Source organism: Rhodnius prolixus, unplaced genomic scaffold (assembly GCF_049639745.1).
Source record: "Rhodnius prolixus isolate KJV_2025 unplaced genomic scaffold, Rpr scaffold_22, whole genome shotgun sequence".
NCBI lineage: Eukaryota > Metazoa > Arthropoda > Insecta > Hemiptera > Reduviidae > Rhodnius > Rhodnius prolixus.
This window is the reverse complement of record NW_027411617.1, coordinates 1,845,674-1,967,569: the sequence shown is the minus strand read 5'-3', so window position 1 is coordinate 1,967,569 and position 121,896 is coordinate 1,845,674. Positions and strand designations below refer to the sequence as shown.

At 33.0% G+C, this 121,896-nt stretch overlaps 8 protein-coding genes and 3 long non-coding RNA genes across 29 annotated transcripts; 6 read left to right on the top strand and 5 right to left on the bottom strand.

Annotated features, from left to right (window-relative positions):
- Nucleotides 1-213: 213 nt before the first annotated feature.
- Nucleotides 214-5,831, bottom strand: LOC141457558 (transmembrane protein 62-like). The gene is made up of 14 exons (XM_074134715.1): nt 5,652-5,831; nt 5,456-5,567; nt 4,613-4,750; nt 4,208-4,512; nt 3,977-4,125; nt 3,736-3,891; nt 3,154-3,304; nt 2,947-3,069; nt 2,576-2,657; nt 2,363-2,491; nt 2,169-2,287; nt 1,742-1,797; nt 1,134-1,364; nt 214-505 (listed from the first exon to the last, which is right to left on the bottom strand). Exons 1-14 carry the CDS (start codon nt 5,829-5,831, stop codon nt 430-432), a joined length of 2,007 nt encoding a protein of 668 aa, XP_073990816.1. The 3' UTR covers nt 214-429.
- A 49-nt stretch (nt 5,832-5,880) lies between these two features.
- Nucleotides 5,881-15,390, top strand: mei-218 (meiotic 218). 2 transcript variants are annotated; one of them, XM_074134717.1, is made up of 11 exons: nt 5,881-5,999; nt 6,789-7,029; nt 10,057-10,286; nt 11,551-11,731; nt 12,421-12,547; nt 12,630-12,882; nt 12,964-13,120; nt 13,959-14,091; nt 14,400-14,527; nt 14,610-14,790; nt 15,201-15,389. In XM_074134717.1, the coding sequence occupies exons 1-11, from the start codon at nt 5,993-5,995 to the stop codon at nt 15,303-15,305; spliced, it is 1,743 nt and encodes a 580-aa protein (XP_073990818.1). In that variant the 5' UTR covers nt 5,881-5,992; the 3' UTR covers nt 15,306-15,389. The 2 variants fall into 2 exon arrangements, with proteins under 2 accessions (XP_073990818.1, XP_073990817.1); XM_074134716.1 differs by lacking the exon at nt 5,881-5,999 and adding an exon at nt 6,013-6,245 and having other exon boundaries at nt 15,201-15,390.
- Nucleotides 15,391-16,441: 1,051 nt separating this feature from the next.
- On the bottom strand, nt 16,442-27,109 carry LOC141457549 (START domain-containing protein 10-like). Of its 3 annotated transcripts, XR_012460410.1 has the most exons (7): nt 26,678-27,107; nt 26,419-26,566; nt 25,812-25,964; nt 24,667-24,791; nt 23,243-23,365; nt 19,478-22,920; nt 16,442-19,246 (listed from the first exon to the last, which is right to left on the bottom strand). XR_012460410.1 is itself a non-coding variant. In XM_074134704.1 (6 exons), the coding sequence occupies exons 1-6, from the start codon at nt 26,831-26,833 to the stop codon at nt 22,819-22,821; spliced, it is 807 nt and encodes a 268-aa protein (XP_073990805.1). In that variant the 5' UTR covers nt 26,834-27,107; the 3' UTR covers nt 16,442-22,818. The 3 variants fall into 3 exon arrangements, 2 of the variants coding, with proteins under 2 accessions (XP_073990805.1, XP_073990807.1); XM_074134704.1 differs by having other exon boundaries at nt 16,442-22,920; XM_074134706.1 differs by lacking the exon at nt 25,812-25,964 and having other exon boundaries at nt 16,442-22,920; nt 26,678-27,109.
- Pgm2a (phosphoglucomutase 2) lies at nt 26,112-34,387 on the top strand. 7 transcript variants are annotated; one of them, XM_074134686.1, is made up of 12 exons: nt 26,112-26,133; nt 27,525-27,636; nt 28,398-28,545; nt 29,611-29,867; nt 29,978-30,170; nt 30,668-30,937; nt 31,071-31,255; nt 31,544-31,718; nt 32,181-32,404; nt 32,809-32,929; nt 33,014-33,240; nt 33,978-34,387. In XM_074134686.1, the coding sequence occupies exons 3-12, from the start codon at nt 28,474-28,476 to the stop codon at nt 34,078-34,080; spliced, it is 1,827 nt and encodes a 608-aa protein (XP_073990787.1). In that variant the 5' UTR covers nt 26,112-26,133; nt 27,525-27,636; nt 28,398-28,473; the 3' UTR covers nt 34,081-34,387. The 7 variants fall into 7 exon arrangements, with proteins under 7 accessions (XP_073990787.1, XP_073990792.1, XP_073990789.1 ...); XM_074134688.1 differs by lacking the exon at nt 26,112-26,133 and adding an exon at nt 27,131-27,273 and having other exon boundaries at nt 29,691-29,867; XM_074134690.1 differs by lacking the exon at nt 26,112-26,133 and adding an exon at nt 27,131-27,273 and having other exon boundaries at nt 29,986-30,170.
- Nucleotides 34,388-35,495: 1,108 nt separating this feature from the next.
- LOC141457548 (dual specificity mitogen-activated protein kinase kinase dSOR1-like) lies at nt 35,496-43,301 on the top strand. Of its 3 annotated transcripts, none has more exons than XM_074134701.1 (8): nt 35,496-36,272; nt 36,357-36,588; nt 37,214-37,326; nt 37,409-37,520; nt 38,060-38,236; nt 38,733-38,946; nt 39,041-39,228; nt 39,847-43,301. In XM_074134701.1, exons 1-8 carry the CDS (start codon nt 36,175-36,177, stop codon nt 39,964-39,966), a joined length of 1,254 nt encoding a protein of 417 aa, XP_073990802.1. In that variant the 5' UTR covers nt 35,496-36,174; the 3' UTR covers nt 39,967-43,301. The 3 variants fall into 3 exon arrangements, with proteins under 3 accessions (XP_073990802.1, XP_073990804.1, XP_073990803.1); XM_074134703.1 differs by having other exon boundaries at nt 35,500-36,272; nt 39,059-39,228; XM_074134702.1 differs by having other exon boundaries at nt 35,505-36,272; nt 39,044-39,228.
- A 1,449-nt stretch (nt 43,302-44,750) lies between these two features.
- On the top strand, nt 44,751-55,321 carry Ubqn (ubiquilin). 2 transcript variants are annotated; one of them, XM_074134693.1, is made up of 11 exons: nt 44,751-44,892; nt 45,189-45,368; nt 47,806-48,001; nt 48,104-48,384; nt 48,681-48,819; nt 48,946-49,059; nt 49,683-50,089; nt 50,391-50,545; nt 50,831-50,969; nt 51,794-51,908; nt 53,132-55,321. In XM_074134693.1, the coding sequence occupies exons 2-11, from the start codon at nt 45,264-45,266 to the stop codon at nt 53,209-53,211; spliced, it is 1,731 nt and encodes a 576-aa protein (XP_073990794.1). In that variant the 5' UTR covers nt 44,751-44,892; nt 45,189-45,263; the 3' UTR covers nt 53,212-55,321. The 2 variants fall into 2 exon arrangements, with proteins under 2 accessions (XP_073990794.1, XP_073990793.1); XM_074134692.1 differs by lacking the exon at nt 44,751-44,892 and having other exon boundaries at nt 45,074-45,368.
- A 2,939-nt stretch (nt 55,322-58,260) lies between these two features.
- Nucleotides 58,261-65,953, bottom strand: LOC141457547 (thymidine phosphorylase-like). 2 transcript variants are annotated; one of them, XM_074134700.1, is made up of 10 exons: nt 65,576-65,953; nt 63,888-63,968; nt 63,502-63,620; nt 62,753-62,972; nt 61,628-61,746; nt 61,384-61,546; nt 60,935-61,031; nt 60,492-60,616; nt 60,283-60,371; nt 58,261-59,115 (listed from the first exon to the last, which is right to left on the bottom strand). In XM_074134700.1, exons 1-10 carry the CDS (start codon nt 65,688-65,690, stop codon nt 59,104-59,106), a joined length of 1,140 nt encoding a protein of 379 aa, XP_073990801.1. In that variant the 5' UTR covers nt 65,691-65,953; the 3' UTR covers nt 58,261-59,103. The 2 variants fall into 2 exon arrangements, with proteins under 2 accessions (XP_073990801.1, XP_073990800.1); XM_074134699.1 differs by having other exon boundaries at nt 60,283-60,349; nt 65,576-65,936.
- LOC141457551 (uncharacterized) lies at nt 64,907-66,710 on the top strand. Its single transcript, XR_012460412.1, has 2 exons — nt 64,907-65,187; nt 65,291-66,710. It is a non-coding gene; the product is annotated as an uncharacterized lncRNA (long non-coding RNA).
- Nucleotides 66,711-67,670: 960 nt separating this feature from the next.
- On the bottom strand, nt 67,671-79,182 carry LOC141457550 (uncharacterized). Its single transcript, XR_012460411.1, has 5 exons — nt 79,095-79,182; nt 77,718-77,906; nt 76,724-76,898; nt 71,363-71,964; nt 67,671-68,802 (listed from the first exon to the last, which is right to left on the bottom strand). It is a non-coding gene; the product is annotated as an uncharacterized lncRNA (long non-coding RNA).
- Aldh-III (Aldehyde dehydrogenase type III) lies at nt 71,870-91,608 on the top strand. Of its 6 annotated transcripts, XR_012460408.1 has the most exons (13): nt 73,730-74,072; nt 79,438-79,581; nt 80,550-80,645; nt 82,324-82,545; nt 84,735-84,898; nt 85,031-85,261; nt 85,651-85,848; nt 85,997-86,112; nt 86,946-87,081; nt 87,255-87,408; nt 88,728-88,780; nt 90,813-90,901; nt 91,007-91,608. XR_012460408.1 is itself a non-coding variant. In XM_074134695.1 (12 exons), the coding sequence occupies exons 2-12, from the start codon at nt 74,055-74,057 to the stop codon at nt 91,031-91,033; spliced, it is 1,506 nt and encodes a 501-aa protein (XP_073990796.1). In that variant the 5' UTR covers nt 71,870-72,010; nt 74,004-74,054; the 3' UTR covers nt 91,034-91,608. The 6 variants fall into 6 exon arrangements, 4 of the variants coding, with proteins under 4 accessions (XP_073990796.1, XP_073990798.1, XP_073990795.1 ...); XM_074134695.1 differs by lacking the exons at nt 88,728-88,780; nt 90,813-90,901 and adding an exon at nt 71,870-72,010 and having other exon boundaries at nt 74,004-74,072; XM_074134697.1 differs by lacking the exon at nt 90,813-90,901.
- On the bottom strand, nt 87,787-90,817 carry LOC141457552 (uncharacterized). The gene is made up of 2 exons (XR_012460413.1): nt 89,774-90,817; nt 87,787-88,270 (listed from the first exon to the last, which is right to left on the bottom strand). It is a non-coding gene; the product is annotated as an uncharacterized lncRNA (long non-coding RNA).
- Nucleotides 91,609-121,896: the final 30,288 nt, after the last annotated feature.

The following is a 121,896-nucleotide window of genomic DNA, read 5'->3' as shown; positions in this document are numbered from 1 at the left end:
TAATAATAAAAGTAATAAAATTTAGGTTAGTGTTCACAGACTTTTTTGGCCCAGTGTATATAAGTAACTAGAAGTTAATACCAAGCACTCAATGTAAATTAAAAATTTAAAAAAAAAAAATCCAAACTCTGAATAACAATGTAAAATATGATCGGATCTCATAAAAATTCACCATTTTAAACTTAAGGAAGGTAATATATTTCATCAATGATGTAGTTTCGTTAAAATTTAATAAATATGTACAAAATATACAAATTATAAAGCTCTGCAATATTGATTTTCATTTCTTCTTAGTTTTTTTTTGTTTTAACAATTTCAATAAGAAAAAAATGATGTACCAATTCTGAATAAAATTTTATGACTAGCAGTGACTAGTAATTTTTTTTTTACTGGATTTATAAGATGAATAAATTAATCGACAATTCTAAATCAGGAACTGAATGCACCAATCGAATTATAACTTCCTGTTGAATCATTTACTTCGATCCATGGAACAGCTGCAATCCTAAAATTTATTAAAAGCAAATAAATAACTAAGAATGTAGATTATAGAGGAATACTTGATTACAGAATCATTTCCAAAAATGTAATTAATAACTCGATAATTTTGTAAAAACTCTTTTTTGAATGTAATTATATATTAGGCATACAGGGTAAATGAAGGGGCGGTTAGCTAGAAAGTTGCAAATAATCCTTAACTAAACATGGTTTGAGTTTTGTGCAGATTTTCCGTTTTCGAGAGTGTTATTTTCCATTACTAATACAACTTTGGTTCTTCTCATACATTGGGTACCAAAGAGGTATTGACTTACTGTTACAAAGATGGTTGAAGAGATGAATAACCAATTTTTTAACACTCATTAAAGTAAAAATGCCAAAAACTTCAGTCTTTAGATCACCCCAGTATTAAAATTAATTGCAAGGGTTTAAAGCAAGGCTGATGCACAATACTTTTCAAAATTTAACAAGCCACGCCTGCTGAGTGGTTCAAAAAATCATGAAAGGATAAGTCCCAGTCTCTTGATGACGATAGCCATGGTTCGTAATGTTCGCGGACGACCCTATACGAGTTGTAGTAAACCCAGAAACAGTAGGAATGTATGTGTGGTGAGCGAGTAAAACTGCAAACTTACCTGATTTTTCTCAACGGCATCCTGCTGGCATGATACCATGCCCATAACGTGAGGAACAATGGCCACAATCGTATAGGACCTAGTACCAAAGCGATTGTACCGTAAGCTAACCAAAATGTGTAAGCCATGCCCATTTGTGAAAAAAACAAAATAAGAAACGGTAGATTCCTGAAGAATGTTTTCAACTTCACCATCGAATTAATTAATCCTCCATTGTTTGAAAGTTGTAACCTAAGAAAAATAAAAGTTAATTTAGCGATAATCTTTGTATGCTACGAACTTTTATAGTAGTTTAAGTAAGACAAAGTTAATATATTTTTATTGCTTTTTTTTTAATCAAATCTAGAGAATTTGATAGTTTATAACTCTGTGTGTTGAGCCACAATTGGCTAGTGCGTTCGAAAACTAAATAACTGCGCAAAACTGTCTCTACAAAACGAGATTCCAGTAAGGATGTTGCAATACTCAAAGAAGTGTCTAATTCTTCCGAAGAAATTAATTGGATTTAGGGGTTATTCTTCACCCAAAATCTTTTTATTGAAAGAAACATTAATAATTTACAGGTAATGCACGCTAAATTTACGAAGTGGAAGACTGAGAAAACTTACCTTTTGTCCAGTGCGTACGCTGTAGAAACTACCAAGGGACCTTGGAATAAAAATAGCTGAAAAAATTATTTTTTTATTAAAATTTCTGTCGAAATTGGTAGAAAGAAATAAATAATTTTGCAGGAAGATTTAAAATTTAAATTTTGCTTCTCCTACAATACATTGAATGAATGGTTACATTACAACAAAATTATAGATACAGGACGTCTTTAAAAAAATGCTTCCCGTAAACTGTTTGAACATGGATACTACTTGTACATAAAAAAAAAAGGAGATACGTAAGATCTAGGAAATGCCTTCACGATGAGGTTAATCTTGAAACGTGATTCTAACTTCAGATGAACCCAATAAAGAAGATTGTCGCAATTAAGTAGGAAAAATTATTAAGCAAGAAATACAAAAATATATAAAATTTGGTTGTTTATACCTGAACAAAAGCATATCCATAGGTAAAAGAGCCAGGAACATATGAACCATTAACAAATATTCCCCAAATAAATATTACACCAATATATCCATCAATTAGTTCACCAACAGCCCAAGGACCTTGAAATTGAAATAATTTTTTAGTTTAGAGTAAGACATTTGTAATGATAAGTTTTCATTATATAAATAGCAAACCTGCAGCCATATATAACGGATACAACACAATTGGAACAAAGATTTTATCAATATTTGCAAGTATCCACAACCTTCTCACCCAACTGTTCACTTTTCCATTTATTAATACTGATACTGGCTTCCTAGATGCTGAAAATATTATAGAAACTTAGTAAAATTAATACTTCTAAAAACGTCTTTACAGAAACTAATCATTAAAAAAAATCCACTTACCTAAAAGTTTTTGTTTCATAAATCTTAAAAAGCAAAGCGGTAATACTGAGAGTACCGTAGCAAAACCAAACAGCATTTGTAACTGTAATCAAAGAAAATAAACACTCTATTTTTAATGATATTGTTTTAAACGAAAAGCCTCCAAACATCTACCATGTTTTTTATGATTCACATCAACGTTTAGGTTGAATTTCACGCAAAAGAGTCTGTTTGCATATTATTTAGGGTGAGGACACTCGCAAAAATTCTCAATTTCAAGCTCCCTTCCCAGTAGATGTAAAACCTCAATCCATCCAACACTGGGAAAATTCAAAAGGGCGTCTGTATCTGCAATATTAACCAAGGAAAAAAAAGAATGTTTTCAAACTTACCGAAACACTGAAGTTCAACATGAGAAGCAAACGTGGGACCACTCCAAATTTCATTCTACTCCCATCTACTGAAAATGGTTGAGTAACTGATTTCTCACGACCTACTTCATCTAGTACAGATACCTTTGGGAAATGCAGGGTATAGATCACGTAAGTTATTTAATTTTTAATACATTGATTAAAACTAGCATAACAGCTAATACTTGCTTGGATATGATGAATTCCAGGACCGTATCGTTGGGGATCCCATTCATGTAAGTAAACATGTTCCCTGTCCGACTGTACGCATGTTTCCCAAATACCATCATCTAATTTAATACGAACAGCGAGAATCGTATTAGGTGAGAACACTAAAATCCTCCCTCGCAATAAAAAAAATTCATTATTAAGCATAATCAAGGGTAAAATTTTAATTTTTATGAAGATTTAAGGTTTTAGCATTACTGGTCCACAGAAAATTAAAACGAACTGAAAAACTATTAGTTTTTCATTTTTACATTTTTTTGAGGTTAATTTTATCTTTACATTTTCTCTTACTCCTAAATAATAGAAACTATTGCAATCGAGAAAACTCTTTGGGATTCTGTTTTGTCATTTTTATCGTTGGTAACCGAAACCTCTTGAATGAGAAGGGCCAATAAGAAACACAAGTTCTTTTTACAAGATAAAGATCATCAATATCTTAAATTTTTAGTTGAATACTTGCTTGTTTAATTGCGATAATGGTAGTGCTTTATTTACAGATTATACTAACAGATATAGTACAATAAACATTCTTAGAATTCTTACCTGATATGTGTGGATTCGCTAATCGCTTCAATTGGTTCTTTGTCGTATAACTGATATAGAGCATGTTTAGGATTTGTAATTAAAATTATTGGCCAATCTCTATGTTTTATATCAATAAAGGAGAACAATCCATGGTCTACTGCAGCTAGTCTGAACCTTAAAAAATGTGGAAGAAACAAGAATTAAAAACGAAAGGAACTAAAAGAAGAGAAATCAAATCACAAACTATTGAACTTCGTACATTCTATTATCTTTCCAATCGGCCAATTCTAATTCAAGAAACCCATCCTGCTGTATGGTGTACATGTTTGGCACAAAGCCTAACATGGAATGAAAATGACCACATAAATATGCCAAACTGTGATGGCCCGAACCTATAATTGGTCTTACCTATAAAATATAAATTAATAAAAATAATTACGTTTTAGTAAAAAAAAAACTAATACACATTCATAGAAAAAAAGTTATTTACCCCAGGCTTATGGCTGAGAATGCAGGACGTAGGATAATGACCAAACCACAAAGTGTAGTTAGCTTCATTTTCAGCCTTAATGTTCATATCTTTCAATTCTTTCAGTTGATTATCTTGTACAATACCAACAAAATTAAATGGTCTTTTCAAACCTTGTTCAGGACATGCGTCCATTCCAATAAAAGCATACTTATCTGTGCCTTGTGTTAGAATTTCTATATAAGAACGTAGATGAGATTTTCCTTGCATTGAATATGTTCGGAAAAAATTACGATAAGAATTAACGCCTGGCACATCAAAATTGTCTAAATTGAAAAAAAAAAAGTTGAATTGTCGCAAAATTAGTATAAAATTTCTAAATCACTTCTAATAAACAAAATGTTTAAGATAAAAATAATTTCTAACCATGATTTCCTCTAATATCTAACCATTTTACATTTTGTAGGGTATCACACTTGTTTAACACATTTCTATACTTAATCCATTCTTCTTCGAATTGTTTCGATCCAATCGTATCTTTTTGTTTAGCATCAGTTAAATCTCCTAAAACCAGAAAGAAAAAAAATTATCTTAGGGCTAATTGTACAACATAAATTATACTGAAGATTTGTCTGGAGTGTCGAGTTATTTATGTAGTTAGGCTTGGTCGTATCGGTGGTTAGTGATATGCAATCGATTTGCTTAATTTCAGGTATCTCAAAAACCTATTCAAAAATGGGCTCTGCAATTCCATGAGAATTACACCAATAAGCTTCAACACACTCGGCTCGAAACCAGCGCTCTAAATGTTTCTTTGAATTGGGCCTCGAATTTTTGCACCACACGAACTCACCGAATCTCTAGTCATCTCTTTTTTCAAGTACCTCAACATTTTTGAAAAATTATAGCTTCCTTAAGCAATAAAATACAGAGAATACCTGCCAATCAGGTTAAGTAAAGGGATTTTAACAAAGAGATAACAACCTTCTTTACAATAAGAAGTTGGATGTAAAGCTGATCTGAAATCACTTTCATTTTTTGTAAGTAATAAAAAAACATATTTTGTTAAAAAAAAGTGTTGACTTTAATGTTAATTATAGTAATCGATTCCCTCAAGATAAAATTACTATTAGCAGTAACTCATCATGGAGACACATGTATGACTAAGCTTTTTTTAGGATTCTCTATAGATGCTGACAAATCTGATATAAACATTTGAAATTCACCAAAAGACATGACAAAACTTAATAGTTCATACTCAATAGTTACCTGTGGCTAATACCACCAATGGTTTAATTATTTTTAGAGTTAGATCGCAAAATTCTTGAAATTCCGTAACTCTTTCACTATCTTGGAATATACTTAAATGCAGATCGGATATCTAAAAAAATTAATTGTGTATTATTATCTTTTTTTTTACGAAAAAAAAAAATAAATTGGAAACTTAATTAATAGCTTTACTTGCCTGCAAAAACCACATCAAATGTTCGGTAGAATTTCCAAAGATAAATGATTTACTTCTTTTCTTGACATCTTTTTCTTTAAAAGAATCACTAACCGCAATCAAATTCACTATATTAGCCACAAACATGGATAAGATGACTATTAATATAACAGCAATTAAACCAGCTTTAGTAACTTTCATTTCAATTAAAATTTAAAAATAAATTAACTTATTGCATAACTTTGTATTATAACTACAGGAATGTTTTACTTAAAATATAGACTATAACAAGAGGGGAGGTTTTATTTACATCCTGCAATCACCGATACCGTAAGGACATTGACGCAACCACAGCTGATCGTATGACTAGTAATATCTATTTTCTCGTACATACATCATAATAAACATAAGTTTTTTTTGTTTCATTGTTTACTATGGATTTGCTTAAAACTAAGATTAATTTAGTGAAATATCTTGATAAGGTTAATGATTTGAAATATATTGAAGAAAAAGCGCTCGCTTATAAGGCGGACTTTTTAAATAATAATTCTGACTATTTTCCACCACTAAGAATTAGCTTAGCTATTAATTTCTCCATATTAGCGGAAATTGTAGGTAATAATGATTTATTTTTCCATCAGTGTTTAGAAAGAATGGGATGATTCGAATGTGAATTGGTTAGAAAAAAACAAAACAAAATTGTTTATACATATATACTCTTAGTTTTGTAAAATCGACTTTTTGAATTCAGGGGGCCTCAAAGTGGATATTTCCAAAGAAATCACAAAGTGGAAAATCTGCACAATTACAATATCTTCTATTACTACATGGCAGAAAAAGAATGAGTAGGCGTGGTTTTTCTGGACGTGGAATTTTCTTCAATTTCGAATTTTATAAACTATGAGCAACTAATTTAAACAAATGTGTTTCAATAATGCATTAGAAACAGGACTGTTCTTGTTAATTTTAGACTAAAAAGAAGTAAACTCAATGTGCAATGAGTTTACGAACATTAAAAAAATCTTAGGGAGTCGTTATCGAGAAAATGTATGACAATAATCCACCCAGTAAAGAAGTACGGTGGAAGCACTTTCGTAGCTAAGGAATTATAGTCTCAGAAGCATTCATGGTATATGGACAAATATATTTGTTTTGCAGATAATTTTGCGGAAATGATAATCAATGAACCAGAAGAAGCTCATGGACTGTTACATTTGTTAATAATTGTATGCGTCAAAGTATTAACTGATTGGGATTTAGAGGCTAATATGGTCCATCTTAATTTGAGATTGGATACAATTCCAGATGTACCACAATTGAGATTTTGTAGTTTTCCATCGAACGGACTATTTAATGTCCAAGGAATACTTGTTAGTCGTTCAACACCTTCAAAATATTTGTAAGAAGTTATTATTTCTTTACAATCTTACCAACAATAATTATTTCTTTAAGGCTCTTGTTTTCTTCCCAAACTATATGAAAACTTATATTCTGGCTAAAAGATCCAGACGTCCCACGTTAAAGCAGTTTCCGTTTTTGATTTTTCCATAAAATATTCCCGATTTCAATAAAATGCCCGGATTATATCACTTTTCACTTGCAAGTAAAAAAGGAATATTAAAATAAATACAAAAGGCAGCACTTAATCTTTATTTTACAAGGGCAATATAAAGCTTATATATTAGCCAACTTAATGTTTGGAAATAAATTGCTGCTGAATATATTCAAAACATTTGAAAGTATTATCTTAATTTAACCTCATTAAAACAATTCCGGCATTAAAATTAATATGTTTTTAATAAGTTATACTTTGTAATTTTTAATGAATTTAAAGAGTCGAGAAATGAATTTAATTGCAGTTTTCTTGACTTGTCACCCAGAAATCTTCCGCTCTCTTTTAGAGAGATGTCTTTCAAAACTAATTAAAACTGTCCGGTAGGACAGTTGTATAAGGGTTGATCGTCAAAAACTGCACGAAAAAGCGTAACGTTGAAAAACACCCAACTTTGACAATTTTTTTCTCTTTTTCTATAAAAGATAAAATTCCCAAATTTTCTTTAAAATATAGGGCAAACCCTCCTTTATAACTGTAATTTTTTTGCAACCCCCCAGACCTAATAGATTTTGAGAAAAAAGTTGCCGAAAATGAGCAAAAACGGCATTTTCAGAAATTGTTGTTGTTCTTCTTCTTGTTGTTGTTGTTGTTGTTGTTGTTACCTTTTTTGTAAACTACGTAGCGCCTAAACGCGAGAACCGATTTTCATGAATGAGGTGACATTCGATTCGGAATTTTATGTAGATGTGCCTTTTGGGGGTCTCGACGCTGTACACCGAATGGGAGAGGAGTTAGCCCCCTTTATGTAAGGACCCCTTCAAAATTATTATTACTAATTACTCTGTAAATCTTAGCCCGATTTTGATAAAATTTGGTAGGATGATAGAGTTAGGGCTCCCCTACGTAACATTAAAGCGGCGATCTGCTCTTACACTAGTTAAGGGGAAGTATAGCAATCGTTTCAAATTATCGACAAGTGAACTGATTTTCATGAATGAAGTGCCATTCGAATCGAAATTTTGTATAGATTTGCACTTTAAAAGTCTCGTCGCTATGCCTCATATGGAGGGGAGTTTGCCCCACCCAAGTAAGGCCGTTTCTAAAACTATTATTACCAATATTTCTATAACGCTTTGTCCGATTTTGATAAAATTTAGCACGAAGAAGTGATTAAAGCTCCTCTATGTGGCTGTGAAGTGCCATCATGCTCTTACACCTACTAAGAGGAAGTACTGCAATTGTTAAAATTATCAATGGGTGAACCTATTTACATTAATGAATTGTCGTTCGATTAAAAATCTTTGCCTCTTTGCCTTTTATGGAGAAGTACTGTAATCGCCCGTTTATTTTTCTTACTTCTCTTAAAAGGAAGGTCTGAAATCGCAGTTTAAATTTGCTTTTTACGTACAAATACCTTCCTATTTTATATAAAAAGGCTTTCTCAAAAAAATTGTTATTGAGGATGGTTTGGGGACCGCAACTATAATCATTCTTTAAAAAGATCTCTCCAGTGGTAGTTACGGTTCCTACTTAACACCTTATCAGGTTATAATGATAGAATTGCTTATTCCAAATTTAAAAAAAACAGTAAAGCAGATATGTAACTTAGCAAAATAGACAAAAATGAAAATCTATCCAAAAGGTACAAAAATCTCCTTAACAAAAACTTACAGTTTAAAAAGTTAAGTATAAGGGTTGATTAAACGCCAAAAGGTACACAAATCAGCAAGTACCCAACATTTCATTCAAGCTTAGTTGATATAATTTAAGTAATTTTGCTGCATTAACTTTTCCTTCACATTTTTTAGAATTTATTAGATGTCACATACCCTTATGCTGGCCATTTTCATCTACAAAATATTTGTTCAAGTAGCACACCATTTAACTTAGATTGACTGTAATATCTATTTATCTATAATAATCAAACTATTAATCACTGGTGAAAAAGAAAACGTTATAAAAAATAAAAAAATATGAGGCTAAAAAATTCATAAACTTTTTTAAAAATTGCTTACACCAACATACATCAATGATTTTATTTATTTTTATTTTTAAATAAAAATCGTCGGTTTAAGTTCATTCTGCGATTAAAGTAATTGTTATTTTATGAAGTAGTCAATCTGGCTTTATCGTAAATAATATAGTTTTCTTCAATTACATTCTCCATCTAGGTGTTCTTCCCACAATGTTGTGTATATGTAATATAAAATAAATAAGATATGCATATTTTTAGGACAGCTAATTATTCCAGTATTTTACCATAAGTAAAATTAGGGGAACTAAATTAAATTACAATTGAGAAATGAATAAATAATGTTGAATAATCTACTTGTTATTAACTGTGTGTTATTTGTCCTCACGAATATTTCGGTAAGACGAATTCAAGACTGAAATATTGCTTTAAATCCTCCGTGATTCAAATTTAAACAGTAGCCGACTCTAAATTTGTCTTTTTCTAATTTAACATGTATGTATATGTGACAACTTCAGAATCAGAAGAATAATTTGGAATAGAGTTAAAATAAAGTACCTATTTATACGAAGATATAATATACATTTTATCACAATTATAACTATTATGAATGAACTGGCCAGCATAAGGGTATGTGACATCTAATAAATTCTAAAAAATGTGAAGGAAAAGTTAATGCAGCAAAATTACTTAAATTATATCAACTAAGCTTGAATGAAATGTTGGGTACTTGCTGATTTGTGTACCTTTTGGCGTTTAATCAACCCTTATACTTAACTTTTTAAACTGTAAGTTTTTGTTAAGGTATTTAAAATAGAATCATTTTTGCCTTTTCCATTGAATAACTAACTATTTTTTTATCCCATTTTTAATGAGTATTTTCCTAAAAATGATTCCAGAATCAGCACGGTGTATGAATGTTCAGACAAAAGATGTGTGAGTAACCGAAGTGAGAGGGTATCAGATAGACAAGCGGTAAAGAAATGTGATGAATGTGGTAAGGAGAAGATAGAAATTAGCAAAGCAAGAATAACCGGTGATCATGTGTTGGGAATGATAATGCCAATCGATTTTCTGAACTCTTGGCAAACATTTACCAGATGTCAAGGAATCATAATCGATTTCAAAGGTAAGGTTTTGAAAGACCAGTGATTAACACAATAAAATTTAATACCAATTATATTATTTGCAATCGACCACTTACTGCAGAAATTATCCTGTAGAAGTAAGGTCAGCTGTTGATGCGCCAAAAAAAAAAAAAAAAAAATACCAATTATAACTTACAACCCTTTATGAGTAAATAATTTAAGTAGTTATTAAAGATCAACCACTTAACTACAAAATTAGGATGAGTGTGATAAATCTGATAAACAATTCTGGTGACCCTCATCCCTCTTTAAGAACCTCACACAATCAGCGTTTTTTTTTAGAATTTTTGTTAAATCGATCTAATGTATTAAGTGAGTTCTAAGTTTAAAGAAAATCGATTTCCAAAAAACGCTTAAACTGAAAAGTTTATTGAACAAAATTGTATTTTCGATCTGGATAGTCTTCTTCACATCTGGAATTCTTAAGTACATATATTCACTACAATGAAAATCATGTAAGTGATGAGAGCTTACATTGCATTGAAATGACGTTTTGACGACCCTAAATAGGTAATTCTGGCTAAATGTTCGAATTATAAGTTATGGATCTACTTGTATCTAATTGGTAAGACAAACAAGACAATCGATATAATTGTTTTAAAGAAAAATGAAACTGATAATCAATTCAGTAACGAGGCACTTTCGGTTGTCTGATATTTTCGAATAGCTTTTTGTCATATCTCATCACATGCAAATTACTGAATTAAGGATGTACAGACAGGATAAGAAATGAAGAGGTGTCTTTTAATGAGAAAAGTGGTTGAAGTGTTTGTCTGTTTCATACTTGGACAAGCTGAAAGAATATTATTATAATCTGCAAACAAACCAGCTTCGAATGGGCAATAGTCAATGCCATTGACTCAATGGCAAGTTCGGGCGAGGAGGACTATTAGTATAGAGTTTGGCCGATGGTTTGTAAACCACGGAGAACAAGCAACAGTAAGAAGTTCCAGGATTTCATGGCATGCTGCATATACTTCCCGCAACAGTAAATTCCCACTTTTTGACTTTCTCCAGCCTGGAAAAGTTTTCCGATTTAAATCAAATCTCCGGATTGTGTCACTTTTCACTTGCTAGTAAATAGTTCGTATTAAAAGAAAAAAAAAATAAACAAAATTTAACCAGTTTATTTCTTGAACCATTTAGTATCACCGGCTAAGAGTAATCATATTTTGGTTAAGGATTTCATAACCGCCAAACACCAGAATATAAAAATGTTTTTTAATTTTTCACATTTTGTTTTAGAGGAACTGTTTTCCGAACTAGAACTTGGCATACAGTATAATGTTATCGTGAAGAAGGAAGTTCATATTTTTACATCCTGGGGAGTGAAACCGATGCTACCAGAATCACTAGTTAGAGCTTTAAAAAAGTACATTCCTCCACCATTTCCACCGTCCATAGTAGAGGTCTTCAGTACTATGAGGTAATGTAAGTCAGATGAATAGCGACAGATTTAATGTAATGGGGGACACATTTCACTCGTTTAATCCTTCTTTTTTATACGTGATTTGGGTTACATTTATTTTAAAATTATTCATTTTAACATTGAAACATTTAGTTAAATATTTTTACATTCTCTCAGTGGTAAGAAAAAACATTAAGTTCATCCTAAATTTTCGGAAATATCTCAAAAATATAAACATTTCAGATATTTGAAACTTAATATTTAGATTGGGCGTCACCAGGGGACTTAATCCTGCGAACTAAATCCCTCCACCGATAGTACCACTTTATATGATGGACTTTTTCCCATTGGAGAAATGTCAATTCTCTGAACAATTCTATAACGGGTTTGTATCTTACATATTGTAGAGGATGGTAACGTTGCTGAGATTCTGAATTTGATGAAAATTTCACAACAAGAAGTACTATTTTATTTTAAGAATGGTTTGTTCAATTTTTAATTAAACTTTTTATGTTCACTGAATTAGGGACTTTTGGTAAAGAGGATGGGTGTTCATTGCCTAAATAGCAATAGTTGTCTTTAATCTTAATTATTTAATTGAAATAAAAGAAAATTTGTGATAATTTTACTAATTAATGAGTAAAATAAACAGTTTCAGTGTTTTCTAGATTTTCTTTTTTCTCTAACAATGGGAACCTTGCTTGCAGAGAAATTTGTGGTAGTTCCCCATGGGCTCATGTTAGCTTTTTTGCTTCACAAGTGAGTATTGGCAGCTATCCGGTGTCTTCGTTCATGCAACTGAAAACAGGACTTTTGTTAAGTTTAGCTTCTACAGTGAGTGAGTTCGTTTTAGTTTTCTTTGGTTTTTTGCATCATTGAAGCAGCTGTTATCTGTTTTCTTTCCTGCATTTTCCAGCAAGGACGTAAATGTCCTATATCAGTACTAGCATTGGGTGAATGTGGATTTGTGTTGAAAAATGCGGCTCGCCTGTGCCCAAGAGCTTTGGTGGTTACATCGGCACATTGGAAAGCTCCCAACGGTCTTGTATCCTACGAGGGTAAAAGAGAATGGTTAGAAGCAGGTCCGTTACTTTTGGCATCCTACGGTGTACTGTACGTGGGAAATATGCCCAAAATTGGATCCACTTTCCTATCACAAATCACTTCAGGTTACTCTTTATTAAGACATCAATTCTTATTCTCATTGTCTGGAGAAAGAAACCACAAAGTTATTAAATATTTGTTCGCAGCGGTGGATAGTGAATTGGTTACATTACAACAGAAACCAGCTTGCAGTGTCATAGATCCAAAAATTCTGACATATCCACTCAAATCTGCAGTTTGGATGCATTGGAAGTGTAACCAGTTTTCTTGGCAAGACATGCATCAATTAAGAACTCTTATTGAGTGAGTCAATTAAAAAAATATGTCCGATTCTATTAGTTGTTTTAACAAGTTTATTCTTAGCACCCATAGTATTGTATATGAACAGAATATCTAAAAAATGCAAAGTTCAAACTTAAAGTTTCGATAGGTTAATATTAGTGCTTAAAATTCTGAAGTTTTTACCGAAATCTGACTTGAAATGCGACTTTACAAAGAAATTTTTATTTTTTACGGTTCTTTTTTATTTCTTTTTAACCTTTGTATACCACTTACTTTCTAAATGAAACGTCTTGCTTTATTCTATTTTTTTTTCAAATAACGTTTTCTTTTTATTTATATTTTTATTATTTTTAATATTATTATAATAAATAATAAAATTTGGTAACTGGCCGGAAAAAATAGGCGATTGCTTAACTTTACTTTAAATACATGATAATTGTGTAATATAATTGTAATACAATAATTTAATAATAACAATAGTTTATTAATTTTCAATTTAGGTTTCTAATTAGCAAGGTTTTAATTTTAAATTAAGGCACGTCATCATCCTAAGAAATGGCACCTGGAGCCTTTTTTCACTGTACTGCCTCCCAAAGGACATTGATCCAAATAAGTTACTCCTAGGAAGAGAAATATAAGATCAGGCAGCTTGACTATAACCTGAGATTTCCACGAGAGAATTTTATGCTGATCCTTTCTCTGAAAACTTATTTGTTATAAATTATTTGAAAGTGCTTAAATTTTACCTTGTAAATAAAGTTTTCTTCCTTCCTCTTCCGTGTAATGACCCATGCAAAATGTCACTATTATTTTTTTAATCAAACCAATAAACTTTTCGTTTCTTTTCTGTTGGTAATAGCATCTTTGGAATGCCTTATCTATCCGAAATTGGATGTGATGATATCACCATCTCAAGTTCTATAATCAACGTTGCTTGTGGAAATAGTGATTGCGAAGATAATAGGATCATAGACGAAAATGATTTCAGACAGGTATGTATTCTTATTTATCTACTTAGTAAAGAAACATTATTTGCAGAACTTAATGGCCTAGAACTTAAGGAAACCATAAATAAATGGCCAGCTGTTTAAGCTACAGCCCAAAAGAATGTAAATGTTGTATTAATATTATTAAACCTGTTGTATTAATATTAATCCAGATCTGCGGCAGAATCCTACTTCCTGAGTTGTGGGGTCAAAAACAATTTCATATTCCATAGAAATGGCTGTTTATTTTTCCACTTGAAATTTCCTTCTTAAAATAGGGTTTAACCTTAATTTCTAAAACAATTTCAAATCAGTTTTTAGGGATAATATCGGCCCAGGAAGTGGAAATGTCTGAAGCAGCCAGTACGCTGATTAAGCAATATTTCGTGGCTAGCCGACGTGAAAGACCCGACAGTTTGCCTATAAAAGCAGTTAAAGTATTGTTAGTATTGACACACTTAAGTTTTTATTATCGCGAAATCTTCTATAAATAATAATTCATTATAATATTTTAAATATTCTAGAACTGCTATGTGTGAAGCTCATGCTAGACTATCTTTAAGGAATATTGCACAATATGAAGATGCTGTAGCAGCTATATTTCTCTACGAAGAATCTGTAGTAGCTTTATTTGGTAAATCTGTTATGTCTGAGGCACCCAGAAGACAATGTAATTCAACTACATCTATTGATGTAGCCAAAGAGGTTCGTGCCAATTATTTTGTATGTATTTGTCAATCTTAAATACTTGTTATTAACCCTTTTGTAGCACTTTTTGTTCACTAATTGAAATAGACCTAAGTAATAACAAAAATTGTGAAGAGAAACTATTCCAAAGATTTCAACTGATTAAGTTTCTCGAAACTCCGAATTAAATTATATTTAAGTCGCAAGAACTTTATGCGGTTTCAATAGGATGAAAAATACAGTCATATTTTGAATTTTTTTATTATGCCGAGCTTTCCACCTAGGGACTAGGTCAACTTCAGGAATAATTGACAACGTGATATTTTACATCATTAGAGGTTGGTGTGTCTTCTGTCTTGTCTGCTCATGGACTAAAACATGGACATTAAATATTTTAACTAAAAAATAACTGACTTTTTTTTTTATAGATGGACAGTACTTTGAATGAATTCTCTGTTTGGCTGGAGGCCTATATCAACGCGTTGAACGTACAAGATTCAACACAAAGCAATTTTAGATCTGAGTTTTTATAAATAAATAACTCTTTTTATATTTTTTAAAATTTTATTCATTTAATTTAATTTAAATGCATTAATTAAAAAATTACCTATGAACTTTTACCTTGTCTTTTTATATACCAACCAAAATGTTCTTCAAATTTGAGGCTTCAATGACGGGCCCTTGATGTACGCCTTAAAAATAGGGTGGCAACATTAATTTGATGTAAGTTGATAATCAGTAACATGAACCACCTCTACTGCTTGTTGACAATCCTTGAGGTAAGACGTCTCCTTAGGGTGAGGAAATTAAAAGAAAAAAGTTCCTTTAAATCCATCTTCAACTTTTAGATTTTCTATAAAACTGGAATTCCAGCAATGCTTTAATTACTGTTGATATTAAGTAGGTTCCAGAACATAATGTAACATACGAACTAGTGGGAAACTCTAAAAGCAACCTTACGATTGCAATTTCAAATAAAGATTTGTATATAGAAGGCAAAATTTGAAAAAAAAAGTTGCATATCCCTTGATGTCGAATATCGACCAAACATAACTAACGGAAGTGACTTATTACTAAGACCTAGCCTGATCTTCCTTGCAGGAATGCAATTTTTTTTTCTTTTTCGAGATATTCTGATCATATACAATGCGCCAGACAGTTTAATCGTATATAGGAGTCTCAACTGCCAGTGAAAATGGGGAAATTCCGAGGAAAATACAATTCGAAAATTAATAGATCGCTGTGAATGTACTAAATAGGAAGATATACAATAAGTTTTGATTAAAATATTACAAAATATCATGCAATACTTGCTCTGAGGGAACGCAGTAGCAAGCCGAAGGGCATGTAAAGTACAATTTGTACTTGTGCCACGTCATCTATCTGATGAGGTCAGTATCCTTAAACCTCTTATTTCCAATTCTCAGCATTTTTCATAAAAGATCAAGTGGGAAACTCAAGATCTTACTGATTGCCAGGAAAGTGAATTAATAAAATGAATCGTAAGAAGATCGTCTAAAATGATCACTTCAAAGTTTTGTAAGTTTTTTCAGACACATAATTCAAGTATAAAGTGTGAGCGTAGTACTACATTAAAAATTGCGCATTATTTATTCTAAATCAAACAGATTCAACAGTTTGACCAACTAAGTTAAACAATACAAAAAACTTCATTTTAAATACAAAAATTTATTTGTTTAACTAATGATACAGTCATTTTCAGCTTACAACTGGAGATATTTTATTATTCATTTATTTTAGAAAGACAATTTACTTATAATATACACAGCATTTACCAAATGTACCTGGATCGAATTTTGTTAAGGAGGTTTCTTTAATCCAATGGAAGAACTGAACTTAGCAGGTTATTTAATTTAAAGAAAAAGGAGGGGGGAAGCAAGAAGTGATATAGATCGTTTAACATGGCTGTTTTCTTGGGAAAAGCAACAAATCATTTTCCATGGAAAAAATATTTCAATTACAAGTGACAGGCATATTTCGAGACAATTAAGCTGAAAAATCAATTCGGCAATGTTGCAGTTACATATTTTTTGGACTTATGCTAAAAACCGTCGTTTACAATATGAGGCGGGGTTCTGTTTCCAGTACTGCTTCCAAAAGAGGCTTATTGTGCCAACTCTTGCAAGTCTAGAAGGTAAAAACATCTCCTCTCTAAAATTTCTAGGATTTTCCCACTAATCATTTATGTGTATATATATAATCTCTGGCATCAGCGTCAAAGGTCGCATTGCGTAAACTAGCGATTGCAATATCATTGGATGGTAAATAAGTGGATATCCTACGCAAAAGCATTAAGTCAGATAAATCAGACCAGGATTAACGAAACTTAAGCCAATAGACTTAGAACTTTGCATCAAATTTTTTTCCAGTTCTGAACAGACTGAGGCACGGAATGGACGAAACTCAATGTTTGATTGGTGTGCAATGGTTAGTAAACGCTTCTGGTAGAGATGTCTGGTATCTTAAGATCTGAAAATATGATACGCAAAAAACGACTGATGAAAAAAAACCCTAAATCTTGCAATAAGAGGTTCTCCTATTACACCTAAGAAGGATTGGCACGATGCCTTTTTCTGGGTGCCATGTCTGGGGAACAAAAGACAACCCCATTTCTAATCTAATCTAGGTAAGTAATTAGTGTACGAAATTCAAGGAAAAAGATTGGACTTTACGAGAAAAAAAAGAACTAGATAAATCGCATCAATTAAGTGATCCTAGCTAGTGATTGATTTCCGCCGAAAGAACATTGACAAAAGCGAAAATAGTATCAATAGTACTTTTCGTTTTTGACATATTCTTCACTCAAACAATTTACATATTTGTATTCAATAAACTTAACACAGTCTAGGCATACTATCATTGTATAAACAATTATTTCAGTTGGGGGGGGGGGGGAATTATTACAATGTAGTCTAACCACTTGGTAAATCTAGTGTATACAATTTGGTCTACAATAAACTAGAATAGGTACATTATTCATCCTTGTAAACAGCTACTTAAATGTTTTTGAAAAAGTAAATTGTTTAAAAAGAGGAAGAAATTGATAGATACATTTAAGGGTTTTTTTTTGTTTTTTTTAGAAAGAGATGATTTCCATATAAAGATTACAATTTTAGGATAAAGATTTAGTAATACTTAAGTGTAATGATTATGAAAAATGGCAGTACAAAATTAGGTTAAAATAGCAAATGAAAATTCTTGGTTATAAAAAAGAAAATAAAATTAAATCAGGGCCACAATTCTTTGGTAAGCATAGAATATTAACCATTTCAAAGAGCTTTAGAATATATCAGCTTGCAAAAGTTATTAGGTTAGAGCTATCAAGTGTTTTGTTTGATGCTGAAATATTGAAGTGAATCAATAAATTTAATGATAAGTAAGAAAGTAAGTTCACAAATTTTGTGCCATACTTGTAGTTATTTTATTTTTTTTTTTTTTAATGATTTAAGGCGCGTCAACATCTATAGTTATTGGCGCCCGGAGCTTTTTTCAGTGCACTGCCGGCCTCCGGACAGTGTTCTCTCGTTACAGACAACACTGTCCATCACCGGACAGTGAGCTGTAAGAAGCTCCTAGGAAGAGAAAATCTAAGGGGTCAGCAGCTGGATTCGAACCCGGGACCTCCGCGTGGGAGTCCAGCTCGCTAACCACTCAGCTAATCCCTTCCCTACTTGTAGTTATTTATTTGTAATATTAGTTCTAACAACCCTGTTAGGCCTATATTTAGTCTATAAATTTATTTATTTGATAAAAAGTGAAGATTTTTAGAACAGATGAGACGAAGATCTATGTGAATCTTCATCAAATATTAATATTCTTTATGCGGACCCTCCCATGATTTTGCCACTGGTTTGCATAAGAAACTCATCCTTCAAAACACTTGCTTTTTGTTATAATGTCTATTTCCTCCATCCTGAGAATTAAATACTGGTCATAAAGGTCAAATGCTAACCATTTGGCAATTATAGTCACTATTCAAGGAAAAGGCTGATTAATCATCAAGAAATGGTTAATAACACATTTTACAGTCAAACATTTTGGGTACAAACTTTACATCATTGAAAAATAACAAAATTCTTTGAAGATTTCTTATAAATAGATTTATTAGATACATAAGAAGGAAGTAAGCGATTAATACAGCTTTAAATTATATTGATATTGTAGATAGATTCAGAAAGGATAGAAAATACTGAATTTCCTATATTCTAATTATTTGTTACACAAAATTATAACCTAATTTTTTTTTTTTAAGAAAGTAAGTTCACAAATTTTGTGCCATACTTGTAGTTATTTATTTGTAATATTAGTTCTAACAACCCTGTTAGGCCTATATTTAGTCTATAAATTTATTTATTTGATAAAAAGTGAAGATTTTTAGAACAGATGAGACGAAGATCTATGTGAATCTTCATCAAAACACTACTGGTTTTGATATCACATCCTTATTACAATTCTAAAAAATAAATATTGTGTATTTTATTGTATATTTCTTCTAAATTTTTTTTAATGATTAATATTGTTTATTAAATTTTACGTAAGGCTGTTTAATTAAAGAAAAATGTCCTCATGGTTATAGAAATAAATTGAGGTAAATGTATTAATTAAAGTAAGCATTTTTGATACAGCCAAAAACTAAATATAATTATTAATTGCAATAAAAGTTTTTATTTTAATATCTGCTTACATTTAGCACCATATTAATGTATATTTATACGGCAAAAACTGTAAACTTTTGCTCCAAGAGTAGCCTCAGTTTGTCAAATATTTGAGCTTTGGGTAAGTGATAGATGAGAAAGTTAGTCTTTTTTTGAATAAAATAGAAGTCAACTTCCAATCAGATAGCATTATTTCAAAGATTTCAACCAATCATAACGTTAATCGTTAATTGATTGTACATTGCAAACATTATTGTAACCTTCCCTTAATGAGTAGACAGCAAGTTCTTTAGTGAATCCAGAGTCATATGTACATATATGTACATAATAGTTTGGAAAAAAGTTCGAGGCAATTATTAATAATAATAATCTAATAATTAATAATAAACAACATCTTATGGAACTTTAGATAGGATTCTAAAGTCATCGCACAGAAAGGTTGAAATCTATCACGCTATTTTATGTTGACTTTTTAAAATTCAAACAATAACAGTGTTGATTATTTAATTTGATTAGGCAAAAAAAAAATATTAAATAAAATTTCTTAATGAAAATATAATTACCAGTTTTTGGCGGTTGTTTTTAAAATTAACTACTCAAATCAGCTTAATGCTCCTGAGACTTCACAAATATGTAGATAAGGCATTGTAACCATTAAAAGAAGTTAAACTTAACTGGTGAAAAATTCCAAACTTTGTTTAATTTTTAAAACGATAAATGAATCCAATTATTTAAAAAAATATTTCAAGTTTTCAATTTATTTTTATTAAAAAACAAACTTCAAGTAATTAAAACTATTTTCAATAATCCATTTATTGGAATCAATAAAATAAAACTAGAAATCAAAATTCCAATTAAATTAGAAAATGTTTTAAGCACGAGAATTTTACTTTAAAAAAAAGTCGAATCAAATTAAGCCAAAACAAACAAACTTAGACAATTAAAAAGTATCAATGTTTAAGGCTTCTATTCACACCAATAGGTTTTTCCTTATTTAAACCTAAAAGCTGATAGACCAGGAAATCGCCGCTGATACCATGTAACTTTTCATGGGCTCTTGGTTGTTTAAAAGAGCGAATATCGATTAAAAGTTGTTTGCTAGACCTTCTTGCCGGTATGGTGAGAGCTCAGTTGTGAGATGTAGGAAGATATCGATCCTTTCTTAACATGACGATTTCTCCAAACTCAAGTTAAACATTATGGCGCACAAACTTTCTTTCAATACACATTTTGGAAAAGTAAGGAGATTTTACATACAGAAATTGCTGTTCGAGTAAAAACACTAATGGTGTGAAAGACGCATTACAGAAAAAAAACAAACTTATTTATCATAAGAAAGAGATTCTAAATTAGTCAACAGAAATATTCTTCTAATTTTCTAGAAAACCCAGAGTTGGTAAATAATATATCTTATATTTATGACAACTCCGCGAATAAAAAAAATAATAATACGCATTATAAAATTCCAAAAACCCTGTTTTTGAAATTGACTAAGTGTTGTGAAAGGTGAGACCAAGAAGCAAAATTTAACTGAAAAACAACTATAAAAATACTAAGAACATTAAGAGAAATGTATTTCCTTTGATTCAAATTTCATTAAAAGTTTGACTTGGTTCTAAAAATAATAAATTAGCACAAAATTAACTAAAAAATATTTAGAAATATGTAATTTTACTATACTTGTCCAAAATAATTAACAACCAAAATAAACTTCAGTATGTGGAATTTAGATACAAGATTGGGCGCCTGGACCCCAACACTTAACACCAAAAAACATGGCCACTGGGCTATACGAGGTCTACACAACAATTTCAGTACAAACAACTACATTATATAACGACGAATAACAAACAACAATAAAAGTGCATTTTTTGAGAAAAAAAATACACTTCAATTAATAATACCTCAGGTACATAAAAAATAATTAGTAATTAAGGTAAGGTAAATATTGTACACTTACAGAGGGTCATTCAAATGTAAACCGGAATGGAATGAAAGAAAATGAACAGTTCAAAAAAATAACCCATTCAAATCAAAGGGAAATTTACAAATGTCTAGATTCTGTTGGAGCCACTGCACTGTTCTTCACTAACATCACGTTGAACCTCACCACCGAACGTTAAGAAATTCAAATTAATTGACTGTAGCTTCTAGCGTCCTGGAAGCATGGAATCAGTTCTTTCTTTACATCATTTATGACATCTTCCAACATATCAACGGTCAAGTATCATCTTGCCTAGCCACCATCGAGGTAGCAAATTTAGAAACGCGCAGTTTATTTTCTTATATAATTTCTGCAGGAACTATCAAAGCATTTTATTCTTGAGCTCAAAGCCATGCTTACACTTTTATTTAGTGGAGAGGGCCGTATTTGCTACCCACAAGTGTTTGATTGGGCCAAAATATTGAGAATGTGGGATTGTGAAAGATCCATAGTCTTCGATCCAGCATTATAACTGATGAGAACAATCGAGTGGTAAGCTTATTACAGATGAAAGAACCACGAAAGTAGCGCTCTATTGATGGATGAAATGAGAGCCGCTTATCATCAAACATAGCTTACAAACCCATACGAAATGATTTTCTGTACCAGTACAAACGCGCGACAACATAAGGAGATTTTCAACTCGAAATAAACTCGAAGAAATCCTTAATATAACTCACTTTTACATATTTTTGGTTCATTTAAGGAAGAGTTAGAAACGAGTGAAGACTTATTGATTGTGCTATGAAAGAACACTTTATGCGCAATCGATTTTGTGGTCGCCTGATTTTCCCACTCGTGGCCGATATGTTTTTCTGTACAGAACGGAACAATTTAGCAAAATTAATAAATTTAGTTTTATAATTTTACCTATAAAATACAGTTTTAAAACAAAAAAAAATCCGTTTTCAAAATTTGAATGACCAAATTCAAAATTTGATTTGTCGCAATTTTCAACAAATCGCTAATGATCTATACTTGATCGAGTTGTTGTTAACAGACAACGTAGAGAACAAATCACAATTTTATATATAAAACACAGCCCACACATATTCTCTTTTTTTTTCATTTAACATTTAACATTTATTATTCATTAGTGTTATTTATAAACTATAAAGTTTGGACAATTTATTCTCCAATAACTATTTATACATATTTATATGTGTATACTTATTATTTACAAAAAATTTCTTTTGCTTAGAAAAAAAAGAAAAGACTAGATTATTTATTTACTTGTTTTTCTTTGTTTAAAAAGGAAGATTGCCAACTTATTGCTTTTATTTGCAATGGAAAGCATGAAATTGCTATTTATTTTATTTTTGTTTAATAACTTATCACTGTTATTTTTCATTGATTTATTTATTTTTATGAACACAATTAATTACTTTACTTTTTAGACTTTTTGCCTTTCACCGGCGTTTTCAACATACTCAAATCTTCTTCCTCTTCACTGAATTTACTAGTTGCTTCTTCATCAGAAATTTGACACTAAAAAAAGTTTGTTCAATTCTAATTAATTTTGAGAATATTAAAGAAAGTTCAGCATAGAATAGAGAAAACAACAAATTAACTTTAATAGATATTATTTACAGCTAGCAAACCTACTAGCCAGTAACCTAAAATCTTCTTTAATTCAGCTAAATTTTTCGAGGAATTAACGTTACTTTGAAACCAGATGCTTCATTCATATTTACACCTCAAATAATCAAGACGGTCCGCCTTGTTTTGCACTATATCTACAAACTTGTACAATCACCACTAAATCAACAAAAGAAAGAAAAAATAAAAAGGGGTAAAAACAAGAAATTACCTCAACAAGATTTAGACGAGGTGAACAAATCTGCTCAGGGAAATGCCAAGGTTTCCAATGAGGTTTGTTCTTACTTTTCCAATCCAGATAACCCAGTGTTGCTTTTTGTAGACTTTTAACCATCTAGATAACAGACAACATTCAAATTTATTTATTTGCTTATTAGATGATCAAAACATAATTATTCTATATCCCACTACAGATTAGAAGGCCGCTAAAATTACTGCCAATTGAATAAGTTACTTTCACACTGACCCATAGCCACTCGACGAACCCAATCTACAAAACGAACCCAGTACTATGAAATAAATCTCATCTTGGCTAGTTTTCTTCAATTCAAGAACTGATGGGACTTAATTCCAAATGTTTTATAGGCTTCCTCCCGTTCAACACCTCCGTTCAAATGATTTAAGATTTTTTTTGTAAAAGAACATCTTCTGTCACACTATTGATCTAGGATAATTCAACGCTAGATTATCAAGTTAGCGAATCCGTTACTTCAAAGAGATTTCCTATTGTAGAATTTTTTCCTACTCGTATACTTCTTCAACAACCGGTAACATCCTAAAAACAAAATCTTCTTTAAACGGCAATATCGTCACTTAGAAAGTTGAATAGGAATTGTCTCCATCATCCCCACATTAAATGCAAGTGCGCTATCTCACGGAAGACCCAACTATTTCGAGCACCCTCCGAGCAGACAATGTATTATAACTTGATCTCTTCTGGTTATAGTTTCCAAACAAATCTTCGCTTACTACAGTCTTTGATCAAGTGGGTGGGTCTGCAGATTCTCTTCCTCTTTACTTTGCGAGATCTTCGCCTAAACTGCAAAAGAGTTCAAGGAACACTAGATTGTACTCAGCACCTTGCCTTGCTAAGCGTCTTCAGTCGCCTCATTTCCTTCTACGTCAACACACCTCCCTAACATTCAAGCTCCATCAGATGGTTGATGTTGCCGAAGAATTCCCAAAAAACTTTCGAGAGCTCAACGCTTTATAACATGATGATTATCAGGTACGATATCAATTACACAAATAAAAAAGTATTAGCTGATTTCGTTATATAGCGACTGCGATTTGATGGAAACGCTTTTTTAATAATATACGATTTGATTTGATGAGAAACTAAACTGCATGCAACTAGCACATGGTTAATATACAGGAAAAGGTGATCACAGAGTATATTAAAAATGCCACTTGAGTTTTTATGCATTTTTGTTTTAAAAAAGTGTAGTTTTGTATTAAAAGTTAGGTAATTAAACTATTATGATGAATCGATATTTTTGCTGTGTATTTGGAAAACTATGCATTTTGTATCTTTTATTGTTAATTACGACACTTTTTTTTCTCCCAGAAATGGGTTCCATGCGAACAGTTACTTTATTTACTAATAGTGAATGAATATTTGCGTATTTTGTTTACCTTAGGGCCAAATATCTGTGTAACCCTATTGACAAGCCAAGGTGGTAGTGTGCCTTGAGGATCTGTTTGTGATATATATCCTAAATTACAGCCACCAGTGTGTGAATTCACTCTCACTAAAAATCCTAAAGGGATTATCAACGCTATAAATTAAACATTTTTTGAACCTTTTTTTTAAAGGATATTTAAACATGGTCGAAAATAAAAAACTATCCAACTATATTCGATTACTTTTCTCATATGATTTAAAAAAAAAATGGAAAAAATAAAATAATATTTAAATAAAAAAAAAAGTGTATCTATGTTTATCTAATTCATAATCTATGTGCTTTGTACAATAGTAAAAATAACTCAGATCTAAAAATCAGCTATTTTATATTAAATCTATTTAAAAATTGTAGAGAACGAACAGGTCTAAATCTTTTACAATTAAATTTGTTTCTAGGAGAAAACCAAATATCAGGATACGTGAAAAAAATTAGTATTTATATTACGAACGCAATTTCCACTTAAAAATATATATATTTTTTGTCACCTAAGGAGTAATTATAGTGCTGTCGAAAATATTGTTATCTACATTAATAAAAGATATGCGAAACTCTAATGCGAAAAAAAATTGTCGATAAGTACAAAATAATAAAAATTTCACTGCAACACGGTTAGTTGCGATAAGCTTATATAAGTATGAGGGAGGTAGTAGGACATTTGTAGTCTTACATAAATTAAAGGCAGAAAATTTAAAAAACAAATAAGCTTTTCTTTTTCACAATGATATTTTATAATATATAAGTTTAATTATTGAATACACTAATATACAAATAAATGTAAAATCAAAAATACTAACAAAATCAATAACGTGCATCTTTTACAAGAAACTGCGATGCTCCGGATATATTTTCAAGTGGAAAAAGCATTCAAACATGCAAAAAATAAGAGTTAACTGTGTTAACACAGTGCTTGGTTAATATCTATACCATATCTTTGCAATCTATTATTTACAACAGCACAAGCAATTTTAGAAGTTTAATAATTAGAATTCGTATTTTGAAATTTGACTTAATAAAAATCTTTTTTTTTATATTAATAAAATTAACAAGTCGAAAATATACATAAATTAACAGTTTATAATTAAGTTAGTATTTGACCTGTAAGATAGGATGTGGCACGTATAAAACCTTTTCTTGGTGGATAGTTAATGTGATAGACAGAATGATTCAATATATACTTCTCAGAACCCAGATCAAGCCAAGATCTTTGTAAGACAAAGTCCCTGTTGGCCAATGGGCTTGGACATGACACTGTAATGATCAGAAAAATATAAAACAGGAACTCTATTATAACTTATGTATTTTTGTTTCTATGACACTTAAATTTGTGCTAGTTTTCCCCATATCAAGCTTGAGGGAAAAAATTATAAACATGAAGAAAATTGATTTAATCCAAAATTGTATGTTCCAACTCTATGTGGTAAGCTCACTATTCTATGAGTTGTATGAGTTAGTCAGCACTTCAAAAAAATCATTAAAAAACAAAAAAATGGACATCGATTTCTTTTTTGATGCATGTTTTTTTGTAAAATAAAAAGCTTAATTTTCCCATTAGTCAAAGCAAAAAGATTAACTGTTAATTTTTTGATTTGTGTTAAAACCAATGCAAATTAGTTTCGTTTTGAATTTTAAACATGCGAACCCATCACTTAATTTTTATTAACCACGACTTATAAAGATTGAAGTACAAACAAAAATATCTTACTCGAATAATATCCAACATCATTGTTAGGATTTAAGTAACCGATGTCGTGCGATTCAATCATGTGCTGATCCCACACTTTTCTATATTCTGGATCGTGCAATACATCATACATGACTTCAGGTGATATGTCTGTAAATGTGGCTAACACCTAAGACAAAAAATAAAAACAGTTTTGAATAAAAGTATTTGCTATTGATCCTTAAATGAAAACTGTTTTTCGTTTCGTAAAGTCAAAGCATAAAATAATAAAAATCTTTACCTTAATCATTTTAAAATTGGTATTTGGTAGTGTTTTTGTCCAAACTTTAATTGGCCCTTTGTGATAGTCTAATTTCCATCCTATATGATTATCTAAAAGTTCTTTCAAACTAGAAAAATCTTTATCCTCAGCAACTCTAACGACCCCAATTTCCATTCGGGTACTTAAATTTAAAAAATTATGCTAAAAAACAGTCACAGATAGTAATTCCATTAAAATTCAGATGTGTATAGTGAATTAGCAAGAAATATATTTTACACAGTCTGCATGTAATAATTGGAGGAATATATTGCAATCACTGTTTATGACGCTTTGCATAACGATTTTTACTAATTATTTAGAAAACATTAATTAAGAAATAAAATTAAAAGAAGGCACGAAATAATTAAACAAACACAAACAAAAATAGCTGCGATATCGATAAGAAATATTTGAATTCTTGTCTAACTCCGACCAGCTGTTTTCTCTTATGTAATATGTTATGTAGTATGTAATGGACAGCAAACAGCACTCCCCTCCAGTAGTTTTATATTGATAACTCAAGTTTGAAGGAAATTAGAGGCAATTGCAATGTCTTTGAGTTTCGAATTACAGAGGTAACGTTTTACTAAACAGTCTCAAATTTATTGATAATTATAAAATATAATTGTACAGAAATGTGAAGAGAAGGTTATTTTCTCTCGCATCCTCCATTTGATTAACATCTTAGTTTGTTAAGATAAAGATCATCAGAAGATCAAGGAAAAAAGTTATTGTTATATCGTTTTAATAATTCGTGAATTTAAAATCTATACAATATATCGCAACTATATGATGATGCAGTAAACTTAAACATTTGTGTTTTCAGAAATATACTTCGAATACACTTAATTAAGAGGTTTAAATTCGTCTACCGGAATTTTTTGTTGAATTCTAAATTGCAGCTGAGTTGTTAAAAGAAAATGCGATTCTAAATTTCAGTAAGTATTAAATATTTTTGACAATGATAGTGTAATTATCTAAGTTCTTGCAGTAACCCGTTATTTAAAATGATGGCTGTTGACTACTATTATTATTATTATTCTTATTATTTTTGGCTTAGAGATTATTAGTCTGCCTTATCTTTTTAATCAACGACTAATGTCAGGATGTCTTGATAAACAGTATATCAACAGTGTGACAGTCAAAGGATCGAGACATCGAGTAAAAGATTTATAGAGAAATAAAAAGCTTGTAGACTGTTTTTTGAGTTTATCTTATCAAAAAGGCAAATTAGTTTTTCAAGTAGTAATAACTCTAATATCTTTTCACATAAATTCACTGACAAAATTATATCAGTTTTCTGAGACAAAAGTGCATACTGGATTAGCAGTTGAAAATGGCACCTTGATTATCCAATCAGTAATTGATAATTGTGGAGGTCACTTGACAAATACAAACGTTTTATCTGTTATAATTTATCTGTTGGTAGAAAGATAATAGAACCGTTTATTTCGTAATCTATATATCTCAGAAGTAAAAACCAGTTCTAGGTAATTTGACGATTAGCATTATATTATAATTTTTTTTATTAACAATAAAAAAGTTCGTAATGATTATTTAATGAGCTGTAAATAAGCAAGAAATATAATTTTCCTGCTTATTGCCATCATAAACAATTTGAGAACTGAACATTAATAATTCAGATATTTTATAATTCTCCACCGTAGTTATTCTTTTTTTTCTCTCTCTCTCTCTAAAGGTAATCTTGCGCCAACCTGATAAGACGTCTGCTAAAATAGAAGCAAAAAAGTAGCATTGTACAGTGACAAATCAAAATGTCAACAAATCGCACAGTTATGGATGACAAATTATCAGCTAAAATAAATGAATGGATCGAGTGGAATAAGGTAAGCTTGCAAAGTTACAAAATAATAAGTTTAAATAAGGATTTAACTTAACATTACTTAAAATATAATAATACCGAAATTTATGTCACTTGAGAGTAATAATTCATAAAAAAAGAAAAAGTTTCTGTTTGCTACTGAGACATGTCTGCTGTAATTATTGTGTACTTAGGCACTATTTAGGTTTCTACAACTGCGATCAATATGTCTTTATCACAGGAAATATCTTAAGGAGAACCCATTAGTAAAAAAAAAGAAAAAGAAATTAAGGTTTTTTTTATAATTTGTGATCGCAGAATCTAAACATGTGAAAAAGTTCAGGTCACATTATCAGACCCATCAATAAGGTTTTAACTGAACCAAATCAGCCCTACCAATAGTGACACTTTACTGAAATTATTTTTCAGTTTTCGGAGATTTTCTTGAAAATGGTTTCCACGATTTCTTTTTTTTTTGATTCGTCACGATTCTCGTTCGTGGTAATAACCAATTCAAGATAATATTAGCGATAAGCTTTATATTATAGATAATGCTAATACCTTTTGTACCTTTTGCAATAATTTTACTTTTTTGAAACATTTCCCGAGGAAATTAGTTTCAAGGGTACTTTTGGGATAGAGAGGGGCCTAAAAGCCTTCCCTCGTAATTTGATGAATTGTTGAAAAATCTATGGTGGATTTTTGTCCTTTGCATAACTGGTAACCACCAATACTCACATTCCAGGGGGTGCTTTAGAAATAGCGGGAGCTTCCTTTCAGGAATAACCCTCCATAAGAACAGAACATATCCCCCAGCAGAAAAATCTACAAAGTGAAGTAGTACTTCCAGTGAGGGATTTTAACCATTAAATATTGGGATTCTAAAAGTAATTTAAATTTTAATATACTGCGATTTTTCGTGTTTGAGATACTTTTTATCACAGAACACTTTATATAAAACACTTTTGAGCTCCAAGGACCTCAAAAAGAATTTGTCTTGTCGAATTCAATACCAAAAATTTGACACTATCACAAAGTTACCTCCTTCTAGGAAAAAGAGAAAATAAAAACGTTCATTTTTTTCCCCCAGAATGAGAAAATGCGATCAGAAGTTGATCAATTACTAGCAAAGAATGATAAGGCTGAACTGGAAAAATTATTTTTACATAGAATGGAATTCGGAACTGCTGGCTTAAGAGGTCGAATGGGCCCTGGATATTCACAAATGAACGATCTTGTTATAATACAAACCGCTCAGGGACTGCTTAAGTATCTACTAACTCAACCAGTAGAAGTTTTAAAGAACGGTCTAGTAATCGGATATGATGGCAGGCACAACAGTAAACGGTATATAATTTCGTTTGTTGTTTTTTCTTGTTAACCACTTTGTGTCAGTATCATCAAATGTTTTTTTTAAAAACATGATTATGAAATATAATCCTCTTAAATGATAATAGTTTTGCAGAACTGACTGCTGGAATATTTTTGCAAGCTGGTTGTCCTGTTTATCTGTATTCAGAAGTCTGTCCGACACCTTTTGTACCGTTTGGTGTGACGAAATTCCAAGCGGCATCCGGTGTGATGGTTACCGCATCGCACAATCCCAAAGAGGATAATGGTTACAAAGTATATTGGAATAACGGTGCACAAGTAAGTAGCTGTAAAGTTTTGATTAATTTCTTGTTATCATTAGGCAGTCCGACACAACACTACAAATGTACAGTTTGTAATACTTGTTTGAAATATAAGGTTAAAAACTCATCAGTAGCAGGGTGAACAGAGAAGTTAGATGTATTGTGGTCTAGGATCGTTTACAGGAGATAATCCTTTTTAAAAAATATGTATTTTGAATTTACCTTATCTCAAGCCAAACTAAACAAATAGAAAGCCCTAAATTTTTGAAATTATTCAGCAAGAATTCACTTTGTTCGATGCTCTACAAGCTAAACAATTTGTCCAGCATTTTGTATTTCCGTCTTGCCCTTATAGCTCCTTAAACATCCTGTCAGCCCTCTTTATAACTTTCTCTTTGCCCTTCAAAATTGATTACAATGTTCTTTCTTACCCATATTGGCCACTTTTCCGCATATTGCAGTCATTTTTTTTTTAGTTTACTCAGATTTATGACATTAAATGACTAATTTCAGATTATCTCACCTCATGATAAAGGTATTACCAAGTGTATAGAGGAGAATCTAAAGCCAGGAGAAGGAGCCTGGGATCTAACTGTATTAGCCGGAAATAAGAAATTAGTCGATCCTCTAAAAGAGGTTATGAATGATTATTTTGAGATTATTAGTAGAAATGTAATCGACCGAGAGAAAAATCGTGACGCACCATTTAGCATAACCTACACGGCTATGCATGGAGTTGGATATCCGTATATTGTGGAAGCATTTAAAGTTGCTAATTTTAAGGTTATCTTTTTTATTTGCATTAAATTCGTTTTTAAAAATAGATTTTGCGTTTTTAATTTTAAGGTGAGCTATATTTATTATTGCATCAGTACCATCATTAGAAATAAAAAACACTTTGACACCTATTTTTCAGGAACTTATTGGTGTTAAAGAACAAATTTTACCAGATCCAGATTTTCCGACTGTAAAATTTCCAAACCCAGAAGAAGGAAAAAGTGCATTAGATTTAGCAATCAAAACAGCGGACAGCAACAATAGCGTAATAATATTAGCAAATGATCCGGATGCTGACAGACTTGCAGTAGCCGAGAAAACTGAGTTTGTATTTTAGAAAAAAAAAATTATATTTAATTTTATTTTAACAAAATAGGTGTACAGTTTCTTGGGCGGTTATTGTCTTGAAGTGGAGATTTTTAAGTGGGAGATCGTCAGTTCTACGAAGCTACTTTTTGTTTGATAGAAAAAATGATACTAGTAAAGTGCATGTTTACGCCCCCGTCCGCGGTACCCTTGATTGGTACTTGCATTTTAAGCCCTGCCTGAGAAAATAGGCAATTATTATTATTATTTACTTATATATTTTCTTTTTTATGGTAATAATTTCAGAAATTGGAAAGTATTCACTGGAAATGAAATCGGTGCTTTCCTGGGTTGGTGGATGATAAATTCTTATAAGAAGAAACATTCAAAAGATGATTATAGCAATGTTTACTTGATTTCTAGCACTGTTTCCAGTAAAATTCTTAAAACTATGGCAAAGGTTGAAGGTTTCAGTTTTGAGGTATGTAAATTTTGTAACATATTGCAATACGTATAATTCTATTATTTTTACACATCAAGAGGAATGACGATAAAATGAAAAAATGTTTCATACAAAAGTTATTTTGTGTTGATTTTGTCCAGCATTCGTTTTTTTTTTCTTTTTCATCCATCATCAGAGATTGATTCATAAGAATTGATGTCAAAATCTCTACATCTAAATAATGAACAACTTCTAACGCTGGATGAAATAAGAAACTAATATGGACTAGAAAAAAAAAAAAGAAGCGTGCTGTAATGGATAAAATCAACTAATGCAGTTTCATAAGTTCTAATAAAAAAAAATCGAGAGCTGCAGATTTTGGAGAAAGTATCAGGAAAATTCAAACACTAATTGGGAACCTCCAGTAAATAAGCATTCATTTTGCTTCAATATTAATTTTTTTTTTTTAAAAAAAAAAAAGTAAGCATTTCTTTCTTTAAGGAAACCTTGACAGGCTTCAAATGGATGGGCAATCGTGCTTACCAATTATTGAAAGAAGGAAAAGAAGTATTGTTTGCTTTTGAAGAAGCTATTGGCTTTATGTGTGGAAATGCGGTGCTAGACAAGGATGGTGTGTCGGCTGCAGTTGCTGTTGCAGAATTAGCCACATATTTGTACAATAATGGATTGACTTTAACAGAAAAACTGGCTGAGATTTACAACAAGTAAGTAAAATATACACTACTTATATGTATTTTGAAAGTTACACTAGCCTCCAAATGAACTTGGAGGTTGATCTGGAATGTGGCGAGTATTTAAATGGCGGACAAGAAGATTGTAATGAGAATCTAGAATGAGATCATCAATATTTATTATAAAAACATTTTTCTTAGAAAGCTCTGTTAATAGCACTTTAGGAGAGTGGGTGTGTATTCTCCCATTAAAGTATAGGCATTAAAGTGCCCGTTCTGTGTCGTCACTCGTTGCTAAAATTCCAAGTTTTATTTCTACAAAAATTTGTCTATAGGAAGTATATTTATGTTATACACCGGATTTTTTCTATACTTCGTGAAAAAACATAAATTTTATATAATTTTTATGTTTTTTAAATAGAGATGATTATTTTCAGATACGGACATCATTTGTGCGATAATTCATATTTCATATGCCATAAACCTGATGTAATTAGAGCAATATTTAACAGGCTGCGAAATTTTCAAGAAAAATGCAACGGATTTTCTTTACAATCTGTAAGTGTTGTTAATTAATTTTTTAAAAAAAAGTAGATTGAAGTTTTATATTAGAATTAGTTAATATAATCCGTTTGATTATAGTATCCGGAATGTTTAGTGAATGGTAAATACAAAGTAATATCAGTGAGAGATCTTACCACAGGATTCGATTCAACAAAACCGGACAATAAAGCGACCCTGCCAATCTCCGCCAGCTCCCAGATGGTAACCTTTACTTTTGATAATGGTTTTGTAGTAACCTTGAGAACCAGTGGTACGGAACCTAAGTTGAAGTACTATACAGAACTGTGTGCTAATCCAGAAATACAGTAAGTGATTTAATTAGATGCATTCAATACATGGGTTTGTAACTGCTACTTTTCATGCCCAAAAAAGCTCCTTAATTTTATTACAACGAGTGGGACAAAGATACACATTTTCAAAGTTATAGGTCTACTAAAGCTGTAAGCGAATGTTTTGTAAAGTTGATTAAACTCAGATTGCTGAGAGCAAACCCAAATAAAAGGGGTTCGGCTTGATTATAGTGTACTTGCTAGTATACGTTTTAAAGCAGTCTGAGTCTAGAGATGATATGACCAAGCCTGAAACCAGACGTTCCTTTTACTAAACTTACAGGATCAGCAGAGTATTTAGACTGCATTATCTCTGGAACAGGGCCAAAGAGGTTGATCAGGGCACTAAATAAAATAGCCTTAGTTCGGCCCATCTAAATGCCACTCCCTATAAGTAACATTTTTGTAAAAAGAAGTAATTTTATAGATTTTGGATTCTTAAGAATCAATGCTCTGCTTTTGATATCTTTTTAATGCATCGGGATTTTAAGGATTAACAACTAGAATGTTTAACTAGATACAATTCAGCTGAACTAGATGTAAAAATATCGAATATTATTTTTCTTACAAAGAAATTCTACACTCTGTCAACGCTTACATTTAGTTGAGTGGAAGTAAATATTTTTTAGGAATATTTATTTATAAAAAAAGTAACATTTAGAGAAAGAGGAAGTCATATGAGGGTTTATTATTATTATTTATTTTTTTTTTAGAAATTCCGAAACACTTCAGTGCACTTTAAAAGAAATGGTCATCAGCGTTGTTGAAGAATTCCTAGAACCAGAGAAAAATGGTCTTCTCTATAGAACCTCATAAAACCCAATAAATCCTACATAATAAGTAATTAATAGTTGTGATGTTTAATAGTCTTTATTAATAATTCTTTTAAAATTATCTATGAGGTTCGACAATAATTAAATTGAAATGCCGACGATTCGATGTATGTTATAGGACTGGGGGATAAAGGGACGCACATCTACATATAAGTTTTATTTTTATAATTTGTAGATATATATTTTATAAAAAGTCTAAATAATTGTCTCGTTTTTTCATGTTAGTCGAACGTTTTTTTAAATGTATTTTTAGACCTTGAAAAAATATAAAATATATAGAAACGTCCGCATTTATAGTTTTTATTTATTGCCAAATCTCACAAATAATATTAAAATGATAATGTTAAATCATTTGCAAATGTTTACTTTTATTTGTAGAGTAAGTGAAGATTCATATACAAAGTTACTAATATTTGAATCATAGCTGCAAAATAGTTGCAAAAACACTATATCAATCTGTTAAATAGGTAAACATTTATAATAGAATAAAAAAGTAATTAGGTGCCAAAATTAAAACTGTATTATTTCAACTACCTATCTTAAAAAATTTTAAGGGATGAAAGATTTACTTTCTTTTAACTATTTGGAAACATAAAAAGAGGAATCTTTACTATCATGCCAGTTTTTCGAACTTAAGTTTTAATGGTCTTGGTAAAGCAATGGAAAAGGACGGTAAGAACGCAAGATCATAGTTTTTGGATTACTTTTGCCTCTAAACACGCATTCTCAGAAAGCATTAAAGATTTGACCAAATACTCAGTTCAAGTAAGCTGTAAATGAATGTTGAATCAGAAAGTGTTGTGCGAGTCGTAAACCTAAGTGAAGTCGGAATCTCAATTCCAAACTGATTAATCTACCTCTGTTGTTCGATGAAAGTACGAACCGGTCAGGGAAACAGTAAACAAGCGTGTTATAATGGATAAAATCAAAGACAGTAAGTTAATGTTTAGAACTTTTAAGTTTGCCTCCTCAAGTTTTTTTTATAACTTAATAAATAGTGATTCCAAATTGGAACAAGATCAATAAATCGGAGGTGGCTTTTTACAGAAATTTGTTAGTTTTTTAATTGTTCCATGTTCAATACAGAAATCAACTATACAAATTAAGTAAGTTACATTAAAATGCAATAACATATGTATGTAAATTGCGGCTAATTAAAATCGATTATAATAGATTTTGTAATCAAGGTATTCATCAGGAGTTTAAAATAAATTAAAGTAAAAATAACCTGTTCTATTTCAACAGTAATTGATATTTAGTAGAACCACTTGATATTCACCTTGCTAATATTGTCGAGCACATTTTGTTTTAATATAATTTAAAAAAGCTATCTTTTTAGTTTGGATCTTTTCCGTCCTTTCTTTGTATTAAACTGGTAATTTTTTCATATTTGAAAAATAATTTATTACGTTACTTAGAAAATAATTAAAGTAGTATTTTCCTTTGTAGGGTATTATTTAATGAATCTTATCTGAGCAAGTGCTTTAGTATTTCAAATTATACATAATATTCATTCAAGGGGGGGGTCCGCTTTACGAAACGAATTCTGTCATTTTATACGTCAACATGAAACAACCTATAAAGTTTAAGGAATTTTTTTTTTTTAAATAGAAACTTTTATTTAAATAAAACTGAGAAATTATCTGACAAGTTTTCCAGGAGAAACAAACCTGCTATTTATTATATCCGGCTGGGATTATATGAAAAAGGATTTAGTGATAATGTACTTATGCTGGAGTGTTCGTTCGGTTGGTTCAGTAGTAATTATGTTGAGCAATTGATTTTAGCAGCGACACATCTGTGCTCTTCACTAAACACTTGTAAATAACAGTTTCACAATTGTTCCTTATCATATTTTGTATTTTTCTACAAGAAGTATGTTGAATTTTCTTTTAAGTTTGTTGAAGAAATGTTAAGTAACTATGAAAGTTTTAATATACACGTAGCCAAATTCATCGGTAGTGGCAGATTGCCGGTAGCATTAGCAACAGAACAAAGCTTTGGAAAAGTTTCATTACAAAGTTTTACTAGAAATCTATATTACGACCACAATAAAACGTTTATTTTTTAAAAAATAATGTCAAAAAATAAATTGAATTTAACTCTACCACCTGGATCAATTGAAGCTGCCCCATTATCACCATCAATATCAACGCCGAAAACCGAGGCGTCTGAGTAAGTTATGTTGATAGAATAATTTTATTTATGCTTTTCTTTACAAACAAATATTTGCATGGTTTTTATTTTTTGTTCTGGTAGACGAAGTACATTAGTTGGTAAAACAAGTATAGAAGTGTTACAAGAACGCCTAGAGGAATTAGATATGGATGACACTCAAAGAAAGAGAATGGAATTCTTTCTATGCCAAAAAGAGAAGATAGGAGAATTGAGTGATGATGATTTTGAAAAATTGGGTGAACTAGGTGCAGGAAATGGTGGAGTTGTCATGAAAGTCAAGCACAAATCAAGTGGACTGATAATGGCTAGAAAGGTTTGCTTCCGCATTTAAAGATGTAGTTGAGTATATACATTTTTGTATCTGACCAGTGCTGTCCATAGTATGTAAAGTATTGTTGCAATACATTCCGACCGCTCATTTAAAATGCGTGACTATTTCCATGGCCTATCAAAATTCATTATCAGTTTTTTAATCATTCGATGGCTATATTCAAGTATGTATTTCAATATTCTAGCGATGGTTTGTTGTTTGGTTAGCATTCCTTTAAGGGGAAGGGCCAAATCTCTTACAGGCCCATATTGCTACCGCAAAGAAAAACCACAACATTAGCCGAGTCTAGAACAATTTAGAACCGTATTTGAGCCATATAAGATTTACCGCTGATCGATTAATCTGTTCCCCTCTAAAATTCTGAACTATCTCCTCACCCGATCCGTCATGAGATGAAAGGGTATGTTCTCCGCTTGCTCAACTCTAAAGTGGTTCCGTATGAGCATAAAATATGGCAGCACTCTAGTTGAAAATTTTCGCATATTGAAAGGATTTTTTTGAAATATGAAAGGTTCAAAAAGATCTTTTATATTATTTTTTTGACCAAGAAGGTATTAGGTCATTTTTTTTTTTCTTGAAAATAACATTTATTTATTTATTTTTTCAGCTAATTCATCTGGAAGTTAAGCCTGCTATTAAGAAGCAAATAATTAGAGAATTGAAAGTTTTACATGAATGCAATTTCGCTCATATAGTCGGCTTTTATGGAGCATTTTATAGGTGAATATTTGAAAGTTATACTCCAAAATGTTGTTTTACACTAAAAAAGTATCCTAATAAATTTTTTTTTTTCATTCATTAGTGATGGAGAAATTAGCATTTGCATGGAATACATGGACGGAGGATCACTCGATCTAATTCTCAAGAAGGCTAGTAGGATACCGGAATCCATACTCGGAACAATCACTTCCGCTGTAGGTTGTTATTTTATGACATTTATGTTTATTTTTTTAGCTGAATTGAACAGGTTCATAAGAACCAAGTCATGTAGCACACAAACAAAATACGACTACCTTTCTACTGCTACTTCTAAATCCTTGAAAATAAATTCCGATGTCAAGGATGTACATTATCCTCTAATTATCTTACGTCTGTTAATGCTGTATGCGATAATGAGTTGGGTGACTAGAGGTAGGAAAAGAGGTGCACATTAGAACCTGGAAAACGTCTGTATAAATTATATTACGGCGACAATATTTCTCTTCTCTCACGGCTAGCGATTTGAGGTTCAATAAACTGTGAACCGAAGATGAAGCAACAGTGACGCTATTAGGGGAAGGAACAAAGGTTAGGTTTGGGACATGAATGCCAAATTAAGTCCAGGTCTCGGCTCTTGGGTACCCCATTAAATTAAAATTATACTTTCTATTGTGAAGTTTCTCTATAAACCATGTTATAGTAAAAATGTACCACGTTGTTAAATTTGTACATGTATGTATATTTAAATTTTCAGGTGCTTAAAGGACTTAATTATCTCAGAGATAAACATGCTATAATGCATCGTGATGTAAAACCGAGCAACATTCTAGTAAATAGTGGCGGAGAGATTAAAATATGTGATTTTGGTGTTTCGGGGCAACTTATTGATTCAATGGCTAACTCTTTTGTCGGTACAAGGTCATATATGTCGGTAAGTTGATGGAGACAATTATTATTGCAGATTTGATAATATTTCTCACTTCTCTTTTCGAACCAAGTTTTGTTCCTTTCTTGATGTTTTGACTCTGTAAGGTAGTAAAATGTAATGTTTCCTGGTAGGCTAAGTTGCAGGTCAACGCTTTTTCCAATAATTTCTTAGAATTGCTAAAATTTCACGTTCTACAATCAGAGTTAGCAAACAAATGAAAAATAAGTGTTAGCTAACTATTGAATTATATTTAAAGAACATTTTATCTAAGATAAGTAATAAAATGAGAACATGCATTTCCTAAAAATTAAACTAGCCAGCCAGTTCACTCGGTGTTCAGACTAATCCCTTGTCTTCGTTTGTATCAAAAGAAGTAATGAGATCCACTTCAGCTAGCACTGGAGCCTCTGTTTTTAAGGTCTCTCTCTCTCTGGCGGTAGCTTATGTACCTAACCAATAGCATGTACTTATCCACTGACGACATATATTTATGTTTCAGCCAGAAAGACTTCAAGGAACACATTATTCCGTACAGTCTGACATATGGTCACTTGGTCTATCTTTGGTAGAAATGGCTATAGGCATGTATCCTATTCCTCCACCGGATGCTAAAACCTTAGCGGCGATATTCGGCTCCAGCGGCAATGGAGATGATGAAGTTCCAAGTCAGAGTCAAAATCAGAACCCAACAGCTTCTTCGCCGGTGCATCAAGGTAATTCATTCTTTACTCAGAATTTTGTATTTATTCTGATGATTTATCATCACTATCTGTATAGACATAATTATTATTTCCATTATTTCCTAAGCAGACTTCGCTTTTCAAGGAAATGGAAGCGGACCACGTCCTATGGCAATTTTCGAGCTACTTGATTACATTGTAAACGAACCTCCACCTAAACTGCCATCCGGTATCTTTTCCGATGAGTTTAAGGATTTTGTAGATAGATGTCTGAAGAAAAATCCATCGGAGAGGGCAGATCTAAAAACTCTAATGGTAATCTATTTTTTAAAATAATTCTATCTTCCTTATTTTATTCTGTCGTGCCAGATACACTTTATTTGAGAACTATTTCGTAGGTATGTGAACATTACAGATAGATATTAGGAGATATTAGGACTTGACATTTGAGTTCTTAATCTCATTTCGACATTTACACATTTACAATGCTCAACTTATGTACATGTTTCAAGATTTATTTCACACTTTGCTAGACTAGGTAGACATTTTTTTCATTGCCAGTTTTTTATTTCTATAAACTTCACAAGGCAAGTTTGAGTATGATGAGTTGGCGCTTATAACAGTTTCTAACACATTAAAGCTCTTTTTAATCACTTTTAAACCAAACCCGGGATGCGATATCACAAGAGGTCGATGATCACTATTTTTACCGTGCCATGTCTATTAGACAACTATGGTGTCAATAAGTATTAATAAACTTTCTTTTATTGTAATTTTTCCTTATTTAAATACTAATTTACTATTGTGTATAATGTAAATTGAAAGTTTTCAAGCATGTTACTTGGGGCCAAAATTTTTACTTTTTGTCGGTTGATTCAATTAGAAACAAAGTTCTTGAATCTTTGGGTTATTTTAATATCATAAATTTTGCAGAATCACGACTGGGTACGCAGATGTGAAAGTGAAGATGTGGACATTGCTGGCTGGGTCTGTAAAACCATGGGTCTAACTCCGGCCACGCCTACAAAGTCTGCTCCGCAACAGCTTTCCTAATATTCTCTAAATACTAATTATCTTTATAAATTTTTTAAAAATATTTCCATTTATTTTATCAAGTATTTGATAATAATTATGCTAACATATAAATTGATTGTATTCATCATACTATTTTTGACATCCTTAGGCTGGGCATTCTAAAAGGAAATATATTTTGGTCTGACTTATTTTCAGACTGAACTTCTTGTGGAAAGATGATATTTGAATAACTTGAAATTTTTTTTTCAGCCGTGGATTTTTTTTCATAATTGTTATAGAGAAATGTGAAACTTTTTTTGAAAGCTATGTAGCTCTAATTTACAGTAATTCTTTAAAAAAACAAAAAAAAAAGAACTTGTTTTATTAAGCGAAAAGCGGCACATTTTGGTTTGAACGTTTAAACTAAATGGGACCAAATTTCTGTTAAGAAATTTTTGATACTTTGTTTACTTTATCTTCTTAATCACTTCCTAGTCTACTATTGGAAGGTTGAAGGGTGAGAGTCTCCTTTTGTACAGCTCTGCCCTGAACTATATCAAACCATTCTTTACTCTTGTCAATGAGTGGTTGCATTTTTTCTTCCAACTTCTTTCTAGAACTAGTGTTCTGTGAAATATCCTCCCGAATATGAAAACAAATTGTTGAGGAAAAATTGATCTTGTTAGGTTTCAATGTATTTCATCTTTTTTAATTTTTAAATTTACATATACCATTTCACTTACAATGAACTGATGCCCTTGGACTCCATTAGGGCAGTACTGGTGCTTACCAAATAGTCTGCTGCGCTAGATCCAGCTCTGAGTGAATTGTCAAACTTCATGGAAGTCGCACACCCTGGTAACAGCTGGTGACTTGCAAGATTTTTGAGCTGTCGCATATGCCCATTGGCCATCAACAAAGGATGATGATGGGAATAGTAAATACACCTACTTAAATGTCTAATTCATCACTTTTAACTGACGATCATCCAAAAATCATGGCCTTCTCTTTGCAATGCATTTCTTCTGAAAATGCTTCGGCAGATCTCCCATCCTTTACGGAGGTAGTCGTCTTCAATTTGAATTTAAACTGCTTCTACGTAACTTTACTTGGTGGTAGAAAGGGGCATCACCACTATCTTCAGCAATCCTTTTTTAAAGACTTTTGTAAGAAATTTAATCACTGAACGAAGCACCATTTCCTGAATTTCTTTGCTACTTTTGTTTCTGTGACAAGTCTCAACCTAGTATTTTAGCATTATTCGCAAACTTCTACTACTATACGCTATTCTATTACCATCCAGTCCATCGAGTTGGCCTAACAATCATTTACACATGTAAAGAACTAATATTGTCAAGATACGGATTCTGTATTTTTATTTTTCTTCCTATCTTCCTCAGGAATACGTCACTGTGAGTTTAACAGAAAGAGAAAGTTGTGGGGAGGTCCACACCTGATTTATTTTCCATCATACTTCTATGTTTATGGATTAAGTCACGTGGTTGAGGTTAATGTACTTAAAAAAAGTTGTAGATGGATACTTAAAAACTTTTCTAACTAGGAGAATCTAAACAGGATTTTCTATATATCTAGAATGTAATTCATTTTTCGTTTTTAATTAAAATAGTAATGCCCAGCCTTATTCAATAATGTATTTATAAAATTGTCATGTTTATGTCAGTGTCTATTCAGTCTCATCTAATTCTCAAATTTTTAAACTTATTATATTTATAACTAAAAGGGCTAAATTTGACTAGAAATCCATTCTTAGATATAAGTCCTATGAATTGAGACAACGTATTTATGCCTTACCAGTTTCATCCCGGATCCTTCAGGTGGTTTCTGATTACTACTGGCTTCTAAGCCTGGAAATATTATATATAATTTTTTTTTTCTTGTGTAAATCTGAGAAAATTGAGTTGTTCAAGAAGTTATGTTAGCTTTTATTTCTGAAAATTCCTGTCGATTCTTTTAATTTACTTTTTTTTCTCATTTATTCAGTAAATTTTTCATCTAATTATTTAGCAGGTGTAGTTTTTGAGTTCTTTTCTTGATTTTCGCCGAGTCCCATAAACAAAATGCTAGCGCCATTGAATTTTCATCCTCTTTTGTGGCTCTTGTATCTCAGAGAAAATTTTACCAAAATCTTTTTCTTATTAATTTTATTTAGTGACATGTTTACCATTTCCCCTAATTGAAGAATCTGCGTAGATTAACTATATATGCAAAGAGAGCAAGAGTAGTCCTGATGACTGCCCTATTTCCCTATTTCTGATACTCTTCTATGGGGAATTGGGCCCTACCGTGCCCAAAACCTCGTCGGTCTTGCCCAGCTTCCCAGAGGTGGTAGTAAATTTAGTTTTTTGTTAAGCTTTTGTGTGTTCGTTTGAAACGTCGAGATTTGTTTCAAGTAGTGAGGCACTCTACGAGGAACCATTAAATCCACTTCTCAACTATCCTTGTCTTAAGAAGAATAGCAGATCGTATTTCTAGAAATCCCTGTTTTTACTAAACTCGAATATAAATGCCATCTTTTCTAGCATACGTAAGTTTATGGAGATAGATTTCGTGTTCACCGTAATGGATGACAATGACGTTTCTTCTCTTTGATGTAACAACGACTTGGGGGCCATTATTGCCTCGTTTATCACCATATTTCTTCTTTTTTCCCCCACATCCTTCTCTTTTTTTCGTTTTCTCAATTCAGCTTTTTCCAAGCTCACATTTCGGCTGGTAATCTTTTATTTGGTTGCTTCTGAAGATTTTTAAAAAAGACTGCCAAACTCTAAATATGTTCTGAAAAAAAACAGAAAAAAGCTAAACAAAAATTTTTTAATCACTGGTTCAGCTTCAGATAAAAATTATTCATCCCTTTGTTTTGTTTTTTTAATTCGAATTTGTCATACTTTCCAAAATTAATTATTGTGATAAAATATTTTGATAAATATTTGATTGGGAATCCAGGTTGTGTTGTACTGTGAAATGTCAGTTAGTGATTTTTTTTTTTCTATTTCTAGATGATTAATTGTAATTGTTTGTGGCTAGAATAATTTGATGGCATTTCATAAAAAATAAAATAAAATTTGAAATTTATAACACCACTATATTTATATAATGTTATAATAATATTGTATTGAAAATGTTTCGATAAAATATAAACTTAAGATTCTTAATTATTTTTTTCGATATGTAAAGCTTTTTTTGTAATTAGTGTAAATATCTGTAACATACGGAATATGAAAGTGGAATTTAACATTAATAGTGTATGTAAAAAAAAAAAAATATTTTTGATCATTATTTATTGTGCTTTCATTGTTTAAGTGGCTACAAAAAAACAAAACAAAAAAAACGAAATATATATTATAAAGATTTTTTGTTTCTTTTGAGCGATAATTTATCCATGATTTGTATTATTTATTTCAGGTTACTTTCTGATTTGTGTATTGTATGAGTATTGATCTTAGAATATCCAAACTTATATTGCATGGTCTTTATTCTTTTAATCCATTCCTAGTTACTGGCTTTGTTTTTTAATAATAGAAAATATCTTCTCCGTTCGGAATATAAGAACATAAGGACACCTGTAGAGAAATATCTAAAGTAGATTTAGACAATTCTTCACGTCCGCTACTGTTGCCAAGAAATACGAAATTCTGTGACAGGACTTGTTGATTACTAATCTTTATTACTAGATTACTACCTTTGTACGGCAAAAACAACAGATTTTGTGGAGTGGTTGATTAAAGTGGTGTTCAAAGTGGTTATATTTTAGGATCTCTCTTGTTCGACTTCTTTAATTAAATGATGTACCCGGAAAATGCGGAAGAATCCTTCCAGCAAGTAGACGGAACCCTTTGTTGCAAATATGCTTCCTTAGTTGGTTTTGTTTTGCTATTTAGAGGCCATAAAGAACAGAATGCTTTGTACGTTATAATTAATAAAATACTAGCTACTAAAATTAGATTACTGTATTCATGAGAAACTGTAAAAGAAGTTTAGCTACCTTAGTGCTGTGACAGGAATGAGTGAAATAGGTTCAAGAAGAAAATCTGAGCACGCTACTGCGAATGATGAAATCTTACAAAATATTCTTAGACTTAATACTAGTTGTTTAGAAAAACGTTTGTTTTATTTCGAACACTGAAAGTTGCATAGAAAATTTTATGAGCTCTGAAATCACCTATATTTTTCAAAAAGAGCACCAGGGATTAGGTTGGTTCCTCGTCAGGAAAATATTAATTTGTTTACCAATCAAAAAACAAATTAATTTTTGCACTTAATTTTTCGTTATACAAGCGGCCTACAGGAAAGTTTTAATATAGCTTCAGGTTAATTCCAAATAGTATCCGTATCCAGTTGGGAATAGAAACGATGCCACCGTACTAAGATTTGAAACGCCCCAGCTAGTCAACTGGCTGTATATTCTGCCTTCAAAGGGAAATTACCACCCTACAAATACAATTACGCTCCCTAAGATTACTCTCTTCGGAAAGAAAAAAAAATCCCTTCCCATCGAAATAAGTTTTTGCTAAAATTTCCAATTTATCGGTCTAGGAAAACAAAAAAAAAAAATCTGAACGACTACTTTCGGTTCAGCATAGATGAATCAGTCTATCACAATATTTCTCTTTGGGTATAGAATAGCAAAATGAAATATTTAAAGTAGCGAAAAGAAAGAAAATGTCATCCTTTGTTTTATTGTAAAATTGCTACTGTACAAAAATATTCAACTATGTTGTAAACTTTGATTTAGCTGATCGTAGAGAATTGTATCATGCTCGATACAAACACTGACTCCGAATGTTTCCATGATCACCAAAACTAACTGAAGACATAAAAAAAGCTTAGGTTCTAAACCCAACCAACATGTGACTCTCGAAAAGAAATTGTATCTAGGGAAATTTATTGACTATGATTTTAATAGTTGAATTTGAATTACGCGGTCTACGATCAACATTATTATAAGTAATTATTTTTCATATAATATTAAAAAAGATGAATTATTAAAGAAATATATTATACAAAATTGTTGTTATATATTGAAAGAGATATGTTTTTCTGAGTAGACTAGACAAATTTACCTTACATTATTACCTTATAATTAGTGGTTGCTATAATAACATATCATTTTAAAAGAAAAATTTTAAATTATTCAAGTTTTAAATATGCCATCAATATAATTTCTTCATACAAATTAACATATTTCATAAAAAATGACCATTAAACTGAACAGTCACCGAAAAAATATTTGGTTTCCTTAGGCCCACTAACCTAAAAGCTGTTCCCAACCAAGTACTGAGAACTGAGCAAACAAGTCATTCGTGCAATTAAATAAGATGGCAGAAGGCGAGGAAGAAAGTAAGAAAAAAATTAATGTTGTGGTTAAAACGACAAAGGATAAGCAAACCGTTGAAGTAGATGAAGATGCAACTATTAAAGACGTAAGTTCAATTTATATCTAGTATTGAACATTGTGAGCATACTTGGGGCTGATTTTTCATTATGTGCTTAGCGAGCGGATGCCGATAAGTGTTATTTTATTTGTGCTTTTTCAATAATATATTACCTTTACATACAATTATTTTTTAGCAAATTCGTGAAAATGAATGGAATTTGCATAATTTAAATGTAGCTCATATTATTAATTTATCGGTACCTATTTTCAAAAACTTTGTCTCATTCTCTTAGTATGTGTCAATTATTACTTTTATTACTGAAATATTTATTCACAGCGTTTTAAATAGTTTAAATTCTAAAAGTACTAATAAGGTTAGTTGTTGAATAAGAAATAATCCTTTTTATTAGGTAATCCGGTTGTTCAGATGATTGTTGCTTGATTGTTTTGCAATAATATTAATTCATTTGATGTAAAAAATTATATTTACATTTTTTTTAAATTTAAATGGAATTAACTCTTCATAGTTTGAACACAAGTTTTTGAGGTTTTTTTTTCATGTTGAGAAAGTATTTAATTTTTTATTTTTTATTTGTACATACTAAAAAGAGGGCTGTGTGAATTTAGCCAATCATTGTGTGAAAATTGTTTTTAGGTACTTAGTTGCGTTCATGTGATAACTTGAATCTTCTTTTCTAACATTTTCCATGTTTTTTCTGTTAAAATGATACTCTTTCAGTAAAAACTTACTGCTTTTGATTTATCCAAAAATGAAATAGTATAATCGAAAGATGAATCTAACTGTACATTATACATTATTGTCATCAAAGTTGATTTTATAATTAAGCATTAAGCATTTTTGATTTGTTCTTTAAAATAATTTAAACCTATTGTTGTAGATAAACGACATAAAATAATAAAGATGCCTGCAATCTTGATTAAATATTGATTTATTAAACTAAATTTAATTTTCCGGGTATTTTTCCCTTTAAAAAGTATTTTCCGAAAATTGGCGAAATATGTAGTTACGTTCTCAAAGTAATGTATTCAAAAAATGAGCCCATTATTTGTAAATACTTTCGAAACAACTTTGATTTTTTGTTGACGAAACAATTTTAACGGAACTATTACTTGCTTTTCATTTGTCACAACATGTTCCCGAGATATGCCACTGGAAGAAACTTTCTCATTTTTTTACTCTTTATTCCAAGTAAGTTTCTCTGCTATCAAAACCTGTAATAATTCACAATAAAGTGGCATTAAAAGTTGTGGAGTTCTTCAGTCCTGAGCGTTTTTTTTTCTTTTTCTTGTTTTAAACATCGGAACTTGAAAGCTCACTCTACATTTTGAAACTGGTTGCCTTCCAGTATCCGTGACAACTGCTCTTGCCTCCTCCTTTATCTTTTCAAAAGAATGATGACTTGGCTCATCTTTTTTAATTTGTCTTGTTTATATGTTCCATATTTTTCTTCTTTACAAGCAAAATATTGCTTCTTAACCCGATTTTCTATTTATAATCCTGGAAATAAGAATATTTTTGCTATGTTGCGCAATATTGCGTCATGATAAATTTATCGATGAAATTCCAGTTAAGACGCGATTTTGCAATTTATTCAAATTTTATCTTGATCATACCCTAATTAGTAGGTATGTTTTTTTAAAAACATCTTGATTCCATTATTGTTTCGATACATGTATGATTAAGTAGTAATGTCCAGAAAATGTTAGCAGATGATGAACTTTCCTCTCCGTTAGTTTCTTTCTGCTATTTCTAAGTGGAATTTTGGACATAACATTGAATTTGTGTGACGGAGATATATGTCATACTGTTCCCTGAAAACGGAAAAAATGCTTCAGTTTATGGTTAAGGCATAAGAGAATATCTCAAAAAGAAAAGCCTCTTATGATTTAAACCTAGCATTTCGTTTGTCTCTACAAATTTTTAGGTTTTTGCAAAAATCTGTCAAAACTGGAAGATTACTGGTGCGATTATTAGGTTTTACTCAGTATCTTCAGAAGTGGCAGGAACGAAATTCTTTTAATTTCTTAGCCCTGCAAGAATCTTAGTTGGTTCTGCCCTGGAATTATCCTAGAATCAGGCTGTGCTTTTATGGTTTTTCTTTGACGTAGCTGTTGGGTCCCTCTTGGAGAGCTTAGGGAATCCATCCCCACTGACGAATAATATGGGAAAGTAGTGTTCACATGAAATCTGTTCTGTTTTACCAAATTTTCTTTTTTCGAAGATTAGCATTCTGTACTTCAGAACGGTATAGTAGATAGCACTCCAGCCAAATCCAGCGCTTTCCGTCATATTCTAAAATGATATTTGCAGCGTGCCTTAACTCCTCTGGTCAAGGGCATAACCACACGTACGTTAAGTGAAAATTTGGTGCACCCAACCATCTTAAAAATGTTGAAAATATTCCTCGCAGCCGTTCCTTAACAACTTGATGAAGTAATGACAAAATATTATTTTTCCACAGTTTAAAGAACTGGTGTCCAAGAAATTTTCCTGTGCCCTGGAACATGTGTGCCTAATATTTGCTGGAAAGATAATGAAAGACCAGGAGTCGCTAAAAACCCACAACATTAAAGATGGAGTCGTAGTACATCTGGTAATTAGAACATCGAGTCAACAACCAAATAATGCAACAGCTTCCTCACAACAACAGAATACTAGTAAGTTATTTTTTTATTTGTTTTCTTTTCTCTCACTGAACACAACTCAATCAAGAAAATAGTGCTTTTACTCAATACAAAACTTTTGTTCAATTTATATAGGCAACACTGGTAGCGGTTCAACTACTGGGATTGGAAGTGGTGGTGCTGGTGGTGGAAATCTCCCGTTTAACTTTGGAGGATTAGCTAGCAGTCTGTCAGGGCTTGGTCTTAACTCGACTAGTCTTATGGATTTACAACAAAGAATGCAAAGGGAACTGTTTTCAAATCCAGAATCACTTAGCCAAATTATGAATAATCCATTAGTCCAACAACTTATGTCTGATCCAAATAGTATGCGACAACTGATTATGTCTAATCCACAGATGCAAGAATTGGTTGATGTAAGTTGATTTTTTTTTTTTTTTCCAGCATCAAGTTTCATATTTTTGTATTTAGTAAAGTTGGGCGTGCTGTGCTGGATTACGTGTTGATTTTATTTGTTATTGTAAATTTTTGTTGTTAGTTTTTTTCTTCTTTCCTATTTCGAGTTTCAACAGTCATTCTGAGTTTAATTCATCATTTTAACATAAGTACGTTAAGAACACTTCTAGGTTTAGGATTAAGACAAATTTTAAATTAAAATTGTATAATCGAACGGTAGGAATAAGTGTGTGATGTACCTTAACTTCTCTTACAGAGGAATCCTGAAATTAATCACATGCTGAATAATCCTGAACTTCTGCGCCAGACCATGGAACTTGCCAGGAACCCTTCAATGTTGCAGGAATTGATGCGCACCCAAGACCGTGCAATGTCAAATCTAGAATCTATTCCAGGTGAATTTCATCCTACGGCTTTAATATATAACATGTATAATACTGTACAATAGAGGAAACAATATAAAGAGAGTTATAGTAAGTTGCTTCGAGAAAGTCTATGTTTACAATATTTTGTATTTCCAGGAGGTTATAATGCTTTGCAGAGGATGTACAGAGATATCCAAGAACCAATGCTGAACGCAGCCTCAGAACAGTTTGGACAGAATCCATTTGCAAATCTTGTCTCTGGTAACTCTGGTATGTATCTACTTTTTAAAACTTTTATCTGGGATCGGTTAAAAAGAGCTGACATGTGAAGATATTAGGATGACCTTGCTAGAAGTTCGCTAGAGTGAACCTTTTAGGAAATATAACAACAGGTCTTAGACCCTCTCAAGCTTAAATCTTTTGCTTAATACTCTGCACTATCACCCAAATAGATCTATTATGACCCCCACCGCCCATTGGAGCTAGTTGTAGGAGACCATTCATCTAATAGCACTTCTGAGGAAATGAAACCAGGTTCGAATAAGGAAGTTCTGAGAAGAGCGGGAAGCCGGCAGTTAGAGACATCCACTTCCTGGAGCTAACAGGTCTCTCTCTTTCATTCTCTATAGATTCTGAAGAAGATCCCTTTAATTTAAGAAACAGAGGATTGTAGGGAAGATGTAATTTCCCTCTTCAAATGTTCTTCTTTTAGATATTCTGAAGATGGCTCATCCAGTTAAAAATACCAGGTAATATAAAATCGTAAGGTAGACATCCTTTCCGAAGTATGTCTCGAAAGATTTATTAAGTGGCAGATTTTTCGTTTTTAAGTAGAAAACTTAAGATTAGAAATATCAAACTATAAATCAATTGCACACATTTTGATTTTGTAGACAGTGCAAACAATCCACAACAAGGACAAGAAAATGTAGAACCATTACCAAATCCATGGTCAGGTGGCAGCGGCGGCGGCGGTGGCAATTCAGGAAATAGGAGCGGAAATACCGGAAGTGGTGGAGGTACAGATGGTGGTGGAGGTGGTGGTGGGGGTGGTGCCAATACTACCGCAACGGGCAACACCTCAACAACACCTCCGGCGGCGTCCGGTCTGGCCAACCTGTTCACTTCGGCTGGTATGCAGTCATTGATGCAGCAGATGATGGATAATCCTCAGCTGATGCAGTCCATGTTGCAAGCACCATATATGCAATCTATACTGCAAACAATGTCCACAGATCCGTCGTTTGCCTCGAATATGTTGTCCCAAAATCCTTTATTAGCTAATAATCCACAGCTTCAGGTAAGTTTTTTTTTTAAAAAAAAATAATAGATAACCAACAAAATTGCTCAAAATATACAATATTAGGCTCATTAATGATTCTCTTATCCGACTTAGGGTAATCTTTGGGGGTAGGGGGCTTATGTGAATACAGTGGGTGAATTGAAATTTCCCATTTTAAATCCTCTATTTTGTTCATATGTTATGTACGTGAACATATCAGATGGTCAAGATAAACTATAGAACTTATATAAAATTTCAAGTTTTTGTTCCGCATAACTTTCAGTATATTTTTTCCCCCCAAAATTTGGTATGTTTACAGTCCCAAATGCGTGAAATAATGCCACAACTGGTGGCCCAGCTACAGAATCCAGACGTGCAAAACCTGATGACCAACCCGCAAGCTTTAGGTGCAATACAACAAATTCAACAAGGATTAGAACAATTGCAGGCGGCAGCTCCTTCGCTCGCTTCCACGTGAGTATAATTGCTTTTAGACTATGGTGAACGTTGGGTTTAATTAATATATTATTGTTCAATAAGTTCAAGTATTAGCATAGTTTTTTTTTTTTTTTTTTTTTTTTTGAGGATAAATTGCGATATGCCAAATCAAGTATTCTCCGAAAAAGACATGACCGGAACAACGAATATTTTCAATATTTTTTACACTTTTCCGCCCTAGTTGGTTACTTAGTTCTCCTTAGTCATGGCACTTATGTAATGTGGCGTGCCAAAGGTTATAATTATTATTTATTATTTTAGGATGGGCCTAAGTGCTGGATTGCCAGGTCTAAATCCACTCAATGCTTCGCAGAGGACGGACAGCACGGCCGGAAGCGGCAGCAACACCACTTCCACTCCATCGCCGCAACAGTTCTATATGTCCCAAGTGGCTAGTGCAGTTAGTATAACAATTACTATAAAAAGGCGAAGAAAGATTATCAATTTCTATTATAACTTGTTTGTTTTTTCACTCAAAACAGTCAGGTCTGCCAGCTTTAAGGCAAACACCTACAAATAACAGTTGTTCGTAATTATATGCTCTGAAGATGACCTAGCCCTAGGTCGAAAGTTTGTCTTTAAAACTAAAACATTGTGGCTGAAATTAGCAGCAATTTCTCTTTTCTCTTGGATTAATGATTCAGTTACCAAAACTGTTCACCACCAATCACTCTAAACTTGGGAGTATTACTTCCTCTTGTTCTTCGTAAATGGGAATTGCTGGAATAGTGCTGTTTTTTGACTTTTAATTATTTTTCAGAAAACAACTCATTTTAAGGGCCCCAGAGTACGAACAATTTTTCCCCCCCCTCAAATGTTTTGTGTTTTTGTAATCAGCATGATAACATGTCTATAAAGACAATTAGAAGAAATTTCACATTCATTATTTGATATTTAAATTTGTTAATTACGAACAGTTAACCATAGTCACAGCAACAGGATATTGTACTGTTAAATTATTTATAAAATATAAAGCTACGTATAACGCAAAACTAGAATTTAAATTTGATGAAAGTCGTTTTACCGTGAGACCTAACAGATTTATGATTAATGAATTATTTAATAGGCTTAATATTATTACAGCTTACTTAGTTAAGGTTAACTGTAAACGTTCAGAAAAAATTTAGAATTAGTATAATTTTGGAGTCAGGATATACGATTTCAGTGTTCATAGATTTTCTTAAACTCGACTACGCTGATGGTTATTCTTTTTCTTTTTTCCAGCTGTCGAGGGTAGTTCAAAATAATTCTAGTAGTTTGCCACCAGAAGAACGGTACAGGTCACAGTTAGAGCAGCTCACCGCTATGGGTTTTCTCAATCATGAAGCAAATATCCAAGGTAAGTTTTTTGAAATCGTTGAATATGGGAATTTAAATTCTTGGATTTTTAATGAAATTCTGAAGAAGCTAAGATAGATGGACAGGCTTTGGTATATAATATTTAAGCCAATCAAGTGAACTATCCGCTTAGTACACATTTTACGTTTCAAGAATATTTGAAGATGAAAAGAAATAATTTTTATTTGTCCAGTAGCTTTTTTTTTCTTTATAAAATACAAAAATTGCATATTTCCAAGTTTTACGACTGGGCATTTCTCTTGTGATAATTTAGGAATAATTCGTCGACAAGTAGGCAGTCTGTGTCAGTAGCCTATTCCAGCTGGTAAATAATCTATAAATATTTAGGTCATCCAGTCCATGGTATTATCAATGTTGTGGATTTGCCCATTGCGCATGAACTTTTAGGTGTTCCCAAGGCAATGCTCAATACTTTTATTTTGGAAGATTTGTAGTTAGTTACATTTTATTCTTATATTAAAATTAAATTAATGGATCTCAAAGTATTTTTTATTTGTAAAGTTTCTAATAAAAAATATAATGTAATTGGGTGATTCAGGAATGCTAATTTCTCAGAAAATACCTTCTATTTTACTTATCACTCAACGTTTTGCTTACTTTATGGCCTGTTAAGGACTCCTGCTAATACTGTGGCTTGTTTGTTCTGACAAAAAAAAAAATGCATTTTCTAAAAGTAGTAACCCTTCCCTTACGATTTTCTCTTGGCTCCTCAAAGAGTCCTACGTTAAACTAGACTTTAGATCTAGGAAAACGTTGATCTAGATTGTAGACTGTAGAGCGTTGGGGGTTTGTGGGAATTGCCTGTTATTTATTGGAGAATAAAGCTGTTAAAGGGTTAGATGTGTTTGTCTTAATTTTAATGTCGTTTATGAAGTCCACGTTAGTCGTTAGTTATATAATGTATTTTAGGTTTTTATGAGCGTACTGCACGCCAATGTTGATATTCTTAACAGTCTAGCTGTGTGCGTTCTGCGTAAATTAAATTTTTTCGCTTGAAGTGCTTCTGTACGTTTATGGTCCATCTTTTACGAAACCAGCCTAATTATTTTGACTTATCTTTACCATCAGTAAGGTTGTGCGAGGAGAGGAGGGTCGTCTGTGTAAATTGCAAGGACGGATGTGTCAAATGTACCTTAAATTACTCGTCTTTAATGAAATTACGTCATTGGAATGTTCACAGAAATTTGTTTTCCCCCTTTACAGCATTAATAGCCACATTTGGTGATGTTAATGCGGCCGTTGAAAGGCTTCTAAATAATGGCCAACTACAACCTCAAAGCTAACATTCCACTGGCAGCTGTGCGGATAATAGACAGGGCGGCGATGTAGACGTAAAGAAGGAGAGCAAGAAGAAGCAAGTTACGCTGACCTGGTGGCAATTTATAGTAGGGGGATCGGCCAGTAAAAAAAGAGATAGACTGTTCTATTTGTTGTAATCAGAAATTTTAAAGATAACGAAAACAATAATAATAATAAAAAAATAAGAATCAGGTAATTGATAGAAAATGATCATTCAAATGGGTACTATGGGATTATTGAGAAATTAATAAATATCATTATAATTCAACAATCTCTCTGTTGTAGAAACGGAAATAAATATATGTAATAATTTATTTAAAAAATGTTGCAAACTTAACAGAGGTACTGTAAATAAAGTAAGGAAGCCTATTTCAGAATTCCTGTTCTTAATTAATTTACAATTTGTCCTACTCAAAATAATTCCCTTGATACATCAAATCAAAATCAATCACGACTGATATCTAAGAAGTGGTAAAAGACTATCCTGCTTATGTATTATCTTGGAATTATAAAAGGAATAATCACATTTTCACTTAAAAAATACTGAGTTTAGCTACCGCGGGGATGATTCTTTTGTTATCAACATTTTCCTAACTGTCTAGTACATCCATTTATCGTCTGCTTCCTGATAAATGTTTTGAGGTTAACCTTGTTTATCTTGGGGGGAAAAGAAGAAGCTTCAGAGTGTCCAGGAGGAATTTTTGTTTTTCCTCCAATAATAGATTGGAAGTGTTAACCAAGTGACTGTCATTGACATGATACAGCATGTGGATGTTCACGAACGCTGCAAAGTCCTCGCAAAGGACAACTCGTGATGTCTCATCCCCTTCCTTCCAAAAGGGCAGCTTTCCACATTTTCACTGTGAACTTCTTTGAAAGGTTTTTCTTAAATTGTTGGTTGAGTGAGGCCAGCCATCGTGAACAACTTAATCTTGACAATGTACCGCTTGTCTGATTGTTGCTGTAGGTTAATGATTTTTTTTTTAATTCCTGTCATTTCTCGAGAGCTTATTTCCTTTTCTTGAGATTGAAAAGACTACCACAAAGGACGTCATTTTGAAAAATAAGGAAATATTTTTTAAAAATAAAATCTATTACCGTTTATATTATGAGAGTATTGAAGATTTTTGGACAAACAGAACTTGAGCAGGAACATCGTCTTAGATGCTTTTTTGATTTCCCGAGGGAACTATTTTAATGGCGAAAAAGTACAATTGCAATTTAGCTTTGGACAAAAGGAATATCAAAATGGTCTCTTTACTTTATCTACACACCCCTTATACAAATATTTAATTGTGTAATATCTTTTAAACAGTAAAATATGATATTTATGAATTGTATTGCATATATATATAAAGCAAAGTGACCCTAAAATATATCGTATCTGTAAACCTAGTTTACAAAGTCTGACACCATGTAGCATTGACACACACACACACACACATACTGGTTTGTTATTAATTTGAATATTTAAATTAATAAATTTTTATGAAATAATTATAAATACATCCTTAATTACTTTATTTCTTTACCAAAAGTAAAATAAGTCAGGTTGCACTATTTTTTTTTTGTGCTTTAATTTTTCTTTGAAATTATACTGAGTTAAGCATTCAGAGAAAGTTTAAATATATTATTATATAATATATGTTTAAAATACAAAAAATGGTGTAGTTTTAAATGGAGACTGCATTTTTTTTTTTTTACTTATTTTGAGCCTGGGCACTCCATAAGTAGAGTTCCCCAGGGAAATTAGTTTTGGGATAGGTATAAATTAAATAAACGCAAACTATTCATTAATAGAACTTAATTAGTAGAACTCGATTTGTATTGCCTGAAAATAAATTATTCTAGTATGTTCAGGGTGTAACAGGTTGAACTGACCATAGGAAAGGACGTGTGATTCTTCTACAGCCTATTTGGGACAAAAAGTTTATATAATCCAAGGATGAGCCCATTCTTTCTGTCGCTGCCCTTAAATTTCCTCTTGGTAGAAGAAGTCTCGTATTGCCATTATCCAGTGATGGACGGTGTTGACTGTAAAGAGAGAATACTGTAAGTTTGGTTTATCAGAGTTTCTGTCTGGTTTTTGATAGATAGATAGGATAGAGTATGCGCAATGAAACTATATAAGTATTCCAACAGAAGCCAAACCAACTTCAAACATGATCTGAGACCAGGCTAGTCACAGAGCCGTACTGTCCCGGGGTCATGTACAGCAGCCAACATTTATTTTTGCCTACTAACTACTAGAGGAAAGTCTCTCACAAATACATAATTTTTTCGGGCATACGCCAAAGTATATTTAGAAGAGTTCTTAGCTGATTCTTCAATTCAAGGAATTGCCCGATGTTGAAACAAGACACTTTAAAGAGAGTTCTCTGAGAAAGGCTCCAGGTGCCAATTACTCTCGAGATCCTCCTTTATACTCTCACAAATATATCCGCTAAATTCACCAAATTTTCTTGACTTGTTTGTTGAATCAAATTTTTAGTGGCATTGTTTCTAAATTTCAATTTAAACAAAAAAAAACATTTATGCGTTAAACAACTTATTTATTAAGAGTTCTTTTTAAGAAAATAATACTATAACTGACCATTGTGTAAAATTAAAATTGCACACAGAAATATTATAACAAGATTGCTAAAGATCTTCAAATTATCATCCGTTTTTGTTTTTTTTTTACTTTTGGTTGATTAAAAAACTAAACTCAGTTGATGTCAAATCCATTTTGTCTTATTAATTTTTCTAACTACCACTGATAAATACTTTCGGTCCAGTCTGAGAAGGCTAAAAGTTTGTTTCCACTTATACGATATATCGATATATATTTTTCACGTAATTATTTTGAATTTATCAATTCATAATTTAACTGATATCTCCTAAGTTAAGGTGGTTGCAGTTGTAAGCAGCCTCATTTATAAACTGTAAGTTCAAATGTTTAAATAAGATCAACAGGATTTAAATTCAGCATTAAATGCATAATTTAGAGAAGTAAGTTTAAAATTGAGGTTATATTTTCTGTGGCGTGCGTTAAGTGAATAAACAAAAATATTGATATGAAATTAATTCCAGTTTTCAAAAAAAAAAATAGTAAGAAATCAAAGAACACACACATATAAAGTCATAAGTTATTACTATTTTAAAAGAAGTAATCATTATTACAAGTGAGTAGAACTATAATAGGAATTTTATTTGTTGTAATCTAAAATATTTATATATTTTGATGATTTGAGAGAGAGCAAATGTACTAGTAAATCACTAAGTTTTGGAGTATCAAAACTTTTTTTTTTCTTTTTTGTAATTTAAATGGCAACAAAATAAAAATAAACCAAGAATTTTAATTTTTTATGTAGTTTTTATGGGCAAATTATTAGAAAAAAATAAAACAAAATTAGATTTCTCTTTTTCTATTATTTTATTGTACTATATAAATAGGTTACTTTGGTAAATATATATTAATGGCCAAGATTTGTTTCATTGGATTTAACCAAACTTATAAAAAAAAATATGTCTTTTCTTTTTAGCAATAAAATACAATTTGTTTTCCCCATTCTGAAAGATTGTAAAAAAAAAATAGTATAAATTGCATGTACAGTCCAAATATATATTAATATATTTAAAATAAATAAATGAAGGTAAGGCTTTGTTTTTTGTTGTTTTTTTTTATAGCTTTATTCTATCTTCCTTTTTTTTTTGTGAAAAATATTAGGAAAAATAAATGAAATTATATTTGTTTGTAAATAGAATTATAAAATGGAGTATTTGTTTTTGGTGTAATAATAATAAAAACGATTATAAGTAATTTGGATTTTGTTCTATTGGTTAAAACTCTCTCGTGGGTAATATTATAGCCCTATGTATACTAGAGAGCGCTTGTACAATCCTCCTTAAGGAGCTATGATGCATTAATTAACATTCGCCGGGACTATAGCAGGCAATTTTGGAAAATTAACCATTATTGGAGTTAAAAACCTTTCTACTTTTGCTTTAAGAATGGAAATCCATGAAACATGTGAGTTAAAAATTAAGATGCGTCTCTATATGCATGTCTTTTGGGTGTATAAGATCTATTGTGTGGCAATTGGTGGTATAGTATCGTCGCATTGAAAAGTGATAACCCATGTAAGCAATAATGGAGTTCGGATTACTTAGTACAGGTCAGCGAAGACTTTTTTTTTTCGAAGACAGATTTTGTCCATTTTTATACTGCTTTTGGAAGGAAATATCGTGTGGCAAACAACTTCATCAATTAGCATTGAGACGTTGTGGAGTGCTTGACATCATTAGGAAGAGAGATGAGGTTTTAATGAATTCCACATTGTATATGAATCAGATGACCTACAGTTCTTTTAGAACATCCTGAGAAGCTGACCAATCTCTAATGTGCAATTTATTTCTTTGAACAGTTTGCTTATAAAAGATCAGCAGAAAACGATCTTACACTACATGAGGGATTATTCAGGAAGAAACACAACTACCTATTTTCACCTTCTGGATGAAATTGTAAAAAAATTAAATATAATTTACTCATTTACCAACCAGGAACTGCCAATGAAAAAAATATACTTGTACCTTGTTTATTTGACTTATTAATTCTTAAAATTAAAACAAAATAAAGGAATTTATGTAGAGAATTTTTGTACACCATTCTTCCATTAATGCTTGCCATTTAATTTCTTCAATATTTTTTTAGCGAATTCGTTATCAACATCATTCATTTTGTACCTACTAGTACAACTGGAAGTCTCGGAACGAGTCGTCATGTTTAGGTTTCAGAATGTTATAGTTTACAACATAACCTTACAAATTTGCTTTTAGCTAAAAAAAAACGAGAAATCTCATACTGCCTAGCGGCGAAAGCTTAAACTACATATTATAGTAGTACTAAATGACGCTATTTCTTTTGGTGAAATTAAAGCATCTTTTTTTTCCATTTTTAGTTGCTAAAATGCGATGTGATGCTTTCATTTATGACAAACATAGGTACTTAGATATAATAAGTTATAAATATAAGAAACAAAATTAAATTACACTTGTCTAATAGTTGTAAAAATAGTTGTTTTATTCAATATACCATTTCAAAATACATACATCCATACCCTTGTAATAATTAGGTCCGAAAATAAGGTCAGTAAGAAATAAAACATAAATGGTCCATCTAACTTGAAAAACTGAACCTAAAAAAACATTTAAAAAAGCGGGAATTCTACTAGTTTTAGTTTGACCAAAATGATGCTTTTACCGTCTCTTGTCTTTTAACATTAAGGCCAGTAATAGTTAGAGCAACTATGGTCGATCTAATTTGAAGAAAATGGGTACAAAGCTTTGGAAAAAGAAGGAATTATCAAATAGATTGTCCAGAAAAGTGCTGTTTCCCTCCCAAAAGTACTAATAATAAGATCTCGACTAGTTGGTACACATTTAGTCGATCTAATAAAATAAAAGGTGAAACACGTTCTAGATTTTAGCTTTTCTTTTGAGGCAGTAGCTTGTTTATTTGTAGCGCATAAAGGCGCTAGCTGTTTCGAGCTTGGCGCAATAAATTTTTTTTTGCAAAATTCAACCTAAGTGCCACCAATTCAAGAAGGTCCATTGCTAGAGGTATTTCAGAAAAGTTCCTATTTTGGGATTATCTCGTAGGTATTAATTTTATTAGTCAGTTCCCATTAACTCGACGACTCTATTCAACAGTCTTAATGATTCTCGACGGAACATTACAATACTTCGTTGGAGATACTTCTATTGATTTATCTAGCTTTCTAGCCAGTTCATCACTGACGGGAAGATTATGGTGCAATTCTAGCCAGCAATCTTCAGCTGATATTTGATCACCTGCTGAGCAGAGTAGTTTTATTCCTACTGACAGATCAAGTTTGTCAGTTGGTTTTCTGAAAAATATAAACAAATGGTACTTAGTTTAAAGGTATGACAATATTGATACAATAAGAGATGAATACTTAGAATAGAAAAAAAGGTAATAGAATGTTACATGAAAAGATAATGAACCAATCTTATCAGTTGAAATTAAAATAAAAGACTTATATATTGAATCCTCTGCATTTTGGACACTGCACAAGATATTCTTAAAAAATGCCCCCTTTAAAATGCTCTTTCATAACAACTTCCAGTTCAATCATTTTTATATCACGTGTTGCTAGAATCTAATTAGAAGAAAACTCAATTGGCCTGTGGGTTGATTAAAAATATGAAATTGGTAAGTTATTGATTATTTCAATTATAACTAATTATAAGTTATTGAGAGGACTAATAGGCAGGATTGAGGTAATCCTCAATCTCTCACTTCTTCATCTGTATGAGTCGTGTGAGCGTTCTCACCCTTGGTTTTTCTTTCAAGGTAAAAAGGTATGCGGTGTCAAAAGACTTCACCAGAGATAGATAACCATTTCACGTCTATTATTTAAAAACAAAATTGGTAGGAATGTATGTTAGTTTATTAAAGAATAACACTAAAGCAAAAAAATTATGGTGAGCTCGAAGTTGACATTATTTTGGGTTCTATACTACGGGTCCCAATTTGGAGGGAGTTCCTTTACAGTAATACTTCCTTCTTAACATAGACGTCACTTTCTTAAAATTAGGTCCTACAATTTTCCTCTAACACCTTCGCATAGAAATTAAATATACGTAAAGTTTTATATGAATTATTCTAATAAAATTAATGTAAGGGCAGTCTTGAGGCCCTCTAAAGTGCCACTTCAGTTTATAGACGGATAACAATCAGTATAGTTATTTTTTTATTGACAATGAATTTATCGTAACAGGTGAAAGAGAAATGTGTTTAAATTTATGTTGCTCCTTCAATACTCAAGAAAAATCATCAAGAAATTACAGTCGATAACAGAACTATTAAACTGTTACCTACTAATGTAGGTTTTGGAATTCGAAGTTTAAACTACATATTTAAGTCAGAACTAGAGAAATGTATCAAAGAAAATCGTATCAACGTTGTATTTCCCATCCATTCTTGATGAACAGTTTGGACAAACAATTAATAATGTCAACAATTAATTACCAATGAATAAAACAGTTCTTACCTGCGTCCAGATCCAAGCTCCCAACATACCTCTGCAATAGCCTGTGCGTCTATAAATTTTACCCAACCTAATGTGTTCAAAACAATTACCTTTAAATAAAAAAATAATAATTTTTTAAAAATAATTCATTACAATTTTTCTTTGAACTTCATTCAGCTAATCTTAAATATTGTGAAAAAAAAAAAAAAAAAACAAGATTGTTAATTTACCAGATTTTGTTACTTTAAATTTTGTCACAAAACTTGCTTTTGGTAATATTCCATCAAATTGTTGGTTGCATAATTTCAGAGCATCTTCAGCACTTACTCCCTGCGCTATGCACATCTCTTTGAACCTAACAAAAAAGTAGAAAAATTATTAATAATTATTACATAGGTACATTCAGTTTAAACTTTTTGGGTGATAAATTTCCTCTGATAATTTCATCTTTCTAATGCAGTTATCGTTTTAGGTTAGTTGTGTGCACTTAGTAATCACAATTAAATTGCAACATTTTAAAATAAGAGTTTCAATTAGAAACTTATAAAGTTAGCAATTTGAAAAAGTCAGCTGATTGTTTCACAACAAATTTTATTACATTTTACTTTGCAAGTACTGAAAATCAAACACTAATGAATTGAAAACACTTATAAAAGAAAATTTTATACACCACCTTTTTAAGGCTTCACCATTATTCAGAACGTTTAAGATTTTATTAATTCCCTCCTCTAGACTAATCGCTTTTCCACACATCACTAATAATTCACCACCTACAATTATAAGGATAGTTATATTAATATCAATATGGGTTTAAACAAATTAAGTAGTCCACAAGACGTACATATATTCTCGCTAAGAATGATTTTGGAGAAAGAAAGGGACTACAACCTTCAAAACCACCTAATTTTTTTGTTAAATTTTAAATCTGGGTATGTTAAGGAGAAATTGTGCAAGGCACTACTGCAACTAGGAATGCCTCTAAAACTAGTATGCCTCTTCAGAATGACAACGCAAGACAGTTAGGGATATCCTCGGCACTAATAAAGGTCTGTTTCGCCAACAGATCGGTTCTTGGTTACTACAAACACGATTAATAAATGGAAAACTAGAAGTAGCTGTTACCTAAGTGAGTAACAAGTTCTACTAAATCCGCTGGGCCGCTCCCTTTCAGACAAGCGACAGACTCTTCAATCTCTACAGCATTGCCGACAGTTCGGCCGATCGGCTGGTCCATGCTAGTTATCACACACTTCATCTTCAGGCCGAGGTCTTTAGCGGCATCCACCTGTTTCTCACATGAAAAACCCAACACTGAGATAACCATTAAAATTACCTCAAAATAATTTTAAGGATAAAACAAGTTTACCATATGTTTGGCTAATTCTTCAGCCTCCGCAACTGTTTTGTACAGAGCAGCTTTACCTGCCTTTAGGTCCAGTACAAGATATTTACATCCTTCTGCAATTTTTTTGGACAATATGGAAGCTAGAAAAAGCATGTCATTTTAGAAGTCTCTATAGTGAACTAACAAACACAGTATCACTATTCTAATTAACAATGATACAGATATTTTAATAAAGAAAGCCTATATTAAGTATTGCATGTTTACTCTTTGCCCTTTAACATAAACATTTATTTAAATTTTATTTTAGTTTACAAGTACGGGGCACAAGAATACCAGCTTGACCAAATCTGCCAGCTGAAAGGAAGTAATCTGTTAATATCACTCCCTATCCACAAACTACAAACTGTTACTAACCAAATGTTTTGGAAACAATGAGTTCGGTTCATTCTTCCTACCAATTAGGGTTAACATTTTGGGAGACCGGTTAAAGAGCGAAAACACGCCTAGGGAAATTGATAAAGTAAACGGAATTGCTGAAATAGCTTTTCACAAGGCTCTGATCAGAGTTTGACTTTTCTGAGTTCGGCTGAGCTATAGGTTAGTAGCCCCACTAAACTCTTTTGATATTAACAAAAGTTTGATACGAAGGTATTTGCTGATGCACCAAAGGAGTTGTTGAGCTTGACTGCCGGCTCCCAGCTCTCTGATCTGTCGCAGGAAAGGAAAACCATTTTAATGTCTAAAAGAAGCAGTAAGATACACAAAGGTGTCTAGTAAAACCCCAATTCAATATTTCAGCAACTACTCAGAAGGACAAAATACACTGAAAAGGTGGTTAAGACTGATCCTGGGCTTAGCGCAGCAGGTAGACCCTTATTAAATCCTGACTCAATAATCCGGTTTACAAGAAGGCACATACTAAGAGAATGAAGACATTCCGTACGTGTCCTTAATGCAGTAATTTTGAATTTTCCTCCGGACAGTCTGTTAAGAGACGAAGCTCAAAAGTCCTAAATTTGATTTTAAATTTGTCTTGAGAAAGTATTGTTTGTTGCCAAATAAAACAGCTTAATTTCAAACTGTAAACTTTAAGCTGTTGTGTACTCAGTGCTAGATGGATAAATATATTCAACTTCGGTTTCATACCAACAATAAGATTAATACAATCCACGGTTGCGGTGACGTCCCTGTACGAGTAGGTTGCTTTGTCGCCCGGACAGATATCGCTAGTGGGCGACGCGATAAAACAACCAGCTCTACTAAGGCATTCGTTCATTTGTTCACTACTGAGATCAACTGCAAATCCTCGAATACTTTCCAGTTTGTCCAAGGTTCCTCCAGTTAGACCAAGTCCTCGACCAGACAACTGCCATAAAGAAATACTTATGAAGAGAATGACAAAAACTTTTTCAAAGGTAATAATGGAAATATGAAATTTGTTTCTGATTATACAGAAGCGATTTGGTTCAAAGAAACGCACTGGTGTTGAGAGAATTGCAAGATTCGAAACCTTACAAATTTGCCCCAAGCTGCACAACCCAAGTAGATATTTTGTTTTTCAGCTAGTCCAATGTTGTCAACCATCTCGGATGATGAAGCCAAAGCTGAAGCTTATCCGCAGATAGCAGTCATACTAGACTGAACAAGAATTCACTAAAACACTTAGGGTGTGTGTGAGAGACGGGACCACGAAACAGATATTACCAGTGAAACCTGCACGATTACCTGACCAGTGCCGCAAGAGAAGCAAAGAATTACCAATTTGAAAATAACATTGTTTCGGAACTCAGAATCCCTCTAAAGTGTCCATAAATACTCTAAATCGTAAATCTCCCCGATTGCAATAGTTGCTCTAACCCTTTAGTAACATTCCACTGCTCTTAAGGTAAACTTACCATCGGTACCTTGAGACCACAGGCTGCTAGAGCCGGAGCTAACGGTAAGGAAACTTTATCGCCAACTCCTCCGGTACTGTGCTTGTCAACGACTATGCCACTCCATTCTAGTCTCTTACCTGGAATAATTTCAATTCAATAATTACTTGAGTGCAGTCAATACTTAAAAAAGAAAAAAAAATCAATGCCTATCCCATTCGGACCCACTACGAAGGTAGAATAATGGCAGTAGTTCCATTTTCTACAAGAGGATATCTGCGAAACGAAGTTCGTACCTTGTTTTTAATCAGCACATACAAACCTTTACAAGCTCTTCCTCTGTGAATCATGTAGGTGAATGGGATAGCCACCGCCCCCTTTCTTAATGATATGTTTTCTGTACTAACCAGAATTTATCATGGCTTTAGTAAGAGCGATAGTTTCCGCATTTGTAAGTCCTTGGATAGCAATAGCCATCAGCATGGCACCTGAAAATATACAAGAAGGATGTAGTCTTATCTTCTCGTAGCTTTTACAAGTATCAATAACTAGAATAACATTTTGAATGTTTCATTTCATGCCCATCACTGCAATCTAAAAGCAAGTAGTATATGAAGTTAAAAGAAACTGTTTAAAGAAAAGAGAAAATTAGAGAAAAAGTGAAGAATCACATCTGTAAAGTCGGACTTCCAGCAGGTAGGGTTTTGGCCAAAACATAAGTGTTGGAGGACAGAAGAACCAAAGCGGGAAACCCAACTTGCATGAGCTTTGTAAAAATTGCGGAAAACTCCTTTGGAAAATTCGCGCTTCTGATCACGTTAATATCTACAAACTTGAAACTTCGGCAATTCATTTGATTCTCTGTTAGTAATATACAATAATTATAGAAGCAGAATGACATTTTAAGGCGAGTCTAAACACGCGCTTAAAAAATGTTTAATTAATAAAAATTTTCCTAAAAAAATACTTCTGATTAAAGTTGCAGTTTTTCTCAAAAAAAAAAAAACTCTCTGCACAAAGTCCGCTCTTACAAACACATTCCCAGACTTGTTACAAATATTTTCTTCAATTCAAGTCACCTAAAGCAATACATGAATAAGTTCTTTTTTTGGCTTAGATGTTTAACTAGAACTCCCATATAGATAGGGCCCATCTGATATACAACGTATTATTAACTAATCATGACCCTTAATTAGGTAGTTAAAACAATAACAATAAATGAATATAAAACATAAATGAATAACAAATTAATTAATCAGTGTAAATCTAAAAAAAACCATTAGCCAAAGATAGGCGCTCATTGGCTTAGTTTTCCAGTATGTGTTCTGTATTATGTAAATATGTGGGTTTGTACTTTTGGCATTGCATGATCCATGATTTAAACACTCAGACAGTTTTTATTCTGCACCGTCTTGAACAAGTTCATATTCCTGTTAGTCCTTCCAAGTCCTGCTTAATTCGTTTTAATGTTACTATCTGTGTTGTACTAAATGTGAACTTCCAGAACCAAGTTATAAAAGCAGTTTTGTTCATATTGCTGAAAGGGAAAGCCGGTTTATGCTCAGGCTGAATCTCTTACAAAGACTGCCACTTGAGCAGTAATCGATTTCAAGGTCAGATGCGCGCCCAGTAATTCCCACAATGTTAATGTAATCTGCATTTTCAAGAATTCCTTAGTTCTCCTACAATCCACATACACCATTTTCGGTAATGTTTTCAATTTTCGGATTCAATCTAATGCCTCTGAACTTTCACTAAAAACTTTTTGGGATATGAAATTTTCTTAGATTATAACTAATTACTGTTGCAGTTGGTGTGTGCCAAATTACAAGTGGAATTGTAATGGGGCCAGTATGAGAAAATGTCTCTATTCTGTACATTTCTGACGAAAAAGAAGAGGGCAAATTTTCTGTTCATCAGTTTTAAAAGATTTACTAAATATGTAATCTAAATAGAAATATTAACTAAATAATACTACATTTTCTAATTTTCATGTGAGCTTACAATATATTTCCGCCTCTACTACTTAAATAAGATAAATTCTCGTAAATGTAGCAAAGAAAAAATAAAACAAATTCAAAATAAAATAATTTACCAATCTGGGAAGCATGTAGAGATCCATCGCAAGCGGATTTAACGAAGTATTCAATTTCTTGGTCATATAATTCTTGGGCATGTCGCTTCTTGGTTAGCAACTGTTGGATATTCATCGTAAATGGAAAAGTATCAATTTACATACAAAAGAAAGTACATATACACTGTTTATCAACTGAAATGTTTGATGCAGTAGATAATTCTAATTGCTTACTCTCGCATAGCACACGGTCAAAGTCAGAATGCCGTGCTATTTGTTTATTCAGACAAACGCTCTCGAATATGCCCGACTATGACCGACTTTTTTTTTTTTTTTAAATAAAACAGCGAATAAAAGATGCAGAGTTAGAGAACAGTGATAATTGAATTCTAAGAAGAATGAGCGAGAATTATATTTGTCAGTGATAATTGAAATTCCACATGAATTTAATTAAACTAAATGTAGAAGTGGGAAACATTTATTCTGAAACGCCCACGATCTTATATTTTCATATTATCTTATATTTCGACGTTTTTACCATAGATAGTACAAATTGCATTTGTCAAATTACGTAATCAGATTTTTCCCAAAAAACACTCAAAATGCAGATCCCAAAACTTAAAAAAAAAAAATTATCTTTCAATTTGACGAATGGAACAATAGAGAAACGAAGTCTTATCAATGTTCTCATCCATACATTTGTCTGTTTTTGAGATAAATTGTCAAGTGTTCTTGACATTTCTGTAACGATAAAACTTTGTGGGAAGGGGGATTAGAAGTGTTCGGCTTGCCTTGAACACTTGCAAGTGACTAGCTTTATCTGCCTTCTTCGAACATTGTTCAAAAAAACTAGCGGCGAATCAAATGATAGATCAGTCGTCAATGTGTTCCAAAACACAATATGGCATTAATAACAACTTCAAGAGCCCCTCTTTTAGGAAATCTCTCTTCTTTAGGAAGACGAAAATCGGAAACGAAGAGTTTGAAGATATAATTAAAATGGAGTTTCAGAGATGCTTTACAGATGCAATTTCATCTATTCTAAGGACATTTGTATTGATTGAAAATTCTATTGTTGACAAAACATTTGTTGTATCTTTTATAAATTCTAGCCAAATAAAACGAGTTAATTTGCTGATCTATTTTTTTAAGCTGATATCTATATATTTTATTTAAATAGTATTGTAACAAGTCATGATTTATTGTAATCTACAGATAATTCTAATCGCTTTCTCCGGTACTTGAATCACAGCAATTTACCTGTTTTGAGCAAATATGAGTAAGATTGATGTGAAAGAAAAGTCAGCAAGTGCAACCTAGTGACACATCTTGTAACTAGAAGTATTTAACTTCAAATACAGCACGCTCTGTTCTAAATAGCATTTTGAGATACTAATGCTATATTTATCAAATTTTACTTAGTGAGGCCAGCAAATAAATAAGTAAAGAGCGTAACTTTCTCTTTAAGATAAAAAATAAGTTTACAAATACTAATAGTATAGAAAAGAAGATAAAATTTCAATATGCTATTTTGAAAAATCCGTTCAGTAAATACAAAAATTTTGGGTGGGATCCTATCGAATTTTTTCATTTTTCTAACGCAATTCGTTTTTGAGATATTTAGTTCACACCATGTACGTTTTCCAATAAAACTTTTTCTGACTAAGAGGATTTCCAAACGGACTGAAACGATAAACGAATTTCTGTATAATTTCCATTAAGTTGGCGGAACTTATTCATACTTCTGTTTATACAAACATCTGTTTTAATGTACAAATATACTTTATTTTCTGAACTCACTCATTATTATGGGAAGGGAAGTTTTTTTTTTCACTAGAAGTCAAGAAATATATTGAAACATCTACATATATATTCAATGTAATATAATTTTATTTATTATCAAAATGCAATTAACTAAACTTTGTCATTCCAGTTTTACGGGGATGATTATTGCCCCCCTTTAAATTAGCGCCTGAGTTCGGTGTGGAAAAATATTATTTTGGGTAAATACAATAGAAGAAAATCGATTGTCAATAAGAAAAACATTGTGATACAGCAAAAATGTTTTATTTTATGAACTGATATAGAAGCAAGCAACATTTAGATTATAAAAAAGAATGTAATCACACATCAACTTTTTCAAGGTAATCAAATTGTTACCTTCACCTGTTTGGCAGTTTATACCTGCGCTGCTACAATTTTCATTTCCAATCAAAATAAATACGTGATACTTTAGTGTATTCATTTCTCATAAACTATTACATGGGATAAATTACTCTCAAAATGAAGAAAATTGTTGGATTACGTGAATGAATGAAGTCTAGTATGAGAAAAGACTTTTCAATCACACAACTTCATTATACATAATTTTTGTATAAATACATTTCTTAACAGGAACTGAAGCAATCAAAATTATTTTGCATAATTTTAATGCTATAATTATCATAAACAGTAATATTTTATTTCTTAAAGCTTTTTTTTTTTTTTCATCACATTTTATTATGCAATTTGTGTAATTTTCAAGGATACAGTTCATTGAATTCATTTTTAGAAGTAGCTTGCAGGTAATTTTGGAGGTTCATTACACTGTATTCATTCGCTAAAATAAATAAACTAAAATAACCTGAACAAGAGGTTTGCTGGAGTTTCACAACCAAGGAAGGATTTTGATACCCGATTGAGTGAACTGGTAATAGATTAAATACGATTCATTCAATATTTTATGGTGCCCACCTCAAAACAAAGCATCCTACCAATTCTGTGTTTAGACTGGGGAGTTGTGAGAGTCCATGAAGCATCATTTCGTCTCCTTGTCAACCAAATCTAAACCAGCTACCCTGCCAATGATATGTACGCCTTTTCTCCCCCCCCCCCATCTGAATGGATTTGATTGAAGATCAAATCTAGGAATGAATCCACCCTTTTCTAGGCCCAAAACAGGGCCGTCCCTTTCAGTAACACAAACCCGAGAAGCGAATTAAAACAACCAATTGTTTACTAAGTAAATGTATTTCTCACTTTCTTTTAATCAGATTATAATTCAAAAACTTCTTTCACCATTTTGAGTTGTTTTGAGGTTATGATCTCCCCTTTAGATCGTTCTCTAGTGAAACACTAAAAATTTCTGTTAGATTTTTTTTAACCACAAATTAAGTAAAAATACAATGTGCGTGAGTTTTTTTCTTGACCAAAAAATGGCCTTGGTTTGTAATGGTATTTATTTCGAGGGAAATATAATCACCAAATTTCTAAAAAAATAACAACAAATTTAATTGACAAACATTGTTAACGAGTTGTTACTTGGGAGTGAAATTAAGGAAAACTTCTATTAATAATAATAAAAAAAAATCCGGAAAATAACACAAATTAACTGTAAGTAATTCTGTTTTCTTTATATCACAATATTACGAAACCATGATCGATAAGTGCTTGATATATAAAACAATTTTATTCACAGATAAGTTGTGGCCATAATACTCGTTCTTTTACTGAATATTTTAAATTTTTTATTACATTTTCCTTTCCCTGGTAGGTTTTTTTTTTTTTAATTTTTGGTAACCGGAAAAATCTGCGTATTGATTCCCTGGTCTGGAAAAGTGGTTTTTACGCATTTCCTCTAGGCCTATCTTTACGGAAGTATGGGTGTTGGTATAATTAAAAAACGAAAAAACTCAGGAAGTCAAAGTTTAATATTTGGTTTAGGTTCCCGCCTTGGATCCCCGACAATAAACAGACCGGAAGTGCCACTTTACTGAATGGATGTTTTTTTGCAGTTTGTTTCATTTTTTCGATGATTGTTCGTAATAATTATAATTGCTTAAATGTAGAAGTTTAACTTTTGTTTTACACACTCTCAGGACCATTCATTTAAGGGCACTTTTGGGGGAAGAATGGGGTTAGATTTCCTTTCTAAATGCCATTTCAGTGGTAGTTGCGATCTCACAACACCCGTGCAACGCTCGTAAGAGTTAAGTCGTAAAATTCCCAAAGTGAAGACAATCAGTGTAAACTTAACTAAATAGTTTTTTAGTATCTAATGATTGTTTTCGAAAATGGTTCCAAATAATTAGGAAAACCTTTGCGAACACTCTACTCACAATCTAGATTTGAGATATTTTAACATGAACTTGAATTTGGCGCCGTTCTTAGGTAGAGGTTATGCTCTCCACTGTACGGTTCAAACGCCTGTACAACGTTTGAAATTTCCAAACCAAATTGTGAGTCGGAAGAATATCCCCTCAACGGAAGTGCGCTATTGTTACGCTTTTCCAAGTTTCTAAATACGGCTAATCTGCGCTTGCAGAAGGTAAAAGAAGACTTTTCTAAAAATGCCGCCAATGGGTTATAGTTAAATCAACTCTCTTTTCAGTACCAATTATAAGTTTCAAGATGTTTTAATAGCGTAAACTGTAGGAAGCAAAAGTGGCGCGAGTTACATTCGGCTCAAATCTCAGGAGCTTTCACCTTCCAGTACAGATTCTCTCGACTTGTTTCTGCAATTATCAAGGTTCTAAATTTTCTTTAGATCTAGAATATATGCAAATTCAAAACATTACGTTATTATATGTAACATTTTTAGGTTATTTAATGTTAAATGAATGGCTTATTAAAATAACTGCCGTTCTAAGCGAGTAATTTCCGAATATGTGGGTTTTATAAAGCGTTATTGTGTAAGGCTCAATGATTTAATAGCTTTCTGGCCATTTTGAGAGACTGATGCTTCAGTTTTGAGCATTTCCACTTACAACGCCTCCGTCACAAACCTCTAGAAAACCATTGAAGATCACGTTATCTGATGACAACTACTTCGCTTTCTTGGTGACTGTAGAGCAGCATCTATTGACGTTCAACGATCATCACCTACTAAAGAACCGGCTTCATCTTTCTTCTGGACCGTAATGCCATGACAACAGGACCCCGTGCTCTAATATTGTCTAATGTTCCACACAACGAAACGCAATCAGCTTTTCTGATTCAGAGGGCCTTACATCTTGTATTACCAGTGTGAAATTAAGTAATAACTTTTTCACACATCGCATACTTTCTACTAACTCCAGATGATACAAAATCCAATTATGCGATGACTATTTCGAGGAATCAAAAAAGCATTTCTTTTTTAGAAAGAAATTGCTAAATTTCTCGCTGCTGGCGTAACTTTCTTCGTAAAAATGCCGAAAGAAGGCAGAAAACTGAAATTTACTCCAGACTGGCTGTTTACTGTTTTCAAAACAACAGCCAGATAGTTTCCTGTTCATGCTACCAGCTAATTACTTATTTTCACTATTAATGGAATTTTCTTAGTTTTTAATTTGCGTACGTGATATTATGGTGGTGTTTACATCAATTCCCTGAGGTCATTAGTGCCTGGGATTTTTTTCAGCGCACTGCCGGTATAAGGACAGTGTACTCTCGTTAACGATTACACTTCGCTTCACCGGTCCGTTACCTATCTTACTGAGTCAGTTCGGCGCTCTGACGCGGTCAATGTGGAGTTATATTACAGTACAAAAAAAGTTATGTGAGTAAAGAAGATTTTCCACAAAGATGATTTAGGAAATCCATGTTCTGGTATAGGGTTAACAAACGAGGGGGTTGGACCAGTGCAAAACAGAGAAGTACATGTATGCACGACTTCCGCGTGCGGTTGCACTATTAGATAAGGATAGATAACTGGCGTGTGATGGTATGACTGCCCTAGTTCACATAACTGGACACTTATTACGTATTATCTGTCAAACTAGTAACATCTCTATCCTAATTACAGGTTACGGGAGCTTAGAGAGAACTGTACAGGAACGCCATACTTACGTCAATATATTGTCTTGAAATTGTTGCAGCCACCAGAGTGTAAAAAAACAATATTCAAAACTCTCTATTTTAGACAAATATTCCAAATTGGTATTCAATTTTCGACCAACCATTCTTCGCATGTAGGTCACCAGTTAAGAATTACTATTTTGGATGTTTTAATTTTATTTACATTCTTCATAGGAATACAATTCCAATTAAACTAATACATTGAAAAGAATTAAAGTGCAAGGAATTGAAATATACCAAATAAAATTTAATTAATGTTTCCTATTGCCATAAAACTATTAAAATCTAAATAATTGTTTATAAAGATACTCGTAACTTATTTATAGGCCTATTTGAGTTAAGGAAACCTACAGTAAAGGTTATTCTGGAGCATGAATAAAAATAACTCGCATCAGCTGTAGCTCTTAGTAACCAAGTAGCAATTACTTTAATACCTGTTTAATTAATTAGATTTTTATTGTTAAAAGTTCCAATACACTTTTGTTTTCATTCTTTCTTCTTTAATAATTGGTTGAATAAGTTTTAATTTGTCTCGCTATTGGTGTCAAAAGTGTAGTTTCGCTTCAAATTTTCAATATCCGTTTTGAAGAATCCTGCGATCGAAAATAGTATTTAGAAAAAAGGATTTTGTGGTAATAGGTGAAAAAATATATGGATTTTTCATTTTTTTTTTAAATTTCGCAAATAGCTTCAACGATTTGCCTTAAGCATAATTGTAAACATGTTTACAATTACTTTTATTTGAAACATTTTTCTGTTCCCACGTTTAGGAGAGGGATTATGTATAGACTTACCTTCGAAAGTAATATCTTAGAATAGTTCACGGTTTTGCGTTTCTTACATCACTAAGGAGTGTAGAATGTGAATGTTAGAATACATTATAACGAGAAGACAATTCCTCAAGTGAAAGAATCACTTAGCTGAACAGATAACCTCAAAGTGATAACTAAGAATTTCTTTATATATAATATTGGGCACGAATAGATCTATCAATTTTTTAATATTTATCTAGGATTTGTTTTTTTTTTGACATTTTTAGTGATGGGTGGAGGCAGACCTTCCTCTAAAGTGTTATTTTGGTGTAACTGAATAATTTTTGTAAAAAGTAAATATGTATCAAATATTCAGAGTTGAAGAAAATGAATAAGAACTTCGAAAAATGAAGCCAGAGAAAGTCTTAAGAGTCTTTCACACCCGACATTTTTTTTGAAGCGCTATTCATGCCAACTGACGTTTTCAAGGGAATGTTCTTTCTTTCTGACCAGCAGTAAGGATGTCCTAGGATAATCAGATTTAAGCCTATATTTGGTACTAACTGGAAATTAGAGGACTGCATGTTCCAGTCGAGCGCACATTCTCTGCTTTGGGCAACGTAGTGAAATGTGTGCGTTTCTCACGACACTTTTGCAATGAGACAGCTGATACGCTCAAGTAGCCTAGCAAATTGGATCGTAACAGACGAAGCTATAAGTTGAGTTAAATTAGCACACTCAAGTTCTCACTGACTAGACCTGAAGCCAGGAAGTTCGCCCCTCACTTCCGCTCTCCTAGAGATATCTACGAACTTTCACTTGCGACAATCTGCCTCCACCTTCTCCCGGAGAATTACTCTTTTATTAACGCTTATGTAACAGCTTTTTGTTTGACCGACAACTGGCCGCTTTCTTTCTGCAACTTTAAACAAAAATTTTTTTTTAAATTATTCTAAACCGACACTGCGAGCGCGGTCTGAAGTGCTATACATAGTTCTGTTACTTCTAGGCTAAGGTTGCTACAATTTACTCGTACCGTGGTGAAACATCTTGAGTGGTACACTCAGACCATTTACTCTCTTCAATTTTCACAGTTTCAAGTAATAATAATCAGCTGATTTCCAGCACATTCGTAATTTTTGCATGCACTAAAAAAGCTCCGGGCTTTTTAATGACTTCAGGTATTCAAACAAAAAAAAAACTCCAAATTGTATCGCTAAATTGCGGAGCTTTAAGAAAATTCCATAACATGAAATACCTATTCCTACATGTATCGTTGATTTTTCTGAAATTTTCTAATGTTTAGTTTTATATTCTATATTGTTCATTGTTTTTGATGATTGATTCATTAATTCAATAGGATGAAAAATAATGCCAATTTCAGTCATGATTTTTTTATTTTGCCGAGCTTCCGACCTAGAAGATGACGATTGCATTGCTTCTGCTTATGAGTGGTTAGAACAATTAGAAAGCACTAAACTTTTAAGAGCAGAAAGAGTGTAGCGTAAATAATAGGAAACACAATGTGCAGGAAACAGACATCTTCGTGATGCAGTTTTGTCACACTAACAATAGGTAGACATTGTATAACCTCCCACAAGCAGGGAGAGTTAGTTGCGCAAGTCAGTTCTGCTCAGTATCAGTTCGTGTTCGACGTTTGCCCTACCAGTCATTTTTGTTTCACTCTGATCGCTTCATTATTTTGTTTCTTTTTTATTTCTTCTCATTACCTTGGCTCATGCTGTGAGTGAACCTTTGAATAGTTTTAGCACTTCAAGTAGAGGTCATACTCGCGCCTTGACCACTTTTTACTAACCAGTCGCCGGTTAGACCCTGGTTTGTAAACAAGTTTTTTTTTTAAAGAGTTTCATTTATTGCAGTGAGTGTGGAACTTTTGACCAACCATCAAAAGCACTAAATACTTTTGAAAGATGACAGAATATAATAAGGTAAGTACTTTTCTTTCTATTTAAAAAAATATTTTTATTTGGTTAATAATGTTTGAGTATGTTTCAAAACTAAGAGTTGACCTATGAACCTTCATTCTATTTGTTGAAAAAATACTCTCTGAAAAAACGGAAGTCTTAAACAGTTTAAATAAAACTTTCTAACTTGTTCTGCTGCTCGTATTCGTGAGACTATGCACTTCCTACCCAACTTATGTAAGATTGCAAGCTGAAAATTTATAGATATTTTTTCTCTTTTTTATACGACTTTGGTTTTAACCTTTATAAAAGGTGCACTATCTTAGCTGAAGTTTGATGATTTTTTCATTATTTGGGTTTAACCTTAATAATACATTACTTTTGAGGAAAAATTAACGTTCCACATCATTTTAAAAAGCGTTAAATTAATAATAAAATATTTACAAACCCTAGTGACAGATAGATACCATTGATTTTATCCGTTCTTGTTTTCTTACCTTGCAAACGGTTTCGTATTTCTGTCCTTCAGATGTACTATCCTTAGGTTTGTGACGAAAAATGGATTCCACTAATAAAGCATTTAACACGTTGTCATCACATTATTTGCTGGATATCTGAAGTGTTTGGTAGATCCTGGACCCATTTTCAGTTCTGTGCCCAGTGTTGGAAATGCCTACGGTGGGGACCGATGGCACATCATTCTAAATCTTTTGGTGAACTGACGAATGCTGGCTTTTTGTATCTGCTATAAAAGCTTGAGAATACCGCGTTGGGATCATCACCCTGCTTTTAGTTAGATAGAACGAACTCAACTTATTCCCTTAAAGTATTTCATCTCTTTAGGAAGTGCGTGCTTTGTGTGTTCAGACGATTCTTGGGCTTTTTTTCTTTGTGCTTTAGACTTGGAGTTAAATTGGGGATCGATGACCTCTGCCCAGGTATTTTTTTAATGATAACGAGCTGTGATATGAGATGTTTGGATGGAACCATTTGAGACCAAGTGAAGCATTCTAGGTCAAGCAGGTCACAGTACGCTATTGGAAAACTTACAAAGTGGGAATAGTTATTGTGACAAAGGCGAACGTCTCTTTTAACTTATTACCATCCCCTTTAACTCCTTCCTGGAGAGCTTTAGTCCACCGAACCTCTGTAAGGTATAACACTTTCTTGATTATAAGTATCCGCACATCCTTTTGGAGGTGCCAAGCAAGGCCAAGTTTAGCTTACTTTGATGTTTCCGAGGATTAGCCTCTGGTCAAAACCTAGTCTGAGGATTTTACCTCTTTAGCAGGCAACCCACAGCCTCACACCTACGAAATGCTAGAATTGACTCACATTATGAGTTTGTGTATACATGCACAATATACCTTTCTTTTTCCTTGCTAAACTTCTAGAGATTCTAAATAATATACATTTCTCAAACTGCGAAAATAAAACATATTTTATTCTTTCCTCCTCAGAATGTCCTAAAAACATTTTTACTGGAAATGATTGACGTAAGCTCTAAAGGTAAGCACAAAGAAAATCGGAGGAGGCCATTTTTGTTAAAGAAATGTTCCAAAAAAGCGAATAAATTAATCAATATAGAGGTACTCCAGATGTGGAATCTTCTTCAAAACCCATTGAACCCAGAGGAGAGCCTTACACTACCTCTTTACCCAACAAGTGCCTTTCCTCGAAAAGTTATTGACAGCTTCCTGCCACTGTGATTATGATAGGTTCTTCACACATGAGCTGAGAAATCCTCAATGGTCCTCTAGGATGAGTCGATTTCAATCAAAACCTCAGCCTCATCACATGGTAGTGCTAATTGAAATTTAAAATTTAAGCTTCCTGCAGCTGGTCACGTTTGAGTGCACACTGGACTCAAAGTACAGTAAGTGATCCAGTAAGCCCAATGGTATTAGTGTTAACCCCACCAGCTAATATTAATCTAATGACTCTATTGTCCAAATGAAACTGAATTATTAATGCAAAGAATGGGTTTAGTTTAGTGATTAGTCATGTTTTCCTGAGCCTTTCTTAATGACCAAGCAGTTTTTAGAAACGCTGGAGAAATCACACATTTTATGAATTATAATTTGCGACAACTTGTAGCTCGATGGCTTCTATTCCATGGAGTAGATTAAATGAGAAAGAAGTAGAACCATTCCTGTCAAATCCTGTCGCTAGAGTTTGTCTACCCAATACTGGGCTACAGCCAGATGATTTACAAATATCATAAATTCATTAATTTATTGCTGGCTGGATCATCAGATTGATGTTATTTATATACACCGAGAATTGCTTGGATTAAGATAGCGCCTCAATGATTGTAAGCGCTCCGAAAGCACTAGATGTTTTGCTAACATTTCCCGGTCCAAATTCAAGTTAATATAAAAGTTTAACTGCGAAAATAATATGTTTCATTGTAAAAAAAATATCTACAGCTGGTTGGCCTTTGGGGCCCAATTGTTGATGACCGTGAAAGATTTCGAATGTCAATTAATCCAAAATGTATGATCACGAGAAGGAATTATTTTTTTTTAGTTTATTTTAACCGAAGGAATCTAATCGCTGAAATTAGGCAATTTATTATATATATAAATATAATTTGTTGCCAAGGAATTTTGAGCAATTTTTTTTATTACTACAAACAGTAAGGAACTGTCTGAATAAATTTAGCGAATACTTGCTTGTTGACGTCAGGAAGTATTTTGGAAATGATGAGGAAACCAATTATTTTTGTATCTGTTATACGGTGCTCTGAGTTCTTTAATTCCATCTTTGATATTTGGCTTACCAGATGTGAAGCGGGGTGTCTAACTTCCGCTGGTAGCAGCTATTCTTTCAGTGTCCAACTTTTCTTTTCTGAAACAGTTTTCCAGAACGAATAATTAGCGCGTGATTTGGTGATGGTAGACTTGAAAAGTAATTTCCGAATCTAAGCGCAGTTGGCAAGTAGTAGCCAGACGTAACTCTCTACCACTAATATTTAGTTTCTACTAGAATGTGGAAAATGTTACAATTAGCAAGTTACTATCGGTATTGCAATGGTAGCTGTGAGAGTTCTCTCCAGATTTTGAAAGATTTGCGTATTAAGAAGAGAAATGAAAAAATTCTGCACACAAATCTCTCTTAATGGCCCTTCAGTAGTAATTGATTTTTATTTTGCATTGTCATTTTGTCGGCTTCTTTCTTAGAACTGTTTACAAACCTTGAACTTGCGGGCACTTTGCAAGGGTCAGAATGACTTTCACCTCTACAGGGAATCCTATTAGACTATTTAATGCGATTAGGCGTGTTTCTACTGTTTATCCACCTCTCTTAGGATTTTAATCTTAGATGTGGTTCAAAAAGAAGTTTGTGAACATTACGTCTAATTCGATTTTCTATTTAAAAAGACTAGTGATTGCGTTTCAGTTGGAACTATCACTAGACACTACCAACGTCAATCACTTTTATTTGAAACATTTTCTTAGAAAAATGGCCTTTTTTACTTCTTTTTGCCCTCTTAAGGGGAAGTACTGTAATCGTGAAGATTTTTGATTTGGAGTTTACACTAGAACGACTTCGTGGTTACAGCCTCCCAAACTAATCATGATAATTAAACGATAAGGCACTTACTGAAGAATACAGAATACAGGAATAGTCAGAAAATGGTGTTTGAACAATATGAAGATCGCTTACCGGAGATAATGAGACCATGAAGAAGGAATCCAGCAAAACTTAATCTTCTACCAAAACTTCTGCACCCACATAAGCCAAAAAACAGTCCTAGTATCTTGCAAACTGAGCCTCTTCCAAGTCCCGCCCTGTTCTTCACTTACATCCTAAATCTTCTCATACCAACCATGCCTTATAGCGGTTTTTCATATTCTTGTAAACAAATAATGGGAGAATCAACAATGCAGCCAATATATTTTAGCGATTTATAAGCAAAGATTGTAGGATTAATCTCCTGAAAGAAGTCAGTTTCTTAAAAGGTCGCATAAGAAGGAACAGTTTCTGTAATTTTAAGGGTATTGTGAATAGCGTTTTTCGTGGCAGAATAAACGTCTCGATTTTATTTGCGCTCAGGTAACAAGGAAAACTGGATATTATGATTGATAGCCTACTTTTCATTTAGATTGGTTCGAAAAAAACCGTGCTTAAGTAAGGAGATATCCTTAACCTGGATTGCTTAATTTAATTGGAAAGTCAAGGAACGCACATTAAAGGAAAAAAAAATCTGCTCGTACATAAAAAAATTAAATTTATAAATAAATGTAAAAAATACCAAGTTAAGTCTGAGTACATTCTAGGATTATTCCTAATTTACTTCATACAGACTTTTCATAGATATTTTTTAATTTCGCATTTCCTTTAACCAACTTGCTTAAATTGCTTTAAGTGACCATAATGTTATATCCAGCAATCGGAATAGATACACTGGTACTATTGAGCCCTTAAATGGTTAAATTTATTTGTTACCTCCAAAAAACTCTTTCAGAAACTCAACTTCCTGAGTAAATGTTTAAAATTTAAAGTAAAAAGCAATAGTTGAGTAAATAATGCAGGGTATTTAACAAATTCATTAGAAATATTGAAAAAAAAGAGAAAAAACTTCTCCTAAATATAAAAATTACACTTCTAGTTGACGAATTTTGATCAAAACTTAAACTATTTATTGCAGTGATCAAATACCTCAAGAGAGGTATTTCAGTTTTTTCGTTTTTGAGGCATTTAATTTGAACATTAACTCTTCTTTTCGGTAAAAGAAGTCAAAGAATGCAGCAGATTTAATACTGTTGCTTTACAAATCAGAAACAAGATATCTCTTTCTTTTTTTTATTCTCTTGGCCGAAATTAAAACTAAATTAAAGATTCAAGGTCGCTTAATACCTGGTCTTTAATGCGCTTCTTAATATTTAATTTTTTTCCTCTGCTGTTATTTATTATAATATGGCAATTTAAAAGTTTAATTCTACGTACTACGTAAATCTTTTTAAATTAATAACAATTTGATATCATGGCATTTTTCTTTGTTTTATTTTTGTTCATTTAGTTAAATGTTTTCAATCTTACCTAGATAAAGAAATTCATCTAATTCAATTGTATTTCACTTACGTTTATTCAAGTTTAATTGTATAACTGAAAGAAGGTTAGGTGAAGGTTTAGCGAACAAGGTTATAAACATGAGACCGGCTAGGTTACATTAAGCAATGGGTGTAGCTAGCTAGTGAGAGACATTCGTGGTTGTATACGTTGCTTCACGTATTTTATTCTTTGTTGTATATTTGCAACATAATCATGTCTGAATGAACATACTCTAACAATTACACATTGAATTACTTGAAAACTAGTAGCGATTTTCATTCTTACTTTTCCTGAAATATATTAATCAAATTTCTTATTATGCAATTTTTAGATTGTACAAACAGCACGAGATGCTTTTCAAAGTGGTCGTACAAGACCGTACGAATTTCGTCGGGACCAATTGCAAAAGTTGAGAAAAATGCTCGTCGAGAATGGACCAAAATTAGCTAGTGCCCTCAATGAAGATCTTAGAAAAGTAAGTTTTAATTTTATTATACTTGAAGTTTTAAAAGGAACGTCTTTGTTTTTCCTTTGCAGATTTTAATATTTCTTCTTAAAAGTCTGATTTTGTTTTTGCCCTATTTAGCAGAGTTTAGTGTGAGAATTGAGATAATTAATTCTTAAAAGTTTAATTTATTTATTAAGAGTACTTCAATCATTATTGTTTTCTTTTGAAGCAAAATACTGCTTCAGTCATTTACTAAAGTGTCTATACGATGAAACCCCGAATAATGTACTCAAACGGTTGTGTTAGAAACCGGCAGTATTTCCCCTATATTGTGTTTGTGTGACATCAGGCATTCCCAAATATGATACGAGACTAAGGGAAGTGCTTTTTATGTAATTACAATGAAAGTAACCTGGGCAGAGAGAATAAATTCATCTTATCGTGGAATGGTGGGACATGACTCCGCATATGAGACGTTCAACACCCTGGGAAGCACTATGTATCTTTTACCGGAATAAGCTTAGAACAGAGTAAGTAATTCGACATAGCTTACTCAAAAATACAGTAGGGCACAAAGGGATATAGCAGTAGCTGATCAGGCTCTTGGAGAACATAGAACGATGTTAAAAATCCTGCCTAATATGAAATATATGAGATCACTTTCAAAGTTTTTGAAAGATTATCCTGCTTTCTCACCGAGGTTATTGCAGTTCATGTGAGCATATGAATCGTACGACGTTGTTTAAATGAAGTTAAGCTAACGGAGGACTTCCAATAGCTTCTCTTTTAAACCACTAGAGATTACTATATGAGGAAAGGCTCCAAGAAGGCAAGAAGAGCTATTATTTATGTTACTTCTAAAAACTTGAAAGCGATTCGAATTGGTAACATCTCAAAATAATGGGACATAAGTTTTATTATTTACGTCCGAAATATGTCTTACGTCATAGCAATATCCTTTCTCTTATGATTGTTATTTTGTTTTTATGTTCCAGTCCAAAATGGAAGCCTTTCTAACAGAGATTGGTTTACTGGTTAATGAAATTGACGATGCTTTGGCAAACCTCAAGTCTTGGATGAAACCGCAAAATGTTAGTTCAGTTTTATTATTGTTTTATTAAACTAGCGTACCAAAATAGTTTTCCAGAAAAAATTATTGCATAATATTAAGAAAATCATTTGATTCGATTTGAATTGAAATCGCAAGAAAAGTGAAAACATTACCAAGTTTAGGCTTTCTACGATTCTTAAGTAGTCTTTATAAATCATATGCGCACATTCCTAGCTTAAAAACATTTGATACGTATTTTGGTGTTGCGTGTGTGTATTAAAATTATGTAATGCACATAAGAAGTCACATTTAATTTTTTAACTATTTTTTCCCTTTTTCTCAAATTCATGCAAAAGGGTTTTAAGGGTCTTGTGTTTTTTTGTTCATAGTTTTCATATTTGATCTGATGAAGAAAAGGGTCTGACAGAAATATAAGAAACAAATCTCTGCAATATCACCTTTCGAAGTATCTCTGTTCTAAATGTGAAGTTCTTAAACAAAAGATCTAACCAGCTTTGAATTGCTTTATTTATTCTGTTGTGTGTATTATAAATAGTTTTTCTACTCTTGGAAGTTCCCAGCCCAAACATAATAACTATGTAAATTGTTATGTAAATAATTGTTTGTTTAGTTCTGTTTATTTTCAGTTGCTTTGTTTGTAATCACAGTATAATCAGAGCGATAAGAGAAAAAAAAATGTTTATTTTAATGTTCAGAGACAAAAATATTACTATTCAAAGCAACGCATTCTCATTCTTTTCATATTTATTTAAGTTTATATATTCTAAACAGGGAAGGTCACATCGCCTATAAAAATAACTGTATTGATCTATTATTTTTTCCCCGCCTTCATGCACCAGATCTTTCAATATCCGCTAATTGCAGTAGGCTTGCCGAAATTGCCGGCTGACCATGGCCATCCGTTCACTAGTTACTTAATAGTTCTGTGTGTACATTTTTTTAGGACAATCGATTTCATTCGGGTTTGTTTCGATCATCTCTTTAAGATTATTTTGTATTTGCTAACAGCCTAAGTAATGCTGACGAAAACAATTATAGGCCACATTTAAATTAAATTCACATTAACTTTAAAGATTTGTAATACAATGAGGTGATTTTTGGTTATTATATACTTTTAATGTGAAAGCGAGGACATATCTAATGAATCTAATTCATCAATTTTAATCGAACATACGTCAATTTTAGACGTAGTTTGTTCAAGTAGAAATCGCGTTTTCTGCTGACGTTTCTAAGACTGGTTTTTGTGTCAGAAACGGAAGGCTATGAAAGTAATTTTTCTATTAGTAGTAACTCATTGACTTCTGTTCCTCTGTACACTTACATCCAAAAAAATTTCAAATCAGCCCCATCTCTTATGACTTTTCCCCATAGATAGTAAATGCGATGAATGCACCTGTATGAGCAAGCCAACAATCCCTACGAGTGAACTGTAAGCATTTTTATACAGCTGAAATAATTGGGAAATTTTAAATTTGTTAAAACTAAATGTAAACTGAACGCTTGAAGGAAAACCTTCTAAAGTTATTACTAGAACAGGTAAACCTTAATGCTGTTTACAACCTAATAGCAGGTTAACAATAACAGTTATTGGAGTGATTAGTATAATCATATAAGGTAGTATTGATGAACTTATAATGACTATAAGATATCGATTTATGTGCTAATAAAAATTGGTTTTGATTTTATATTGATTACAGGCTAAGAAGAATTTAATGACCATGTTTAATGAAGTTAAAATCTATAGCGATCCAAAAGGTGTAGTCCTGGTGATAAGCTCATGGAATTATCCACTAAATATAACTCTAACGCCAACGGTAGGCGCCATTGCGGCTGGTAATTGTGTCATCATGAAGCCTTCGGAGTTGGCTCCCGCCACTGCGTCTATTTTGAAAGAAATGATTCCGAAATATCTAGATCAGGTAATAAATATATTGTTTTTTTTTCAGCTTGTATGTGTTGACTTGGTGTGATCGTAATTATGCCGAGTGACGGACGTTCACATGTAAGGCAAAGTTTGTGATAGTTTTAGGTTCTGAAAGATTAGTCGTTGTGAATAAGAGTGGAAATAGTGAATCGCAATGATAGCTGGAAATGCTATACTCTAGAAGATGGTGCTTAGAAGTATAAACTAACATAGGAAAAGAGGTGTGACACAAAACCTTCATGGAAAAGAAAATTGAGTCATCCTACTGAACATAGTCCCAATTGTGATGAAATGTCGAAAGGCTGAAATTGAGAAAGATGTAGTCTCAGAAGAATGATGAATAAACTGTTTTCAGCTGTGATCTTTTCTGAGATAGACCTGAAGCAAGGTAGGCTGCATAAAACAAAAACTTTTACTAAATTACTTCTACTAAAATGGACTTTTATAAAGCTGTTAGTAGGTGTGATGAAAGACTACGCATGTCGCATAGGCTTAACCACAAATCCATCTCCTAAAGTTAGCTGGGATATGTCACTTAACCAGAAAATAAAAAGCCAGTAAAAATGGAAAAACCAGAAAAAAAATGGTTGCAGCATAACTTTTAAGAAATACTTAAAATCCATATACTAAGAAAGTATGAGATAAACTTGATAAATTCTAGTATCAGTACTGTGATAGATAAGAGAAGGTGATAAAAGGTCAACGATTTCTGATTAAAGAACTTCTCAAACCAGTGGAGCCATAAACAGCATAATTATTACATAATATATTTAAATTTATTACTGCAGATAAGATAAAACATAAAATTAACATTCAGTAATAGCCGGTATCTGGGCTGCCAATTGAAATAATCAGCTGAGAATGATTTGCCAATTATTTTTATTGTTTTTACTTTCTGTTACTCCCTAAAAGATGAATTATTGCTATCATGAATCTTTTCTAAAGAGTTTTCAACGGAAGTAACAGTTTTATGGTTACTTGAGTCTGAAAGAGGTGTGGTTCTTCGAAAATGGGCTCAAATCTCAAAAAAAAGAAAAATCTAAATTAGCTGAAACTTCAAATTGCGACCATGGCCAATCATGAGACCCGACTGTAGCTTGTGATCAAAATCAATTTTTGAAGAGAATTATGAAATCTATGATTGGAGAATTACGATGAGTGTGTGAGGAGTGCCAGAAAGTATTTTTCGCAGGATATTTAGTTACTTTTCTGTCGAGAAACAGCCACGGGGGGGGGGGACACAGAATCTTACATAAAACTGTTATAAATCCTTAACTAATTGTGAAATTGCCATTTATAATAATATAATAAAGAGAAACATTAAGGCGATAAATACGTATCCTGATTTGTGTCACTCTATATCGAATACTTTCCCAATAGTGATTGTTTTAGTATAAATAGAAAAATTGTTGTAACAATAATAATCATTTACAATGCGAGGCTGAGAACTTGAATAATAATAATAATAATAATAATGTCTTTTACGAACACAAAAGAGACCTTGAAGAATTAAAGATAAAACTATAAATAATAATAAAAATAAAGTGCAATTACCTTAAAAACACAGAAGTGTAATTAATGTTAGTTATTTCTATTGCAATAATCGCTAAGTAATTTTATAAATTAGCGCTAATATGCTCGCAATTTTTGACTTTAAAACTAAAGAAATGGTATATTAATTTATCTAACCTTGAGAATCTTTTTCATTTTAAAGCGTTTTTTTCCTCGACATCTGAGTGCTCGCACGGTCTGTTTGAAAAAGAGAACAATTACTTAATATCATATAATTTGATCTTTTTTTTTTGTAATAAAGTGCACCATGTGTGAAGTATTTCTATTAATTTTGATAATTAACTGAGTCTAGCGTTGTTCTCTCACGATTTTTTCTTAAAACAATTTTCAAGGTCCAATCATGGAATACAATTTGTGAAAACCGTGCGTATTACCGGAATTGCACACTAGTGGGATGCTACCCCTTCTTTTCCCCCTGACGCCTTCGTATTTCCCTAGAAAAACTAGTGTAGAAGAAGATCACGGAGGTGAAGCTTCTTTCCGGTCTTCAGAACATGCAAACACCCAAATTTACCCACTAAAGGGTGGTTCAGATCGCCCATTTGATCTTAAATAAATGTTTTAAAGGAAAATGTGTGAAAAATGCTAAATTCTCTGATTTCCCTTTCACAGGAATGTTACCCGGTAATCCTGGGTGGACCTAAGGAAACTTCGGAATTATTATTGGAGAAGTTTGACCATATCATGTACACTGGCTCCACTAAGGTCGGGAAAATCATTTACGGCGCTGCTCAGAAACACCTGACACCGGTCACTCTGGAATTAGGTGGCAAGAGGTAATTTTTTTTTTAAAATTTAAAGTATTGCGCTTTTCTCCCAGGAATTGCTTTAAAAAAAAACCTTGTTTTTAGATGATTTATTTAAATTATTGGAACAAAAAAACAGATGTGACAAAATGGTTGTTTCAGCCCCTTGTACCTTGATAACACCGTGAATATGGATTACGCCGCAAAAAGGATACTCTGGGGCAAATGTGTGAACGCTGGCCAAACGTGTATAGCTCCAGATTATATTCTATGTACTAAAGAGGTAGAAAATAAATTTATTGAAGAAGCTAAAAAAGTCCTTCAAAGTTGGTTTGGAGATGATACAGCCAAATCGCCAGATTATTGTAGAATTATTAATGACAATCATTTCAAGTAAGTTATTGTTACGTTGATTTTTTATTTTTCTAAGCGATTTCCATTAACTCGACCTTGAACTTTAGAAATAAAGAAGTCTAGAACCATTGTCAGGCATAGAAACATTTGAAGAACTTTTAGAGACAATTAGAAATGACAGTAATATTTTCGCAGTTCGTTGTTGAACGTTTTCTTAATATTTATAGTAACAATGCATTTTCATTCGACGACATGATCATACAAGTGTATGCGAGGGTTCATATTTAGTGCAAACGTTTGTCTTGGACTTGTGTGACGTATGATGGGAATTTCTATGATTCATCCATCTGAATCTTTGTATTGTGATAATATTATTAAAACTAATTCAACACTAACTTACTTTTTTATTTATTTAATTTTATTTGTAGGCGATTAACCAATTTATTGGAAAATTGTGAAGTGGCAGTTGGTGGGAAATTAGATCCAAATGATAAGTTCATTACGCCCACAATAATTAGAAATGTAAATGCTAATCATCCAATGATGCAAGAAGAAATTTTCGGCCCCATATTGCCTATTCTCACTGTGGAGAGCCCATATGAAGCGATACATTTTATCAACGAAAGGTTGGTCCTGTATTTATTAAAATCTATAAAACTGCACCGAGAGAGAAAAAACCACATCAAGCTTTTATAGCAGCTATCAATTTATTTATTCTAAATAAATTCATCAACAAAAATAAATGATTACACTGTAATTTATTGAATATTTCAGGCCACGCCCCCTAACCATGTACGTATTTACTAAACGTAGAGAAGTATGCGATCTGTTTTTGAATAATACAATCAGTGGCAGTATTTGCATCAACGAAACCATTATACAATATGGTGGTCAGTATCAGTTTATCTATATTTAAACAACTATCATTTTATAGAAAATATCTTTAATTTCCAGCTACTGATCGAATTAAGTGCAACAATAGTGATGCTCATGCCCATTGTATTTAGCGCTCTTTACCTTGATATCTCGCCCATCATAGCTTGCGATCTTCAGTGATGCTGAAATCTACAGAAGTTCAAAAATTAAAGTTAATGATAAATAATTAAAAATAATGGGAAATAAAGGGACTTGAAATATATCCGATTTCCTGTGTCTGTAAAAGTGGTTTTTAGAAAATGGTCTGTGTATTTGTGAAAAACTATTAATGGGAAGAAGCTGGAAGTCTATGTTAGATTAGGCTCCCCACAGGAAATGACTGCAATTTGGGATCAAATTCCCTTAACTGGAAGTTCAGCTTTACAGAGTAGATTTTTCACATTTTGTGAGATTTACAAATGGATCAACTGAATTCCTTTAAACTGTGAACAAGCGTATTCTCATTGCGGTGTCCACACTCATATCTTATGGAAACTTCGATTTAAGGCACTTCTAGGAGAGGAGAGTGGTTAGGCATCACTCTGAAGCACCATTTGAGTATAATGTACGGTATTTGCCCTACATATTATAAACGGAAGTTGAATATGTTGATGTAATTCCGATTCAGGTGGACCTTCATCAGCTGGAAAAACCATTTTACTGAATGGATTACTCACTTTAATGGAATTTTCTCAAACATGGCTCCATTGATTTGCTTTAAATTTTGTATTATTCAACTTTAATTTATAAAATTTTTGAGGGCAGTGGGTAAATGCTTGGATTAATACATTATGTACTTATTGTTCAGTGAACGCCTTGCCTTTTGGTGGAGTGGGAGACAGTGGAATAGGATCAATCCATGGTAAACATTCATTTGACACTTTCTCGCACAAAAAGAGCTGCCTAAGTAAGTCTTACAACCCTCTGGAGGAAACCATCGCTAGGTAGGTAACAGCTTCTTAACTTTTGTTAGACTGTGACAAACTAAAACATAAATAAAATCGCTCTCATTTCAAATCCCATTTACTGTAATCTGAACTTTTCTTATCCTGCCGTCCACCTCAAAACATAATTATGAATATTATTTAAATTTGTTATTTTTATTTATTGATTCCAGTGCGAGATATCCACCTTATTCTGACAAGAAATTGAACTTTATGCAACTGTTACTTGGAATGAAGTTGAACTTTGGTTTTTTGAAGTTAGTACCTTACAGTCTAGTATTTGCCCTGGGCACTATAGTTGGCCTAACTCTCAACAAATATTATAAGGTGCGTTAATATTATAGCTGGCAAATAAATTTAAAATTGTTTACAGATGGATACAATATCTAAAGAATGTTTGAACAAATATATTGTCCGGACTGATCTCCACCAATGTTCTTTACTTTCATTGCTCAAGACATTATATTTAAAAAAACTAAGAATATGTTAAAATCTTTAAAAAAAAACAAACATGTTTTCTTTAAAATATAAGAAAACATAGTTTTTTTAAAAAAATACATTTTCAAATAATTGGTGATATGATTTAAAAAATATTTAAATAATAAGTTAGAATTATTTTTTTATAAAATAAGTGTCTATTTTTTATTTATTTTTTTTTAAAAAAAGGAGTCTTTCAGTTTTGAAAGATCAATTTTTACTTTTGTAAGTTCTTTTTCTGTTTTACAAAAAGTTAAAAATTGTTAATGTTTTGCTTTCTGTGTTGTACTGAGACATTCATTGTCTTTGTTGTCTTTTTTTTTTACTCAAAAGTAATTAATTTCAATTTGTAATTTAATTAAATTTATTGGGGAGTTGAAAAAGGACAAAAAATATAATAAAAATAAGTTGAAAAGATGGAGACTGAAATGTATTCGTGCAATTTTTGTAATCATTCCATTATTATTATTATTTTTATTGCTTATATTTATAATTTATTTAATTTTAGTTTGTATTTGTTAACTTTTTCTTTTTTCATTTTTATATCAAATGAATTTTCATTTTCACCGTCACTACGCTTGTTTTTTTTTATCACGCCTTTTTTTTCAACATGCTTTCTGCAATCTGCATTTTATGTTGTGTGTGTTTCTGCGTTAAGCGAAGACCTGCAAAGCTTTCGATCGAGACCTGCCAAACTGAAAGTCCGAAGTTGCTGAAACAATTTAGCATTTTGTAGCGATTTCCGTTGATCAGTGGAATGGACTTGAGTGCTCCATATACTAGCCCTAAAAAAAAAATCTACCTCACCAGCCCAAAACCTTTGAGGAACTTAGGCATGGGAATCTCTCGGGAGAGACGTCAAATCTTCAGCAATCAGAGATCGCCTAGCAATTTAATGGAAATGGATACGGTCCTCCATGAAGCCTCCACCCCAAGTCGACCTAACCTAACCACATTGGTTCCTTATATTCTTTAGTGGCACCGCGTAGTCATAGAAATGAAAATGTATAGTCTTACTAACCTTAGGTTTATTCTTGATCAAACCAAATTTATTTGAAAAAGAAAGTTCCTAAAAAATTCAATCCCAATTTATTATTCGATTTATTGTTTTGTATATAGCAGTTTTTTTCCATGTACCATTTATAAATTCAAATAAACCCCCTTTTTAGATTATCGACTGGTAGCTGTTGCCACTATTCGTACAAAACAAATATATCAAAAGGTACAGTAGACAATTTCTTTGTTCTCTGAAATATTCTTAAGTTAAACTGCTTCAGTTTTCTGTACATAGAGGCGAACTTTTTTTATCTGGTTATGATTTAAAGAGAAGGGTTTTTGGCTAGAAGTTGTGTTCGTGCTTAGCAAACTTTTAAACTTGTTTTAGAAGAATGTACCCTTCAATACACCTTTTCCAATATGTATCTAATTATAAAAATAGATGCATTAGAATTCGCTAAAAAATATTAACTACGAAATACGTTCACAAGGTTCGTGAATGTCTTAATGACTGCCATTACTAACTAGCTGCTTTGTTTTTCCAAAAAAAAAAACCCACCCTCTCGAATGCACTTCTCGCTGCAAATTCACAAAATGCAATGAGCTGGCTCGTTGTCATGTTGAAGCAGTCACGGATTGATTTTGCTCAAGTTCTGGCCTCTTCATCTCGAAATTTTCTCAGAGATTTCAAGGCATGGACCAACTGAACTGTTAAAATTGTTTTGTAAGGTCTTCGATTGTTAGAAAATTATTTATTTCAAGTACGCACGGGACTGAGTTAAAGTGAAAAGTCTTGTTGAACGTTCATTGTTAATAGATTCACGCCGACTAGAAGCAGATGTACTGCTAATGACAGAAGGTACCCACTTTTTCCTTTTCTTAAAATACAATAACAGAAGCAATTATGTATAAGGCAACGTTCAGAAAAAAATTATTAGAACCCATTGAGGTGACAAAATAAAAATACAAAGGACACCGAAAACAGTTTCAGGAAAAGCTTTCTAGAGCCTCTTCCAAAAATGGGAAATATTGCGACAGTTGAATTCGTTAGGGAGGAAAACTACTTTGAAATGGATAAATAGTGTAATTTTTTAAAAATAAAGTTTGAGAACCTTTTTAAAGTCTTCGTATATAAAACTACTTACAAAAAAGGTGAAATTGCAAGAATTATTTTTTATTTAAACAATAATAAAAAAAAACTCTTGTTGTATTAATTTACCTTAATCAAGATTCCATTAACACAAGTCATTAACCTAATAATTCTGTGGGATGTTTTGAAATAACATCAAACTATTGCTTAAACTACGCTACATTTCGTTTTTTACAATAACTGGCACAGGTTTGAAAAATATTTATTTTCTTCAGCACAATTTTTATCCTAACAAAAACTTTATATTGCGTGTAAAAGAGAAGTTACTATTTTATGGCTAAATTTAAGATGTTATATTTATGTTGTGCACTTCATGAAGTATTTTTTTGTCCAATATTGACCCTTAATACCTATTTGTAAACAGAACACTGATAAAACCTTCCTTAGTTTGAATCCAAACAACTGCTATAATTTGTTCTGTTTATATTAGATATACGGTGGTTCCTTCCAAAATTTGCTCTTGCCAGTCAAATTGAGATTTGATTGAATTTCTAATTTAGAAAAAGTACGTGATTTGAATAAAAAAAAGTAGAAATATTGAACTTATTTTATCACAATCGGGCCAATTATTACTTGGCAAGCTGAAAGGTTCCCAATCAGTGAAATCCTGGAACTGTAAGTCAAGTACTATTTTTTTTCCTAGTTTCCTTTTCATTGAATGCACTTTGCCTGAATTTTTCCAATTTATAAATTCCTTTATGAAATTCTCCCAATTATGGTCTCTATCATCTCTTAATTTGGCTGGAAAACATTTTCTTCATCTTTCACATTTTTTTAGATTTGGAAGTACAGTGAATACAACTTGGTGAATAGGGCGATGGTCTTCAATTCTTTTTTTAAAATCTTCAGTTTTCTCGTTGTTAAAGCCTCTTGATGAACGCTGTCCTGATTATGTTTTTTTCTTTTTTTTTTTTTTTACAATCCTGGCCCTTCAGGCATACAGTTTCATCTACTTGGTCCACCAGACTTGCGTAGTATTCACTAGTTTTATACATCATTTGCTGCAAGGTGCTCCATAGAAATAAAATCAATTTTGCATCCCAAAAAAATTGTTAGCTTTTTTTTTTCTTTCTGGTTGGTGAAATCGTCTTCATCTTTTTTGTTTTAGAGTCACTAGCTTCCTCCCAATTGATTGCAGTTACCACTTCTCTTGAAAGGTCGACTCATCCACAGAGCACATTATCTGTTATAATTGATGTAAGAAAGATGTGTAGAGGTTTTGTACTAGATTTTGTAGGATTAAAGTACTCAGATATTTCTTGAAATTATCATATTTTATTTAAGAAATGTTCTACGTTTCAGGACAACGGTGCTGAAGACAGATCGTGAAGGTGCTATACAGAACACTGTTAAAGAAATACCGGATGGTCTTTTTTTTAAACTAATGTAATATTTTTGTTTTTCATTGGGGGTAATTTTATTATTATTTGTTATTAAATAACCAAATTCACTAACTACTGAAGAATACAATATAATGACTTACACTTATGTTCTTTATAGCAGTAAAGAAAATATAATAACATATAAATTTGTTATATAAAAATTTAAAATGTTCTGGTACAAATTTACTTGTTTCTCTAGTTTTTGTTACAACTCAAGTTACTGAGTATAAAATGGGTATGCTATCTTCTGACAAAAATCATTTCCAAAATTGAAACCAAAAAACCTATATATGTAATATGTATATAAAGATATATTTACTAGCAAACATTAATCAATATTTTGATTCACTGTTTTATAAGCTTTATGAACGTAATGTTACGCTATCTTGCCTTTTATTAATTAACTATTTTAATAATTATAATATAAAATAGGTCTATAGTTTTGTAGTTATTTTTACAAAGATGAATTTAAAAATTGTTATAATGCTTTTCATTTAATAAAGTTATTTTTGTTTAAACGTTTTATTAAATTTTTTTTTCTTCCATTTGGAAAATTATTTTCTATGGAGCGATTCCTTTTATGATTGGCGCTTATTTTCGACATTGACAGGGAAATCATCTAAGATTTGTTATTGGGGGCTAAATCGTATGCAGAACAATTGACAAGTGTCTGGAAAGCTTTGTTCAGGAGCTAATTACGCCTTTAGATCGTAAAGATTGTTGTACTAGGTGCACACTTACAACGTTGGCGTGTCCAGTAAATATACAAATTTCTCTTTAAAATGAATGAAGTAAAACAATTTCAGAAAGACTGTTCGCTGATGGAATTATTCAAGCACCCAAGCGAGATTGCAAGATTAAAAATGATAAATAGCTCTGTTTAGGATAGCAGCACAAGATTTTACACAGGAAAAAAGTAGCCTCACTGGGTGTTAAAAGACTGTATGTTTTCTCCTTTACACATAGCCTGGGGCCACCTTTATAGCCCTAAGTGCACCCCTTGAGCTGCTCCAGTGGTAAATTTTAAGAACTACCTCACGATTCCAACTCTACGGATAATTAGTTTTCAGTGGCCCGGAAAAGTTTCCAAGACCGATTATTCCAGCATTGAGTCATTCATACCTGTCACTTCATTCTGAAGAGTAAATGTTTGGGCTCTCATAATGTGCCAAACTACTTTCTATCGATTGTAAGAAAAAGAACATGCTATTACCAAAGATTTTTATTTGGTTGTTCCAACATTCTCCTATCAGTAACAATACTTCTATTGCAATACTTTAATTTTTTTTTAAATGATCGGTGAACCATTAAAACATTAATAAGGCAGTTTGGAAGTTAGAAAACAAATTTTTAATGAGATAAATACAAATTTCTTGAGATTATATTATGTTTTATTGGAAGAAATATTTAATGAAAGAAAAAACTCCTGAACTATATAAAATTGCAATACTTTCTGACAGTGGATTAAGAGAAGGCTAGAAATATTTCCTTCTGTCGGTCACTGACGGTTCTAGCCCAAAATGTTTTTGTATCTTGAATTTGATGTATGTAACAGCCTTCAAAGAGAGGACAGACTTAAATAAACATTTTTAAACTTAATAATCACAGGTTACTATAGTTGTATTTTTTTTAATTGTCAAACCAGAAAAGACCGATAAATTCATTACCAAACACCAAAACGAAATGACGTTTAAAGGTCCAACTTAGTGGATTTCCGTGCAATCTACAGTTTTGAAGCTGTACGTGTCAGGTTAGAGTTAAATTTGTTTCCCGTAACTCGGAGTTTGAAGGTACTAAATGTACAGGTTAGAAACTGGGGAATGGCGGTAAGAGTAGGTCGTATGTCACACAGTGTTGTAAATAAAGCTTTAATGAAGCTCAGCGGTAATTTACTTTAATTACGAATTAAATCTAAACAAAGTGCTCCTAATAGGGTAGGAGGATACCTTGCGTGTTACAAGGCAATCTGGAAATGTTCCTGAGTAGAATGTAGAATCTAATGAACAGGTATTTGGCTAGAGTTGACGTGGAAATACCGGAAGCGTAACAATAGATTCAATCAGAATCAGGGCACTTCCTGTGCACACACCCCACACACGCTTTTCCTAACGGAAGTGCCAGCACAGCGAGTTCTGCGTCATCACTACTTCATTAGTAATAATTATTTAATTCGTATCCTCACATAATTTTGCTTTTTCAAGATTTTTTTTTTTTACAACTTGATTGAATTTGTGGTGTGACTACTCACACATCTTTATCTTACAATTTTAAAAGACAAATTTTTTTAAAAAAAAGTTTGATAAAGACGAGATGATTCCCTGTGTAACAGCTGACAGTTTCCAAGAAAGGTGTTTAAAAAACTGCAGTAGAGCTGCATGTAAGCAGTGAGAATTCAAAAATGTGCAAAAAAAAAATATTGGAATCAACTTGGAGGAAGTGAGCCAAAAATAGATCGACAGTTATTAGTGTCTGGTCAGCCGAGTGCCTTCCTAATCGGAATGTTATTTGCATACTGTATTTCTGTTGATATTATAATTGCAATTTAGAACATCGTTCATTTCTCTGAATTGGCACTTTAAAGAAACCTCAAATCAAACTTCAAAATGGATTTTCCTGAATAAACGTTTCAAATAAAAGTTATTGTTCTAAATGTGGGCAATAAGTACCCTTAACTTTAAAGAAAATCGTAACAGCCATCTTCGATAAAATCTCAAAGAAATGAAAAATAATTTTATATAAGTACATACACATTGATAAATTTGTGAAACCACAGCAGGGGTCTAAAACGGCATGTTGTTTTTAACTAAGCCATGATACTGTGCAAGTGAGCGCAGTCTAGAGGCCGATCTAAGAACTTGTCTCTAGTTCAGCCAGAGTTAGTTAACAATAAGAGATTAAGCTGACGGAGTACCGCGGCTTATCCAATTACAGTGATTAAAACAGTGCAAACTGAATTATTTTGTATTGCATTTAGATAGTCTTGCGCTCTCTAGTTGTTGGAGCGTCCTAATTCTGTTTCTCACTGGCTAATTGACTTCTAACATGGTTACAGCCAAACTTATCTCCTCCTACTCCCCCCCTGTTTTCGTGCTTTAAAGATGGAGAGATGACCGCGGTTTGCACTGCATCTAGAGTCGCCGATTCTAGTTAATTCATCTCTGACAGATCGATAGTAAACACAGGCAGAACTGTTATCTCGGCAGTGGCCGTGAACAGTACGATACTAAAAATGGAAAAGAACCCATACGAGAAATTGCACACTTCAAACTCGAAATTGTAAGGCCATACCTTTTTAGTAAGAAGCCTAATTACCAGCCTTCAGATTTGCTCTTAATTTGCTGGAAAAAATTGCCAATAAGACTTCATGGTCTGCATGTGCGCAACGAATGAACCAAATTTACAGAAAATTGTCGGAACCTTTTTCCGATCTAAGAATTACAATTCCGGTTTAAAGGATTTGACGGCTAAATTACGGTCTGTTCCCAAGAGGATCCTCAGTTTTGGGAAATTTTCTTGACACACTCATTCGATTTTTTTAAAAAGAACTTTTTCAAATTTTAAATACTGGTTTTCTGAGAAAAATCGATATGGAAAATTTTTTTATGGCTGTAATAAGTTGTTAGAGAAAGGAACATGTTATGGAAATTGAGAAAATTCTAAATCTTTCCTTTGCACATAATTGAATGCACTTAATTTCATCTTGATAGATCAGGTAAACCCATTTATTACGAAAGGTTTTGGCATTCAGTCGTACCACCATTAATCTGTGCGGGTGAGTTAGCTCTCTCTCTCGGGCGGTCGGTACACTTCAGGGGAAGGAGATGATTGACGAGACGCTCAAGTGTGCTATGGCGTGGCACACGTGCCCCCACACGTGGAATTAAACTTATTTCGTACATCTTTCAGTCAATCAACGTCTTCCAAGTTTAGAGTTTGCACACCTGCGCTTCTTCATCAACAAGCAGAATGTAGCGATTACCAAGGTGAGAGAAGATGAAATGATGCGTTCAGCTTGGTTAGAAGAATGGACTCTGCCACAATTACAGCTTCTGCTATCACTTAAGTGATGATTAATTGGCAGCCATTTTTTGAGGCAACTAAATGTTTTTCCGACTAAGACCAGACATGCGAATTAAACATTAACACGGTTGGAATTAAGATCACTCATTACTTACTCAATTCACAGCAAATCAACTTAGGTAAAAAAAAAAAAATCAAAATTTCCTCATGGTGAATTGGTTATGAGTATAGACTTCCAAGTAACAGATTTGCAGATCGTAGCTGCTTCTTTTTTTTGGGAAAAAAGTAAATAGTAAAGCATGCACTTTCCGCCCCCAATCACGACTTATTATCTGGTTACTACCCTGCCTAAGAGAAATAGAGAAACACCCTGCATTCTCAGTAAGAGGCTAACTCTTGGAATGTGCCAACTGAATTGTTTGTTCATGGTTTCTCTCAAAAGCGGTCACTACGGTTTTCTAAAACTTGGCTTACGTGTTGATCTTTAACGATTATTAATTTTTTTCCTATAAATTTCATTCAAGGACACTTTAGGTGAAGAATGGCAGAACCTTCCCAATCAATTCCAGTGTAAAGATTGGCTTTAAGGGAATATAGTGTGATCCGCGGGAGCTGTGACTTACCTTTATTTCGAACTTTTGGAATATTAAAGTCGACAGTCTCTTTAGAACTAATTCTGTGTTTCAAACAATTTAATTGCTTAAATGGCGGAAAATCGCACCAGATATTTTTAGAAACATACGCTACAATGAACTGGAACGTTAGAGGGAAGACAATTCCTGTCTCCTAGATGGGCCCTTCATCGAATTTCACAATAATTAATGGAAACAAGGCTTTTAGTTTAAAAAGAAAAATTGATATATTACGTAAACAAAATCGTAAAAAAAAACTAAAGGTCAGAGAATATACTAAATATAAATTTCTTAGACAAATAAATATATTTATTTTCAAGAAAGGAATATAACCTCTATGTCGCTAGAAAGTGTCAGCACTGTGCGAATAGGGCCGCCGGTTCACTGTTCCATAAATAATTCATGATTTGCCCTGCAGAGTTCTCCATCTCCTCAAAGAGGTAATAAAGTTTACACCTGAAAATATAACCTCTAGTTTGAAACACCTCTTTGTGCAGCTTTACTAGTCCAATAAAGAAGACATTAGAGACAATGTGTAAGCGTGTTATTACTTGTAGTGTTGATTGGAAAGAAATAAAAGTGCTAATTTCTACTTGGAGATATTTGATTTAAGGAGTTGATGAAAATAAACTAAGTAGGTGGAGAGTTTACAAATCTGAAATCTGATCTCTAATACAGCGAAGATAAAATAATTATTGTGCTTTAGAAAGGGCCACAATTTGATTCTAATTTTCTAAGAGCTTATTTTAATTAGTTTCAATTCAAATTTAACTAAACTATTAAAAAGTTATTTACAAGGTGTTTGTGTAATCAAAAAAGAAAATAACTCGAAATCAACAATCCATTTGATATTTTAGTTTGGGGGCAGATTATCGAGCAAAATCGCATGATGAATCGATAACATTTTGGGAATCATGCCTTTTGCAATGCAATTTTTGTTTTTTTAAGATACATAGTCTGGTCAGGAGAACAACTTTAGACGTCGCGAAGTGAAATATGTCAGCGAAAAAATACGAACTAATTTTAACCAAAATTAATTAAGTGTAATGAGAAAACTCTCAATTGTTAGTAATTACGGAGATCATTCGTACTATCCTCTAGGTCTTTGGCGGGTGCATGTGCATTACATGCATTCGTCTGCACAATTTGATTGCGCCAAAACTAAAATTAGAAGTAAATAAGTTGTACAACTTCAAATTAACAAAACCATATTGTTGTGAAACGATAATTATATTATACGTTGTTTGTGTAGTTAGCTTGGTTTTGTTGACTTAATAAATAACAAATGGTCAACATGCAATAGAGAATAGGAACTGTAATAGACTCTCTCGAAGGCAGTGACTTCATGCTTTATAGCTAATTCCGACAGAGTGCTGCGTCTAAACCAGCTTGATACAATTCTCTGTGCAAATGGGGGAGGGGGCAAATATATTTGGCTACTCGCAGGATATATACCAGCAATAATTCAATTTTATTATATTTTGTTTACAGCGGTAATATGGCGAGGGAAAATAAAAGGAAGTCGTGGAAAAAGACGTTAAGCGAGCCCCAGACAGGCTGGGCACGTTGGCAGCCCTGCCTCTTTTCAATAATTCACTTTAAATTCTCCCACTCCACCAACAGTCTAGGTGGAGGGGGTCCTCCAGAGAGGTATAAATAACCACCAGATACTTCCACGGACCCGGGGCTGGAGGAGACGCTAAACATTGCCAACTGTACACTTAAATTTATTATTAAATTCTCCACAGGTGAAATATATAGATACCTAAGAATGGCTGTTACAGCACATGCGCGGTAATTCTTAGCGCAAAGTACAACCGCTCCTGATCTATTCATTGTATAAAATTTCTTCTAGATAGAATGTTAAATTTGGAAAATTGTTTTCGGCCGAAATTACAAGTTTGGAGTTGGAAAAAAGTGGGTTTTAGAAAACAGTGTGGCTGCTTTCTTGGGAAACTAATTTTCGGGCAGTTCTGGTCGAGGATGGGTTAGAGTTAAATTTCAACATTGTCCAATTCTGGTATACTGGGTTGTCTCTCAGTGTAAATCCAAGGGAACGAGGAGCCGGTCTGTTGGGAGTAACCATTCAAGAGACTCCTCTTTCACAGCGCTCCAAAGGGAGTATAGGAGCCCTGGAACTACACCCGTTTCCATTCCAAATCAAGGGATCGCCTCCTTCAATACCAAGAAATCACATAGGCTCTCTAGCGATGTACAAAGCCAAAGTTATACGGAAAAGACAGGCTGAGCAGGCGTTTTGACGGCCTTGGAAGCTCCGTTCTAGGCATAGCTATCCCTGAGGTGTTTGGCACTTCGGATTGGATTAAGAGGATCTCAAAAAAAAAAACGTTTACCCGGCAAAAAATAATTCCGAAAATTTGACTCCAACACGCGTTACTACCCCCTTTTGTTATCACTGCGAGAATTGAAGGTAACAAACTGAGGAGGTGAGTTGTGTTGTGCGCGAGGCGTCCTAAAGAAGGAAAGCCTAAGTATTTAGGGAAATGAATATGCAAGGGCAACTATGTGATTAATTACTCACTCTAGCGGCAACAGCTAGAGAGAATTTCAGCCTCTCTCGCAGTTATATATATAAATGTATATAAGAGAGAGCTTTACTTTGAATAATTCCAGCTAAATGTATAATATAACGAGAGGTGATTCCAGTTTGAACTGCATAATACTGGAATCAAGCAGCAAAATGTTATTACTCTGCTAAACTTCCGCAGTAAACATTTGTCAATAGTTAGATCAGCTTCTGCTCACAAGCGCCATGTTCTAACCTATTTCAATTGCCTTTAACTTCCTCTTCCGTTATCTAGGTGCCATATTCAAGCTTTATGTACACTTAAGCGCCCACCACTTTACACCCACACTTAATTTAATAATTAATGAATGGAGTAAGTTAGCGTATTTCGCAGTTTGAAGCGACTGGCAATAACTACTTAGAATTGAAAACTATCGATTAGTAATCGTGTTATCGCTTTTAAAATTTACTTTAATGAAATCAAACTTAATAAATAATAAATAAAATAAAATAAAAATAGCCTTTATTTATTACAAAATAAATAAATTAAACTAATTACATAAAAAATTCATTGTTATAGATTTAAATAGAAAATTTAATAACTAAAAAGAAATTAAGGTTTACACTTAATTAAATTGATATAAAAAAGAACTAATCCACAAATAATAATAAAAATATAATAATAGTATAATTGAAATAAACATAAGTTAAAACTTGTATTTTGGAATTAGGCCCATTTCTGGGCAAAGGCCTCTCCTGATGATATAAAAATGTATCCACTTTTCCTAATAATAATATTTTCTTTATCTCTTCTTATTTCTGATATTGATATTCCAAGAATGTCTAGATCTGTTTTCTATAATGCACGCTCAAGCTCAACTAAACGATCCTCTGCAAGCAAAGTCCTAACATTAAATGTACCAATATTAATAGATGATTTAGCATATGATTTGTACTTGTATTTTTGGGAGGATATGGTCTGACTCTCCCTCGGTGACCAGCCTTTCTGGGAGGTTGTTAATAAGTTTCGTTCGATTCATGTCCGGTATTGCCAATGTCGAGAAGCCGTGGGAGCCCAATTCCTTCTATTTCCTATTTAGTTTCTGTTTTCGTATTTTTAGTGGAGTAAACCGAACTTGAACTGCTTTCCGAATTCGTACGATCTCTGAAGAAAAATCCTAAATCCTTTGAACCTCTAGCCTCCTTGTCTTTCATTCTCTTAACTTTAATTTTTTCTGCACTCTGTTTTCCTCCCCTCTCTTTTTGAGGTGTACCACTTGAAGCTCGTCTTTTTTTCTTTCCGCTATACACTCTTACTATTAGTTTATCATAAACAATAATAGCAAATTTTCCCTTCTTCCTTTCCTCCAACATCTGCTCTTTTAACTCCTTTCTCTTTTCAATAATCTCTTTAGGATAATCTTCTGAAATATAAACGTCTTTATCTTTCCACTTTTTATTTTTTAAAATCATTACCTTTTTTCTATATGTGGTTAGAGCGAATAAAACCGGCCTTATTTTGCCCTCAGCTCTTTTTCCTATTTTCCTTACAAAATCTATTTCCTCTTCCTTTATGTCCACCTTAACTTCCTCTTTCACTAAGCTCAAAATCTGTTTTTCTAACTCGAAGTAAGTATCATCCTTTATTTCCTCAAGACCATGCACTACTAAATTATTCCTCCTAATTTCCCTCTCCAAAACTGCATTTTTCCTTTCACAGGTTTCAATTTTTTCAATAGTTTTATTCCAATTTTCTTCTAATTTATCTTTAATTTGATCTACCTTAACTTCTAATTCTTTCTTAATTTCATCTTTAAATTCTGTTAGTAATCGCACTAATCTTGATTCATCCATAGTGCGAGTATAATGTTCGTTCTCAATCAGAATAAATGTTACAGTTAAATGTAGTTTGACCTACACTAATATTTCTAACGTAAATAAACGATAGTATTCTGATGGACTGACCTTGATACTCAGAAGAGGTAGGTAGGTGAAGTATTGTACCTTAAACCCCACTCTTGTCACGCCTGTAATCCTGCTGATCGCTGCGTTAATTTTATTAAAATTGAATAATTTCTTTCTTAAATTTCTCACTAATTATTCGATAGTTTTTTGTCAAACTTCGCCAATTTAAACTTAAAATTTAGCACTGAAAGCGCACTTAATTTTATTTGAAAAAACCGACAAGAACCACACTTTTTTAAATTATTTTAAACATATACTACACTGAGATGTTTACTCCACCACAGCTCCACTCGAACTTTTTAGGATTCTCTAAAATTGAGAAATACAGCAGCCATCGACGTTGTATTATTGTGGAGGAGTTATATAATGTATAATGAAATATTCGATTAAAGATTAATTCTAACTCTTCATTGAGAGATACATCAAGATTCATGATTGGATGTTCAAATTTATAGTAACTGAAATCGCACTTAAATTTCGATTCTCAATATCCCGCTTTGTTTCTTTGAAACTCATACTTAAACTCTGAGAACAAACCTTTCGATCTGACACATGCTACGCCTTGTTCCCTTCTTTCCATACTGGATAACCTTCTTCCATTCGACGATTAAGTCTTTTCACAAGAACCACTGAATGCTCTAGGTCTCCAGAAGTCGAAGATCTTATAGATTGACTTGGCGATTTCATCAAACGGTTTTTAAGAAACCGTTTCCTCGTCGTAGGAGCTCTAGGTTATCTAACATAGCCTAGGAAGGCCTCCACTTGGAAACTAAAAATCTTGGGTTTATTGGGAATTTAATTTAATCAAAATGAGGACTAGGGCGGCCTCAAGGCCTACGCCACTGCGTAGACCCCTTTGGATCTATTGTGGCTCCCCTCGCTTTAAAGCTCGTCCTCCAGACCTGTCCTTTTGATCAGACTCTTAATGCTGGAGAGTGACTGACTCCTGGGTAAAGCTTCTCAGGCCTTGGTTTTTCCTCCCCGAGAAGTAACATCCTTAGCCACACGAGCCCCTCACACTGACACAACACGTGCAATGCCGTTTCCTCCTCTTCCTGACAGAACCTACAAAGGCTATCCATCTGCCAGGCCCATGCGATACAAGTGTTTTCTGAGCCTGCAGTGGCCAGTTAATAAGCCTACAATTATCCTTATAGCCCCACGGCCTTGACGGATTAATTCTGCAGTCAGCGGTGTTCCTACTAACATTTTCTTCTGTTAGTGCTCCGGATAATTGGCGCCTGGGTTCGGTATTGTTATAACCAGAGGTAGAATGTCTATAGACTAACAATGTCATGTAAAGTAGAGCGTTGCGCTTGAAATCTGCGGTTGGGGCGGCAAAGAAGATCAGCTGATCTCTACCCGTGGGCAGCACGAGGAAACACAAAAACGTTAATTAGATAAAGTAAAGCATTGTTGATCTCACAATGGATGATGAGCGACACTCATATTTTGTTAATAACACTCGAGATGAGAGGGAGTTGGTTGGCGGGTAAACAGCAGACCGGTGAGATAGAAGGGCGGGAAATTAATTTTCCACAATAAATTACTTAGTGGAAACAAAAAGAAAACTCTTTTCTTCTGGCACAGAAAATCCTGTATTTCTCCCAGGAGAATTCTTATAAGGGCACCATTAGAACGGAAGTAGGGCAGGCTTACCTCTAATGTGCCAATTCAGTGTTTAAACAAAGCTTTCAAATTTACAGAAAATAGGTTGATCTTAGGGTATTTCCGGTCTGTAAGAGAATCCAGCTAGAGAAAATAGTATAAGGGCAGACTGCAGATTCGAGCCTGAAATAGCAACGGCTTCTAAATACTAATAGTTGCATAATGTGCTTCAAATTTCCAGCACTAGAAATAGAGGAAGTTGGTCCAAACTGCAATATCCTAGAACATCCCACCGGGGCAATATAATATATCGCCGAGCCAACTTTATGTTCAACTCGTACCACCCAGGAGACAACCATTTTGGTTTATCTCGCCAACCAAAACCAAAACCAATTTGGACTGGACATTTCACTTCGTGCCGCTGTACATTCATAATGTGCCAGGAGATGTGTGAAGGCCGGAAGTTAAGAGTAGATAGTAGATATCCTTTATGGACCAGCTCATCCCCAGCAATTGGTTGGAAAGTCCATTGAATAGCGGATGTAACAATGCGATGAGGTATTATGGGGGTTCTCCCAGATATATATATGGCATAGACCGGAAATAGATATGTCCCTCGTGCGCGCGTACAAACGCAGTGCACACCCACATAAGCATGCGCATCTTTATTCATTTCCTCAATTTAATGAATATTTGAATTTCATTAATCTAATTTATAGTTTTACTGGAATAAATTTTAACAATGTTAGAAGACATGAATCTCTGACTCGTTGGAGGCTGATAATTGGTAATGGAGTCAGTGAGGGAGGAAAAAATTAAAATGGTGGCTATGTGAGGAATGATGGCGTCGAAGGAGTGGTCAAGGAGTAGGTTGGGGACAGCTGCTCCTCCCCCTTGAGTTCTAGAAAAATTAATGGTAAAACTAATCCTCATAACACACTGAACTCTGCACATTGAACCATGAACTAGACGTCACGTGACTTGCACTGACCTGAAGGAGTTTATTTTCTGCCATGAAACCTTTTTTGTTTGATCTGATTCATTTCTTCCTTTTACATCTGGCTTTCTCACAGTTTACTGTCCTGGAATCTGAAACCTGAAGATACTATGAGTAACATGGAGGAGATTCCAACACTCTTGCCATCATTTAAAGGAGATTTATGCGCCTAGTTAGTTACCGGGAGTATGAGCAGAATCACCCATCTTAGGGCCCTATCAGATACCGGGATGGAATGCCGCACAGTCTCTTTCAGAAAATCTCTTTCAGAAGGCCGCTCGATGCACCAGTCTTGGTGCCTAGCCACTTGGTACATTATTAAACTCTAGACCATTTTGAATTACTGTCGTGTTTAGTCTGTGACCTACATGGACTGTTTATCTTTTACCCATAGTAGTGGAGTATTAGACTGGATTGGTCAACGAATGGGAAGCAGAGCTGATGTACTCTGCTCAATGGGTGCACTAAGATCGTGCACTAACAGCGCAAGTGTCAGATTGAAGTATCAAAATAATTAGTGCATCAGAGAGGAGGTTTATTCTTCGATTTAGGGAATCGATTATTCTCTTCAATCTGGGGCATTTCAGTTTTAAAAATTCAACATTGAACTTCTTGAACCACGTTTTTCTTAATCAATTTTCTTAAAACGAGAGGTTTATATTAAATGTTGAATGAATCAACAATGTGCAATAAGTTCATAAAATGGTCGGCACAATATCTTCTTTTGTGGATGGCCAGCGATACTTGTCCGACGAGCAGAGGGTATGCTGGTTTGACGGCTGCGGGCGGACAAAGTATCCAAGTAAGAAGAAGTAAACTGTAGATGAAGCGCCTGCGGGTTATTTGTCTTGTCTTAATTTAACCCACGGCGGCCAAAACCCACAGAGTTCTGTGTGTGGGTGTGTAACTGTGAGCAGCAGCAGCAGGACGGGATGCAGGGGGATCATCTACTTGAGGCAGCATCAAGAAGACAGAGAGAGAGAGAGAGAGAGCTAGAGAGGGTTTGTGGCAAACTTGTGTGCGAGACAAGGACAGTACGATAGAAGCCAAGGGAATTTAGAGTCGTGTTTACTGCGGTAGCCAGAACAACTTCTAGTTTACCCCCCACCGCCCCTCCAGCTCAGCGCCCTCGTTCTCTTCAAATTTCAACAACTACCCTAGGAAACAAGTTTACAAATACTAAAAAGAGTATACTTGGTTATAAACATGTAGCTTTGTTTTGTAACAAGTTTTTCGCCTGCAATATTTTCCGGGGCCGGAGGAAATGGCAAATTTTCCCTTCACAGGAAACACAAACTGATATGAAACTCTCATAGATTTCCTCTTAGAGCGACACTTACGATGACATCATGAATGTTTTACTTTCTCTGACTCTAGTAAGAGGAGGTGTTGTAATCGTGCTGATATTTCACCTGAAATATCCCTTTTAAAAGCTTCTACAAATTGGACTGTACGCGAGTATCTAGGATATACTAGACACACTTAGGTACCAACAGAGAGTGCCACAATGAGGTTTTGGTCAAATAGGTATACCGGAAGTAGCACTTTGATCAGTTTTTTAAGATTTTCACAAATTACACTCCTACGATTTTGTTTAAACTTGAAATAATAATAATCTACATCGAAACCAATTGCTGACCCTTAGATTTTCTCTTCCTAGGAGCTTCTTCTTACAGCTCGCTGTCCGGTAATGGACAGTGTTGTCTGTAACGAGAGAACACTGCCCAGAGGCCGGCAGTGCTCTGAAAAATGCTCCGGGCGCCAAAAACCTTAGATGTAGACGCGCCTCAAATAATTAAAAAAAGAAAAAATAATAATCTCCGTCTAGATCCTCTAAAACTGTTATTCTTCTTGTAGTACGGAGCTGTCTCTTGTCCACTGCTGAGAAACTACGTGGCCAAGATCGTGATAGATGAAAATTAACTAACTAGAAGTGACTCTCAAAAAATCCAAATGAAACGTCATTGAACATGTCATCAAACAAAAATTACATCCATTCAGTTTGGTTGTGGATGAAAATTACACCTTGTCTTTCAATTCATGTATTTGTAAACAAAGCGTATTCCGTTTAGAAAAGACGTCCAAAGTGTGTGCTACTGTCTATTTTCCAGACCACCCTCCTACTGAAGACCTTTTCTGCCAAGGGAAAACAGATACGAACACACACACACACACACACGACTTTGTGTACAAAAGTTTAAAGAGAATCCTAGGAGTGATTTTTGAGGAAGAGGAACAATCCCTGGAGTAATAGTGCCACTTCCGCTTGAGGAGTTCTCATCAAATTCACCATTTGATTCTCTTAAGTGCACAAGAGATAGAAGCGCACGTTATAGGAAGTAGATAGTGCACTTTAAAGGGAAGTCCACCCCACTCCCCTCCTATGTAGTAGCCTTCCGGAGCAACATGTTTCAAGTAAAAGAGTAAATAAGAAAAAAGGTTTGTACGTTCGTAAGTGCTGCATAAAGTTTAAATCACAGCTGATTTTGATCCAAATTTGGAATTTTACTACCACAATTGATTTTTATTAGTATTACACAGGTGGTAAGACTGTATAACGCACAGGAATGGCACACTTTAATGGGGAAGTCAAAGTGCCATTATTGTGGAAAATTATTACACTTTCCTTAGAGCACTTGATTTAAATTGGGTCCGTTGTTGTCGCTGTTCCAAATTTTTTGTGATTGTGTATGCAACTGTTGAAAGTTTACGTCTTGGACTCTCAAGAAAGTTAAGGCCAATCACTTTTTTTGGTTTGAGGCAATTCCACAGGGAATATTGATCTTAGGCTGGTTTTTCCATGTGATGTCACGAATTTGGAATCAAAATAAATTCAATACACTACATTTAATTATGTGTATATTTTAATTGCAGGAAGTCGTGCGTGTGTTCACAGCAGATATTTTTGGCACCCGTGTTAACTTTGTGACTAAAAGGGTGCGCGGTAATCTGGGTAATGCACTGAAGTCTGGCGTTTAGGGGCCCCAACAATGACGCAGTGATAGGCGCCCAACTGTTTGGCGCCGGACGTTGCTTTCTGTCGACGACTCACAACCTACTTCCGTCCGCCATTAGCTTCATTCTCTCGCTGAATCCCCTCAGTTCTTTTTTTTTTTTTTTAATTTTCTTTCCTTTTTCCGTTTTATGGGACGCAAATAAATAATTGTACATTTTTCTGTTTTGATTTTCTCTTTTGCAGCAGTGTGAGTGAGCAAGTCCTAAAGCCAATGAAACGCGAACAACTCGAAATTTTTGCAGCAGGAAATGAGAGTGATATTGCCGTTCGTCCTGCTACACATTCCAGAACTTTGTTTAAAAAACATATTTATTTTTATTGCCGATATTAATTTGTTTCTCATGGATCATTAAATGAAAAAGATAGTAACTTAATAAAACTTGTAGATACATGTAACTCTGTAACAATTATGCCAACTTGAACGTAACATGTTTTATATTCTTGCTAATTAAACAGCAATACTCTATTTTGGAGTTCTACGAGAAAATAATGTGTTCCGCCATTCCAAAAAGATTGAGAAGCAGTCCTCTAAGGTGTCGTTTCAGTATATTGTACGATTCTAATTATTGTACGAAATTTATAAACGTTAAGTATTTAACCGAAATTACGAGTTGTGAGAATATCATTGCACCGGAAAGGCATCACGATTTCTAAAAAATACTATTTTATTATAGTAAAGTAATCGCCTATTCTTTCAAGCGGGGCAATTAGGTGTCGTGGACGGAGGCGATTAACAAACATACTTTACTGTAAATTTCTTTTATTAACCATTAAATAAAATCCAAGGCCTAAAGACCGGGAATCGAACCCACTAAACCAACAATGCTTTGTTGTTTTGCGGGTCTGGTATCATAACCGCTCGGCTATCGTGGCGCCTACCTTGTAATGTACCTTATATTGACCATGTAATGTACCTCGCATTAAAGGAAAGAGAATTCTAATACGTGTTTTTTTTTAATTTCTAAAAAATCTTGAAACGCTTCAAATGGATATCGATGTACTTAATATGGATGATGGTTTGTGAAACATGTAACTAATTTGCAAAACGTCCCCCTGCGCTCCACCTTTTGGTTGACGTTGATAAATTAGCTGCAAAACGTTTGCTCTGTTTTCTGGACCAGCCTAGGGGACACGATCATTTCTAGCATCATGGCAACCGCATCCACTAGAGCGAGAAATTGTCTGTTTGGTTTCATTTAATGAGTTCTGTTCTTGACAACCCCCCCCTGCCTCTTTCACGGAACCGGATGAATATGGCTCCAATATTGGCTAGCTAATGAAATGGTATACCTGTAGAACTTCGCTTCAAACTTGCGTCTCCCTTGCTACTAGTTGGACTGGTGACAGAGTTACAGGATATCCTTTTGCCTCTGGATTAGGGAGAAATCTGGGGAAGAACCCTATCACTCGACTTTCTCTTAATGTGTTTTACGAAGATACTAATTGTAGTTGAATGCATAAGGTAAATTAAAAATTTGGAGAAACTCGGTTGGGTGGATGGGGGCCATTTTATTGGATACATTCTCAGATTACCGATTTTCCAGCACAAATAGTTGGTTTTAAAGAAAAATTGCATTAGGTAACCTGCAACAAGGAAAAGTGGACGGAGTATTTCCTTTAAAGGGATGCTTGCCTCGAAAAAGTGCTGTTTCCGCATGATGTACACAACAACAGTGCAATAAAATACGAATTCCGAGTTCAAAGGAAATGACTCAACCGGAAGTGCCTCTTTAATCAACAATTTTCCACTTTCTTCGAGATTTTCCACGAAATTGGATCCAACATTGATCTAAATTTCCTAAATAGATTATAAGCGGAAACGGCATAAAGCTATAATAACTATTATCATAGGAAAACTATTGATGTGCGGCCAATAAATATCGAAACAAATTTACAAAATATTGTAAAATTAACAACAGTTATGAATATGTAGTTCATCATTATCGTCGGTGGGTAAATAAGAATTTTGTTTCAATATTAAATATTGAATCAAATAATAAATTTTATCGACCGCACCTCAATAATTTTCTAATGATAATCTAATAACAACGGTCGGAAACCAAACCATCATTATAATACGAGGTGTGGCTATTAAATAACAAGACTATTGCAGTAAAAAGTTTTATTTTAAATTTATACATATTTAGTTATTATCACCTTCAATATACACCCCTCCCCTATCCCTACAACGTTCCATGCGAATTTACCATTGTTCGAAACCGTGCTGGAAGTCTTTTTCTGTTGGAGCTCCTGCATGACGCGTGCCGCTTTTTCTTTCACAGCTTCAAAGGACTGAAATCGTGTTCTCCTTTTAATGCAGATTTGACTTTAGGGAACAGATACAAGTCACATAGGGCCAGGTCAGGCGAATAAGGCGGATGTGGCCTAAAACTGGGATGTTGTACTTGGCTAGAAACGTCGTCTTGACAGACAATGCAGTGTGAGCCGGCAAGCTGTAATCATCTCCGACGTCTTCTCGACCATCTTGGAAACGCTTGAACCATTCAAAAACTTGCGCACGTGATAAACATTCATCGCCATAAACTTCTTTTTAATAAAAGATAAGTTTCAGTAGCGGTTTCACCAAGTTTCATGTGAAATTTCACGACAATTCGTTGCTCTACTACATGTGTTGTATCACATGTTTTCGGCAAAACGGAAACTAACACCTCTTACACTATACGACGGTTCCGGTCAGACAGATTTCTCTACAAAAACACGTGAGACGCTGCAATCGAAAGAGAAGGCTTTACGCTGCACAGCTGTCGGATAGTTAGGATTTGGTGCATGCGTAGTTCTTCTGTAGTAGCATCAGTCTCGTTATTTAATAGCCACACCTCTATAACTATTATTTCAATTACTTTTCTTTCAAAGTTCTTCTTAGAGCTGTTCTGGGGCGGGATAGTCTTCCCTCTAAAGTTGCTTTTCAGTATAATGTACGGTTTTACGTAGAAAGTTAGTAAGGAGTGATGACTGAGTTATTATATTCGAGAGAGAAAAGAGAATGAGTGTGTTGTTCAGATCTGTTTGCTTATTGGTTACATAATGTAGAGATTGGTTAAGCCCCTGTTGGAAAATATATGTTGAGGCGGGTATTAAGAACGTGAGCCGCCTCACAATAGCACTCTAGCGGCGCTAGGTGATTAATTGTATGAACTGTTTTTGGGCAGCCAAAGTTGGCACCGGCGGGAGTGTTTTCCCGCCACCAGTGGCCGGCCAGTGTTGTGGTGTCACCGAGTTGGGTAATCCTGTGCGAGATCTGCAACAACTCCGCCGTCGCCGCCGCTGTGTTACAGACGAGTTGATTGTCCACTCGGCTGACAGTAAATGGTTTGTAGCTAATATTTAGTCCTCCAGATTTACTAACTACTAATTCCCTGCCAAGTTACAGAACTGCCCACAGGGATTGAAGTTTTGTCCCTCAAAGTTGGGGCTTTTGGGAAAATTAATTCTATCGTCGTATTGGCCACTGGGTTTAAGCTACATCTACTTCCTCTTCTTCTTTCAGCAAAACTGCCCAATCCGTGACTAATATTTCGGTATCATGGTGTGAGAGGTTTTCATCTTGAATTTCCCCAAATGGTTTGTCGCTAACTTTCTAGAGGTGAAAACCTGGCAATGGAAAAGCCTCCTACAGAATAACCAAGTAGGCTTTGGGCATGGATAGCCGCAATCGGGAGGTTACTTTAAGGTTCATTCGCCTGACATAGTGTTACTGCCACAAAAGTAATGTAGAAATTAGAGTTGGAGAGGTATGAGAATCTATAACGCATAATTCCTGAATGCCGAAATTCTTTTTATTGTAAAATAAAATGAAAAAACAAAATGGGAGATAACACAAACTAGAACTCATAAAACATAATAATAATATACTTAATACTTAAGGGTTTTAATAAACACAAATTAACATAAATATAGTTTATTCACATAATTCATAAGGCATAACATACCTAAAGCATAACGTTCATAGTGACAAAACTAAACTGAGGAATGTCTCTTACTACCTACTACCCTGTTGCACCCAAAAACGGTCATCCCTTCTCATACACCCTCTACAGTGTTGCCAAATACCAAATATTTTAATTTACTACATTATTTTAAGTGCATTAAGCTAAAGAATCTCTCTGCCAATACTACGTCATACAAGCGTCATCCCTTACCCCCACTTCTATTTGGAGGGTATAGATGGTTTTAGAATCAGACCTAGTCGAGCTTCCGTCATGTAGACATCGCTTTTCACGCAGATGTTTTGTTACTAAAATTTAGTCGATTAATTGCATAGAAGGTTTTTGTTTTTTACTTAATACTTAATTAAATTTTTGTTTCAAGTCATTCTAGTTTAACTGTACAAAATTATGCAATCTTGGCTTAATTTAGTCAATAACTTAATTAATTTAGTTGTAACCTGTTTCAAGCTTAATGCTTAAATAAAAGTGCAACGAATCAATGTAAGTTTACTGAACTCTTTTCGTCTTTTTCCCGAAAACTGTTATCACTGGTTTTAATCCAGAGCTTATGTATTTCAAACTTTTATAATAATATAAGGGGATCTTGACCCTATTCGTAACGAGGAACAAAAGAAAAATATTGAAAATGACTTAGAACCATTTAAGAGAATAAACCGTAAAAATGAAAAGAAAAGAAAAGCGAATTCAGTAAAGTTGGCTGCTTTTCCCTGTGGTTACTGTGTGCAATGGAGTACTTCACGTCGACCTGAACAATGCCTAAAACAATAACATTTCCAAAAATGAACACGCGAAATGGTGTTTTGTAGATTGAGACATAAAAATTTATAGCACTAACCATTCAAAACTTTGCCAAATAGCATTTACAAGTATGTGAGACTCATTCACTTGTTTATACAAACTTAGATATTACCCATTTACGATATAAGATGTTCACAGTTTTACACTAACTGTACATGTGTAGTTTATACAGATGGCACTGCAGTATACATTATAGGTTTGATAGGTGTGTACCATTGCACAGATACTGTAACCTCTCGGAGTGTTATACATTCAGAGCACGTCAGCAGCTCTCGGTAGCTGCGTCACTCTCCGGCCTCCTTGGTACCTTCTACGCGCACCCTCGTCTCCCCTTTGTGTTCCACATAATATTCTCTATTCTCTAAGGAACTTTGATATTATCTCCTTTTGTACTTTTAACTATATACATACATACATTTCCCCCTGTTTGCCCACTTTTGAAATAAAAATTTATGACAATCTCTGGCCTTATAAAGTTTATTGTACTTCGCACATTCCATACTAACTGTTGGAGAGCAATACTTGAGAAAAAAAAAATAAAGGAGAAAATCTAGAAAAATATGGTTTGAATACAATTATCAACGAATCTAATTTCTTTGTGTATTTTTAAAATTTACGATTAGAATAGAACTCTGTTCTCCAAATCATTGAAGGCAAAAATGGTTTCTGAGGCCTTCTTCTTGTAGTTCAAGTAAAAGAAGCTTCCCTTCTTATTACAAGATCCAGAGTTAATCATTTTGGTGAATTATTTCATCGTTCTCCAAGTACTAGGAGTTTTCTCATGACAAACCGTCGATTGTAACATAATCAGCTAGGTTACAAGAGACTCTTGCTCCGTGGGACGCCTTAGGGAAAGTTTTCTAAGCCAACAACAGTGCCTATAGAAAGGCATGAGATCAGCCTAGAACAATTTTAGAGGGTACCACATTGTATCTATTTTGCCTTCCCAAGTACAGGTTACTGGGGATGAACTTGTATGTCAGATCAGCCTTAAGTGACCTCCAGATCTGAAGTGAAAGGCTATTTCCCCGGCAAATTATGTACAGTTCTATGGCGCTTCAAGGGGAAGCTGAACCCACCTTAGCCACAGAATCACCTTAAGAAGAAAATACCAAAACATGAAATATCAATCAAATAAGGTGGCCCCTTCCTGAAGAGATTTTGTTTAGTTTATAGCAAGTTTTTGTAAAATAGTTTCACTTAAGTTCGAATAATTATTGATTAAGTTTATTTCTCAAGTACAGCATTGTAACTTTTAATTTTTTTTAACGCAAACTTCTGTAAGTGTTCACATCAGATAACAATAAATTATTTTCACCTTTTATTTACTAAAAATAATTAAATAACAAATGCTCCAATCAGATAAATTTTAAGATAATACGGACTGCCAGAACTGGCGGCAGAACTAAGTCTGTCATCCAATAAGATTAATGCTAGCCTAGCTTTACTCAGCTGGCAAATTAAAGTGAGCCTGTTGCCGAGAGATAGCACCTCTGTCGGTGACTATCCCCACTCCAGGGTCCATTATCATGTAGCACACCCCCCACCAGCCACAGGCCCTGTTACGTAACTGTACAAACTATGAAGGGGAGGTGGTGGAGCGGTGCTATTCTTGCAGACGGTCTGCGAACGACATTATTTCTTCCATATTCCCCTCCAGCCCCACCCTAACTTCGTCGTCTAGCTTCCCGCCCCTATACACTCACCCACACAACTCAAAATGTTTACACGCGCTATTGTTTCCTTTCAAGAAAACTCACCACACTCTCTTCTACTGTACTTACCAGTCAAACTTACTTTACATTCTGACTACGTACTCATCTCATTGTGTGCAAGGCTTTTTTTTTGCGCTTCATTCTAAAATTAGCTTCGTTTCTCCACATCTTCAAATTATTTGCTCGACTACACACAAAATTTTGGGTAAACACTCTCACGATTTTCTTGTTTTTCGATCACACACCCCGCAGACCGACAGTTATACTCGCTGGCCAGAGAGCAATAATAATCAGGACACCTCAAAACGAAACATGTATTTCAAAACTACATATATGAACTATAGAAATATAAAATTTCATGTTTTAATTTTCTGGCAGAAATGTTCTTAGTAATGTGTAATTTCCATCCAGCTTCTTTACAGAGAGATTACGAGTAGAACGAGTAGTTGTTTTCGTTTTCCTAAGAGCGAAAGAACGGTAAAACTCATTCATGAAGGCTGATATGCAGGTAAACATATTCTAAGGGACACCTTTATGTAATGGACAGTTTAAATTATCAGTTTTCAATTACCTGGATGAAAGTAATGGAAACCACTGGTGGCCAATTTCCATCAAGCACCTTAAGAAAATATTAGATGCAGCGTAGGAGGTATGCTAACTGCGTAGCAAATCCCTACGCTCACAAACTATTATTACCAACATTCCTATAAAGCTTAATCCAAATTTGACCAAACTTTGCACAAAGAAGTGATACCTAGCTTACTCCAAAGTGCCATAGTGCTCTTACACCCAATAAACAAAAGTATTGCAATCGTGTGTAAAGTTTAAAAAGTTAAAATTTCTCTTTGATTTTTAGAGACAAGTACTATAATCGTCATATAATATTTCTTACAACTCTTAAGAGGAATTACTATATTACATAATTAAGTACACATACCTTCCTATTTTATTCACAACCATTACTTACGAAAATGTTTTTTTACGATCGTTTAGGAACCGCAACTATAAACATATTACAAAAATACCTCTCAAGGAATAAGGATTAATCAAACGCAACACTTCTTTTGAACCGTAACTTTTTGTTAAAAAAATAGTTAATGAAATATTGAAGGTTAAATTTTGGAAGTATTCTAATTACACTCCTCAGATCTTTACGAAATTTTATACAATTATAAACAATAGTGTACTCCATGTAGAGGTAAAATATAAACAAAATCGGTCGAGTAGTTTACGAGATATTTGTCGTTAATGTTTTCACCGTTTCAAACAGAAACCAACTTTAACTCTAAATATCTCGCTTTCCACTCGACAGATTTTTACGAAATTTTATACAAATATAGACAATAGTGTTCTCTATATAGAGGTAAAATATAAACAAAATCGATCGAGTAGTTTACCAGATATTTGTAGTTAAAGTTATCACTGTTTCAAACAGAAACAAACATTAACTCTACAAATCTCGTTTCCCACTCGACAGATTTTTACGAAATATTATACAATTATAGACAATAGTATTCTCTATATAGAGGTAAAAAATAAACAAAATCGATCGAGTAGTTTACCAGATATTTGTAGTTAAAGTTTTCACTGTTTCAAACAGAAACAAATTATAACTCTAAATATCTCGTTTCCCACTCGACAGATTTTTACGAAATTTTATACAATTATAGACAATAGTGTTCTCCATACAGAGGTAAAATATAAACAAAATCGGTCGAGTAGTTTAAGAGATATTTGTAGTTAAATCTTTTACTATTGTCAACAGAAACCAAATTTAACTCTACATATCTCGTTTCCCACTCGACAGATTTTTACGAAATTTTATACAATTATAGACAATAGTGTTCTCCATATAGAGGTAAAATATAAACAAAATCGATCGAGTAGTTTACCAGATATTTGTAGTTAAAGTTTTCACTGTTTCAAACAGAAACAAACTTTTAATCTAAATATCTCGTTTCCCATTCGACAGATTTTTACGAAATTTTATACAATTATAGACAATAGTATTCTCTATATAGAGGTAAAATATAAACAAAATCGGTCGAGTAGTTTACGAGATATTTGTAGTTAAAGTTTTCACTGTTTCAAACAGAAACAAACTTTAACTCTAAATATCTCGTTTCCCACTAGACTGTCAAGTATTGCATTCATAGCAAAGTACGACTCGAGCCTAGTCACCCCGCCGCTAGATGGGATGAGTATTCAACTTGATTAGTGGCCATCACCGTTTAAGGAAATATAACCATAGCGGCGGGTTACCATCCTATGTGTTCAAGCTAGTGATGTGCTGATGTGTCGCGTTCCTTTTATATTTATATTACTTTCTTTTATTGTATATTTTAAGTCTGTTTAATAAATCGTTTCTGTCATATTCCATGTTCATTTGTTTACACTGGGCATCTGCCACTATCCGACTTTTCATTTATCAGGTTATGGGCCCAGACTATTATAAGTGATAAAAACAGTTCTACTTGGTTTGCATTTTTATTTCGTATATTTTTTTGTGTTTTTACTTGTTCCGAAAATAACCTCGGTTGTAATAATTTATTACGGTTTTGTCTTATTGTAACAATATGAGTATCGCTAATTTCTCACGTTTTGAAACCTTATCAAAGGACAATTATGATACGTGGAAGTTGCAGATGAAAGCCCTTCTTATTAAAAATGATTATTGGTGCTATGTCAATGGAGAAAATAAGAAACCGGAACCAGCCGACTCGAACAAGGAAGCTATTGAGAACTGGGTAAGAAATGACAGTAAAGCTACATCAGATATAATCTTAAATATTAGCCCACCTGAACTTAAACAAATTAAAAATTGTTCTACTTCTAGAGATGTCTGGCTTAAGTTGCAAGACATATATCAGTCTAAGGGGCCAGCTAGAAAGGCCACCTTGTTAAAACAATTAATACTGCAAAAAATGCAGGAAGGTGAAGATATTCGTGAGCATCTAAGAAAGTTTTTTGATGCTGTTGACAAATTAAATGATATGGAAGTAACCATCAACCCTGACTTACTTGCGATCTTATTAATTTATAGTCTCCCCATAAGTTTTGAGAACTTCAGATGCGCCATCGAATCGAGGGATCAACTGCCAGACCCGGAATCGTTAAGAATTAAAATAATTGAAGAGAGCGATGCAAGAAATAATAGTAGGGCGGAAACTCCACAAAACGCCATGTACTCGTACAATAAACACCAGAAGTTCAAGTACAGAAACAGAGATAAAAGTGCGAATCCCCATCAAGCTTCACCTTGCAAAAATAATACCAAGGAGCCATTTAAATTTCAATGCCATAAATGCCGAAGGTTTGGCCACAAGGCTTCTAAGTGCAGAAGTAAAGACTATAAGAAGAGGGACGTCAACAATGTTGCAAAACAGGTAGAAGAAGACCTGTCGTTGTGCGCCTGGATTGGTTCGGAAAACGTAGGAATGAATACTAGTTACAGATGGTGCCTCGACAGCGGGGCAACCTCACATTTGAGCAACGAACCAAAAGACTTCATAAGTTTAGGAACCGCCCATGAATCCGAATTGAAGTTAGCTAATTACGGCTCGTCAAAAATTGTGTCCGCAGGCACAGCAACCTTTACATCTGATGTTTTCGGTGAAGTCAAAAAGATCACGTTGAACGACACTCTACATGTGCCTGAACTCCGCACAAACTTACTATCCGTAAGTAAGATGACAGACAAAGGCTATCAAGTGCTATTTCAGCGGGAGAAGGCCAAGATAATTGACCCGAATGGACATGTGAAATTATTGGCTGACCGCGTTGGAAATTTGTTTTTCGTCCGTGAATTGAAGCCTTTACCAGGTGCATCCGCATATAATTCGAGACATGACACATCACTTGAAACATGGCATCGTCGCCTAGGTCATCTTAACTTCAAGGACCTAGTTGAGAGTGTAAAGAACGGGGTTATCCAAGGCCCAAACATCGTAAAAACTACAGAAAACCCCACATGCGATGTCTGCTGCAAGGGAAAAATGACTCGTGCTCCATTTCCGAAGTTTTCAAACCGAAAAAGTGATTTTCTGGAAATTATACATACCGACGTATGTGGACCCATCCGAACAGAATCCAATGGAAAGGCCAAGTATTTCGTAGTGCTTATCGACAACAGAGGCCGAGTATATGGCACTGTCAGAGGCGGTCAAAGAGGCCATTTACCTACGACGTTTTCTAACGGAATCAGGCTATGAGGATGTAGCAAATGTCAACCTGCATATGGACAATGCGAGTGCGTTGAAGCTAGCTCAGAACCCGACTTTTCATAATCGAAGCAAGCATATCGACATTAGGTTCCATTTCGTCAGAGACGCACTGAAGGAAAAGAAGCTGACAATCCATCATGTGAGCTCCGAAGACATGCTGGCCGATGTTATGACGAAAGGACTCCCTAGAGCTAAACACCTCTCGTGCATCCAAGGGCTTAAGATGTCCGGAATCTGCCCGGCTCGCCTCGAGGGGGCGTGTCAAGTATTGCATTCATAGCAAAGTACGACTCGAGCCTAGTCACCCCGCCGCTAGATGGGATGAGTATTCAACTTGATTAGTGGCCATCACCGTTTAAGGAAATATAACCATAGCGGCGGGTTACCATCCTATGTGTTCAAGCTAGTGATGTGCTGATGTGTCGCGTTCCTTTTATATTTATATTACTTTCTTTTATTGTATATTTTAAGTCTGTTTAATAAATCGTTTCTGTCATATTCCATGTTCATTTGTTTACACTGGGCATCTGCCACTATCCGACTTTTCATTTATCAAGATTTTTACCAAATTTTATACAACTATAGACAATAGTGTTCTCCATATGGAGGTAAAATATAAACAAAATCGGTCGAGTAGTTTACGAGATATTTGTAGTTAAAGTTTTCACTGTTTCAAACAGAAACAAATTTTAACTCTAAATATCTCGTTTCCCACTCGACAGATTTTTACGAAATTTTATACAATTATAGACAATAGTATTCTCTATATAGAGGTAAAATATAAACAAAATCGATCGAGTAGTTTACCAGATATTTGTAGTTAAAGTTTTCACTGTTTCAAACAGAAACTAACTTTAACTCTAAATATCTCGTTTCCCACTCGACAGATTTTTACGAAATTTTATACAATTATAGACAATAGTATTCTCTATATAGAGGTAAAATATAAACAAAATCGATCGAGTAGTTTACCAGATATTTGTAGTTAAAGTTTTCACTGTTTCAAACAGAAACAAATTTTAACTCTAAATATCTCGTTTCCCACTCGACAGATTTTTACGAAATTTTATACAATTATAGACAATAGTATTCTCCATATAGAGGTAAAATATAAACAAAATCGGTCGAGTAGTTTAAGAGATATTTGTAGTTAAATCTTTTACTATTGTCAACAGAAACCAAATTTAACTCTACATATCTCGTTTCCCACTCGACAGATTTTTACGAAATTTTAAACAATTATAGACAATAGTATTTTCTATATAGAGGTAAAATATAAACAAAATCGATCGAGTAGTTTACCAGATATTTGTAGTTAAACTTTTCACTGTTTCAAACAGAAACAAACTTTTACTCTAAATATCTCGTTTCCCATTCGACAGATTTTTACGAAATTTTATACAATTATAGACAATAGTATTCTCTATATAGAGGTAAAATATAAACAAAATCGGTCGAGTAGTTTACGAGATATTTGTAGTTAAAATTTTCACTGTTTCAAACAGAAACAAACTTTAACTCTAAATATCTCGTTTCCCACTCGACAGATTTTTACGAAATTTTAAACAATTATAGACAATAGTATTCTCTATATAGAGGTAAAACATAAACAAAATCGATCAAGTAGTTTACCAGATATTTGTAGTTAAAGTTTTCACTGTTTCAAACAGAAACAAATTTTAACTCTAAATATCTCGTTTCCCACTAGACAGATTTTTACGAAATTTTATACAACTATAGACAATAGTGTTCTCCATATGGAGGTAAAATATAAACAAAATCGGTCGAGTAGTTTACGAGATATTTGTAGTTAAAGTTTTCACTGTTTCAAACAGAAAAAAACTTTAAATATCTCGTTTTCCACTCGACAGATTTTTACGAAATTTTATACAAATATAGACAATAGTGTTCTCTATATAGAGGTAAAATATAAACAAAATAGGTCGAGTAGTTTACGAGATATTTGTAGTTAAATTTTTCACTGTTTCAAACAGAAACAAATTTTAACTCTAAATATCTCGTTTCCCACTCGACAGATTTTTACGAAATTTTATACAATTATAGACAATAGTATTCTCTATATAGAGGTAAAATATAAACAAAATCGATCGGGTAGTTTACCAGATATTTGTAGTTAAAGTTTTCACTGTTTCAAACAGAAACTAACTTTAACTCTAAATATCTCGTTTCCCACTCTACAGATTTTTACGAAATTTTATACAATTATAGACAATAGTATTCTCTATATAGAGGTAAAATATAAACAAAATCGATCAAGTAGTTTACCAGATATTTGTAGTTAAAGTTTTCACTGTTTCAAACAGAAACAAATTTTAACTCTAAATATCTCGTTTCGCACTCGACAGATTTTTACGAAATTTTATACAATTATAGACAATAGTATTTTCTATATAGAGGTAAAATATAAACAAAATCGGTCGAGTAGTTTACGAGATATTTAAAGTTAAAATTTTCACTGTTTCAACCAAATTTAGCTCTACATATCTCGTTTCCCACTCGAATGATATTTACGAAATTTTATACAATTATAGAGAATAGTATTCTCCATATAGAGGTAAAATATAAACAAAATCAGTCGAGTAGTTTACCAGATATTTGTAGTTAAAGTTTTCACTGTTTCAAAGAGAAACAATCTTTAACTCTAAATATCTCGTTTCCCACTAGACAGATTTTTACGAAATTTTATACAATTATAGAGAATAGTATTCTCCATATAGAGGTAAAATATAAACAAAATCAGTCAAGCAGTTTACGAGATATTTGTAGTTCAAATTTCCACTGTTTCAAACAGAAACAAACTTTAACTCTAAATATCTCGTTTTCAACTCGACAGATTTTTACGAAATTTTATACAAATATAGACAATAGTTTTCTCTATATCGAGGTAAAATATAAACAAAATAGGTCGAGTAGTTTACGAGATATTTGTAGTTAAATTTTCACTGTTTCAAACAGAAACAAACTTTATCTCTAAATATCTCGTTTCCCACTCAACAGATTTTTACGAAATTTTATACAATTATAGACAATAGTGTTCTCAATGTAGAGGTTAAATATAAACAAAATCGATCAAGTAGTTTACCAGATATTTGTAGTTAAAGTTATCACTATTTCAAACAGAAAAAAACTTTAAATATCTCGTTTTCCACTCGACAGATTTTTACGAAATTTTATACAAATATAGACAATAGTGTTCTCTATATAGAGGTAAAATATAAACAAAATAGGTCGAGTAGTTTACGAGATATTTGTAGTTAAATTTTACACTGTTTCAAACAGAAACAAATTTTAACTCTAAATATCTCGTTTCCCACTCGACAGATTTTTACGAAATTTTATACAATTATAGACAATAGTATTCTCTATATAGAGGTAAAATATAAACAAAATCGATCGAGTAGTTTACCAGATATTTGTAGTTAAAGTTATCACTATTTCAAACAGAAAAAAACTTTAAATATCTCGTTTTCCACTCGACAGATTTTTACGAAATTTTATACAAATATAGACAATAGTGTTCTCTATATAGAGGTAAAATATAAACAAAATAGGTCGAGTAGTTTAAGAGATATTTGTAGTTAAATTTTTCACTGTTTCAAACAGAAACAAATTTTAACTCTAAATATCTCGTTTCCCACTCGACAGATTTTTACGAAATTTTATACAATTATAGACAATAGTATTCTCTATATAGAGGTAAAATATAAACAAAATCGATCGAGTAGTTTACCAGATATTTGTAGTTAAAGTTTTCACTGTTTCAAACAGAAACTAACTTTAACTCTAAATATCTCGTTTCCCACTCGACAGATATTTACGAAATTTTATACAATTATAGAGAATAGTATTCTCTATATAGAGGTAAAATATAAACAAAATCGATCAAGTAGTTTACCAGATATTTGTAGTTAAAGTTTTCACTGTTTCAAACAGAAACAAATTTTAACTCTAAATATCTCGTTTCGCACTCGACAGATTTTTACGAAATTTTATACAATTATAGACAATAGTATTTTCTATATAGAGGTAAAATATAAACAAAATCGGTCGAGTAGTTTACGAGATATTTGTAGTTAAAATTTTCACTGTTTCAAACAGAAACCAAATTTAGCTCTACATATCTCGTTTCCCACTCGAATGATATTTACGAAATTTTATACAATTATAGAGAATAGTATTCTCCATATAGAGGTAAAATATAAACAAAATCAGTCGAGTAGTTTACGAGATATTTGTAGTTAAAATTTTCACTGTTTCAAACAGAAACAAACTTTAACTCTAAATATCTCGTTTCCCACTAGACAGATTTTTACGAAATTTTATACAACTATAGACAATAGTGTTCTCCATATGGAGGTAAAATATAAAGAAAATCGGACGAGTAGTTTACGAGATATTTGTAGTTAAATTTTTCACTGTTTCAAACAGAAACAAATTTTAACTCTAAATATCTCGTTTCCCACTCGACAGATTTTTACGAAATTTTATACAATTATAGACAATAGTATTCTCTATATAGAGGTAAAATATAAACAAAATCGATCGGGTAGTTTACCAGATATTTGTAGTTAAAGTTTTCACTGTTTCAAACAGAAACTAACTTTAACTCTAAATATCTCGTTTCCCACTCTACAGATTTTTACGAAATTTTATACAATTATAGACAATAGTATTCTCTATATAGAGGTAAAATATAAACAAAATCGATCAAGTAGTTTACCAGATATTTGTAGTTAAAGTTTTCACTGTTTCAAACAGAAACAAATTTTAACTCTAAATATCTCGTTTCGCACTCGACAGATTTTTACGAAATTTTATACAATTATAGACAATAGTATTTTCTATATAGAGGTAAAATATAAACCAAATCGGTCGAGTAGTTTACGAGATATTTAAAGTTAAAATTTTCACTGTTTCAACCGAATTTAGCTCTACATATCTCGTTTCCCACTCGAATGATATTTACGAAATTTTATACAATTATAGAGAATAGTATTCTCCATATAGAGGTAAAATATAAACAAAATCAGTCGAGTAGTTTACGAGATATTTGTAGTTAAAATTTTCACTGTTTCAAACAGAAACGAACTTTAACTCTAAATGTCTCGTTTCCCACTCGACAGATTTTTACGAAATTTTATACAATTATAGACAAAAGTATTCTCTATATAGAGGTAAAATATAAACAAAATCGATCGAGTAGTTTACCAGATATTTGTAGTTAAAGTTTTCACTGTTTCAAAGAGAAACAATCTTTAACTCTAAATATCTCGTTTCCCACTAGACAGATTTTTACGAAATTTTATACAATTATAGAGAA

Bases quoted from the DNA above. Each gene is read 5' to 3' on its own strand.
- Pgm2a (XM_074134686.1), top strand. From the start codon at position 28,474: ATGTCAACAAATCGCACAGTTATGGATGACAAATTATCAGCTAAAATA. The intron at 31,719-32,180 runs GTATGTAAATTT...TCTTTCTTTAAG, and splicing joins TTGAAGGTTTCAGTTTTGAG to GAAACCTTGACAGGCTTCAA. The intron at 32,930-33,013 runs GTAAGTGTTGTT...GTTTGATTATAG, and splicing joins ACGGATTTTCTTTACAATCT to TATCCGGAATGTTTAGTGAA.
- LOC141457547 (XM_074134699.1), bottom strand. From the start codon at position 65,690: ATGAATATCCAACAGTTGCTAACCAAGAAGCGACATGCCCAAGAATTA. The intron at 63,969-65,575 runs GTAAATTATTTT...GTATATTTTCAG, and splicing joins TCTACATGCTTCCCAGATTG to GTGCCATGCTGATGGCTATT. The intron at 60,350-60,491 runs GTAAATTAACAA...TGAACACATTAG, and splicing joins ATTTAAAGTAACAAAATCTG to GTTGGGTAAAATTTATAGAC.
- LOC141457548 (XM_074134701.1), top strand. From the start codon at position 36,175: ATGTCAAAAAATAAATTGAATTTAACTCTACCACCTGGATCAATTGAA. The intron at 37,327-37,408 runs GTGAATATTTGA...TTCATTCATTAG, and splicing joins TTTTATGGAGCATTTTATAG to TGATGGAGAAATTAGCATTT. The intron at 39,229-39,846 runs GTAATCTATTTT...TAAATTTTGCAG, and splicing joins CAGATCTAAAAACTCTAATG to AATCACGACTGGGTACGCAG.
- Ubqn (XM_074134693.1), top strand. From the start codon at position 45,264: ATGGCAGAAGGCGAGGAAGAAAGTAAGAAAAAAATTAATGTTGTGGTT. The intron at 50,546-50,830 runs GTGAGTATAATT...TTATTATTTTAG, and splicing joins GCTCCTTCGCTCGCTTCCAC to GATGGGCCTAAGTGCTGGAT. The intron at 50,970-51,793 runs GTTAGTATAACA...TCTTTTTTCCAG, and splicing joins TGTCCCAAGTGGCTAGTGCA to CTGTCGAGGGTAGTTCAAAA.
- LOC141457549 (XM_074134704.1), bottom strand. From the start codon at position 26,833: ATGGAAATTGGGGTCGTTAGAGTTGCTGAGGATAAAGATTTTTCTAGT. The intron at 26,567-26,677 runs GTAAAGATTTTT...TTTTTGTCTTAG, and splicing joins CCAATTTTAAAATGATTAAG to GTGTTAGCCACATTTACAGA. The intron at 22,921-23,242 runs GTAATTTCTTGT...AACTTTTTTTAG, and splicing joins CTCGTCTAAATCTTGTTGAG to TGTCAAATTTCTGATGAAGA.
- LOC141457558 (XM_074134715.1), bottom strand. From the start codon at position 5,831: ATGAAAGTTACTAAAGCTGGTTTAATTGCTGTTATATTAATAGTCATC. The intron at 5,568-5,651 runs GCAAGTAAAGCT...TAATTTTTTTAG, and splicing joins ATTTGATGTGGTTTTTGCAG to ATATCCGATCTGCATTTAAG. The intron at 1,365-1,741 runs GTAAGTTTTCTC...TATTTTTCTTAG, and splicing joins GCGTACGCACTGGACAAAAG to GTTACAACTTTCAAACAATG.
- mei-218 (XM_074134716.1), top strand. From the start codon at position 6,065: ATGGATTTGCTTAAAACTAAGATTAATTTAGTGAAATATCTTGATAAG. The intron at 12,548-12,629 runs GTGAGTGAGTTC...TGCATTTTCCAG, and splicing joins TGTTAAGTTTAGCTTCTACA to CAAGGACGTAAATGTCCTAT. The intron at 14,528-14,609 runs GTTAGTATTGAC...TAAATATTCTAG, and splicing joins ATAAAAGCAGTTAAAGTATT to AACTGCTATGTGTGAAGCTC.
- Aldh-III (XM_074134695.1), top strand. The intron at 84,899-85,030 runs GTAATTTTTTTT...TGGTTGTTTCAG, and splicing joins CTGGAATTAGGTGGCAAGAG to CCCCTTGTACCTTGATAACA. The intron at 85,849-85,996 runs GTTGGTCCTGTA...TGAATATTTCAG, and splicing joins ATACATTTTATCAACGAAAG to GCCACGCCCCCTAACCATGT.